Source organism: Salmo salar, chromosome 15 (assembly GCF_965601325.2).
Source record: "Salmo salar chromosome 15, fSalSal1, whole genome shotgun sequence".
Classification (NCBI taxonomy): domain Eukaryota; kingdom Metazoa; phylum Chordata; class Actinopteri; order Salmoniformes; family Salmonidae; genus Salmo; species Salmo salar.
Genome location: NC_138305.1, coordinates 18,677,081 through 18,820,623, shown reverse-complemented (window position 1 = coordinate 18,820,623; position 143,543 = coordinate 18,677,081). Strand labels below are relative to the sequence as shown.

The 143,543-nt window shown below is 49.8% G+C and overlaps 1 protein-coding gene across 2 annotated transcripts; it reads left to right on the top strand.

Annotated features, from left to right (window-relative positions):
* The first annotated feature begins 28,156 nt into the window (after positions 1 to 28,156).
* Positions 28,157 to 130,547, top strand: hmgn3 (high mobility group nucleosomal binding domain 3). Of its 2 annotated transcripts, none has more exons than XM_014143595.3 (6): positions 28,157 to 28,270; positions 121,546 to 121,596; positions 121,859 to 121,888; positions 124,344 to 124,397; positions 124,721 to 124,792; positions 130,390 to 130,547. In XM_014143595.3, the coding sequence occupies exons 1-6, from the start codon at positions 28,256 to 28,258 to the stop codon at positions 130,402 to 130,404; spliced, it is 237 nt and encodes a 78-aa protein (XP_013999070.1). In that variant the 5' UTR covers positions 28,157 to 28,255; the 3' UTR covers positions 130,405 to 130,547. The 2 variants fall into 2 exon arrangements, with proteins under 2 accessions (XP_013999070.1, XP_013999069.1); XM_014143594.3 differs by lacking the exon at positions 130,390 to 130,547 and adding an exon at positions 130,104 to 130,182.
* Positions 130,548 to 143,543: the final 12,996 nt, after the last annotated feature.

The following is a 143,543-nucleotide window of genomic DNA, read 5'->3' as shown; positions in this document are numbered from 1 at the left end:
TTCAGATGTTCATTGGCAAACTTCAGACAGGCATGTATATGTGCTTTCTTGAGCAGGGGGACCTTGCCGGCTGGAGGATTTCAGTCCTTCGCGGCATAGTGTGTTACCAATTGTTTTCTTGATGACTATGGTCCCAGCTGCCTTGAGATCATTGACAAGATCCTCCCATGTAGTTCTGGGCTGATTCCTCACCGTTCTCACGATCATTGCAACTCCACGAGGTGAGATCTTGCATGGAGCCCCAGGCCGAGGGAGATTGACAGTTCTTTTGTGTTTCTTCCATTTGCGAATAATCGCACCAACTGTTGTCACCTTCTCACCAAGCTGCTTGGCGATGGTCTTGTAGCCCATTCCAGCCTTGTGTAGGTCTACAAGCTTATCCCTGACATCCTTGGAGAGCTCTTTGGTCTTGGCCTTGGTGGAGAGTTTGGAATCTGATTGATTGATTGCTTCTGTGGACAGGTGTCTTTTATACAGGTAACAAGCTGAGATTAGGAGCACTCCCTTTAAGATTGTGCTCCTAATCTCAGCTCATTACCTGTATAAAAGACACCTGGGAGCCAGAAATCTTTCTGATTGAGAGGGGGTCAAATACTTTTTTCCCTCATTAATTGTTCCCATTATTTCCGATTTATCTCGCTAGCAGTGCACAAAGAAACCAGTTCTAGAGTGAGTGGGGAAAGACTAACTTAAAATGCTAATCAATTTATAACATTTTTTACATGCGTTTTTCTAGATTTTTTTGTTGTTATTCTGTCTCTCACTGTTCAAATAAACCTATCATTAAAATTATAGACTGATCATTTCTTTGTCAGTGGGCAAACGTACAAAATCAGCAGGGGATCAAATACTTTTTTCCCTCACTGTATGTAAACTTCTGACTTCAACTGTATATATGGAACTCAAATAATTGAACTGATATCGGTGAATTAGTTTAAAAAATGAAAAACAATCACATTTTGGGTAATCGCTCAGCACTAGGCTACAGGAAGTAAATAAAACCCATCTCTCTTTAACAGGAAGAATCCTTGGCAAACAGAATCAACCTCTCCTCTCGACCCATCACAACAAAAACATTGGGCATCGTCTCAGACAAACCCACAGATCAACTCTACAGATGTGTTTAATATGAGGCCTTTTATATTACACATACTATAAGACATTTCCATCTTTCTATACGCATTCTCAACCAAAAGGTTACCCAGTAAACATCCAGTGCTGCAGCGCGACATAATTGCCAGCTAGCTAGTTCGTACGTCAAGTTCATATTTCTTGGCCTCCGGAGTGCAGCAGCGGTCTAAGGCACTGGATCGCAGTGCTTGAAGTGTCTCTACAGCCCAGGGTTCGATCCCAGGCTGTGTCACAGCTGGCCGTGACCGGGAGACCCATGAGGCGTCATACAATTGGCCCAGCGTTGTCCAGGTTAAGGGAGGGTTTGGCCGGCCGGGATTTCCTTGTCCCATCGCGCTCTAGCGACTCCTTGTGGCAGGCCGGGCGCCTGCATGCTGACTTCGGTAGGCAGCTGTACGGTTTTTCCTCCACACATTGGTGCGGCTGGCTTCCAGGTTAAGCGAGCAGTGTGTCAAGAAGCAGTTCGCCTCTGCAGCGTCGTGTTTCAGAGGACTCATGGCTCTCAACCTTCGCCTCTCCCGAGTCCCTATGGAAGTTGCAGCTCTGGGACAAGACTGTAACTACGAAATGGATATCACGACATTGGGGAGGAAAAGAGGTAAAAAGTTAAAAAAAGAACAATACAAAAATCGTTTTTCTTGAACCAAAAAACTGAACATATTACTTATATAGTGTGTCTCTGCCAGAGAGGATGCACTTTGATGATGAAATTTCAACTTCCTTCTATTTTAAAATACATTTTAACAAGACAAATGTGATTATTCATGTTCTGAATCGTTCAGTTTGTGTAACATATCATAAACATTATATCAAAAAGTCAGATTTCGTAATAATGCATCCTATAATAAGCATTGAGCTCTGTTGATTTCGTAATAATACATCCCATAATAAGCATTGAGCTCTGTTGACGTAGCGATGCAGGTTTCTCATAAAAGCTTTTGAGGATTTTAACGTTTTGTGGTAAAAAAAAAGTGTTTCACTTTCAAAGTTGTTTCTGTGGGTGGCAAAATGTTAAATTAGCATGACACGAGCTGAATTACATGTAAAAGGCTTAGGAAATAAAAAGCTTGGTGTACGCTCAGTGCTCCTTTGATATTTTACCCAAAAGATACGTTTTTGATTGGGAACACTAATATACTGTCACGGCCGTCGTGTAAAGTGGACCAAAATGCAGCGGGAGTCTGTATACTCATCTTCTTTTTGTTTGGCAAGAAGGAAAACCAAACCAAAACAAAACACAGGTATACAAAAACAACGACGACAAACAGTCCTGTAAGGCTTACAGCTATACACGAAACAACTACCCACAAAATCCCATAGGAAAAACACCCTTCTTAAATAGGACCTTCAATTAGAAGCAACTAGGAGCAGCTGCTTCCAATTGAAGGTCAACCCAACGAACACCACATATAAATAGACATACTAGAACTAACATAGAAATAGACTAACAAGAACATAACCCAACAAACCCCGAAACACTCTAAACAAACACACCCCTGCCACATCCTGACCAAACTACAATAACAAATAATCCCTTATCCCTTAAATACTGGTCAGGACATGACATATACACCCACTAACTTGTTGATATCCACTAAACAAAATCATCAGATAATGTTTATTGACGTGGCTTGCGACAGCAGCACACTTTAGATATTGTACAAATTATTTCACACTTCTGACTTATTTTTAAAAAGGGCTTGTAATCTTCAATATACTTATTATTATTATTATTTTGAAGTTTTGGGTCACTTAGAAATGTAATTGTTTTTGAAACAGAGGCCCATTATCAGCAACCATCACTCCTGTGTTCCAATGGCATATTGTGTTAGCTAATCCAAGTTTATCATTTTAAAAGGCTAATTGATCATTAGAAAACCCTTTTGCAATTATGTTAACACAGCTGAAAACAGTTGTTCTGATTAAAGAAGCAATAAAACTGGCCTTCTTTAGACTAGTTGAGTATCTGGAGCATCAGCATTTGTGGGTTTGATTACAGGCTCAAAATGGCCAGAAACAAAAACCTTTCTTCTGAAACTCATCAGTCTATTCTTGTTCTGAGACATGAAGGCTATTCCATGCGAGAAATTGCCAAGAAACTGAAGATCTCGTACAACGCTGTGCACTACTCCCTTCATAGAACATTGCAAACTGTCTCTAACCAGAATTGAAAGAGGAGTGGGAGGCCCTGGTGCACAACTGAGCAAGAGGACAAGTACATTAGTGTCTAGTTTGAGAAACAGACGCCTCACAAGTCCTCAACTGGCAGCTTTATTAAATAGTACCTGCAAAAAACCAGTCTCAACATCAACAGTGAAGAGGCGACTCCGGGATGCTGGCCTTCTAGGCAGAGTTGCAAAGAAAAAGCCATATCTCAGACTGGCCAATAAAAAGAAAAGATTAAGATGGGCAAAACAACACAGACACTGGACAGAGGAACTCTGCCTAGAAGGCCAGCATCCCGGAGTCACCTCTTCACTGGACAGAGGAACTCTGCCTAGAAGGCCAGCATCCCGGAGTCACCTCTTCACTGGACAGAGGAACTCTGCCTTGAAGGCCAGCATCCCGGAGTCACCTCTTCACTGGACAGAGGAACTCTGCCTAGAAGGCCAGCATCCCGGAGTCGTCTCTTCACTGGACAGAGGAACTCTGCCTAGAAGGCCAGCATCCCGGAGTCACCTCTTCACTGGACAGAGGAACTCGGCCTAGAAGGCCAGCATCCCGGAGTCACCTCTTCACTGGACAGAGGAACTCTGCCTAGAAGGCCAGCATCCCGGAGTCACCTCTTCACTGTTGATGTGTGTCTGACTGACACACAGAGACACACCAGGTACTGGACTATAGCAGGGGGAGGAGCTCCCTACCTCTCCCTCGATCTCTCTTTCTCCCTCCATCCATCTCTCCCCCTAAGCATCACTGGGAGTAGGTCTCCTCTCCTCAGTCAAATCAGGTCAGATACTCCTCTGATAGCTGTGGTCCATCTGGTTGATTGACCTTTGCATGACATTCTCATTTTCTAATCACAAACTTAAACATGCTTTAGATCTGGAAATACGATGCATCTCCTGCTCACACATCTGATTCACTGTGGCGCAGTGGTCTAAGGCATCTCAGTGCTGGAGGCGTCACTACAGAACCTGGTTCAGCAGCTGGAGGCGTCACTACAGACCCTGGTTCAGCGGTCTAAGGCACTGCATCTTAGTGCTAGAGGCGTCACTACAGACCCTGGTTCAGCGGCTGGAGGCGTCACTACAGACCCTGGTTCAGCGGTCTAAGGTACGGCATCTCAGTGCTAGAGGCGTCACTACAGACCCTGGTTCAGCGGTCTAAGGCACTGCATCTCAGTGCTAGAGGCATCACTACAGACCCTGGTTCAGCGGTCTAAGGTACGGCATCTCAGTGCTAGAGGCGTCACTACAGACCCTGGTTCAGCGGTCTAAGACACTGCATCTCAGTGCTAGAGACGTCACTACAGACCCTGGTTCAGCGGTCTAAGGCACTGCATCTCAGTGCTAGAGACGTCATAAAGACCCTGGTTCAGCGGTCTAAGGCACTGCATCTCAGTGCTAGAGACGTCACTACAGACCCTGGTTCAGCGGTCTAAGGCACTGCATCTCAGTGCTGGAGGCGTCACTACAGACCCTGGTTCAGCGGTCTAAGACACTGCATCTCAGTGCTGGAGGCGTCACTACAGACCCTGGTTCAGCGGTCTAAGACACTGCATCTCAGTGCTAGAGGCGTCACTACAGATCCTGGTTCAGCAGCTGGAGGCGTCACTACAGACCCTGGTTCAGCGGTCTAAGGCACTGCATCTCAGTGCTAGAGGACACACTACAGACCCTGGTTCAGCAGCTGGAGGCGTCACTACAGACCCTGGTTCAGTGGTCTAAGGCACTGCATCTCAGTGCTAGAGGCGTCACTACAGACCCTGGTTCAGCGGCTGGAGGCGTCACTACAGACCCTGGTTCAGCAGTCTAAGGTACGGCATCTCAGTGCTAGAGGCGTCACTACAGACCCTGGTTCAGTGGTCTAAGACACTGCATCTCAGTGCTGGAGGAGTCACTACAGACCCTGGTTCAGTGGTCTAAGGTACTGCATCTCAGTGCTAGAGACGTCACTACAGACCCTGGTTCAGCGGTCTAAGGCACTGCATCTCAGTGCTAGAGACGTCACTACAGACCCTGGTTCAGCGGTCTAAGGCACTGCATCTCAGTGCTAGAGACGTCACTACAGACCCTGGTTCAGCGGTCTAAGGCACTGCATCTCAGTGCTAGAGACGTCACTACAGATCCTGGTTCAGCGGTCTAAGACACTGCATCTCAGTGCTGGAGGCGTCACTACAGACCCTGGTTTAGCGGTCTAAGACACTGCATCTCAGTGCTAGAGGCGTCACTACAGATCCTGGTTCAGCGGTCTAAGACACTGCATCTCAGTGCTGGAGGCGTCACTACAGACCCTGGTTCAGTGGTCTAATGTACGGCATCTCAGTGCTGGAGGCGTCACTACAGACCCTGGTTCAGCGGTCTAAGGTACTGCATCTCAGTGCTGGAGGCATCACTACAGACCCTGGTTCAGCGGTCTAAGGTACTGCATCTCAGTGCTAGAGGCGTCACTACAGACCCTGGTTCAGTGGTCTAAGGCATCTCAGTGCTGGAGGCATCACTACAGACCCTTGTTCAGTGGTCTAAGGCATCTCAGTGCTAGAGGAGTCACTACAGACCCTGGTTCAGCGGTCTAAGGCATCTCAGTGCTGGAGGCGTCACTACAGACCCTGGTTCAGCGGTCTAAGGTACGGCATCTCAGTGCTAGAGGAGTCACTACTGATCCTGGTTCAGCGGTCTAAGGCGCTGCATCTCAGTACTAGAGGCGTCACTACAGACCCTGGTTCAGTGGTCTAAGGCATCTCAGTGCTGGAGGCATCACTACAGACCCTGGTTCAGTGGTCTAAGGTACGGCATCTCAGTGCTAGAGGAGTCACTACAGACCCTGGTTCAGTGGTCTAAGGCTCTGCATCTTAGTGCTAGAGGAGTCACTACAGACCCTGGTTCAGTGGTCTAAGGTACGGCATCTCAGTGCTAGAGGCGTCACTACAGACCCTGGTTCAGTGGTCTAAGGCGCTGCATCTCAGTGCTAGAAGCGTCACTACAGATCTTGGTTCAATTCCAGGCTGTATTACAACCGGCCGTGATTGGGAGTATCACACCCTGTTTTGAAGTGAATGGTATCTCTGACTGCGAACGGCAGTGTTCTTTGATATTTACATTGCACGCGGCGCGAGCAAGGTTTATGGAAACGCTACATTTTCACTTCGTCAAACCATGTTTTGATATGCGAATAATGTATCAACGACAATTTGATCATGGTTTTACAATGGGAACATTTACAGCTCCAGGACCTACAACATCCTAATGTATCACTTGGTATTCAAACCCATGACATGTTTCATCTAGAGACATTACCATGTTGTGTCCAGATGATGTCAGTCATGTACAGCCCTGAGAGCAGAGCCAGTACCATGTCATGGATCTGACTGTGATGGCTATGTGTATAACAGGCTGTCTACTGGGAACTCTACAAGTAGAGATTAAGTGTGAGTACAAACAGTGAAATTCTTCCTAAACAACAGGTGTAGAATGACAGTGAAATGCTTTCTAAACAACAGGTGTAGACTAACAGCGAAATGCTTGGTAAACAGCAGGTGTAGACTAACAGTGAAATGCTTGGTAATCAACAGGTTTAGACTAACAGTGAAATGCTTGGTAAACAGCAGGTGTAGACTAACAGTGAAATGCTTGGTAATCAACAGGTTTAGACTAACAGTGAAATGCTTGGTAATCAACAGGTTTAGACTGACAGTGAAATGCTTGGTAAACAGCAGGTGTAGACTAACAGTGAAATGCTTGGTAATCAACAGGTTTAGACTAACAGTGAAATGCTTGGTAATCAACAGGTTTAGACTAACAGTGAAATCCTTGGTAAACAGCAGGTGTAGACTAACAGTGAAATGCTTCCTAAACAACAGGTGTAGACTAACAGAGAAATGCTTCGTAAACAACAGGTGTAGACTAACAGTGAAGGTCTACATGTGTTGTTTAGGAAGCATTTCAAAGTTAGTCTACACCTGTTGTTTAGGAAGCATAACTTTGAAATGCTTCCTAAACAACAGGTACAGACTGACAGTCAAATTCTTCCTAAACAACAGGTTTAGACTAACAGTGAAATGCTTAGTTTGGGGTCCTTTTCCAAAAATGCAGGGTTAAAGATAAATATAAAAAATGTTATGAAAATGGAATTTGTGGGACCAAGAAAGAATGAGCAATGTAGGGTATGTAAACATTATATGAAGTGGCATTGTTTAAAGTGGCTAGTGATACATTTGTTACATCGATTTTTCCATTATTAAAGTGGCTGGAGTTGAATCGGTATGTTGGCAGTTGATGGAGTTGATGCTGTCAATGGTGCAGCTGTAGAATTTTTTGAGGATCTGTGGGGCCATGACAAATTTTTTCATCCTCCTGAGGGGCGCTGTCTTGGGTGTGAGAGGACCATGTTAGTTCCTTAGTGATTTGAACACCGAGGAACTTGAAGCTCTTGAAGCTGCACTACAGTGGGTCAAGAGTGCTCGCCCCTCTGTTTCCTGTAGTCCATGATCAGCTCATTTGTCTTGTTGACGTTGTGGGAGAGGTTGTTGTCCTGGCACCACACTGCCAGGTCTCTGACCTCCTCCCTATTGGCTGCCTCATCGTCATCTGTGATCAGTCTTACCACCACAATGTTGTCAGCAAACTTGATGATGGTGTTGGAGTCGTGCGCGGCCATGCAGTCATGAGTGAACAGGGAGTACAGGAGGGGACTGAGCACGCACCCATGAGGGGCTCCCGTGTTGAGGATCAGCGTGGCGGATGTGTTGTTCCCTACCCTTACCACCTAAGGGCGGCCTGTCAGGTAGTCCAGGATCCAGTTGCAGAGGGAGGTGTTTAGTCCCAGGATCCTTAGCTTAGTGATGAGCTTTGAGGGCACTATGGTGTTGAACGCTGAGCTGTAGTCAATGAATAGCATTCTCACATAGGTGTTCCTTTTGTCCAGGTGGGAATTTGCAGTGTGGAGTGCAATAGAGATTGCATCATCTGTGGATCTGTTGGGGAGGTATGCAAATTGGAGTGGGTCTAGGGTTTCTGGGATAATGGTGTTGATGTGAGCCATGACCAGCCTTTCAAAGCACTTCATTGCTACAGACGTGAGTGCTACGGGTCGGAAGTCATTTAGGCAGGTTACCCTACTGTTCTTGGGCACAGGGACTATGGTGGTCTGCTTGAAACATGTAGGTATTACAGACTCAGTCAGGGACAGGTTGAAAATGTCAGTGAAGACACTTGCCAGTTGGTCAGAGCATGCTCGGAGTACACGTCCTGGTAATCCGTCTGGCCCTGCGACTTTGTGTATGTTGACCTGATTAAAGGTCTTACTCACATTTGTTACAGAGAGCGTGATCACACAGTCTTCTGGAACAGCTGATGCTCTCATGCATGTTTCAGTGTTACTTGCCTCGAAGCGAGCATTGAAGTAATTTAGCTTGTCTGGTTGGCTCGTGTCACTGGACAACTCGCGGCTGTGCTTCCTTTTGTAGTCTGTAATAGTTTGCAAGCCCTGCCACATCCGACGAGTGTCGGAGCCAGTGTAGTATGATTCAATCTTTGTTCTGTATTGATGCTTTGCCTGTTTGATGGTTCGTAGGAGGGCATAGGGGGATTTCTTATAAGCTTCCGGGTTAGAGTCCCACTCCTTGAAAGCTCTACCCTTTAGGTCAGTGCGGATGTTGCCTGTATTCCATGGCTTCTTGTTGGGATAAGTACGGTCACTGTGGGGACAACGTCATCGATGCACTTATTGATGAAGCCAGTGACTGATGTGGTGTACTCTTCAATGCCATCGTAAGAATCCCGGAACATATTCCAGTCTGTGCTAGCAAAACAGTCTTGTAGTTTAGCTTCATCTGACAATTTTTTTTATTGACCGAGTCACTGGTGCGTCTTGCTTTAGTTTTTGCTGGTAAGCAGGAATCAGGAGGATAGAATTACAGTCAGATTTGCCAAATTTAGGGCAAGGGAGAGCTTTCTACGCTTCTCTGTTTGTTAGAGTAAAGGTGGTCTAGAGTTTTTTTTTCCCCTCTGGTTGCACATTTAACAATCCGGATAGAAATTAGGTAAAATTGATTTTAGTTTCCTTGCATTAAAGTCCCTGGCCACTAGGAGCGCTGCCTCTGGATGAACATTTTCCTGTTTGCTTACAGCTCATTGAGTGCGGTCTTAGTACCAGCATCGGTTTGTGGTGGTAAATAGACAGCTACGAAGAATATAGATGAAAACTCTCTTGGTAAATAGTGTGGTCTACAGCTTATCATGAGATACTCTACCTCAAGCGAGCAAAACATTGAGACTTCCTTAGATTTGGTGCACCAGCTGTTGTTTACAAATATACATACACTGTCACCCCTTGTCTTACCAGAGGCTGCTGTTCTATCCTGCTGAAAAATTGTAAAACCCGTCAGCTGTATGTTATTCATGGCGTCGTTCAGCCACGACTCGGTGAAACATAAGATATTACAGTTTGTAATGTCCCGTTGGTAGGATATAAGTGCTTGCAATTAGTTTACTTTATTATCCAATGATTGTACAATAGGACCAATGGTAAAGGCAGATTACCCACTCGCCGTCGGGTCCTTACAAGGCACCCAGACCTACGTCCCCAATATCACTTTCTCCTGTGAATCACGGGGATGTTGGCCTTGTCGGGTGTCTGGAGTAAATCCTTCGCGTCCGACTCGTTAAAGAAAAATCTTCTTCCAGTATGGGGTGAGGAATCGCTGTCCTGATATCAAGAAGCTCTTTCCGGTCATAAGATACAGTGGCAAAAGAATTATGTACAAAATAAGTTACAAATAACGTGAAAAAACATATACAATAGCACAATTGGTTAGGGGACTACCGTAAAACGTTAGCCATCTCCTCTGGCGCCATTTTAGCCTGCTCATGGGCATAACGACAGGTTTTTCACCTAGTCGGCTCGGGGTTTCTAACCAGAGACCTTTCGGTTACTGGGCCAATGGGGAAAAAGGATACCTAGTCAGCTGCACAACTGAATGCATTAAACTGAAATGTGTCTTCTGTATTTAACCCCACCTCTGAATCAGAGAGGGGGGGGGGGGGACTGCCATAATCAACATCCACTTCATCAGCTGTTTGTGGTTAACTGCCTTGCTCAAAGGTTGAACGGTAGATTTTTCATCTTGCCGGATTGGAGATTTCAAACGATTAACTTTTGGTTACTGGCCTAACACTCTTAACTGCTAGGCCACCACCACCAACCAGTGCTCTTAACCTCTATGCTTGATAAACTGTATACTATATAGTGTAAAGTTAGGCCTTGATATACGATATATTATATAGTGTAAAGTTAGGCCTTGATATACTGTATACTATATAGTGTAAAGTTAGGCCTTGATATACTGTATACTATATAGTGTAAAGTTAGGCCTTGATATACAATATATTATATAGTGTAAAGTTAGGCCTTGATATACTGTATATTGTAAAGTTAGGCCTTGATATACCCTATATTATATAGTGTAAAGTTAGGCCTTGATATACTGTATATTATATAGTGTAAAGTTAGGCCTTGATATACTGTATATTATATATTGTAAAGTTAGGCCTTGATATACTGTATATTATATAGTGTAAAGTCAGGCCTTGATATACTGTATATTATATATTGTAAAGTTAGGCCTTGATATACTATATATTATATACTGTAAAGTTAGGCCTTGATATACTGTATATTGTATAGTGTAAAGTTAGGCCTTGATATACTATATATTACATCGTGTAAAGTTAGGCCTTGATATACTGTATATTGTATAGTGTAAAGTTAGGCCTTGATATAATATATATTATATAGTGTAAAGTTAGGCCTTGATATACGGTATATTATATAGTGTAAAGTTAGGCTTGGATATAATATATATTATATAGTGTAAAGTTAGGCTTTGATATACCCTATATTATATAGTGTAAAGTTAGGCCTTGATATACTGTATACTATATAGTGTAAAGTTAGGCCTTAATATACTGTATATTATAAAGTGTAAAGTTAGGCCTTTATATACCCTATATTATATAGTGTAAAGTTAGGCCTTGATATACCCTATATTATATAGTGTAAAGTTAGGCCTTGATATACTGTATACTATATAGTGTAAGGTTAGGCCTTAATATGCTATATATTATATCGTGTAAAGTTAGGCCTTGATATACTATATACTATATAGTGTAAAGTTAGGCCTTGATATACCCTATATTATATAGTGTAAAGTTAGGCCTTGATATACTATATATTATATAGTGTAAAGTTAGGCCTTGTCAGTTGAGTTGAGTCCTAAACAAGTCATAATGTTCTCTTCACCAAATGTAATACAATTTCATATTTTTAACAAGAGTAATAGTCAGTATATTACATTTACTCAAATCATAAATGCTTTTAAAAATATACATATATATATTTATTACTTTCCAAATAAACTTTATATTTCCATGGAAATACATGGGTAGCCATGAGAAACACCACCCCAGAGCGATCGACTATCAAGGATCGCTATGGGGAAAAATCGGGCGATGTAGGCTTGTACACAATCGCCCAACCTTAACACACACACACACTCTCTCTCTCTCTCTCTCTCTCTCTCTGTGTGGTTACAGTAGGCTAACGCATGTCAATGGTTTTAGGAACAGCAGTAACATCAGGCAGATTTAGGCTACCAGCTGCCTAGCCAGTTGTAGTTCAATCTTGGGTGCAATGATCACGTTCCCGCACTGGCTGACTGTGTGGAGGCTCATTGATTTAACGTTACGTTAGCCTACATGCTACACTTGCAAAGTTATAAATGATATATCTGTCGGCTATATTAGTCACGACTTGCCGTTCTTTGTGCAGCTTCAAAAGTCGAACAAAGTTGGAAGTTGTTGCGCCTCTATCTGTCATTTTCTTCCCTTATGTTTTGCAAGTTGCAATTTGTTTTTTGTTGATACAGAGTAGTCTATATATCCGAAAATAATAATTTTGGGTATCATCTTTCCAAGGGCTCCATCTGAATTCACCTGTCGACGTTCCTCTGCACTGCCACAATTTGATTGGCTGCTGTCCCGTTCAAACTGTAATCCGTTAAATGAAGAGTTGATGCGCTGCACACTTTTTTAATAGCATCATTTTTAATATTTGAGCTTGGGGAGGGTATCAAGTCAGTTCGAGTCAAAATGCTCAAGTCCAAGTTAAGTCACGTGTCATTGGTGTTAATAAAGTCAAAGTTGAGTTGCAAGTCATCATATTTGTGACTCGAGTCTGACTCGAGTCCAAGTCATGTGACTCGAGTCCACACCTCTGTTATATAGTGTAAAGTTAGGCTCTGATACTGTATAGTTTGTCTTTATGAGGTCTCTGGATCCTCTGCTTCTCATTGATCACTCTGTCACTTTATTCATAACTATTATGTTACCCTACTACACACACACACACACACACCACAGACAGCCCATCACACGAACAGCTCTGGAAATGCACGTCTATTGTCACAGCAACACAAATGATCCATTCTGTCCCTTTCTTTTTGTCTTGTTGTATTTTCTTTCCATTTAGCTGACTGGGTGATCCATGTGTAGACGGGGGAAGGTTGGAGGGAGGGGGTGGGGAGTGGGTGTTCCCTGGCAGCTCCCTGAGTGTTCTGCATTAGCTTTTGAAACGTTACAGTATGGTTCTGGTACATGTGTGTAGCTAGCGTGGATGGCTAAGGGGATTTTGTTGTGTGTTGTATTGTAGTGTCGTGTCTTTGGCTATGCCGGATTAAGTGATATGACATGCTAACCTATAAAATTCTTTCTCTGTAATTAATATTACCTGATTAAGCTAATCATGTAAATGTAATTAACTAGAAAGTCGGGGCACCACGGAAGAACGTTTATAGAGCCGTTATCTTCCGAATAAACTCTTAAAATACTTAGTAATATTTTACATCGATAGCAGTCAATATTAACCATTATCTTATTTTCAGTCTCATAATGAAAGTTGTAAATTCTTGGCTATCTTCACGAACCCTGGCTAACAAGTTGAATCAGCAATACAAAATTGGGTTTAATTATTTATTTACTAAATACCTAAACAATCACACAGAATTACAAATACACCGAATACATATGATGTCATACAGAAAACGTCCTGGTGGACGGAACCTGTATCATGGCTGGTTACACAAAGGAAAGGGGGTTGGGCTTGAATGAAAGAGCGGGAAGACTTAGGAACGAAGAAACAGCAGCTATGCTATCGGAAATACATTATCTTATGCATTCTAAATTACCGCCCATTTGGAAAAGGAAAATGCAATAAATATTTACTCTGAGCTGCGCTTCGGTAGATTGGTCGTAGATGCTGGCCGGGTTGGCCAACAGACCTTCCTGTCCTCGCAAGAATGTCTCTGGTGGTAAATTGAATACGTGGTGGTATCTTCATCCGTCTGTTAGACTGGATCCGTCGTCCGTCCTTTCCTAGCCCACGTCTACAGCGGCCGCTGCTAACTCAACGGCTAGGAAGTATCACTTCTGTAGTGAATAAGCTCAAAGTTCATACCATTCGCCACCAAAGCTCACGCCGAGGTTGGCTTAGTTCTGTCCTTGACATGTGTGTCCTTCTAACGTAGAAGCTGCAGACCTCCCGTACTGGAACAACGTGGTTATCTTTTCGTCAAAGGCTTATATAGTGGAGAGGGATGTGTTTCATCGTTTATAACCCCTGTCTCTTCACAGGGGTGGGCCACTGATCAAGCAGGGCACTTTCCTTATGAAAACCCAATTCTCTCATTTGGAAGCTAAAATTACATTTAATCTCCTAACAAACAATTCCAATATCAAACATTTCAATTGCATAACAATTCCATGTTACTCTGATAACTAGAGGGTGTATACTTTCTCAGGTACAGTTTATGTCGTCCTGTCATCAGTCATAATGTCTCAGATAACAACGAACTGACATCCATACTTATTACGTTCCAAAGCATATTTCCAACTGGTTTTATTACCAAAATATGGTTCCTTTCCCCATTTGTTTGATGTTCCCAGACTCTCTATATTTAACAGGACAGCAGTCCTTCAGGACAGCAGTCCTTCAGTAGGGTCAGAGAGGGGAAGGGAGAAAGGTATTTATGGGGGGGGGGGTCATAAACCTTACCCACAGGCAAACGTCATGACAGTCCCCCCATGTTGGGTTCAATCTTGCGATTAACCTGCATGTTGTAAACCAACATAAAAATGAACGTGGGTTGTCCTGGTTGTGGATCATCGTTGTGGTCCCCATCTGGCGGTCGACCCGGGTAGGGTGTCTGCAAATGAAGATGTCCGCTCCAAGTCTGGGCAGCAGATGTCCAGTTGGTGGTTGCTATTGCAGTCCCCCCTCTGGTGGTCGACCCGGGTAGGGTCTCTGCAAATGAAGATATCCGTTCCATGGCTCGGCAGCGGATGTCCAGATTGGGATCGCCGTTCCGGACCCGTCGTCTGGTCGTCCAGACTGGAATATCTGGGCAGTAACTTAGGCTGATGTTAACAACGCACACACACTCATGAAATATATCATTACATTTCCTCCCAAATGAGCGGCGTTGTGGCACTAACTGATGGTTGTATGGGGGAGTTGTTTATGGCTTTATCACTTTCTATGTGCTGAAGAAAATGAAACAAAATGAATGAAAGCATAAACAAAACAAAATATAGTTATGCCACCTTAATCATCTAATTGGACTGTATTCTATCTACGTCCATGGTCTTGGCAAAATGACCCTATCATGGCATTGTCTAATGTCATATCTAGGGCTTTCCTAATTTGCGGGGTGGCGCTTAGGGTACTATCCTAAGTTGACAACTATATGATAAGTCTACAGCTGTAAGGCACTAGTTTTTGGCAGTCTACAGGGATGACCAATGGACTTCTGGTTAGAAAACTGGTGAGTGCTGTAGAGTCAAAGGCCTAGGAGTAAATGTTCAACTTTACTAAGGCTGGTATTTTGCTTGGACCCTGAAGTGATCCTAGCATAAATCCTAATTGGATGTTCCGTTGTGCACGTGCGTTTATGCTTACACAATCACGCATGTCAAGGGAAGAAAACCAAGTATCCTGGCAGATTACAACTTGTTCAGAATGAGTCTGACGTAGTCAGGTAATTTTCAGGTCAATGCCTGGAGGTCAGTCAGAATTGGTGTCAAGGGAGTCTGTAGTAGTTTTCTACAAGTCACGGTGTCTTCCACTATTGTAGTGGCGGTAGGTATGAAGTCTATTTCATAGCTATGTTATCCACGGAGGAGCTAACCTCACGACGGAAGTACTCTAAGTATTGGACCAGTCGTACGTGGTGTGATCATGGTTCATGCCTTCTAATAATTTTCCTCCTGAATGGAGGGTCCTATTTATTAGTGGCATGTGTTAACCATTGGAAGAGTGCAATGGAGATTCCCTTCCCCGTGTTGCACTCTGAGTGACTCCTATGACGCTATTATCAATAGCAATTTAACTTGTGAGGTTCCTAATCCTTTTACTGAGTGTTGCTGGGCTGACTGTGGTATTGGTACTGGTATTCAAGGGGTCCAGTTGTCCTACCGATTTATTCTGAAATATTATCTATCGGAACACATGATTGGAGCATATTACTAGTTGTATTGTAGTTGAACCTACACATGGCAAGGAATGATTATTGTTGCCATTTGTTTTGGAGGTGGACAAGTCCATTGGACTTCCTTTACGACCAGTGTGGTACACCTCAGTACTATCTTAGATGTGTTCTAAGATAATCCCCGTCTAGGGGCCTGTCTGCTCCTCACTGTTCTCATAGGGGAGTTTACAACTAGATTTGATTTATGCTCTGGCGGCCTCGTACGGTGTTGTCCGTAGTCTCGACCCCCCCACCAGCCTCGATGAGGCTCATCATGGGTCTGGGCTACTATTTCCCCCCTTTGTGTCTCGGGACCCCCCCACCAGCGGGTGGTGTTGGTGTCCGAGGCGCAAACAAAAAGGTCGGACCCTATGTACGAGTTGTCAGTGGCCGCGTTATTATGAGAATGGCTGTAACCTTTCAACCAAATCTCCTGGTGTTTGTGCTTCAACACCCTCAGTGGCTGTCGAGGTCTGTCAGTCACCACCGCGTCCGCGTGTGGCAACCTCTTCAGTACCTGCAAACTGAGACGAGGATATCGGTCTGTGATATCGCAAAGTGTTTCACCAGTGGGAGTCATCGGGTCAGTTGCTGGACTGACGCCATTAGTGTCATTGTAAGGGGTGACAGTCCCCAACAAAGCAGAAGGTGTATCATCGGAAGCAGAGTGTACTCTGCACATCAATGTTTTTCTTGCTGAGACGGCCGCAGAGCTTGCGGAAGTGTCCGAAGGGCAAGAGAAGTTCATCTCAACTACCGTATTGCACGACTGCAAGGAGGAGGGAAGTTGCTCATTCACAGAGACAGCTGGCTCGAAATCATGAAAAGAATGGTCAATCAGATTGGCTGATGGAATGTGTCGAGATATCGTAATATCTCCTTGGATCGGATTCTGCACCAAGAGGTTTCTAAACGTCTTTTTCCCAAGGGGTGCTTTCGACAGATACCCCTCGTGAATGACTGCGTTGCAGCTAGCGTTAGGGGAAGACAGTGTGGTCAGTGGAGAAGGCACTGTGGCCTGTGACCATACCTGGTTGGTTTTCCAATCCATCAATGGGAGTAACCGATCCATCAAGTCTGCTCCAAGTAGCAGGGTACAGTTTCGAGGCTGGTAACATACCCAGGGTGAATGAGAGATATGTCCTTGAACTGTAGTTTCAGCATGACTCTCAATGTGAGAGGCGAGATAGTCTGAGTGACCCCTCGAAGTGTAGTTTCGCATCGTTCCACTTTTAACCTCTATGGGCTAGGTGGGACGCTAGCGTCCCCCCCGTGGTGCACTCCATCAACAGCAGGTGCATTTCAAGAGCGGCAAATTTGAAACCAAATAAATGTCAAAATTCAAATTTTTCCAACATACAACTATCTTACACCCTTTGAAAGATAAACATCTCCTTAATCTAACCACGTTGTCCGATTTCAAAAAGGTTTTACGGCGAAAGCATAAAGTTAGATTATGTTAGGAGAGTACATTGACAATAGCTGTGTGTAATGTTTTGTCAATTCAAAGACAGGGTCACCAAAACCATAAAACCAGCTAAAATGATGCACTAACCTTTTACAATCTCCATCAGATGACACTCCTAGGACATTATGTTAGACAATGCATGCATTTTTAGTTCTATCAAGTTCATATTTATATCCAAAAACAGCGTTTTACTATGGCATTGATGTTGAGGAAATCGTTTCCCTCCAATAACCGGCAGTCAAGTCAGCACCACAAATTAAATAATTAAAATTAGAAAACATTGGTAAAATATTATATTGTCATTTAAAGAATTATAGATTTACATCTCTTGAACGCAATCAACTTGCCAGATTTAAAAATAACCTTACTGGGAAATCACACTTTGCAATAATCTGAGCACTGCGCCCAGAAAAATATGCTTTGCTATACAGACAAACGGCCATGTTGGAGAGATCTAAAATCGAAAATACTATGTAAATAATCCATTACCTTTGATTCTCTTCATCAGATGTCACTTCCCGATATCCCAGGTCCATAACGAATGTAGTTTTGTTCAAAAAAGCTCATCATTTATATCCAAAAAGATCCGTGTTGTTAGCACATGATCTAAGCCAGCCGGACTTCTCGTCATGAACGAGGGGAAAAAATATATTTACGTTCATTCAAACATGTCAAACGTTGTATAGCATAAATCATTAGTGCCTTTTTTAACCAGAACATGAATAATATTCAAGGTGGACGAATGCATTCTCTTTTTATAACGTATTGGAACGAGGGTACCCAACATGAACTCGCGCGCCAGAGTCTAATCGGCCATCACCGTTCCATGGCTCTTGTTCGGTCAGATCTCACAGTAAAAGACTCAAAACACTTTGTAAAGGCTGGTGACATCTAGTGGAAGCAATAGGAAGTGCCAAAACATTAATCAACCCCTGTGTGTTTCAATGGCATAGGCTTAAAGGTAATTCAACACATCAGGTATCCACTTCCTGTCAGAAAATGTCTCAGGGTTTTGCCTGCCAAATGAGTTCTGTTATACACACAGACACCATTCAAACAGTTTTAGAAACTTTAGGGTGTTTTCTATCCATATATAATAAGTATATGCATATTCTAGTTACTGGGTAGGATTAGTAACCAGATTAAATCGGGTACGTTTTTTTATCCAGCCGTGAAAATACTGCCCCCTAGCCCCAACAGGTTAACCACGTTTAGTTGGCTTCAAAACCCTTTTGAGATCATCAAACAATGTTTGAGAGATGAGTGATATTGTCGCACCCGAATCAATTAGCGCATGACAAGTTAAGCAATCCTCCAGGACTGTTTCCAGGTATGGCCGTTTAGATTCATGGTTAGTGGACATATTCCCCACAAAGTGGAGTGGTCGTTCGCAACGACGTGATGTGCCATGTCTGTTCAAGATGGAAGCAGATTGACTTTTCCGATTTTGAGTGGGCTTGGCTTTAACGAAGCGTTTGACCTTTTTCTTCGCAACTTTTGTATCAGAGTCTATAGACAAAGCCCGGGGGCTTGTTTCTTGATCAGGCGGGCCCTGGATAGGGTCTTGAATGAGAGCGGGAGAAATTTGAACTTTAACGTCCTTGCTATGGGTGTTAATTTCTGCGGACCTGGTGTCCGGTAATTCCCCGTCTAGTCCTTGTGACTTATCTTTTACCCTTTTCTCAAATTGTTCTCGCTTTAGTTCTTCCAGTAGTGGGACTTCTCGAGAACATTGGTCTATGCTTTGATCGTCCTTCAACCCTTTGTTACCCTTGTGCTCTGACACTTTGTGTGGGTTGGGTGCAGGAACGTAGCGAACAGGTCGATTGTAGCGGTAGTCGTTTTGAAGGCGACGTACTTTACAGTTATTTCGACCGCGGCGGTTATTGTAATCATGGTTTCGTGGTAGAAACTGTTGTTGTGCGTCATCTCTCGACGCTCCAATACCTGATAATGCACCCTCTAACTGGAGTGAGTGCTCCTGGTCAAACTTCAAAACCGAGTGGTCAGGGCTCTTAGAGTTGCGAGCTTTTGATGCCTCAAAAGCTGTGCTTGCAAGCTCTCTGAGTTGTAAGATAGGCAAGCCAACGTGGGCTGCAGGGCCTAAGTAGGTAATGAAGGTGGGATACCTGTTCGACAGAAACATTTGTTTGAATGGTAACAGCTCTTCGATTCCTGTTTCCGTGAGTAGTCCAAAGTAAGCTGAACGAAGCCTATGATAGAAAGCTTGTGGGTGTTCGTTCCGAGCTTGTTTGACTGTGTTAGCCAGTGAGCTATCGTGTTTGCGAGTAGCAGAACCACTGAATTCTAATTTCAAAGCTGTGGCAAGTTTAGCATAGTCATTTAGCACGTGTTGCTGTTGTAGACGAATGAACCTTGTCACGTGTCTATTCGACATTCGCTTCAACAGGTAAACCCTGTCAGAACCCGTAGCGTTCGGGTAGCCACCCAACGCATCCTCTATGTCAGCTAGGAACGTCTCAGTATCGTTTGGCTGACCTGGAACGGGGTCAAAGGTGGGGAAATTCTTGACGAGTTTGTCAAGGTATTCCGCGCCAAGCGGGCGGAGAGGGTTGGCTTCATCCTGTGGAGAAATTGGGGCTGACAGGCCAAGAGGAGAAGCCAAGCTTTGGCTTTGTTGGCCAAGAGGCTCCATATTACTCAGTGCCGAATGGCCAAGAGGAGAAGACTGAGGGACACATGATGGAGGCAATGTCTGAAACCTATTGTCTTCACTCCTTTGAGTACCGGACTCCGGTTGCTTGGATGGGTAGTCATGCTGTAGAGCGTGACCATTCTGGACTTCCTCCAGATGGTACCTAAGGGTTGTCTTCTGCTGCATTGCAGATTCCACTTGAGTGCTTAGAGTACCAATTTTGGACACGTGAGTGTCACACCTGCTCCTTTCGGTCTCAAACTTATCTGTCATGGTTTGCAGATAGAGGTCTCGAGTACGGAGCGAGAGATTCATTGATGAGATTTCCTCTGCTTGCTTAGAAATCAATATTTCCATCCTCATCACCTGAGTTCTCTCATCATTCAATTGGTCAGCGACTTCAATAAGTTCTGCTGATTTGTCATCCAACTTTGTCATTGTGTTCATCAACTGATCGTCTTTGGTCTGCAGAATTTGGAGTAGAACATTGTTACCTTGAGTAACGTTCAACAAAACTGCCTGCATGTTATCAAATTGCGCGTTCCTGTTTGTAGATAACTCGACAGATTTATCTAGTTTGGCGTGGACTACATCGCATTTAGTTTTGGCTAAATCGAGTTGTTCCTGCAGATGACGATTTTGTTGGAGAGTTTGTGCTCGTTCATCGTCATAAGTATTTGCAATTACTTTTAATTCTTCTGATTTCAAATGCAGTTCCTCGACTAGCAGAATGTTTTCATTTCCTGCTTTTGTCAATAGTTGCTCAGTTCTCTCCACCTGTGCCCTCATGTTAGCCATGTCTTGCACGTGCTTCAGCTGTGCACTGTTGTATTGGACCAATGCCAACCTTTGATGGCGATACATAAGTGCTAAAGTGGAGAGAACAGTCACAAAGCCTGTGTTTGATGGTTGATTTTGGAGAGCGTTCGCAATTTCGGCTGTTGTTTTTCTAATGGCATAATTAGGGTTGGTATCACTGCTGAGGTCAGAGATCAATCCTTTTATGGGTGGAGGTTCACTAATTAGCGGAGGAGTGGTGACCACCTCCTTTGGTAGCTTGCACATTATTAGAAAAATTTAGAGGAAAAATGTTCCTATTTTTTTTCAATGTTTGGGTTTGGAATTCATTGGAAGCTGCAAAGACAAGTTTAATCTATTTATAGATGTTGACGAACCATCAGTACTGTACCAGTAATGTGGAAGTTGGACGTGAATGAATTTGCAAAAGCAAATTGAATTAATTAATCAATGCCAATGATTAATCCTACCTGGGTAGGCTATCTGTGTATTAAACTTGAATTAACCTGAGGTTGCTTCATCCAGGTTAATATGGGAAGTTTAAAAGTGTCTCATTTGATTGCAAGAACATTAAGGTATGTTCAACAATTTAACTTATTAAATTGAATGAGATGATAATCCATACAATCTCCATTGATTGGATATCATAAGTGTAAACAGTAGATCAAATGTTGGGAACACTCTCCACTATGGTACACTTCTTCCTTGGGCCGAAGCCACATGGGATTCCCGCTGGGGCGGGACTTCTGTCAGTACTGGATTACTGAATGGGTTTTGCAAAAACCACATTTTACTGATTGATCAATTTTAATGATAAATCAAACCTGTATAGGCTATTTGGGTATTAAACTTTAATTAACCTGAGAGGTTTATTCATCTAGGTTAATGTGGAAAAAAAGATTACAATGTCTCATTTAGAAAACTCATCAATTTGGATATTATTTAAACTTGAGAATGTAAATCTGGCAATTTCACTTATTAGTTCAATTGAATAAGGCATCGATATCCGTCTGGATATCACGAGTAACGACTTGAGTGTCACCTGACTAATTCTACTTGAAGGAAAGTACTGGTGACTCTTCAGAGGTCCCTGCTGGCACACACTGAAATCAAATGGAAGTATCCAGGGCGGGACTTTCGTTCCGCAAGTCGGATGAATTACAATGTGGCACAAAACAAAATGGCTGTTTTCCCTTTTGTTAGCTTAGTATCTCGAGCAAGCTAATGCTACTTTATGCCTGAAAAATGCTCAACATAGGATTCCCTTGGCAAGGGAAAGGTTTTACTTATAACGTATTATGTTCAAACCCTTTTCGGCGATATTTGACGATGTTTTAACCGGAACTCGCGCCAAACAACAAAATGCACCGTGGTCTACTCGCATCGAAACGCGAGAGAGACAGAGAGATACTTATCGCTGGTCAAGCTAATCTCTCCTAAATTTCAATCGGCTGGGTCTTTGTCCTCGCTCGAGAAATTAATAATGATCTAGCCAACACGCGTCTGAAACGCGCGAGGCACAAATAGCCCAGCGTTTGGCCAAACACGCTATTTCACAGATAGCTTTATCAGTCCTCATACAGAACTGTATAGCTTATGCTCGCCACTGACTACGTCAGAGCACAACACGGAGGCGATTCTCCAGAGCACACACGCACCAATAATTTCGGTCTACAATTCCCATAATGTCTATAATAAACTTGGTATATTATGTAATCTGCTTTTCAATTTTATATAGGCTGACTCAAAATGAAAGATTCATCCTATTTTAGATTCCTCGCACGGGGCGTCAAATGTCGTGTCTTTGGCTATGCCGGATTAAGTGATATGACATGCTAACCTATAAAATTCTTTCTCTGTAATTAATATTACCTGATTAAGCTAATCATGTAAATGTAATTAACTAGAAAGTCGGGGCACCACGGAAGAACGTTTATAGAGCCGTTATCTTCCGAATAAACTCTTAAAATACTTAGTAATATTTTACATCGATAGCAGTCAATATTAACCCTTATCTTATTTTCAGTCTCATAATGAAAGTTATAAATTCTTGGCTATCTTCACGAACCCTGGCTAACAAGTTGAATCAGCAATACAAAATTGGGTTTAATTATTTATTTACTAAATACCTAAACAATCACACAGAATTACAAATACACCGAATACATATGATGTCATACAGAAAACGTCCTGGTGGACGGAACCTGTATCATGGCTGATTACACAAAGGAAAGGGGGTTGGGCTTGAATGAAAGAGCGGGAAGACTTAGGAACGAAGAAACAGCAGCTATGCTATCGGAAATACATTATCTTATGCATTCTAAATTACCGCCCATTTGGAAAAGGAAAATGCAATAAATATTTACTCTGAGCTGCGCTTCGGTAGATTGGTCGTAGATGCTGGCCGGGTTGGCCAACAGACCTTCCTGTCCTCGCAAGAATGTCTCTGGTGGTAAATTGAATACGTGGTGGTATCTCCGTCCGTCTGTTAGACTGGATCCGTCGTCCGTCCTATCCTAGCCCATGTCTACAGCGGCCGCTGCTAACTCAACGGCTAGGAAGTATCACTTCTGTAGTGAATAAGCTCAAAGTTCATACCATTCGCCACCAAAGCTCACGCCGAGGTTGGCTTAGTTCTGTCCTTGACATGTGTGTCCTTCTAACGTAGAGGCTGCAGACCTCCCGTACTGGAACAACGTGGTTATCTTTTCGTCAAAGGCTTATATAGTGGAGAGGGATGTGTTTCAACGTTTATAACCCCTGTCTCTTCACAGGGGTGGGCCACTGATCAAGCAGGGCACTTTCCTTATGAAAACCCAATTCTCTCATTTGGAAGCTAAAATGACATTTAATCTCCTAACAAACAATTCCAATATCAAACATTTCAATTGCATAACAATTCCATGTTACTCTGATAACTAGAGGGTGTATACTTTCTCAGGTACAGTTTATGTCGTCCTGTCATCAGTCATAATGTCTCAGATAACAACGAACTGACATCCATACTTATTACTTTCCAAAGCATATTTCCAACTGGTTTTATTACCAAAATATGGTTCCTTTCCCCATTTGTTTGATGTTCCCAGACTCTCTATATTTAACAGGACAGCAGTCCTTCAAGACAGCAGTCCTTCAGTAGGGTCAGAGAGGGGAAGAGAGAAAGGTATTTATGGGGGGGGGGTCATAAACCTTACCCACAGGCCAACGTCATGACAGTAGCCTATTGTGAAGCTCTGCCGTGTGGTAAAGCGGAGGGGTGGTTAACCTCATTGTGATGTCACTGTAGAATGTTGTGTGAAGTGAGCTCCACTGTGATGTCACTGTAGAATGTTGTGTGAAGTGAGCTCCACTGTGATGTCACTGTAGAATGTGTGTGAAGTGAGCTCCATTGTGATGTCACTGTAGAACGTTGAGATTGATGGCCGGTGGCCATTGTTGGAAGGTTTATTTATGTAGAATGTTGAGATGGATGGCCGGTGGCCATTGTTGTTGGAATTATTATTTATGTAGAATGTTGAGATGGATGGCCGGTGGCCATTGTTGTCTGAAGGTTAATTGATGTAGAATGTTGAGATGGATGGCCGGTGGCCATTGTTGTCTGAAGGTTTATTGATGTAGAATGTTGAGATTGATGGCCGGTGGCCATTGTTGTCTGAAGGTTAATTGATGTAGAATTTTGAGATGGATGGCCGGTGGCCATTGTTGTTGGAAGGTTTAGTGATGTTGAGATGGATGGCCGGTGGCCATTGTTGTTGGAAGGATTATTTATGTAGAATGTTGAGATGGATGGCTACTGGCCATTGTTGTTGGAAGGTTTATTTATGTAGAATGTTGAGATGGATAGCCGGTGGCCATTGTTGTCTGAAGTTTTATTGATGTAGAAGATGGATGGCCGGTGGCCATTGTTGTTGGAAGGATTATTTATGTAGAATGTTGTGTGAAGTGAGCTCCACTGTGATGTCATTGTAGAATGTTGTGTGAAGTGAGCTCCATTGTGATGTCACTGTAGAATGTTGAGAGGGATGGCCGGTGGCCATTGTTGTTAGAAGGTTTATTGATGTAGAATGTTGAGATGGATGGCCGGTGGCCATTGTTATTAGAAGGTTTATTTATGTAGAATGTTGAGATGGATGGCCGGTGGCCATTGTTGTCTGATGGTTTATTGATGTAGAATGTTGAGATGGATGGCCGGTGGCCATTGTTGTTAGAAGGTTTATTTATGTAGAATGTTGAGATGGATGGCCGGTGGCCATTGTTGTTGGAAGGATTATTTATGTAGAATGTTGTGTGAAGTGAGCTCCATTGTGATGTCACTGTAGAATGTTGTGTGAAGTGAGCTCCACTGTGATGTCACTGTAGAATGTTGTGTGAAGTGAGCTCCACTGTGATGCATATGTCAGATGTTGCGTGAGATCCGTCCACGATGATGTCGTAGTAGAATAGTTGTTTGAGCTGAGTGCTGTGTGTCTCCTCTCATGTCCATCACGTGTCATTGGGCTGGTATCTAGTACAGTAGCCTTACTACTGGGCTGGTATCTAATACAGTAGCCTTACTACTGGGCTGGTACCTAGTACAGTAGCCTTACTACTGGGCTGGTACCTAGTACATTAGCCTTACTACTGGGCTGGTATCTAGTACAGTAGCCTAACTACTGGGCTGGTATCTAGTACAGTAGCCTTACTACTGGGCTGGTATCTACTACAGTAGCCTAACTACTGGGCTGGTATCTAGTACAGTAGCCTAACTACTGGGCTGGTATCTAGTACAGTAGCCTTACTACTGGGCTGGTATCTAGTACAGTAGCCTTACTACTGGGCTGGTATCTAGTACAGTAGCCTTACTACTGGGCTGGTATCTAGTACAGTAGCCTTACTACTGGGCTACAGCGATATCATCAGGGATGTGGTGGGAAGTCATTCATTTATTCACTCTCGGTTTTCCTGGGACTTTTAACTTGTCCTGTGAATATATGTTGATGCTGCAATTATGGATTTAATAAATGTATCCATTTAACTATAAAAACACTCATATTTAGTCTTTGAGAAAGAAGATTGCTGCATTGACTGAATATTCTTGTGACATTAGGTCTAATGTGGGAGTAGTTCTGTTATACTCACAGACATCATTCAAACAGTTTTAGAAACTTCAGAGTGTTTTCTATCCAAATCTACTAATAATATGCATATTCTCGTTTCTGGGCCAGAGTACTAGGCCGTTTAATTTGGGTACGTTTTTCATCCGGCCGTGAAAATATTGCCCCCTACCAGGGGCGAAAATCTGATATCAACTTTGGAGGGGACAATTACATGAAATTTTCTCAAGAGCAATTCCTGAGGGGGACACCAAAAGTAGTGCTGTAACACATAGCCTACATTGTAATATGGTAAATGTATATTGAGGAACCAAAGAAATAAGGTGTTTGCCGTACTCCTAACTACCGGTACCCAAAACTACACAACTAATCACAACAGCAATACCATTGCCTTTAACAAATCTTAGTTCAGTCACCAGTTTAAGTTGAGAGTGGGGGTATCCATGGCATTTTCCAATTATGTTCCTATTTTACAAGTCAAAAAAATTGAGAACCTTTCATAATGTTGCCAAACAAAGACTCAACAAACTTACCTGAGACTCCCTGTCTCTGCCAGTCTGTCCCTGCATAGCTGTCCCCAACTCTGCTGTCTGTGTGCCATCTGTTGCCTGCTCTGCCTAATGACATCATTGTGAAACATTTCCATTAGAATTTCATTTCTTTCTTATGAACATTTTATCAACTAGTCTGAGATATTAGGCTACTAGGGTTCTTACTTTGCGTTTTGGTGTACTGAAAAATACTCTGATGTCCGTCTTTTATTTTTCTGCCATTTTTCTACCTGGCTGGCTGGCTACACACACACACAGTGTGTAGGTTATTTACAGTAGGAGATGGGCTTCTATCATCTTCTATCATTCTATTTGGGCTTCAATCTAAAAAGTAGCTAGCAAATGTGAAACGGATTAAAATGACAAGAGTTGACAGCTGTATGAGTTCACCATTTACACAACATATGCTGCAACCTTTTGTAATTTTAATAGTTTGTTTCATATTGGCTGGCTTCCAACAATAGCTGAATTTGCAAAGCTAGCGAGCACCAATTCAGTTTCAGTGGTGTTTGCTATAATCTTTGCTACCCGGGTTAAATAAAGGTGAAATAAAATAAATAAATAAAAGTTCCCTTGCGACAATTTAGCTTTTGCAACGAGACCATTAAATATATTTAAGACAATGGTAGAAGAGAGTGTAGTTCTGTTCAGTTTGGACTTCAGTTTATCGCTAACCTTATCACAGGGACTTTGAAGCACTAACTTACATCATCTGCATGCTGATCTTGGAATAAATTGACGATAGCAAAGATTCCATCTTTGACAACGCCACATAAATGGAATAGGTACTAGCTAGCTTAATAGTTCATATTTGCGCGCTAGCTCTGCATATTCAGCTAGTGTGTGTGCGCGATTGACTGGATTAACCTTACGTCAGTTACGTTCATTGAGTGCCTTTCAGACAGTAGACACGACCCCTCTGTTACCTTGCCAACTAAGGAACTGGCAGTGGATCAAACCATTGTGAGGCAAAGGGTGGGAGGGGTCGCAATCTTTTGAAACTTAAAAACGCGCTATTATGTGTCTATAATCAGCACAATTGCTTTCATTGCGTATTATTAATATTATTTAAATTACATAGTTATGTTTCAGTGATATATTGGGGGGGACAAATCATATTTTTCCCAGGATGGGGGGGGTCGTGTCCCCCCCGTCCCCCCCGGGATTTCCGCCCCTGCCCCCTACCCTAGTGAGGTTAACAATAACCTCAGAGTTTCTGAAGCAGAAATATACTACTATTCTGTATCAAACTAATCAAAGTCTCGGAGGACAGTCCAGGTGAATCAGTGAGGAACATAACTCCTCTATCAATGTGTTTTGTTTTATTGATTGTTCTTGATTAGTAGTGTGTTTAAACAGCTCTTCCCTTAATAATAACACTGTTTTAGTGTCGTGGTTCTGGCTCGTTCCCTTCCAGCCTACATTACCCAGAGACACCTAGAACACGGTCCCCTTTTTTACCAGTCTTTCTTCTCTTCTCCTCATTCTATTCTTTTTCTGTTCATTACCATGAAGAAGCTGTGATTTGCTTACAAAGAGCTTGTATCCAATCAGACACGCGCCATGGGATCCTATTCTCAACCAATGGTTACTGTTGTAATATTTGCATACAAGGGGGCTTGACCAATCCCGTGGCACTACAGGAGAAACGTCTGCGTGTCTGGCCTATGGGCAGAGATGACGGTGTGCATATGATTAGCATGTGGTTATGGAAGGTGTTTGGTATTGATCCGGTATGTGGTGACAGTTCTCCTCTTGCACGGTGCTGCGTGAACTCTTCCATCCTCTCTGGCGGGAATAAGATTTCTATAGCACAACATGCCTAAAAGGAAGGTGAGTTGGGCATTTTTTTTTTTTTTTAAACCAGATACTAGTTGTGAATGTAGTTTATGTTGTATTCGAGAGAGGATAACATTGGTTGTATTTAGCGACGCCGAGCCGGAACATTGCCGGTGAGAAGGGTTCAGTGGTGACCGTTTGGTCGGAGGGGAGTCTAGAGGGGATGCGCTGGACATGTCAGCGTTCATCCGTGTTATTCCGTGTGTTTTATGTCGAAGCACCTGCTCTCTCCGTGGCCGCTGTCCACCCACACCAGAAAGTCTGTCACCACTCCGTGCACTTGTCGCGTTACGGAATGTCACCCATCCAGCCGGTAGGGATGAGTGCCACACTGTCGCAGTTTTAAAGTGACCGCTTTATTCCTTAGTGAATGCGCCTTAGTGTGTCCGTTTCACCAATGGGCTTAATCTGTGTAGGAAGGAGGGATGTCTGCCTTTATTTATTTTGTAGTATTACAAAACAATTTCACAGCGACACCCTCTTCTTCCTCCCTCTCTCAGTCGCCTTTCAGACCCATATAACCACACTGACAGTCAAAACCTACAGGGGGAGAACAGAGAGAGATGGGCTGGTTTTAGACAGTAGTTACAGGCTATTGCTGCTCTCTATCAGAACAGCCATTTGTTTGTGTCTGTGGTGCATTACATTAGGGAACACACAGGGTCGGGGTATTGTTATAGGCTGTTTTACAACCTCTCCGTCTGAGGACAGAGTGAGGAAGAGGGGCGGTGAGAGGGTTGGAGGTCATCCGTACATCGTTCTGAGGGGTTTGCCTGTTTTACTGAGAGGAATATACATGGTTCTCTGGCCAAGCCACTGAGGCGTTTGCCTGTTTTACTGACCTAGCTGTCTACCTACCTGCCTACACACCTGCCTAGCGGTCTTCATGCCTAGCGGTCTACCTGTTTACACACCTGACTAGCTGTCTACTTGCCTACCTGTTTACACACCTGCCTAGCTACCTACCTACCTAGCTGCGATAGCTACTTACCTGCCTAGCTGTCTACCTGCGTGCCTAGCTGTCTACCTGCGTGCCTAGCTGTCTAGCTGCGTGCCTAGCTGTCTAGCTGCGTGCCTAGCTGTCTAGCTGCGTGCCTAGCTGTCTAGCTGCGTGCCTAGCTGTCTACCTGCGCGCCTGCCTAGCTGTCTACCTGCGCGCCTGCCTAGCTGTCTACCTGCGCGCCTGCCTAGCTGTCTACCTGCGCGCCTGCCTAGCTGTCTACCTGCGCGCCTGCCTAGCTGTCTACCTGCGCGCCTGCCTAGCTGTCTACCTGCGCGCCTGCCTAGCTGTCTACCTGCGCGCCTGCCTAGCTGTCTACCTGTCGCGCCTGCCTAGCTGTCTACCTGTCGCGCCTGCCTAGCTGTCTACCTGTCGCGCCTGCCTAGCTGTCTACCTGTCGCGCCTGCCTAGCTGTCTACCTGTCGCGCCTGCCTAGCTGTCTACCTGTCGCGCCTGCCTAGCTGTCTACCTGTCGCGCCTGCCTAGCTGTCTACCTGTCGCGCCTGCCTAGCTGTCTACCTGTCGCGCCTGCCTAGCTGTCTACCTGTCGCGCCTGCCTAGCTGTCTACCTGTCGCGCCTGCCTAGCTGTCTACCTGTCGCGCCTGCCTAGCTGTCTACCTGTCGCGCCTGCCTAGCTGTCTACCTGTCGCGCCTGCCTAGCTGTCTACCTGTCGCGCCTGCCTAGCTGTCTACCTGTCGCGCCTGCCTAGCGGTCTACCTGTCGCGCCTGCCTAGCGGGTCTACCTGTCGCGCCTGCCTAGCGGGTCTACCTGTCGCGCCTGCCTAGCGGGTCTACCTGTCGCGCCTGCCTAGCGGGTCTACCTGTCTCGCCTGCCTAGCGGTCTACCTGTCTCGCCTGCCTAGCGGTCTACCTGTCTCGCCTGCCTAGCGGTCTACACACCCGTCTACACAGCCGCCCAGCGGTCTACACACCCGTCTACACAGCCGCCCAGCTGTCTACACACCCGCCTATCTGGCTACCTACCTAGCTGTCTCCACACCTGCCTACCTGTTTACACACCTGCCTAGCTGTCTCCACACCTGCCTACCTGTTTACACACCTGCCTAGCTGTCTCCACACCTGCCTACCTGTTTACACACCTGCCTAGCTGTCTACCTATCTACCTAGCAATCTACCTGCCTACTGTTTACACACCTGCTTAGCTGTCTACACACCGGCCTGCCGAGCTGTCTTCACACCTGCCTACACATCTTTCTAGCTGTCTTCACACCTGCCTACACACATGCCTAGCTGCCTACACATCAGCCTAGCTGGCTACACACCAACCTACCTACCTGCCGAGCTGTTTGCCTAGCTGTTTACACACCTGCCTAGCTGTCTACACATCAGCCTAGATGGCTACGTAACTACCTGCCTAGCTGTCTGCCTGCCTAGCTGTCTACCTAGCTGTCTTCTAGGGCTGTGTGGTTTACTGTATTTTACTATATACCTGTATTGATACACGGACCGGTTTGGGTTTTTACTTTACCTTTTATAATGGCATTTCAATGTTTGGTTTGTTAAATGTGATACGGCTTGTGTAACTTCTATTTTTATAGTTTACTTCGCTACTTGAGTCATCTCTCTCCACGCCGCTTTCCACACAGATCTAGCCCCACCCCCTGTCACTCAAGAAGCTCATTTGTTGTTCCTCGACCAGGAGGTTGTGTTCAGTCTGCATGGTCAATATTGCACATGCAACAGTGTTGATGACCACAATGCTGTTTTCACTTTGCCTTGGGAAAGTTTTCAGACCCCTTGACTTTTTCCACATTTTGAATACAGCCTTATTCTAAAATGGATTCGATTGTTTTTTTTTGTTTTTTTTCACCTCATCAATCTACACTCAATACCCCATAATGACAAAACAAAATCCGTTTTTTACATTTTTGCTCATTTTATAAAAAATTGTATAAAAAAAACTCTCACATTTACATAGTGTTCAGACCCTTTAAGTACTTTGTTGAAGCACCTTTGGCAGCGATTACAGCCTTTGGCAGCGAGTCTTCCTGGGTATGACGCTACAAGCTTGGCACACCTGTATTTGGGGAGTTTCTCCCATTTCTTCTCTGCAGATCCTCTAAAGCTCTGTCAGGTTGGATGGGGAGCGTCGCTACACAGCTATTTTCAGGTCTCTCCAGAGATGTTCGATCAGGTTCAAGTCCGGGCTCTGGCTGGACCACTCAAAGACATTCAGAGACTTGTCCCGAAGCCACTCTGTTGTCTTGGATGTGTTCTTAAGGTCATTGTCCTGTTAGACTGGTGCCAAGCTTCACCTTCTGAGGTCCTGAGCGCTCTGGAGCAGGTTTTCATCAAGGATCTCTCTGTACTTTGCTCCGTTTAGCTTTCCCTTGATCCTGACTAGTCTCCCAGTCCCTGCCGGTGAAAAACATCCCCACAGCATGATGCTGCCACCACCATGCTTCACTGTAGGGATGGTGCCAGGTTTCCTCTAGACATGACACTTGGCATTCAGGCCAAAGAGTTCAACTTGGTTTCATCAGACCAGAGAATTTTGTTTCTCATGGTCTGAGAGTCTTTAGGTGCCTTTTGGCAAATTCCAAGCGGGCTGTCATGTACCTTTTACTGAAGAGTGGCTTCCGTCTGGCCACTCTACCATAAATGCATGATTGGTGGAGTGCTGCAGAGATGGTTGTCCTTCTGGAAGGCTCTCCCATCTCCACAGAGGAGCTCTGTCAGTGACGATCAGGTTCTTAGTCACCTTCCTGACCAAGGCTCTTCTCCCCCGATTGATCAGTTTAACCGGGCGGCCAGCTCTAGGAAGCGTCTTGGTGGTTCCAAACTTCTTCCATTTAAGAATGGAGGTCAATGTGTGCTTGGGGACCTTCAATGCTACAGACATTTTTTGCTACCCTTCCCCAGATCTGTGCCTCAACACAATCCTGTCTCGGAGCACTACGAACAATTCCTTCGACCTCATGGCTTGGTTTCCAAATCATGTCCAATCAATTGGATTTACCACAGGTGGACTCCGATCAAGTTGTAGAAACATCTCAAAGATGATCAATGGAAACAGGATGCACCTGAGCTAAATTTCAAGTCTCATAGCAAAGGGTCTGAATACTTATGTAAATACGGTATTTCTGTTTTTTATTTTGTAATAAATGTGCAAAAAATTTCAAAACCTGTTTTTACTTTGTCATAATGGGGTATTGTGTGTGTTGCTAAGGAAAATTTGTATTTAACCTCTACAGGATCGGTGACCGCGGGACGGTTGCGCTAACGTAGCCTAATGTGTTTAGCATGAGGTTGTAAATAACAAGAAAATTGCCCAGGACATATCTGATATTGGCAGAAAGCTTAAATTCTTGTTAATCTAACTGCACTGTCCAATTTACAGTAGCTATTACTGTGAAAGAATACCATGCTATTGTTTGAGGAGAGTGTACAGTTATGAATTTGAAAATGTATTAATAAACCAAATAGGCATATTTGGGCAGTCTTGATATAACATTTTGAACTGAAATGCAATGGTTCATTGAATCAGTCTAAAGCTTTGCACATACACTGCTGCCATCTAGTGGCCAAAATCTAAAATGTGTTTAACCTGGAATATTACATTTTGGCCTTTCTTTTGCATTTCAAAATGGAACAAAAAAATTCATGTTTTTTAAAAAAATCTTTTACCAGATTTAATGTGTTATGTTCTCCTACATTAATTTCACATTTCCACAAACTTCAAAGTGTTTTCTTTCAAATGGTATCAATAGCATATCCCTGCTTCAGGTCCTGAGCTACAATCAGTTAGATTTGGGTATGTCATTTTAGGCAAAAAATTTAAAAAAGGGTCTGATCTTTATTAATCAATTTTAGAATAAGGCTGTAACATTGTGGAAGAAGGGAAGGAGTCTGAATACTTTCTGAATGTGCTATAAATCCACTAGCTTTATATAATGACATTATTAGTTTGTGTTTCTTACATCTGCAAACAGCTAGTTTGTCCTTTTCTTAGCAAGTTGGGCCTAAATCTTGTTAGCTGCTAATTACTCATTTGTAATCGCTAATCGCTAGCTAATAAATGCAGTGAGTCATAGCAAACATAACTAGCAATATAGCCTGATAATACCAATGGTGTAGACCTATATCTGCATGTTTTTTTGTGCAAAAGTATTTTCCAAGTCAAAAAACAAATACGCAAAGCAAGAATGTGTTAGCTACATGAAGTAGCGAAGAGAACGTTCAGTTTAGCCAGAGATTATAGGGTAGGTTCCTACCCTGTCACAATAACTCCTCCCTGGCATTTTATTATGTCAAACTGTTTTCAAAGTTCCCACTATTATATTCTAACTATAGAATTAAAATAATTCCAACAGTTCACCAATTGTTTTGCTCTAAATCACAGGTCAAATCGCAATTGCAACATTTGGTTAAAAATAACACCTAGATTTTTTTTGTTTTTTTTGCCCATATCGTGCAGTCCTACGTGGCAGTGTGGAAATGATCTCAAATCAGTGCAGGATGAAAAATCCATAAATGTATTTTAGGTTGAATTGAACAGTATAAGACAATCAGAATGGAGAAAGACCCATTGACATCACTCAATGTATGTGTTGCCACCGTAGGGTCACAACTCATAAACCACATTTACAACTTTCATTATTCAAAAACATAAATTACCATTCCGTCCAATTTTTTTTCAAAATACTCTGACATAAGGGTGAAACGGTACATATATTTGTATTGAACCGTTCGGTACAGGGTGCACTGCGAACCGAACAATACATTAATCATATATTATAGCGAGGAAAATATATTTCATTGTATACCTTTTTTTTTTAATTTTTTTTAATAAAAGATATTATTGCATAAAGCAATGGTGTATAAATTAACTTGGGATAAATATCCACATAGTAATAAAGTTGTTTTATAGTTGTCTGCAGCTCATTAGTTATTTCACTCCAGCGAGAACAGAGCTGACAGACCGTCGTAGCAGCAATTAGCTTATGAAGGGACAGAGCTGACAGACCGTCGTAGCAGCAATTAGCTTACGAAGGGACAGAGCTGACAGACCGTCGTAGCAGCAATTAGCTTATGAAGGGACAGAGCTGACAGACCGTCGTAGCAGCAGCAATTAGCTTATGAAGGGACAGAGCTGACAGACCGTCGTAGCAGCAGCAATTAGCTTATGAAGGGACAGAGCTGACAGACCGTCGTAGCAGCAGCAATTAGCTTATGAAGGGACAGAGCTGACAGACCGTCGTAGCAGCAGCAATTAGCTTATTAAGGGACAGAGCTGACAGACCGTCGTAGCAGCAGCAATTAGCTTATGAAGGGACAGAGCTGACAGACCATCGTAGCAGCAGCAGCAGCAGCAATTAGCTTATGAAGGGACAGAGCTGACAGACCGTCGTAGCAGCAGCAATTAGCTTATGAAGGGACAGAGCTGACAGACCGTCGTAGCAGCAGCAATTAGCTTATGAAGGGACAGAGCTGACAGACCGTCGTCGTAGCAGCAGCAGCAGCAGCAATTAGCTTATGAATTGACAGAGCTGACAGACCGTCGTAGCAGCAATTAGCTTACGAAGGGACAGAGCTGACAGACCGTCGTAGCAGCAATTAGCTTATGAAGGGACAGAGCTGACAGACCGTCGTAGCAGCAATTAGCTTATGAAGGGACAGAGCTGACAGACCGTCGTAGCAGCAATTAGCTTACGAAGGGACAGAGCTGACAGACCGTCGTAGCAGCAATTAGCTTACGAAGGGACAGAGCTGACAGACCGTCGTAGCAGCAGTTAGCTTATGAAGGGACAGAGCTGACAGACCGTCGTAGCAGCAGTTAGCTTATGAAGGGACAGAGCTGACAGACCGTCGTAGCAGCAATTAGCTTATGAAGGGACAGAGCTGACAGACCGTCGTAGCAGCAATTAGCTTATGAAGGGACAGAGCTGACAGACCGTCGTAGCAGCAATTAGCTTATGAAGGGACAGAGCTGACAGACCGTCGTAGCAGCAATTAGCTTATGAAGGGACAGAGCTGACAGACCGTCGTCGCAGCAGCAATTAGCTTATGAAGGGACAGAGCTGACAGACCGTCGTCGCAGCAGCAATTAGCTTATGAAGGGACAGAGCTGACAGACCGTCGTCGCAGCAGCAATTAGCTTATGAAGGGACAGAGCTGACAGACCGTCGTAGCAGCAGCAGCAATTAGCTTATGAAGGGACAGAGCTGACAGACCGTCGTAGCAGCAGCAGCAATTAGCTTATGGAGGGACAGAGCTGACAGACCGTCGTAGCAGCAGCAGCAATTAGCTTATGGAGGGACAGAGCTGACAGACCGTCGTAGCAGCAGCAGCAATTAGCTTATGGAGGGACAGACCTGACAGACCGTCGTAGCAGCAGCAGCAATTAGCTTATGGAGGGACAGACCTGACAGACCGTAGTAGCAGCAGCAGCAATTAGCTTATGGAGGGACAGAGCTGACAGACCGTCGTAGCAGCAGCAGCAATTAGCTTATGGAGGGACAGAGCTGACAGACCGTCGTAGCAGCAGCAATTAGCTTATGAAGGGACTGAGCTGACAGACCGTCGTAGCAGCAATTAGCTTATGAAGGGACAGAGCTGACAGACCGGCGTAGCAGCAGCAGCAGCAGCAGCAATTAGCTTATGAAGGGACAGAGCTGACAGACCGTCGTAGCAGCAATTAGCTTATGAAGGGACAGAGCTGACAGACCGTCGTAGCAGCAATTAGCTTATGAAGGGACAGAGCTGACAGACCGTCGTAGCAGCAATTAGCTTATGAAGGGACAGAGCTGACAGACCGTCGTCGTAGTAGCAGCAGCAATTAGCTTACGAAGGGACAGAGCTGACAGACCGTCGTCGTAGCAGCAGCAGCAGCAATTAGCTTACGAAGGGACAGAGCTGACAGACCGTCGTAGCAGCAATTAGCTTACGAAGGGACGGAGCTGACAGACCGTCGTAGCAGCAGCAGCAATTAGCTTATGAATGGACAGAGCTGACAGACCGTCGTAGCAGCAATTAGCTTATGAAGGGACAGAGCTGACAGACCGTCGTAGCAGCAGCAGCAGCAATTAGCTTATGAAGGGACAGAGCTGACAGACCGTCGTAGCAGCAATTAGCTTATGAAGGGACAGAGCTGACAGACCGTCGTAGCAGCAATTAGCTTATGAAGGGACAGAGCTGACAGACCGTCGTCGCAGCAGTAATTAGCTTATGAAGGGACAGAGCTGACAGACCGTCGTTGCAGCAGCAATTAGCTTATGAAGGGACAGAGCTGACAGACCGTCGTAGCAGCAGCAGCAATTAGCTTATGAAGGGACAGAGCTGACAGACCGTCGCAGCAGCAGCAATTAGCTTATGAAGGGACAGAGCTGACAGACCGTCGTAGCAGCAGCAGCAATTAGCTTATGGAGGGACAGACCTGACAGACCGTCGTAGCAGCAGCAGCAATTAGATTATGGAGGGACAGACCTGACAGACCGTCGTAGCAGCAGCAGCAATTAGATTATGGAGGGACAGACCTGACAGACCGTCGTAGCAGCAGCAGCAATTAGCTTATGGAGGGACAGAGCTGACAGACCGTCGTAGCAGCAGCAGCAATTAGCTTATGAAGGGACTGAGCTGACAGACCGTCGTAGCAGCAATTAGCTTACGAAGGGACGGAGCTGACAGACCGTCGTAGCAGCAGCAGCAATTAGCTTATGAATGGACAGAGCTGACAGACCGTCGTAGCAGCAATTAGCTTATGAAGGGACAGAGCTGACAGACCGTCGTAGCAGCAGCAGCAGCAATTAGCTTATGAAGGGACAGAGCTGACAGACCGTCGTAGCAGCAATTAGCTTATGAAGGGACAGAGCTGACAGACCGTCGCAGCAGCAGCAATTAGCTTATGAAGGGACAGAGCTGACAGACCGTCGTAGCAGCAGCAGCAATTAGCTTATGGAGGGACAGACCTGACAGACCGTCGTAGCAGCAGCAGCAATTAGATTATGGAGGGACAGACCTGACAGACCGTCGTAGCAGCAGCAGCAATTAGCTTATGGAGGGACAGAGCTGACAGACCGTCGTAGCAGCAGCAGCAATTAGCTTATGAAGGGACTGAGCTGACAGACCGTCGTAGCAGCAATTAGCTTACGAAGGGACGGAGCTGACAGACCGTCGTAGCAGCAGCAGCAATTAGCTTATGAATGGACAGAGCTGACAGACTGTCGTAGCAGCAATTAGCTTATGAAGGGACAGAGCTGACAGACCGTCGTAGCAGCAGCAGCAGCAATTAGCTTATGAAGGGACAGAGCTGACAGACCGTCGTAGCAGCAATTAGCTTATGAAGGGACAGAGCTGACAGACCGTCGTAGCAGCAATTAGCTTATGAAGGGACAGAGCTGACAGACCGTCGTCGTAGCAGCAATTAGCTTATGAAGGGACAGAGCTGACAGACCGTCGTAGCAGCAGCAGCAATTAGCTTATGAAGGGACAGAGCTGACAGACCGTCGTTGCAGCAGCAATTAGCTTATGAAGGGACAGAGCTGACAGACCGTCGTAGCAGCAGCAGCAATTAGCTTATGAAGGGACAGAGCTGACAGACCGTCGCAGCAGCAGCAATTAGCTTATGAAGGGACAGAGCTGACAGACCGTCGTAGCAGCAGCAGCAATTAGCTTATGGAGGGACAGACCTGACAGACCGTCGTAGCAGCAGCAGCAATTAGATTATGGAGGGACAGACCTGACAGACCGTCGTAGCAGCAGCAGCAATTAGCTTATGGAGGGACAGAGCTGACAGACCGTCGTAGCAGCAGCAGCAATTAGCTTATGAAGGGACTGAGCTGACAGACCGTCGTAGCAGCAATTAGCTTATGAAGGGACAGAGCTGACAGACCGGCGTAGCAGCAGCAGCAGCAGCAATTAGCTTATGAAGGGACAGAGCTGACAGACCGTCGTAGCAGCAATTAGCTTATGAAGGGACAGAGCTGACAGACCGTCGTAGCAGCAATTAGCTTATGAAGGGACAGAGCTGACAGACCGTCGTAGCAGCAATTAGCTTATGAAGGGACAGAGCTGACAGACCGTCGCAGCAGCAGCAATTAGCTTATGAAGGGACAGAGCTGACAGACCGTCGTAGCAGCAGCAGCAATTAGCTTATGGAGGGACAGACCTGACAGACCGTCGTAGCAGCAGCAGCAATTAGCTTATGGAGGGACAGAGCTGACAGACCGTCGTAGCAGCAGCAGCAATTAGCTTATGAAGGGACTGAGCTGACAGACCGTCGTAGCAGCAATTAGCTTACGAAGGGACGGAGCTGACAGACCGTCGTAGCAGCAGCAGCAATTAGCTTATGAATGGACAGAGCTGACAGACCGTCGTAGCAGCAATTAGCTTATGAAGGGACAGAGCTGACAGACCGTCGTAGCAGCAGCAGCAGCAATTAGCTTATGAAGGGACAGAGCTGACAGACCGTCGTAGCAGCAATTAGCTTATGAAGGGACAGAGCTGACAGACCGTCGTAGCAGCAATTAGCTTATGAAGGGACAGAGCTGACAGACCGTCGTCGTAGCAGCAATTAGCTTATGAAGGGACAGAGCTGACAGACCGTCGTAGCAGCAGCAGCAATTAGCTTATGAAGGGACAGAGCTGACAGACCGTCGTTGCAGCAGCAATTAGCTTATGAAGGGACAGAGCTGACAGACCGTCGTAGCAGCAGCAGCAATTAGCTTATGAAGGGACAGAGCTGACAGACCGTCGCAGCAGCAGCAATTAGCTTATGAAGGGACAGAGCTGACAGACCGTCGTAGCAGCAGCAGCAATTAGCTTATGGAGGGACAGACCTGACAGACCGTCGTAGCAGCAGCAGCAATTAGATTATGGAGGGACAGACCTGACAGACCGTCGTAGCAGCAGCAGCAATTAGCTTATGGAGGGACAGAGCTGACAGACCGTCGTAGCAGCAGCAGCAATTAGCTTATGAAGGGACTGAGCTGACAGACCGTCGTAGCAGCAATTAGCTTATGAAGGGACAGAGCTGACAGACCGGCGTAGCAGCAGCAGCAGCAGCAATTAGCTTATGAAGGGACAGAGCTGACAGACCGTCGTAGCAGCAATTAGCTTATGAAGGGACAGAGCTGACAGACCGTCGTAGCAGCAATTAGCTTATGAAGGGACAGAGCTGACAGACCGTCGTAGCAGGAATTAGCTTATGAAGGGACAGAGCTGACAGACCGTCGTCGCAGCAGCAATTAGCTTATGAAGGGACAGAGCTGACAGACCGTCGTAGCAGCAGCAGCAATTAGCTTATGAAGGGACAGAGCTGACAGACCGTAGCAGCAGCAGCAATTAGCTTATGGAGGGACAGAGCTGACAGACCGTCGTAGCAGCAGCAGCAATTAGCTTATGGAGGGACAGAGCTGACATACCGTCGTAGCAGCAGCAGCAATTAGCTTATGGAGGGACAGAGCTGACAGACCGTCGTAGCAGCAGCAGCAATTAGCTTATGGAGGGACAGAGCTGACAGACCGTCGTAGCAGCAGCAGCAGCAGCAATTAGCTTATGGAGGGACAGAGCTGACAGACCGTCGTCGCAGCAGCAATTAGCTTATGAAGGGACAGAGCTGACAGACCGTCGTAGCAGCAGCAGCAATTAGCTTATGGAGGGACAGAGCTGACAGACCGTCGTAGCAGCAGCAGCAGCAGCAGCAATTAGCTTATGGAGGGACAGAGCTGACAGACCGTCGTAGCAGCAGCAGCAGCAGCAGCAATTAGCTTATGAAGGGACAGAGCTGACAGACCGTCGTAGCAGCAGCAGCAATTAGCTTATGAAGGGACAGAGCTGACAGACCGTCGTAGCAGCAGCAGCAATTAGCTTATGGAGGGACAGAGCTGACAGACCGTCGTAGCAGCAGCAATTAGCTTATGAAGGGACAGAGCTGACAGACCGTCGTAGCAGCAGCAATTAGCTTATGAAGGGACAGAGCTGACAGACCGTCGTAGCAGCAGCAATTAGCTTATGAAGGGACAGAGCTGACAGACCGTCGTAGCAGCAGCAATTAGCTTATGAAGGGACAGAGCTGACAGACCGTCGTCGCAGCAGCAATTAGCTTATGAAGGGACAGAGCTGACAGACCGTCGTCGCAGCAGCAATTAGCTTATGAAGGGACAGAGCTGACAGACCGTCGTCGCAGCAGCAATTAGCTTATGAAGGGACAGAGCTGACAGACCGTCGTCGCAGCAGCAGCAATTAGCTTATGAAGGGACAGAGCTGACAGACCGTCGTAGCAGCAGCAGCAATTAGCTTATGGAGGGACAGAGCTGACAGACCGTCGTAGCAGCAGCAATTAGCTTATGGAGGGACAGAGCTGACAGACAGTCGTCGTAGCAGCAGCAGCAGCAGCAATTAGCTTATGAAGGGACTGAGCTGACAGACCGTCGTCGCAGCAGCAGCAGCAATTAGCTTATGAAGGGACAGAGCTGACAGACCGTCGTAGCAGCAATTAGCTTATGAAGGGACAGAGCTGACAGACCGTCGTAGCAGCAATTAGCTTATGAAGGGACAGAGCTGACAGACCGTCGTAGCAGCAGCAGCAATTAGCTTATGAAGGGACAGAGCTGACAGACCGTCGTAGCAGCGCAGCAATTAGCTTATGAAGGAACAGAGCTGACAGACCGTCGTAGCAGCAGCAGCAATTAGCTTATGGAGGGACAGAGCTGACAGACCGTTGTAGCAGCAGCAGCAATTAGCTTATGGAGGGACAGAGCTGACAGACCGTCGTAGCAGCAATTAGCTTATGGAGGGACAGACCTGACAGACCATCGTAGCAGCAGCAGCAATTAGCTTATGGAGGGACAGAGCTGACAGACCGTCGTAGCAGCAGCAGCAATTAGCTTATGGAGGGACAGAGCTGACAGACCGTCGTAGCAGCAGCAGCAATTAGCTTATGGAACGACAGAGCTGACAGACCGTCGTAGCAGCAGCAATTAGCTTATGAAGGGACAGAGCTGACAGACAGTCGACGTAGCAGCAAGAGCAATTAGCTTATGAAGGGACAGAGCTGACAGACAGTCGACGTAGCAGCAGCAGCAATTAGCTTATGAAGGGACAGAGCTGACAGACCGTCGTAGCAGCAGCAGCAATTAGCTTATGAAGGGACAGAGCTGACAGACCTTCGTAGCAGCAATTAGCTTATGAAGGGACAGAGCTGACAGACCGTCGTAGCAGCAATTAGCTTATGAAGGGACAGAGCTGACAGACCGTCGTCGCAGCAGCAATTAGCTTATGAAGGGACAGAGCTGACAGACCGTCGTAGCAGCAGCAGCAATTAGCTTATGAAGGGACAGAGCTGACAGACCGTCGTCGCAGCAATTAGCTTATGAAGGGACAGAGCTGACAGACCGTCGTCGCAGCAATTAGCTTATGAAGGGACAGAGCTGACAGACCGTCGTCGCAGCAATTAGCTTATGAAGGGACAGAGCTGACAGACCGTCGTAGCAGCAGCAGCAATTAGCTCATGAAGGGACAGAGCTGATAGACCGTCGTCGCAGCAACAGCAATTAGCTTATGAAGGGACAGAGCTGACAGACCGTCGTAGCAGCAGCAGCAATTAGCTTATGGAGGGACAGAGCTGACCGACCGTCTTAGCAGCAGCAGCAGCAGCAGCAATTAGCTTATGGAGGGACAGAGCTGACAGACCGTCGTAGCAGCAGCAATTAGCTTATGGAGGGACAGAGCTGACAGACCGTCGTCGTAGCAGCAGCAATTAGCTTATGGAGGGACAGAGCTGACAGACCGTCGTAGCAGCAGCAATTAGCTTATGGAGGGACAGAGCTGACAGACCGTCGTCGTAGCAGCAGCAATTAGCTTATGGAGGGACAGAGCTGACAGACCGTCGTCGTAGCAGCAGCAGCAGCAATTAGCTTATGGAGGGACAGAGCTGACAGACCGTCGTCGTAGCAGCAGCAGCAGCAATTAGCTTATGGAGGGACAGAGCTGACAGACCGTCGTCGTAGCAGCAGCAGCAATTAGCTTATGGAGGGACAGAGCTGACAGACCGTCATCGTAGCAGCAGCAGCAATTAGCTTATGGAGGGACAGAGCTGACAGACCGTCGTCGTAGCAGCAGCAGCAGCAATTAGCTTATGGAGGGACAGAGCTGACAGACCGTCGTAGCAGCAGCAGCAATTAGCTTATGAAGGGACAGAGCTGACAGACCGTCGTAGCAGCAATTGGCTCATGAAGGGACAGAGCTGACAGACCGTCGTAGCAGCAGCAGGAATTAGCTTATGAAGGGACAGAGCTGACAGACCGTCGTAGCAGCAGCAGGAATTAGCTTATGGAGGGACAGAGCTGACAGACCGTCGTAGCAGCAGCAGCAGCAATTAGCTTATGGAGGGACAGAGCTGACAGACCGTCGTGGTAGCTGCAGCAGCAGCAATTAGCTTATGGAGGGACAGAGCTGACAGACCGTCGTAGCAGCAGCAGCAGCAATTAGCTTATGGAGGGACATAGCTGACAGACCGTCGTAGCAGCAGCAATTAGCTTATGGAGGGACAGAGCTGACAGACCGTCGTAGCAGCAATTAGCTTATGAAGGGACAGAGCTGACAGACCGTCGTAGCAGCAGCAATTAGCTTATGAAGGGACAGAGCTGACAGACCGTCGTCGTAGCAGCAGCAGCAGCAATTAGCTTACGAAGGGACAGAGCTAACAGACCGTCGTAGCAGCAATTAGCTTACGAAGGGACAGAGCTGACAGACCGTCGTAGCAGCAATTAGCTTACGAAGGGACGGAGCTGACAGACCGTCGTAGCAGCAGCAGCAATTAGCTTATGAATGGACAGAGCTGACAGACCGTCGTAGCAGCAATTAGCTTATGAAGGGACAGAGCTGCCACACCGTCGTAGCAGCAGCAGCAGCAATTAGCTTATGAAGGGACAGAGCTGACAGACCGTCGTTGCAGCAGCAATTAGCTTATGAAGGGACAGAGCTGACAGACCGTCGTAGCAGCAGCAGCAATTAGCTTATGAAGGGACAGAGCTGACAGACCGTCGCAGCAGCAGCAATTAGCTTATGAAGGGACAGAGCTGACAGACCGTCGTAGCAGCAGCAGCAATTAGCTTATGGAGGGACAGACCTGACAGACCGTCGTAGCAGCAGCAGCAATTAGATTATGGAGGGACAGACCTGACAGACCGTCGTAGCAGCAGCAGCAATTAGCTTATGGAGGGACAGAGCTGACAGACCGTCGTAGCAGCAGCAGCAATTAGCTTATGGAGGGACAGAGCTGACAGACCGTCGTAGCAGCAGCAATTAGCTTATGAAGGGACTGAGCTGACAGACCGTCGTAGCAGCAGCAATTAGCTTATGAAGGGACTGAGCTGACAGACCGGCGTAGCAGCAGCAGCAGCAGCAATTAGCTTATGAAGGGACAGAGCTGACAGACCGTCGTAGCAGCAATTAGCTTATGAAGGGACAGAGCTGACAGACCGTCGTAGCAGCAATTAGCTTATGAAGGGACAGAGCTGACAGACCGTCGTAGCAGGAATTAGCTTATGAAGGGACAGAGCTGACAGACCGTCGTCGCAGCAGCAATTAGCTTATGAAGGGACAGAGCTGACAGACCGTCGTAGCAGCAGCAGCAATTAGCTTATGAAGGGACAGAGCTGACAGACCGTAGCAGCAGCAGCAATTAGCTTATGGAGGGACAGAGCTGACAGACCGTCGTAGCAGCAGCAGCAATTAGCTTATGGAGGGACAGAGCTGACAGACCGTCGTAGCAGCAGCAGCAATTAGCTTATGGAGGGACAGAGCTGACAGACCGTCGTAGCAGCAGCAGCAGCAGCAATTAGCTTATGGAGGGACAGAGCTGACAGACCGTCGTAGCAGCAGCAGCAGCAGCAATTAGCTTATGGAGGGACAGAGCTGACAGACCGTCGTCGCAGCAGCAATTAGCTTATGAAGGGACAGAGCTGACAGACCGTCGTAGCAGCAGCAGCAATTAGCTTATGGAGGGACAGAGCTGACAGACCGTCGTAGCAGCAGCAGCAGCAGCAGCAGCAGCAATTAGCTTATGGAGGGACAGAGCTGACAGACCGTCGTAGCAGCAGCAGCAGCAGCAGCAGCAATTAGCTTATGGAGGGACAGAGCTGACAGACCGTCGTCGCAGCAGCAGCAATTAGCTTATGGAGGGACAGAGCTGACAGACCGTCGTAGCAGCAGCAGCAATTAGCTTATGAAGGGACAGAGCTGACAGACCGTCGTAGCAGCAGCAGCAATTAGCTTATGAAGGGACAGAGCTGACAGACCGTCGTAGCAGCAGCAGCAATTAGCTTATGGAGGGACAGAGCTGACAGACCGTCGTAGCAGCAGCAATTAGCTTATGAAGGGACAGAGCTGACAGACCGTCGTAGCAGCAGCAATTAGCTTATGAAGGGACAGAGCTGACAGACCGTCGTAGCAGCAGCAATTAGCTTATGAAGGGACAGAGCTGACAGACCGTCGTCGCAGCAGCAATTAGCTTATGAAGGGACAGAGCTGACAGACCGTCGTCGCAGCAGCAATTAGCTTATGAAGGGACAGAGCTGACAGACCGTCGTCGCAGCAGCAATTAGCTTATGAAGGGACAGAGCTGACAGACCGTCGTCGCAGCAGCAGCAATTAGCTTATGAAGTGACAGAGCTGACAGACCGTCGTAGCAGCAGCAGCAATTAGCTTATGGAGGGACAGAGCTGACAGACCGTCGTAGCAGCAGCAGCAGCAATTAGCTTATGGAGGGACAGAGCTGACAGACAGTCGTCGTAGCAGCAGTAGCAGCAGCAATTAGCTTATGAAGGGACTGAGCTGACAGACCGTCGTCGCAGCAGCAATTAGCTTATGAAGGGACAGAGCTGACAGACCGTCGTAGCAGCAATTAGCTTATGAAGGGACAGAGCTGACAGACCGTCGTAGCAGCAATTAGCTTATGAAGGGACAGAGCTGACAGACCGTCGTAGCAGCAATTAGCTTATGAAGGGACAGAGCTGACAGACCGTCGTAGCAGCAGCAGCAATTAGCTTATGAAGGGACAGAGCTGACAGACCGTTGTAGCAGCAGCAGCAATTAGCTTATGGAGGGACAGAGCTGACAGACCGTTGTAGCAGCAGCAGCAATTAGCTTATGGAGGGACAGAGCTGACAGACCGTCGTAGCAGCAATTAGCTTATGGAGGGACAGACCTGACAGACCGTCGTAGCAGCAGCAGCAATTAGCTTATGGAGGGACAGAGCTGACAGACCGTCGTAGCAGCAGCAGCAATTAGCTTATGGAACGACAGAGCTGACAGACCGTTGTAGCAGCAGCAGCAGCAATTAGCTTATGAAGGGACAGAGCTGAGACAGTCGACGTAGCAGCAAGAGCAATTAGCTTATGAAGGGACAGAGCTGACAGACAGTCGACGTAGCAGCAGCAGCAATTAGCTTATGAAGGGACTGAGCTGACAGACCGTCGTAGCAGCAGCAGCAATTAGCTTATGAAGGGACAGAGCTGACAGACCGTCGTAGCAGCAGCAGCAATTAGCTTATGAAGGGACAGAGCTGACAGACCTTCGTAGCAGCAATTAGCTTATGAAGGGACAGAGCTGACAGACCGTCGTAGCAGCAATTAGCTTATGAAGGGACAGAGCTGACAGACCGTCGTCGCAGCAGCAATTAGCTTATGAAGGGACAGAGCTGACAGACCGTCGTAGCAGCAGCAGCAATTAGCTTATGAAGGGACAGAGCTGACAGACCGTCGTCGCAGCAGCAGCAATTAGCTTATGAAGGGACAGAGCTGACAGACCGTCGTCGCAGCAATTAGCTTATGAAGGGACAGAGCTGACAGACCGTCGTCGCAGCAATTAGCTTATGAAGGGACAGAGCTGACAGACCGTCGTAGCAGCAGCAGCAATTAGCTTATGAAGGGACAGAGCTGACAGACCGTCGTCGCAGCAACAGCAATTAGCTTATGAAGGGACAGAGCTGACAGACCGTCGTAGCAGCATTAGCAATTAGCTTATGGAGGGACAGAGCTGACCGACCGTCTTAGCAGCAGCAGCAGCAATTAGCTTATGGAGGGACAGAGCTGACAGACCGTCGTAGCAGCAGCAATTAGCTTATGGAGGGACAGAGCTGACAGACCGTCGTCGTAGCAGCAGCAATTAGCTTATGGAGGGACAGAGCTGACAGACCGTCATCGTAGCAGCAGCAGCAGCAATTAGCTTATGGAGGGACAGAGCTGACAGACCGTCGTCGTAGCAGCAGCAGCAGCAATTAGCTTATGGAGGGACAGAGCTGACAGACCGTCGTCGTAGCAGCAGCAGCAATTAGCTTATGGAGGGACAGAGCTGACAGACCGTCATCGTAGCAGCAGCAGCAATTAGCTTATGGAGGGACAGAGCTGACAGACCGTCGTCGTAGCAGCAGCAGCAGCAATTAGCTTATGGAGGGACAGAGCTGACAGACCGTCGTCGTAGCAGCAGCAGCAATTAGCTTATTGTGGGACAGAGCTGACAGACCGTCGTCGTAGCAGCAGCAGCAATTAGCTTATTGTGGGACAGAGCTGACAGACCGTCGTCGTAGCAACAGCAGCAATTAGCTTATGAAGGGACAGAGCTGACAGACCGTCGTAGCAGCAGCAGCAATTAGCTTATGAAGGGACAGAGCTGACAGACCGTCGTAGCAGCAATTGGCTCATGAAGGGACAGAGCTGACAGACCGTCGTAGCAGCAGCAGGAATTAGCTTATGAAGGGACAGAGCTGACAGACCGTCGTAGCAGCAGCAGGAATTAGCTTATGGAGGGACAGAGCTGACAGACCGTCGTAGCAGCAGCAATTAGCTTATGGAGGGACAGAGCTGACAGACCGTCGTGGTAGCTGCAGCAGCAGCAATTAGCTTATGAAGGGACAGAGCTGAGACAGTCGACGTAGCAGCAAGAGCAATTAGCTTATGAAGGGACAGAGCTGACAGACAGTCGACGTAGCAGCAGCAGCAATTAGCTTATGAAGGGACTGAGCTGACAGACCGTCGTAGCAGCAGCAGCAATTAGCTTATGAAGGGACAGAGCTGACAGACCGTCGTAGCAGCAGCAGCAATTAGCTTATGAAGGGACAGAGCTGACAGACCTTCGTAGCAGCAATTAGCTTATGAAGGGACAGAGCTGACAGACCGTCGTAGCAGCAATTAGCTTATGAAGGGACAGAGCTGACAGACCGTCGTCGCAGCAGCAATTAGCTTATGAAGGGACAGAGCTGACAGACCGTCGTAGCAGCAGCAGCAATTAGCTTATGAAGGGACAGAGCTGACAGACCGTCGTCGCAGCTGCAGCAATTAGCTTATGAAGGGACAGAGCTGACAGACCGTCGTCGCAGCAATTAGCTTATGAAGGGACAGAGCTGACAGACCGTCGTCGCAGCAATTAGCTTATGAAGGGACAGAGCTGACAGACCGTCGTAGCAGCAGCAGCAATTAGCTTATGAAGGGACAGAGCTGACAGACCGTCGTCGCAGCAACAGCAATTAGCTTATGAAGGGACAGAGCTGACAGACCGTCGTAGCAGCATTAGCAATTAGCTTATGGAGGGACAGAGCTGACCGACCGTCTTAGCAGCAGCAGCAGCAATTAGCTTATGGAGGGACAGAGCTGACAGACCGTCGTAGCAGCAGCAATTAGCTTATGGAGGGACAGAGCTGACAGACCGTCGTCGTAGCAGCAGCAATTAGCTTATGGAGGGACAGAGCTGACAGACCGTCATCGTAGCAGCAGCAGCAGCAATTAGCTTATGGAGGGACAGAGCTGACAGACCGTCGTCGTAGCAGCAGCAGCAGCAATTAGCTTATGGAGGGACAGAGCTGACAGACCGTCGTCGTAGCAGCAGCAGCAATTAGCTTATGGAGGGACAGAGCTGACAGACCGTCATCGTAGCAGCAGCAGCAATTAGCTTATGGAGGGACAGAGCTGACAGACCGTCGTCGTAGCAGCAGCAGCAGCAATTAGCTTATGGAGGGACAGAGCTGACAGACCGTCGTCGTAGCAGCAGCAGCAATTAGCTTATTGTGGGACAGAGCTGACAGACCGTCGTCGTAGCAGCAGCAGCAATTAGCTTATTGTGGGACAGAGCTGACAGACCGTCGTCGTAGCAACAGCAGCAATTAGCTTATGAAGGGACAGAGCTGACAGACCGTCGTAGCAGCAGCAGCAATTAGCTTATGAAGGGACAGAGCTGACAGACCGTCGTAGCAGCAATTGGCTCATGAAGGGACAGAGCTGACAGACCGTCGTAGCAGCAGCAGGAATTAGCTTATGGAGGGACAGAGCTGACAGACCGTCGTAGCAGCAGCAGCAGCAATTAGCTTATGGAGGGACAGAGCTGACAGACCGTCGTGGTAGCTGCAGCAGCAGCAATTAGCTTATGGAGGGACAGAGCTGACAGACCGTCGTAGCAGCAGCAGCAGCAATTAGCTTATGGAGGGACATAGCTGACAGACCGTCGTAGCAGCAGCAGCAATTAGCTTATGGAGGGACAGAGCTGACAGACCGTCGTAGCAGCAGCAATTAGCTTATGGAGGGACAGAGCTGACAGACCGTCGTAGCAGCAGCAATTAGCTTATGGAGGGACAGAGCTGACAGACCGTCGTAGCAGCAGCAGCAGCAATTAGCTTATGAAGGGACAGAGCTGACAGACCATTGTATCAGCAGCAGCAATTAGCTTATGGAGGGACAGAGCTGACAGACCGTCGTAGCAGCAGCAATTAGCTTATGGAGGGACAGATCTGACAGACCGCCGTAGCAGCAGCAATTAGCTTATGGAGGGACAGAGCTGACAGACCGTCGCAGCAGCAGCAATTAGCTTATGAAGGGACAGAGCTGACAGACCGTCGTCGCAGCAGCAGCAATTAGCTTATGAAGGGACAGAGCTGACAGACCGTCGTCGCAGCAATTAGCTTATGAAGGGACAGAGCTGACAGACCGTCGTCGCAGCAATTAGCTTATGGAGGGACAGAGCTGACAGACCGTCGTAGCAGCAGCAGCAGCAATTAGCTTATGAAGGGACAGAGCTGACAGACCATTGTATCAGCAGCAGCAATTAGCTTATGGAGGGACAGAGCTGACAGACCGTCGTAGCAGCAGCAATTAGCTTATGGAGGGACAGATCTGACAGACCGCCGTAGCAGCAGCAATTAGCTTATGGAGGGACAGAGCTGACAGACCGTCGCAGCAGCAGCAATTAGCTTATGAAGGGACAGAGCTGACAGACCGTCGTCGCAGCAGCAGCAATTAGCTTATGAAGGGACAGAGCTGACAGACCGTCGTCGCAGCAATTAGCTTATGAAGGGACAGAGCTGACAGACCGTCGTCGCAGCAATTAGCTTATGAAGGGACAGAGCTGACAGACCGTCGTAGCAGCAGCAGCAATTAGCTTATGAAGGGACAGAGCTGACAGACCGTCGTCGCAGCAACAGCAATTAGCTTATGAAGGGACAGAGCTGACAGACCGTCGTAGCAGCAGCAGCAATTAGCTTATGGAGGGACAGAGCTGACCAACCGTCTTAGCAGCAGCAGCAGCAATTAGCTTATGGAGGGACAGAGCTGACAGACCGTCGTAGCAGCAGCAATTAGCTTATGGAGGGACAGAGCTGACAGACCGTCGTCGTAGCAGCAGCAATTAGCTTATGGAGGGACAGAGCTGACAGACCGTCGTAGCAGCAGCAATTAGCTTATGGAGGGACAGAGCTGACAGACCGTCGTCGTAGCAGCAGCAATTAGCTTATGGAGGGACAGAGCTGACAGACCGTCGTCGTAGCAGCAGCAGCAGCAATTAGCTTATGAAGGGACAGAGCTGACAGACCGTCGTCGTAGCAGCAGCAGCAATTAGCTTATGGAGGGACAGAGCTGACAGACCGTCATCGTAGCAGCAGCAGCAATTAGCTTATGGAGGGACAGAGCTGACAGACCGTCGTCGTAGCAGCAGCAGCAGCAATTAGCTTATGGAGGGACAGAGCTGACAGACCGTCGTCGTAGCAGCAGCAGCAGCAATTAGCTTATGGAGGGACAGAGCTGACAGACCGTCGTCGTAGCAGCAGCAGCAATTAGCTTATTGTGGGACAGAGCTGACAGACCGTCGTCGTAGCAGCAGCAGCAATTAGCTTATTGTGGGACAGAGCTGACAGACTGTCGTCGTAGCAGCAGCAGCAATTAGCTTATGGAGGGACAGAGCTGACAGACCGTCGTCGTAGCAGCAGCAGCAATTAGCTTATGGAGGGACAGAGCTGACAGACCGTCATCGTAGCAGCAGCAGCAATTAGCTTATGGAGGGACAGAGCTGACAGACCGTCGTCGTAGCAGCAGCAGCAGCAATTAGCTTATGGAGGGACAGAGCTGACAGACCGTCGTCGTAGCAGCAGCAGCAATTAGCTTATTGTGGGACAGAGCTGACAGACCGTCGTCGTAGCAGCAGCAGCAATTAGCTTATTGTGGGACAGAGCTGACAGACCGTCGTCGTAGCAACAGCAGCAATTAGCTTATGAAGGGACAGAGCTGACAGACCGTCGTAGCAGCAGCAGCAATTAGCTTATGAAGGGACAGAGCTGACAGACCGTCGTAGCAGCAATTGGCTCATGAAGGGACAGAGCTGACAGACCGTCGTAGCAGCAGCAGCAATTAGCTTATTGTGGGACAGAGCTGACAGACCGTCGTCGTAGCAGCAGCAGGAATTAGCTTATGAAGGGACAGAGCTGACAGACCGTCGTAGCAGCAGCAGGAATTAGCTTATGGAGGGACAGAGCTGACAGACCGTCGTAGCAGCAGCAGCAGCAATTAGCTTATGGAGGGACAGAGCTGACAGACCGTCGTGGTAGCTGCAGCAGCAGCAATTAGCTTATGGAGGGACAGAGCTGACAGACCGTCGTAGCAGCAGCAGCAGCAATTAGCTTATGGAGGGACATAGCTGACAGACCGTCGTAGCAGCAGCAGCAGCAATTAGCTTATGGAGGGACAGAGCTGACAGACCGTCGTAGCAGCAGCAATTAGCTTATGGAGGGACAGAGCTGACAGACCGTCGCAGCAGCAGCAATTAGCTTATGAAGGGACAGAGCTGACAGACCGTCGTCGCAGCAGCAGCAATTAGCTTATGAAGGGACAGAGCTGACAGACCGTCGTCGCAGCAATTAGCTTATGAAGGGACAGAGCTGACAGACCGTCGTCGCAGCAATTAGCTTATGAAGGGACAGAGCTGACAGACCGTAGCAGCAGCAGCAGCAATTAGTTTATGAAGGGACAGAGCTGACAGACCGTCGTCGCAGCAACAGCAATTAGCTTATGAAGGGACAGAGCTGACAGACCGTCGTAGCAGCAGCAGCAATTAGCTTATGGAGGGACAGAGCTGACCAACCGTTTTAGCAGCAGCAGCAGCAATTAGCTTATGGAGGGACAGAGCTGACAGACCGTCGTCGTAGCAGCAGCAATTAGCTTATGGAGGGACAGAGCTGACAGACCGTCGTAGCAGCAGCAATTAGCTTATGGAGGGACAGAGCTGACAGACCGTCGTCGTAGCAGCAGCAATTAGCTTATGGAGGGACAGAGCTGACAGACCGTCGTCGTAGCAGCAGCAGCAGCAGCAATTAGCTTATGAAGGGACAGAGCTGACAGACCGTCGTCGTAGCAGCAGCAGCAATTAGCTTATGGAGGGACAGAGCTGACAGACCGTCATCGTAGCAGCAGCAGCAATTAGCTTATGGAGGGACAGAGCTGACAGACCGTCGTCGTAGCAGCAGCAGCAGCAATTAGCTTATGGAGGGACAGAGCTGACAGACCGTCGTCGTAGCAGCAGCAGCAATTAGCTTATTGTGGGACAGAGCTGACAGACCGTCGTCGTAGCAGCAGCAGCAATTAGCTTATTGTGGGACAGAGCTGACAGACTGTCGTCGTAGCAGCAGCAGCAATTAGCTTATGAAGGGACAGAGCTGACAGACCGTCGTAGCAGCAGCAGCAATTAGCTTATGAAGGGACAGAGCTGACAGACCGTCGTAGCAGCAATTGGCTCATGAAGGGACAGAGCTGACAGACCGTCGTAGCAGCAGCAGGAATTAGCTTATGAAGGGACAGAGCTGACAGACCGTCGTAGCAGCAGCAGGAATTAGCTTATGGAGGGACAGAGCTGACAGACCGTCGTAGCAGCAGCAGCAGCAATTAGCTTATGGAGGGACAGAGCTGACAGACCGTCGTGGTAGCTGCAGCAGCAGCAATTAGCTTATGGAGGGACAGAGCTGACAGACCGTCGTAGCAGCAGCAATTAGCTTATGGAGGGACATAGCTGACAGACCGTCGTAGCAGCAGCAGCAATTAGCTTATGGAGGGACAGAGCTGACAGACCGTCGTAGCAGCAGCAGCAGCAATTAGCTTATGAAGGGACAGAGCTGACAGACCATCGTAGCAGCAGCAGCAATTAGCTTATGGAGGGACAGAGCTGACAGACCGTCGTAGCAGCAGCAATTAGCTTATGGAGGGACAGATCTGACAGACCGCCGTAGCAGCAGCAATTAGCTTATGGAGGGACAGAGCTGACAGACCGTCGCAGCAGCAGCAATTAGCTTATGAAGGGACAGAGCTGACAGACCGTCGTCGCAGCAGCAGCAATTAGCTTATGAAGGGACAGAGCTGACAGACCGTCGTCGCAGCAATTAGCTTATGAAGGGACAGAGCTGACAGACCGTCGTCGCAGCAATTAGCTTATGAAGGGACAGAGCTGACAGACCGTCGTAGCAGCAGCAGCAATTAGCTTATGAAGGGACAGAGCTGACAGACCGTCGTCGCAGCAACAGCAATTAGCTTATGAAGGGACAGAGCTGACAGACCGTCGTAGCAGCAGCAGCAATTAGCTTATGGAGGGACAGAGCTGACCAACCGTCTTAGCAGCAGCAGCAGCAATTAGCTTATGGAGGGACAGAGCTGACAGACCGTCGTAGCAGCAGCAATTAGCTTATGGAGGGACAGAGCTGACAGACCGTCGTCGTAGCAGCAGCAATTAGCTTATGGAGGGACAGAGCTGACAGACCGTCGTAGCAGCAGCAATTAGCTTATGGAGGGACAGAGCTGACAGACCGTCGTCGTAGCAGCAGCAATTAGCTTATGGAGGGACAGAGCTGACAGACCGTCGTCGTAGCAGCAGCAGCAGCAATTAGCTTATGAAGGGACAGAGCTGACAGACCGTCGTCGTAGCAGCAGCAGCAATTAGCTTATGGAGGGACAGAGCTGACAGACCGTCATCGTAGCAGCAGCAGCAATTAGCTTATGGAGGGACAGAGCTGACAGACCGTCGTCGTAGCAGCAGCAGCAGCAATTAGCTTATGGAGGGACAGAGCTGACAGACCGTCGTCGTAGCAGCAGCAGCAATTAGCTTATTGTGGGACAGAGCTGACAGACCGTCGTCGTAGCAGCAGCAGCAATTAGCTTATTGTGGGACAGAGCTGACAGACTGTCGTCGTAGCAGCAGCAGCAATTAGCTTATGAAGGGACAGAGCTGACAGACCGTCGTAGCAGCAGCAGCAATTAGCTTATGAAGGGACAGAGCTGACAGACCGTCGTAGCAGCAATTGGCTCATGAAGGGACAGAGCTGACAGACCGTCGTAGCAGCAGCAGGAATTAGCTTATGGAGGGACAGAGCTGACAGACCGTCGTAGCAGCAGCAGCAGCAATTAGCTTATGGAGGGACAGAGCTGACAGACCGTCGTGGTAGCTGCAGCAGCAGCAATTAGCTTATGGAGGGACAGAGCTGACAGACCGTCGTAGCAGCAGCAATTAGCTTATGGAGGGACATAGCTGACAGACCGTCGTAGCAGCAGCAGCAATTAGCTTATGGAGGGACAGAGCTGACAGACCGTCGTAGCAGCAGCAATTAGCTTATGGAGGGACAGAGCTGACAGACCGTCGTAGCAGCATTAATTAGCTTATGAAGGGACAGAGCTGACAGACCATCGTAGCAGCAGCAGCAATTAGCTTATGGAGGGACAGAGCTGACAGACCGTCGTAGCAGCAGCAATTAGCTTATGGAGGGACAGATCTGACAGACCGCCGTAGCAGCAGCAATTAGCTTATGGAGGGACAGAGCTGACAGACCGTCGTAGCAGCAGCAATTAGCTTATGAAGGGACAGAGCTGACATACCGTCGTCGTAGCAGCAGCAATTAGCTTATGAAGGGACAGAGCTGACAGACCGTCGTCGTAGCAGCAGCAGCAGCAGCAATTAGCTTATGAATTGACAGAGCTGACAGACCGTCGTAGCAGCAATTAGCTTATGAAGGGACAGAGCTGACAGACCGTCGTAGCAGCAATTAGCTTATGAAGGGACAGAGCTGACAGACCGTCGTAGCAGCAATTAGCTTATGAAGGGACAGAGCTGACAGAACGTCGTAGCAGCAATTAGCTTATGAAGGGACAGAGCTGACAGACCGTCGTAGCAGCAATTAGCTTATGAAGGGACAGAGCTGACAGACCGTCGTAGCAGCAATTAGCTTATGAAGGGACAGAGCTGACAGACCGTCGTAGCAGCAATTAGCTTATGAAGGGACAGAGCTGACAGACCGTCGTAGCAGCAATTAGCTTATGAAGGGACAGAGCTGACAGACCGTCGTAGCAGCAATTAGCTTATGAAGGGACAGAGCTGACAGACCGTCGTCGCAGCAGTAATTAGCTTATGAAGGGACAGAGCTGACAGACCGTCGTAGCAGCAGCAGCAATTAGCTTATGAAGGGACAGAGCTGACAGACCGTCGTAGCAGCAGCAGCAATTAGCTTATGAAGGGACAGAGCTGACAGACCGTCGTAGCAGCAGCAGCAATTAGCTTATGAAGGGACAGAGCTGACAGACCGTCGTAGCAGCAGCAGCAATTAGCTTATGAAGGGACAGAGCTGACAGACCGTCGTAGCAGCAGCAGCAATTAGCTTATGAAGGGACAGAGCTGACAGACCGTCGTAGCAGCAGCAGCAATTAGCTTATGGAGGGACAGAGCTGACAGACCGTCTTAGCAGCAGCAGCAGCAATTAGCTTATGGAGGGACAGAGCTGACAGACCGTCGTCGTAGCAGCAGCAATTAGCTTATGGAGGGACAGAGCTGACAGACCGTCGTAGCAGCAGCAATTAGCTTATGGAGGGACAGAGCTGACAGACCGTCGTCGTAGCAGCAGCAATTAGCTTATGGAGGGACAGAGCTGACAGACCGTCGTCGTAGCAGCAGCAGCAGCAATTAGCTTATTGTGGGACAGAGCTGACAGACCGTCGTCGTAGCAGCAGCAGCAATTAGCTTATGAAGGGACAGTGCTGACAGACCGTCGTAGCAGCAGCAGCAATTAGCTTATGAAGGGACAGAGCTGACAGACCGTCGTAGCAGCAATTGGCTCATGAAGGGACAGAGCTGACAGACCGTCGTAGCAGCAGCAGGAATTAGCTTATGAAGGGACAGAGCTGACAGACCGTCGTAGCAGCAGCAGGAATTAGCTTATGGAGGGACAGAGCTGACAGACCGTCGTAGCAGCAGCAGCAGCAATTAGCTTATGGAGGGACAGAGCTGACAGACCGTCGTGGTAGCTGCAGCAGCAGCAATTAGCTTATGGAGGGACAGAGCTGACAGACCGTCGTAGCAGCAGCGTTTAGCTTATGGAGGGACATAGCTGACAGACCGTCGTAGCAGCAGCAGCAATTAGCTTATGGAGGGACAGAGCTGACAGACCGTCGTAGCAGCAGCAGCAGCAATTAGCTTATGAAGGGACAGAGCTGACAGACCATCGTAGCAGCAGCAGCAATTAGCTTATGGAGGGACAGAGCTGACAGACCGCCGTAGCAGCAGCAATTAGCTTATGGAGGGACAGATCTGACAGACCGCCGTAGCAGCAGCAATTAGCTTATGGAGGGACAGAGCTGACAGACCGTCGCAGCAGCAGCAATTAGCTTATGAAGGGACAGAGCTGACAGACCGTCGTCGCAGCAGCAGCAATTAGCTTATGAAGGGACAGAGCTGACAGACCGTCGTCGCAGCAATTAGCTTATGAAGGGACAGAGCTGACAGACCGTCGTCGCAGCAATTAGCTTATGAAGGGACAGAGCTGACAGACCGTCGTCGCAGCAACAGCAATTAGCTTATGAAGGGACAGAGCTGACAGACCGTCGTAGCAGCAGCAGGAATTAGCTTATGAAGGGACAGAGCTGACAGACCGTCGTAGCAGCAGCAGGAATTAGCTTATGGAGGGACAGAGCTGACAGACCGTCGTAGCAGCAGCAGCAGCAGCAGCAATTAGCTTATGGAGGGACAGAGCTGACAGACCGTCGTGGTAGCTGCAGCAGCAGCAATTAGCTTATGGAGGGACAGAGCTGACAGACCGTCGTAGCAGCAGCAATTAGCTTATGAAGGGACAGAGCTGACAGACCGTCGTCGCAGCAGCAGCAATTAGCTTATGAAGGGACAGAGCTGACAGACCGTCGTCGCAGCAATTAGCTTATGAAGGGACAGAGCTGACAGACCGTCGTCGCAGCAATTAGCTTATGAAGGGACAGAGCTGACAGACCGTCGTCGCAGCAACAGCAATTAGCTTATGAAGGGACAGAGCTGACAGACCGTCGTAGCAGCAGCAGGAATTAGCTTATGAAGGGACAGAGCTGACAGACTGTCGTAGCAGCAGCAGGAATTAGCTTATGGAGGGACAGAGCTGACAGACCGTCGTAGCAGCAGCAGCAGCAGCAATTAGCTTATGGAGGGACAGAGCTGACAGACCGTCGTGGTAGCTGCAGCAGCAGCAATTAGCTTATGGAGGGACAGAGCTGACAGACCGTCGTAGCAGCAGCAATTAGCTTATGGAGGGACATAGCTGACAGACCGTCGTAGCAGCAGCAGCAATTAGCTTATGGAGGGACAGAGCTGACAGACCGTCGTAGCAGCAGCAGCAGCAATTAGCTTATGAAGGGACAGAGCTGACAGACCATCGTAGCAGCAGCAGCAATTAGCTTATGGAGGGACAGAGCTGACAGACCGTCGTAGCAGCAGCAATTAGCTTATGGAGGGACAGATCTGACAGACCGCCGTAGCAGCAGCAATTAGCTTATGGAGGGACAGAGCTGACAGACCGTCGCAGCAGCAGCAATTAGCTTATGAAGGGACAGAGCTGACAGACCGTCGTCGCAGCAGCAGCAATTAGCTTATGAAGGGACAGAGCTGACAGACCGTCGTCGCAGCAGCAGCAATTAGCTTATGAAGGGACAGAGCTGACAGACCGTCGTCGCAGCAATTAGCTTATGAAGGGACAGAGCTGACAGACCGTCGTCGCAGCAATTAGCTTATGAAGGGACAGAGCTGACAGACCGTCGTCGCAGCAACAGCAATTAGCTTATGAAGGGACAGAGCTGACAGACCGTCGTAGCAGCAGCAGCAATTAGCTTATGGAGGGACAGAGCTGACCAACCGTCTTAGCAGCAGCAGCAGCAATTAGCTTATGGAGGGACAGAGCTGACAGACCGTCGTAGCAGCAGCAATTAGCTTATGGAGGGACAGAGCTGACAGACCGTCGTCGTAGCAGCAGCAATTACCTTATGGAGGGACAGAGCTGACAGACCGTCGTAGCAGCAGCAATTAGCTTATGGAGGGACAGAGCTGACAGACCGTCGTCGTAGCAGCAGCAATTAGCTTATGGAGGGACAGAGCTGACAGACCGTCGTCGTAGCAGCAGCAATTAGCTTATGGAGGGACAGAGCTGACAGACCGTCGTCGTAGCAGCAGCAGCAGCAATTAGCTTATGGAGGGACAGAGCTGACAGACCGTCGTCGCAGCAGCAGCAGCAATTAGCTTATGGAGGGACAGAGCTGACAGACCGTCGTCGTAGCAGCAGCAGCAGCAATTAGCTTATGGAGGGACAGAGCTGACAGACCGTCGTCGTAGCAGCAGCAGCAATTAGCTTATTGTGGGACAGAGCTGACAGACCGTCGTCGTAGCAGCAGCAGCAATTAGCTTATTGTGGGACAGAGCTGACAGACTGTCGTCGTAGCAGCAGCAGCAATTAGCTTATTGTGGGACAGAGCTGACAGACTGTCGTCGTAGCAGCAGCAGCAATTAGCTTATGAAGGGACAGAGCTGACAGACCGTCGTAGCAGCAGCAGCAATTAGCTTATGAAGGGACAGAGCTGACAGACCGTCGTAGCAGCAATTGGCTCATGAAGGGACAGAGCTGACAGACCGTCGTAGCAGCAGCAGGAATTAGCTTATGAAGGGACAGAGCTGACAGACCGTCGTAGCAGCAGCAGGAATTAGCTTATGGAGGGACAGAGCTGACAGACCGTCGTAGCAGCAGCAGCAGCAATTAGCTTATGGAGGGACAGAGCTGACAGACCGTCGTGGTAGCTGCAGCAGCAGCAATTAGCTTATGGAGGGACAGAGCTGACAGACCGTCGTAGCAGCAGCAATTAGCTTATGGAGGGACATAGCTGACAGACCGTCGTAGCAGCAGCAGCAATTAGCTTATGGAGGGACAGAGCTGACAGACCGTCGTAGCAGCAGCAATTAGCTTATGGAGGGACAGAGCTCACAGACCGTCGTAGCAGCAGCAATTAGCTTATGGAGGGACAGAGCTGACAGACCGTCGTAGCAGCATTAATTAGCTTATGAAGGGACAGAGCTGACAGACCATCGTAGCAGCAGCAGCAATTAGCTTATGGAGGGACAGAGCTGACAGACCGTCGTAGCAGCAGCAATTAGCTTATGGAGGGACAGATCTGACAGACCGCCGTAGCAGCAGCAATTAGCTTATGGAGGGACAGAGCTGACAGACCGTCGTAGCAGCAGCAATTAGCTTATGGAGGGACAGATCTGACAGACCGCCGTAGCAGCAGCAATTAGCTTATGGAGGGACAGAGCTGACAGACCGTCGTCGTAGCAGCAGCAATTAGCTTATGAAGGGACAGAGCTGACAGACCGTCGTCGTCGTAGCAGCAGCAGCAGCAGCAATTAGCTTATGAATTGACAGAGCTGACAGACCGTCGTAGCAGCAATTAGCTTATGAAGGGACAGAGCTGACAGACCGTCGTAGCAGCAATTAGCTTATGAAGGGACAGAGCTGACAGACCGTCGTAGCAGCAATTAGCTTATGAAGGGACAGAGCTGACAGACCGTCGTAGCAGCAATTAGCTTATGAAGGGACAGAGCTGACAGACCGTCGTAGCAGCAATTAGCTTATGAAGGGACAGAGCTGACAGACCGTCGTCGCAGCAGTAATTAACTTATGAAGGGACAGAGCTGACAGACCGTCGTAGCAGCAGCAGCAATTAGCTTATGAAGGGACAGAGCTGACAGACCGTCGTAGCAGCAGCAGCAATTAGCTTATGAAGGGACAGAGCTGACAGACCGTCGTAGCAGCAGCAGCAATTAGCTTATGAAGGGACAGAGCTGACAGACCGTCGTAGCAGCAGCAGCAATTAGCTTATGGAGGGACAGACCTGACAGACCGTCGTAGCAGCAGCAGCAATTAGCTTATGGAGGGACAGACCTGACAGACCGTCGTAGCAGCAGCAGCAATTAGCTTATGGAGGGACAGAGCTGACAGACCGTCGTAGCAGCAGCAGCAATTAGCTTATGGAGGGACAGAGCTGACAGACCGTCGTAGCAGCAGCAGCAATTAGCTTATGGAGGGACAGAGCTGACAGACCGTCGTAGCAGCAGCAGCAATTAGCTTATGGAGGGACAGAGCTGACAGACCGTCGTAGCAGCAATTAGCTTATGAAGGGACAGAGCTGACAGACCGGCGTAGCAGCAGCAGCAGCAGCAGCAGCAATTAGCTTATGAAGGGACAGAGCTGACAGACCGTCGTAGCAGCAATTAGCTTATGAAGGGACAGAGCTGACAGACCGTCGTAGCAGCAATTAGCTTATGAAGGGACAGAGCTGACAGACCGTCGTAGCAGCAGCAATTAGCTTATGAAGGGACAGAGCTGACAGACCGTCGTCGTAGCAGCAGCAGCAGCAATTAGCTTATGAAGGGACAGAGCTGACAGACCGTCGTAGCAGCAATTAGCTTACGAAGGGACAGAGCTGACAGACCGTCGTAGCAGCAATTAGCTTACGAAGGGGCGGAGCTGACAGACCGTCGTAGCAGCAGCAGCAATTAGCTTATGAATGGACAGAGCTGACAGACCGTCGTAGCAGCAATTAGCTTATGAAGGGACAGAGCTGACAGACCGTCGTAGCAGCAGCAGCAGCAATTAGCTTATGAAGGGACAGAGCTGACAGACCGTCGTAGCAGCAATTAGCTTATGAAGGGACAGAGCTGACAGACCGTCGTCGCAGCAGTAATTAGCTTATGAAGGGACAGAGCTGACAGACCGTCGTTGCAGCAGCAATTAGCTTATGAAGGGACAGAGCTGACAGACCGTCGTAGCAGCAGCAGCAGCAGCAATTAGCTTATGAAGGGACAGAGCTGACAGACCGTCGTAGCAGCAGCAGCAACTAGCTTATGGAGGGACAGACCTGACAGACCGTCGTAGCAGCAGCAGCAATTAGATTATGGAGGGACAGACCTGACAGACCGTCGTAGCAGCAGCAGCAATTAGCTTATGGAGGGACAGAGCTGACAGACCGTCGTAGCAGCAGCAGCAATTAGCTTATGGAGGGACAGAGCTGACAGACCGTCGTAGCAGCAGCAATTAGCTTATGAAGGGACTGAGCTGACAGACCGTCGTAGCAGCAATTAGCTTATGAAGGGACAGAGCTGACAGACCGGCGTAGCAGCAGCAGCAGCAGCAATTAGCTTATGAAGGGACAGAGCTGACAGACCGTCGTAGCAGCAATTAGCTTATGAAGGGACAGAGCTGACAGACCGTCGTAGCAGCAATTAGCTTATGAAGGGACAGAGCTGACAGACCGTCGTAGCAGGAATTAGCTTATGAAGGGACAGAGCTGACAGACCGTCGTCGCAGCAGCAATTAGCTTATGAAGGGACAGAGCTGACAGACCGTCGTAGCAGCAGCAGCAATTAGCTTATGAAGGGACAGAGCTGACAGACCGTCGTAGCAGCAGCAGCAATTAGCTTATGGAGGGACAGAGCCGACAGACCGTCGTAGCAGCAGCAGCAATTAGCTTATGGAGGGACAGAGCTGACAGACCGTCGTAGCAGCAGCAGCAATTAGCTTATGGAGGGACAGAGCTGACAGACCGTCGTAGCAGCAGCAGCAGCAGCAATTAGCTTATGGAGGGACAGAGCTGACAGACCGTCGTAGCAGCAATTAGCTTATGAAGGGACAGAGCTGACAGACCGTCGTAGCAGCAATTAGCTTATGAAGGGACAGAGCTGACAGACCGTCGTAGCAGGAATTAGCTTATGAAGGGACAGAGCTGACAGACCGTCGTCGCAGCAGCAATTAGCTTATGAAGGGACAGAGCTGACAGACCGTCGTAGCAGCAGCAGCAATTAGCTTATGAAGGGACAGAGCTGACAGACCGTAGCAGCAGCAGCAATTAGCTTATGGAGGGACAGAGCTGACAGACCGTCGTAGCAGCAGCAGCAATTAGCTTATGGAGGGACAGAGCCGACAGACCGTCGTAGCAGCAGCAGCAATTAGCTTATGGAGGGACAGAGCTGACAGACCGTCGTAGCAGCAGCAGCAATTAGCTTATGGAGGGACAGAGCTGACAGACCGTCGTAGCAGCAGCAGCAATTAGCTTATGGAGGGACAGAGCTGACAGACCGTCGTCGCAGCAGCAATTAGCTTATGAAGGGACAGAGCTGACAGACCGTCGTAGCAGCAGCAGCAATTAGCTTATGGAGGGACAGAGCTGACAGACCGTCGTAGCAGCAGCAGCAGCAGCAGCAGCAGCAATTAGCTTATGGAGGGACAGAGCTGACAGACCGTCGTAGCAGCAGCAGCAGCAGCAGCAATTAGCTTATGAAGGGACAGAGCTGACAGACCGTCGTAGCAGCAGCAGCAATTAGCTTATGAAGGGACAGAGCTGACAGACCGTCGTAGCAGCAGCAGCAATTAGCTTATGGAGGGACAGAGCTGACAGACCGTCGTAGCAGCAGCAATTAGCTTATGAAGGGACAGAGCTGACAGACGGTCGTAGCAGCAGCAATTAGCTTATGAAGGGACAGAGCTGACAGACCGTCGTCGCAGCAGCAATTAGCTTATGAAGGGACAGAGCTGACAGACCGTCGTCGCAGCAGCAATTAGCTTATGAAGGGACAGAGCTGACAGACCGTCGTCGCAGCAGCAATTAGCTTATGAAGGGACAGAGCTGACAGACCGTCGTCGCAGCAGCAATTAGCTTATGAAGGGACAGAGCTGACAGACCGTCGTCGCAGCAGCAGCAATTAGCTTATGAAGGGACAGAGCTGACAGACCGTCGTCGCAGCAGCAGCAATTAGCTTATGGAGGGACAGAGCTGACAGACCGTCGTAGCAGCAGCAGCAGCAATTAGCTTATGGAGGGACAGAGCTGACAGACAGTCGTCGTAGCAGCAGCAGCAGCAGCAGCAGCAATTAGCTTATGAAGGGACTGAGCTGACAGACCGTCGTCGCAGCAGCAGCAGCAATTAGCTTATGAAGGGACAGAGCTGACAGACCGTCGTAGCAGCAATTAGCTTATGAAGGGACAGAGCTGACAGACCGTCGTAGCAGCAATTAGCTTATGAAGGGACAGAGCTGACAGACCGTCGTAGCAGCAATTAGCTTATGAAGGGACAGAGCTGACAGACCGTCGTAGCAGCAGCAGCAATTAGCTTATGAAGGGACAGAGCTGACAGACCGTCGTAGCAGCGCAGCAATTAGCTTATGAAGGGACAGAGCTGACAGACCGTCGTAGCAGCAGCAGCAATTAGCTTATGGAGGGACAGAGCTGACAGACCGTTGTAGCAGCAGCAGCAATTAGCTTATGGAGGGACAGAGCTGACAGACCGTCGTAGCAGCAATTAGCTTATGGAGTGACAGACCTGACAGACCGTCGTAGCAGCAGCAGCAATTAGCTTATGGAGGGACAGAGCTGACAGACCGTCGTAGCAGCAGCAGCAATTAGCTTATGGAGGGACAGAGCTGACAGACCGTCGTAGCAGCAGCAGCAATTAGCTTATGGAACGACAGAGCTGACAGACCGTCGTAGCAGCAGCAGCAGCAATTAGCTTATGAAGGGACAGAGCTGACAGACAGTCGACGTAGCAGCAAGAGCAATTAGCTTATGAAGGGACAGAGCTGACAGACAGTCGACGTAGCAGCAGCAGCAATTAGCTTATGAAGGGACTGAGCTGACAGACCGTCGTAGCAGCAGCAGCAATTAGCTTATGAAGGGACAGAGCTGACAGACCGTCGTAGCAGCAGCAGCAATTAGCTTATGAAGGGACAGAGCTGACAGACCTTCGTAGCAGCAATTAGCTTATGAAGGGACAGAGCTGACAGACCGTCGTCGCAGCAGTAATTAGCTTATGAAGGGACAGAGCTGACAGACCGTCGTTGCAGCAGCAATTAGCTTATGAAGGGACAGAGCTGACAGACCGTCGTAGTAGCAGCAGCAATTAGCTTATGAAGGGACAGAGCTGACAGACCGTCGCAGCAGCAGCAATTAGCTTATGAAGGGACAGAGCTGACAGACCGTCGTAGCAGGAATTAGCTTATGAAGGGACAGAGCTGACAGACCGTCGTCGCAGCAGCAATTAGCTTATGAAGGGACAGAGCTGACAGACCGTCGTAGCAGCAGCAGCAATTAGCTTATGAAGGGACAGAGCTGACAGACCGTAGCAGCAGCAGCAATTAGCTTATGGAGGGACAGAGCTGACAGACCGTCGTAGCAGCAGCAGCAATTAGCTTATGGAGGGACAGAGCCGACAGACCGTCGTAGCAGCAGCAGCAATTAGCTTATGGAGGGACAGAGCTGACAGACCGTCGTAGCAGCAGCAGCAATTAGCTTATGGAGGGACAGAGCTGACAGACCGTCGTAGCAGCAGCAGCAGCAGCAATTAGCTTATGGAGGGACAGAGCTGACAGACCGTCGTCGCAGCAGCAATTAGCTTATGAAGGGACAGAGCTGACAGACCGTCGTAGCAGCAGCAGCAATTAGCTTATGGAGGGACAGAGCTGACAGACCGTCGTAGCAGCAGCAGCAGCAGCAGCAGCAGCAATTAGCTTATGGAGGGACAGAGCTGACAGACCGTCGTAGCAGCAGCAGCAGCAGCAATTAGCTTATGGAGGGACAGAGCTGACAGACCGTCGTCGCAGCAGCAGCAATTAGCTTATGGAGGGACAGAGCTGACAGACCGTCGTAGCAGCAGCAGCAATTAGCTTATGAAGGGACAGAGCTGACAGACCGTCGTAGCAGCAGCAGCAATTAGCTTATGAAGGGACAGAGCTGACAGACCGTCGTAGCAGCAGCAGCAATTAGCTTATGGAGGGACAGAGCTGACAGACCGTCGTAGCAGCAGCAATTAGCTTATGAAGGGACAGAGCTGACAGACGGTCGTAGCAGCAGCAATTAGCTTATGAAGGGACAGAGCTGACAGACCGTCGTCGCAGCAGCAATTAGCTTATGAAGGGACAGAGCTGACAGACCGTCGTCGCAGCAGCAATTAGCTTATGAAGGGACAGAGCTGACAGACCGTCGTCGCAGCAGCAATTAGCTTATGAAGGGACAGAGCTGACAGACCGTCGTCGCAGCAGCAGCAATTAGCTTATGAAGGGACAGAGCTGACAGACCGTCGTCGCAGCAGCAGCAATTAGCTTATGGAGGGACAGAGCTGACAGACCGTCGTAGCAGCAGCAGCAGCAATTAGCTTATGGAGGGACAGAGCTGACAGACAGTCGTCGTAGCAGCAGCAGCAGCAGCAGCAGCAGCAATTAGCTTATGAAGGGACTGAGCTGACAGACCGTCGTCGCAGCAGCAGCAGCAATTAGCTTATGAAGGGACAGAGCTGACAGACCGTCGTAGCAGCAATTAGCTTATGAAGGGACAGAGCTGACAGACCGTCGTAGCAGCAATTAGCTTATGAAGGGACAGAGCTGACAGACCGTCGTAGCAGCAATTAGCTTATGAAGGGACAGAGCTGACAGACCGTCGTAGCAGCAATTAGCTTATGAAGGGACAGAGCTGACAGACCGTCGTAGCAGCAATTAGCTTATGAAGGGACAGAGCTGACAGACCGTCGTAGCAGCAGCAGCAATTAGCTTATGGAGGGACAGAGCTGACAGACCGTCGTAGCAGCAGCAGCAATTAGCTTATGGAGGGACAGAGCTGACAGACCGTTGTAGCAGCAGCAGCAATTAGCTTATGGAGGGACAGAGCTGACAGACCGTCGTAGCAGCAATTAGCTTATGGAGGGACAGACCTGACAGACCGTCGTAGCAGCAGCAGCAATTCGCTTATGGAGGGACAGAGCTGACAGACCGTCGTAGCAGCAGCAGCAATTAGCTTATGGAGGGACAGAGCTGACAGACCGTCGTAGCAGCAGCAGCAATTAGCTTATGGAACGACAGAGCTGACAGACCGTCGTAGCAGCAGCAGCAGCAATTAGCTTATGAAGGGACAGAGCTGACAGACAGTCGACGTAGCAGCAAGAGCAATTAGCTTATGAAGGGACAGAGCTGACAGACAGTCGACGTAGCAGCAGCAGCAATTAGCTTATGAAGGGACTGAGCTGACAGACCGTCGTAGCAGCAGCAGCAATTAGCTTATGAAGGGACAGAGCTGACAGACCGTCGTAGCAGCAGCAGCAATTAGCTTATGAAGGGACAGAGCTGACAGACCTTCGTAGCAGCAATTAGCTTATGAAGGGACAGAGCTGACAGACCGTCGTCGCAGCAGTAATTAGCTTATGAAGGGACAGAGCTGACAGACCGTCGTTGCAGCAGCAATTAGCTTATGAAGGGACAGAGCTGACAGACCGTCGTAGTAGCAGCAGCAATTAGCTTATGAAGGGACAGAGCTGACAGACCGTCGCAGCAGCAGCAATTAGCTTATGAAGGGACAGAGCTGACAGACCGTCGTAGCAGCAGCAGCAATTAGCTTATGGAGGGACAGAGCTGACAGACCGTCGTAGCAGCAGCAATTAGCTTATGAAGGGACTGAGCTGACAGACCGTCGTAGCAGCAATTAGCTTATGAAGGGACAGAGCTGACAGACCGGCGTAGCAGCAGCAGCAGCAGCAGCAATTAGCTTATGAAGGGACAGAGCTGACAGACCGTCGTAGCAGCAATTAGCTTATGAAGGGACAGAGCTGACAGACCGTCGTAGCAGCAATTAGCTTATGAAGGGACAGAGCTGACAGACCGTCGTAGCAGGAATTAGCTTATGAAGGGACAGAGCTGACAGACCGTCGTCGCAGCAGCAATTAGCTTATGAAGGGACAGAGCTGACAGACCGTCGTAGCAGCAGCAGCAATTAGCTTATGAAGGGACAGGGCTGACAGACCGTAGCAGCAGCAGCAATTAGCTTATGGAGGGACAGAGCTGACAGACCGTCGTAGCAGCAGCAGCAATTAGCTTATGGAGGGACAGAGCTGACAGACCGTCGTAGCAGCAGCAGCAATTAGCTTATGGAGGGACAGAGCTGACAGACCGTCGTAGCAGCAGCAGCAATTAGCTTATGGAGGGACAGAGCTGACAGACCGTCGTAGCAGCAGCAGCAGCAGCAATTAGCTTATGGAGGGACAGAGCTGACAGACCGTCGTCGCAGCAGCAATTAGCTTATGAAGGGACAGAGCTGACAGACCGTCGTAGCAGCAGCAGCAATTAGCTTATGGAGGGACAGAGCTGACAGACCGTCGTAGCAGCAGCAGCAGCAGCAGCAGCAGCAGCAATTAGCTTATGGAGGGACAGAGCTGACAGACCGTCGTAGCAGCAGCAGCAGCAGCAGCAATTAGCTTATGGAGGGACAGAGCTGACAGACCGTCGTAGCAGCAGCAGCAATTAGCTTATGAAGGGACAGAGCTGACAGACCGTCGTAGCAGCAGCAGCAATTAGCTTATGAAGGGACAGAGCTGACAGACCGTCGTAGCAGCAGCAGCAATTAGCTTATGGAGGGACAGAGCTGACAGATCGTCGTAGCAGCAGCAATTAGCTTATGAAGGGACAGAGCTGACAGACCGTCGTAGCAGCAGCAATTAGCTTATGAAGGGACAGAGCTGACAGACCGTCGTAGCAGCAATTAGCTTATGAAGGGACAGAGCTGACAGACCGTCGTCGCAGCAGCAATTAGCTTATGAAGGGACAGAGCTGACAGACCGTCGTCGCAGCAGCAATTAGCTTATGAAGGGACAGAGCTGACAGACCGTCGTCGCAGCAGCAATTAGCTTATGAAGGGACAGAGCTGACAGACCGTCGTCGCAGCAGCAGCAATTAGCTTATGAAGGGACAGAGCTGACAGACCGTCGTAGCAGCAGCAGCAATTAGCTTATGGAGGGACAGAGCTGACAGACCGTCGTAGCAGCAGCAGCAGCAATTAGCTTATGGAGGGACAGAGCTGACAGACAGTCGTCGTAGCAGCAGCAGCAGCAGCAGCAATTAGCTTATGAAGGGACTGAGCTGACAGACCGTCGTCGCAGCAGCAGCAGCAATTAGCTTATGAAGGGACAGAGCTGACAGACCGTCGTAGCAGCAATTAGCTTATGAAGGGACAGAGCTGACAGACCGTCGTAGCAGCAATTAGCTTATGAAGGGACAGAGCTGACAGACCGTCGTAGCAGCAATTAGCTTATGAAGGGACAGAGCTGACAGACCGTCGTAGCAGCAGCAGCAGCAATTAGCTTATGAAGGGACAGAGCTGACAGACCGTCGTAGCAGCGCAGCAATTAGCTTATGAAGGGACAGAGCTGACAGACCGTCGTAGCAGCAGCAGCAATTAGCTTATGGAGGGACAGAGCTGACAGACCGTTGTAGCAGCAGCAGCAATTAGCTTATGGAGGGACAGAGCTGACAGACCGTCGTAGCAGCAATTAGCTTATGGAGGGACAGACCTGACAGACCGTCGTAGCAGCAGCAGCAATTAGCTTATGGAGGGACAGAGCTGACAGACCGTCGTAGCAGCAGCAGCAATTAGCTTATGGAGGGACAGAGCTGACAGACCGTCGTAGCAGCAGCAGCAATTAGCTTATGGAACGACAGAGCTGACAGACCGTCGTAGCAGCAGCAGCAGCAATTAGCTTATGAAGGGACAGAGCTGACAGACAGTCGACGTAGCAGCAAGAGCAATTAGCTTATGAAGGGACAGAGCTGACAGACAGTCGACGTAGCAGCAGCAGCAATTAGCTTATGAAGGGACTGAGCTGACAGACCGTCGTAGCAGCAGCAGCAATTAGCTTATGAAGGGACAGAGCTGACAGACCGTCGTAGCAGCAGCAGCAATTAGCTTATGAAGGGACAGAGCTGACAGACCTTCGTAGCAGCAATTAGCTTATGAAGGGACAGAGCTGACAGACCGTCGTAGCAGCAATTAGCTTATGAAGGGACAGAGCTGACAGACCGTCGTCGCAGCAGCAATTAGCTTATGGAACGACAGAGCTGACAGACCGTCGTAGCAGCAGCAGCAATTAGCTTATGAAGGGACAGAGCTGACAGACCGTCGTCGCAGCAGCAGCAATTAGCTTATGAAGGGACAGAGCTGACAGACCGTCGTCGCAGCAATTAGCTTATGAAGGGACAGAGCTGACAGACCGTCGTCGCAGCAATTAGCTTATGAAGGGACAGAGCTGACAGACCGTCGTAGCAGCAGCAGCAATTAGCTTATGAAGGGACAGAGCTGACAGACCGTCGTCGCAGCAACAGCAATTAGCTTATGAAGGGACAGAGCTGACAGACCGTCGTAGCAGCAGCAGCAATTAGCTTATGGAGGGACAGAGCTGACCGACCGTCTTAGCAGCAGCAGCAGCAATTAGCTTATGGAGGGACAGAGCTGACAGACCGTCGTAGCAGCAGCAGCAATTAGCTTATGGAGGGACAGAGCTGACAGACCGTCGTCGTAGCAGCAGCAATTAGCTTATGGAGGGACAGAGCTGACAGACCGTCGTAGCAGCAGCAATTAGCTTATGGAGGGACAGAGCTGACAGACCGTCATCGTAGCAGCAGCAGCAGCAATTAGCTTATGGAGGGACAGAGCTGACAGACCGTCGTCGTAGCAGCAGCAGCAATTAGCTTATGAAGGGACAGAGCTGACAGACCGTCGTAGCAGCAGCAGCAATTAGCTTATGAAGGGACAGAGCTGACAGACCGTCGTAGCAGCAATTGGCTCATGAAGGGACAGAGCTGACAGACTGTCGTAGCAGCAGCAGGAATTAGCTTATGAAGGGACAGAGCTGACAGACCGTCGTAGCAGCAGCAGGAATTAGCTTATGGAGGGACAGAGCTGACAGACCGTCGTAGCAGCAGCAGCAGCAATTAGCTTATGGAGGGACAGAGCTGACAGACCGTCGTAGCAGCAGCAATTAGCTTATGGAGGGACAGAGCTGACAGACCGTCGTAGCAGCAGCAGCAGCAATTAGCTTATGGAGGGACATAGCTGACAGACCGTCGTAGCAGCAGCAGCAATTAGCTTATGGAGGGACAGAGCTGACAGACCGTCGTAGCAGTAGCAATTAGCTTATGGAGGGACAGAGCTGACAGACCGTCGTAGCAGCAGCAATTAGCTTATGGAGGGACAGAGCTGACAGACCGTCGTAGCAGCAGCAGCAGCAATTAGCTTATGGAGGGACAGAGCTGACAGACCGTCGTAGCAGCAGCAATTAGCTTATGGAGGGACAGAGCTGACAGACCGTCGTAGCAGCAGCAATTAGCTTATGGAGGGACAGAGCTGACAGACCGTCGCCGTAGCAGCAGCAATTAGCTTATGGAGGGACAGAGCTGACAGACCGTCGCCGTAGCAGCAGCAATTAGCATATGGTGGGACAGAGCTGACAGACCGTCGTAGCAGCAGCAGCAGCAGCAGCAGCAATTAGCTTATGAAGGGACAGAGCTGACAGACCGTCGTAGCAGCAGCAATTAGCTTATGGAGGGACAGAGCTGACAGACCGCCGTAGCAGCAGCAATTAACTTATGGAGGGACAGAGCTGACAGACCGTCGTAGCAGCAGCAATTAGCTTATGGAGGGACAGATCTGACAGACCGTCGTAGCAGCAGCAATTAGCTTATGGAGGGACAGAGCTGACAGACTGTCGTAGCTGCAGCAATTAGCTTATGGAGGGACAGAGCTGACAGACCGCCGTAGCAGCAGCAATTAGCTTATGGAGGGACAGAGCTGACAGACAGTCGTAGCAGCAGCAATTAGCTTATGGAGGGACAGAGCTGACAGACCGTCGTAGCAGCAGCAATTAGCTTATGGAGGGACAGAGCTGACAGACCGTCGTAGCAGCAGCAATTAGCTTATGGAGGGACAGAGCTGACAGACCGTCGCCGTAGCAGCAGCAATTAGCTTATGGAGGGACAGAGCTGACAGACCGTTGCCGTAGCAGCAGCAATTAGCTTATGGAGGGACAGAGCTGACAGACCGTCGCCGTAGCAGCAGCAGCAGCAGCAATTAGCTTATGAAGGGACAGAGCTGACAGACCGTCGCAGCAGCAGCAGCAATTAGCTTATGAAGGGACAGAGCTGACAGACCGTCGTAGCAGCAGCAGCAATTAGCTTACGGAGGGACAGAGCTGACAGACCGTCGTCGCAGCAGCAGTTAGCTTATGGAGGGACAGAGCTGACAGACCGTCGTCGTAGCAGCAGCAATTAGCTTATGGAGGGACAGAGCTGACAGCCTGTCGTCGTAGCAGCAGCAGAAATTAGCATATGGAGGGACAGAGCTGACAGACCGTCGTCGCAGCAGCAATTAGCTTATGAAGGGACAGAGCTGACAGACCATCGTAGCAGCAGCAGCAATTAGCTTATGAAGGGACAGAGCTGACAGACCGTCGTAGCAGCAGCAGCATTTAGCTTATGGAGGGACAGAGCTGACAGACCGTCGTAGAAGCAGCAGCAGCAGCAATTAGCTTATGGAGGGAGAGAGCTGACAGACCGTCGTCGTAGCAGCAGTAATTAGCTTATGGAGGGACAGAGCTGACAGACCGTCATAGCAGCAGCAGCAGCAATTAGCTTATGGAGGGACAGAGCTGACAGACCGTCGTCATAGCAGCAGCAGCAGCAATTAGCTTATGGAGGGACAGAGCTGACAGACCGTCGTCGTAGCAGCAGCAGCAATTAGCTTATGGAGGGACAGAGCTGACAGACCGTCGTCGTAGCAGCAGCAGCAATTAGCTTATGGAGGGACAGAGCTGACAGACCGTCGTCGTAGCAGCAGCAGCAATTAGCTTATGGAGGGACAGAGCTGACAGACCGTCGTCGTAGCAGCAGCAGCAATTAGCTTATGAAGGGACAGAGCTGACAGACCGTCGTAGCAGCAGCAGGAATTAGCTTATGAAGGGACATAGCTGACAGACCGTCGTAGCAGCAGCAGCAGCAATTAGCTTATGGAGGGACAGAGCTGACAGACCATCGTAGCAGCAGCAATTAGCTTATGGAGGGACAGAGCTGACAGACCATCGTAGCAGCAGCAGCAGCAATTAGCTTATGGAGGGACAGAGCTGACAGACCGTCGTAGCAGCAGCAATTAGCTTATGAATGGACAGAGGTGACAGACCGTCGTAGCAACATCAATTCGCTTATGGAGGGACAGAGCTGACAGACCTCCGTAGCAGCAGCAATTAGCTTATGGAGGGACAGAGCTGACAGACCGTCGTAGCAGCAGCAGCAGCAGCAGCAATTAGCTTATGAAGGGACAGAGCTGACAGACCATCGTAGCAGCAGCAGCAATTAGCTTATGGAGGGACAGAGCTGACAGACCGTCGTAGCAGCAGCAGCAGCAGCAGCAGCAGCAATTAGCTTATGAAGGGACAGAGCTGACAGACCGTCGTAGCAGCAGCAATTAGCTTATGGAGGGACAGAGCTGACAGACCGTCGTAGCAGCAGCAATTAGCTTATGGATGGATAGATCTGACAGACCGTCGTAGCAGCAGCAATTAGCTTATGGAGGGACAGAGCTGACAGACCGTCGTAGCAGCAGCAATTAGCTTATGGAGGGACAGAGCTGACAGACCGCCGTAACAGCAGCAATTAGCTTATGGAGGGACAGAGCTGACAGACCGTCGTAGCAGCAGCAATTAGCTTATGGAGGGACAGAGCTGACAGACCGTCGTAGCAGCAGCAATTAGCTTATGGATGGACAGAGCTGACAGACCGTCGTAGCAGCAGCAATTAGCTTATGGAGGGACAGAGCTGACAGACCGTCGTCGTAGCAGCAGCAGCAATTAGCTTATGGAGGGACAGAGCTGACAGACCGTCATAGCAGCAGCAGCAGCAATTAGCTTATGGAGGGACAGAGCTGACAGACCGTCGTAGCAGCAGCAGCAGCAGCAGCAATTAGCTTATGAAGGGACAGAGCTGACAGACCATCGTAGCAGCAGCAGCAATTAGCTTATGGAGGGACAGAGCTGACAGACCGTCGTAGCAGCAGCAGCAGCAGCAGCAGCAGCAATTAGCTTATGAAGGGACAGAGCTGACAGACCGTCGTAGCAGCAGCAATTAGCTTATGGAGGGACAGAGCTGACAGACCGTCGTAGCAGCAGCAATTAGCTTATGGATGGATAGATCTGACAGACCGTCGTAGCAGCAGCAATTAGCTTATGGAGGGACAGAGCTGACAGACCGTCGTAGCAGCAGCAATTAGCTTATGGAGGGACAGAGCTGACAGACCGCCGTAACAGCAGCAATTAGCTTATGGAGGGACAGAGCTGACAGACCGTCGTAGCAGCAGCAATTAGCTTATGGAGGGACAGAGCTGACAGACCGTCGTAGCAGCAGCAATTAGCTTATGGATGGACAGAGCTGACAGACCGTCGTAGCAGCAGCAATTAGCTTATGGAGGGACAGAGCTGACAGACCGTCGTCGTAGCAGCAGCAGCAATTAGCTTATGGAGGGACAGAGCTGACAGACCGTCATAGCAGCAGCAGCAGCAATTAGCTTATGGAGGGACAGAGCTGACAGACCGTCGTCGTAGCAGCAGCAGCAATTAGCTTATGGAGGGACAGAGCTGACAGACCGTCGTAGCAGCAGCAATTAGCTTATGGAGGGACAGAGCTGACAGACCGTCGTAGCAGCAGCAATTAGCTTATGGAGGGACCGAGCTGACAGACCGTCATAGCAGCAGCAGCAGCAATTAGCTTATGGAGGGACAGAGCTGACAGACCGTCGTCGTAGCAGCAGCAGCAATTAGCTTATGGAGGGACAGAGCTGACAGACCGTCGTCGTAGCAGCAGCAGCAATTAGCTTATGGAGGGACAGAGCTGACAGACCGTCGTCGCAGCAGCAATTAGCTTATGAAGGGACAGAGCTGACAGACCGTCGTCGCAGCAGCAGCAATTAGCTTATGAAGGGACAGAGCTGACAGACCGTCGTCGCAGCAGCAGCAATTAGCTTATGGAGGGACAGAGCTGACAGACCGTCGTAGCAGCAGCAGCAGCAATTAGCTTATGGAGGGACAGAGCTGACAGACAGTCGTCGTAGCAGCAGCAGCAGCAGCAGCAGCAATTAGCTTATGAAGGGACTGAGCTGACAGACCGTCGTCGCAGCAGCAGCAGCAATTAGCTTATGAAGGGACAGAGCTGACAGACCGTCGTAGCAGCAATTAGCTTATGAAGGGACAGAGCTGACAGACCGTCGTAGCAGCAATTAGCTTATGAAGGGACAGAGCTGACAGACCGTCGTAGCAGCAATTAGCTTATGAAGGGACAGAGCTGACAGACCGTCGTAGCAGCAGCAGCAATTAGCTTATGAAGGGACAGAGCTGACAGACCGTCGTAGCAGCGCAGCAATTAGCTTATGAAGGGACAGAGCTGACAGACCGTCGTAGCAGCAGCAGCAATTAGCTTATGGAGGGACAGAGCTGACAGACCGTTGTAGCAGCAGCAGCAATTAGCTTATGGAGGGACAGAGCTGACAGACCGTCGTAGCAGCAATTAGCTTATGGAGTGACAGACCTGACAGACCGTCGTAGCAGCAGCAGCAATTAGCTTATGGAGGGACAGAGCTGACAGACCGTCGTAGCAGCAGCAGCAATTAGCTTATGGAGGGACAGAGCTGACAGACCGTCGTAGCAGCAGCAGCAATTAGCTTATGGAACGACAGAGCTGACAGACCGTCGTAGCAGCAGCAGCAGCAATTAGCTTATGAAGGGACAGAGCTGACAGACAGTCGACGTAGCAGCAAGAGCAATTAGCTTATGAAGGGACAGAGCTGACAGACAGTCGACGTAGCAGCAGCAGCAATTAGCTTATGAAGGGACTGAGCTGACAGACCGTCGTAGCAGCAGCAGCAATTAGCTTATGAAGGGACAGAGCTGACAGACCGTCGTAGCAGCAGCAGCAATTAGCTTATGAAGGGACAGAGCTGACAGACCTTCGTAGCAGCAATTAGCTTATGAAGGGACAGAGCTGACAGACCGTCGTCGCAGCAGTAATTAGCTTATGAAGGGACAGAGCTGACAGACCGTCGTTGCAGCAGCAATTAGCTTATGAAGGGACAGAGCTGACAGACCGTCGTAGTAGCAGCAGCAATTAGCTTATGAAGGGACAGAGCTGACAGACCGTCGCAGCAGCAGCAATTAGCTTATGAAGGGACAGAGCTGACAGACCGTCGTAGCAGGAATTAGCTTATGAAGGGACAGAGCTGACAGACCGTCGTCGCAGCAGCAATTAGCTTATGAAGGGACAGAGCTGACAGACCGTCGTAGCAGCAGCAGCAATTAGCTTATGAAGGGACAGAGCTGACAGACCGTAGCAGCAGCAGCAATTAGCTTATGGAGGGACAGAGCTGACAGACCGTCGTAGCAGCAGCAGCAATTAGCTTATGGAGGGACAGAGCCGACAGACCGTCGTAGCAGCAGCAGCAATTAGCTTATGGAGGGACAGAGCTGACAGACCGTCGTAGCAGCAGCAGCAATTAGCTTATGGAGGGACAGAGCTGACAGACCGTCGTAGCAGCAGCAGCAGCAGCAATTAGCTTATGGAGGGACAGAGCTGACAGACCGTCGTCGCAGCAGCAATTAGCTTATGAAGGGACAGAGCTGACAGACCGTCGTAGCAGCAGCAGCAATTAGCTTATGGAGGGACAGAGCTGACAGACCGTCGTAGCAGCAGCAGCAGCAGCAGCAGCAGCAATTAGCTTATGGAGGGACAGAGCTGACAGACCGTCGTAGCAGCAGCAGCAGCAGCAGCAATTAGCTTATGGAGGGACAGAGCTGACAGACCGTCGTCGCAGCAGCAGCAATTAGCTTATGGAGGGACAGAGCTGACAGACCGTCGTAGCAGCAGCAGCAATTAGCTTATGAAGGGACAGAGCTGACAGACCGTCGTAGCAGCAGCAGCAATTAGCTTATGAAGGGACAGAGCTGACAGACCGTCGTAGCAGCAGCAGCAATTAGCTTATGGAGGGACAGAGCTGACAGACCGTCGTAGCAGCAGCAATTAGCTTATGAAGGGACAGAGCTGACAGACGGTCGTAGCAGCAGCAATTAGCTTATGAAGGGACAGAGCTGACAGACCGTCGTCGCAGCAGCAATTAGCTTATGAAGGGACAGAGCTGACAGACCGTCGTCGCAGCAGCAATTAGCTTATGAAGGGACAGAGCTGACAGACCGTCGTCGCAGCAGCAATTAGCTTATGAAGGGACAGAGCTGACAGACCGTCGTCGCAGCAGCAGCAATTAGCTTATGAAGGGACAGAGCTGACAGACCGTCGTCGCAGCAGCAGCAATTAGCTTATGGAGGGACAGAGCTGACAGACCGTCGTAGCAGCAGCAGCAGCAATTAGCTTATGGAGGGACAGAGCTGACAGACAGTCGTCGTAGCAGCAGCAGCAGCAGCAGCAGCAATTAGCTTATGAAGGGACTGAGCTGACAGACCGTCGTCGCAGCAGCAGCAGCAATTAGCTTATGAAGGGACAGAGCTGACAGACCGTCGTAGCAGCAATTAGCTTATGAAGGGACAGAGCTGACAGACCGTCGTAGCAGCAATTAGCTTATGAAGGGACAGAGCTGACAGACCGTCGTAGCAGCAATTAGCTTATGAAGGGACAGAGCTGACAGACCGTCGTAGCAGCAATTAGCTTATGAAGGGACAGAGCTGACAGACCGTCGTAGCAGCAATTAGCTTATGAAGGGACAGAGCTGACAGACCGTCGTAGCAGCAGCAGCAATTAGCTTATGGAGGGACAGAGCTGACAGACCGTCGTAGCAGCAGCAGCAATTAGCTTATGGAGGGACAGAGCTGACAGACCGTTGTAGCAGCAGCAGCAATTAGCTTATGGAGGGACAGAGCTGACAGACCGTCGTAGCAGCAATTAGCTTATGGAGGGACAGACCTGACAGACCGTCGTAGCAGCAGCAGCAATTAGCTTATGGAGGGACAGAGCTGACAGACCGTCGTAGCAGCAGCAGCAATTAGCTTATGGAGGGACAGAGCTGACAGACCGTCGTAGCAGCAGCAGCAATTAGCTTATGGAACGACAGAGCTGACAGACCGTCGTAGCAGCAGCAGCAGCAATTAGCTTATGAAGGGACAGAGCTGACAGACAGTCGACGTAGCAGCAAGAGCAATTAGCTTATGAAGGGACAGAGCTGACAGACAGTCGACGTAGCAGCAGCAGCAATTAGCTTATGAAGGGACTGAGCTGACAGACCGTCGTAGCAGCAGCAGCAATTAGCTTATGAAGGGACAGAGCTGACAGACCGTCGTAGCAGCAGCAGCAATTAGCTTATGAAGGGACAGAGCTGACAGACCTTCGTAGCAGCAATTAGCTTATGAAGGGACAGAGCTGACAGACCGTCGTCGCAGCAGTAATTAGCTTATGAAGGGACAGAGCTGACAGACCGTCGTTGCAGCAGCAATTAGCTTATGAAGGGACAGAGCTGACAGACCGTCGTAGTAGCAGCAGCAATTAGCTTATGAAGGGACAGAGCTGACAGACCGTCGCAGCAGCAGCAATTAGCTTATGAAGGGACAGAGCTGACAGACCGTCGTAGCAGCAGCAGCAATTAGCTTATGGAGGGACAGAGCTGACAGACCGTCGTAGCAGCAGCAATTAGCTTATGAAGGGACTGAGCTGACAGACCGTCGTAGCAGCAATTAGCTTATGAAGGGACAGAGCTGACAGACCGGCGTAGCAGCAGCAGCAGCAGCAGCAATTAGCTTATGAAGGGACAGAGCTGACAGACCGTCGTAGCAGCAATTAGCTTATGAAGGGACAGAGCTGACAGACCGTCGTAGCAGCAATTAGCTTATGAAGGGACAGAGCTGACAGACCGTCGTAGCAGGAATTAGCTTATGAAGGGACAGAGCTGACAGACCGTCGTCGCAGCAGCAATTAGCTTATGAAGGGACAGAGCTGACAGACCGTCGTAGCAGCAGCAGCAATTAGCTTATGAAGGGACAGGGCTGACAGACCGTAGCAGCAGCAGCAATTAGCTTATGGAGGGACAGAGCTGACAGACCGTCGTAGCAGCAGCAGCAATTAGCTTATGGAGGGACAGAGCTGACAGACCGTCGTAGCAGCAGCAGCAATTAGCTTATGGAGGGACAGAGCTGACAGACCGTCGTAGCAGCAGCAGCAATTAGCTTATGGAGGGACAGAGCTGACAGACCGTCGTAGCAGCAGCAGCAGCAGCAATTAGCTTATGGAGGGACAGAGCTGACAGACCGTCGTCGCAGCAGCAATTAGCTTATGAAGGGACAGAGCTGACAGACCGTCGTAGCAGCAGCAGCAATTAGCTTATGGAGGGACAGAGCTGACAGACCGTCGTAGCAGCAGCAGCAGCAGCAGCAGCAGCAGCAATTAGCTTATGGAGGGACAGAGCTGACAGACCGTCGTAGCAGCAGCAGCAGCAGCAGCAATTAGCTTATGGAGGGACAGAGCTGACAGACCGTCGTAGCAGCAGCAGCAATTAGCTTATGAAGGGACAGAGCTGACAGACCGTCGTAGCAGCAGCAGCAATTAGCTTATGAAGGGACAGAGCTGACAGACCGTCGTAGCAGCAGCAGCAATTAGCTTATGGAGGGACAGAGCTGACAGATCGTCGTAGCAGCAGCAATTAGCTTATGAAGGGACAGAGCTGACAGACCGTCGTAGCAGCAGCAATTAGCTTATGAAGGGACAGAGCTGACAGACCGTCGTAGCAGCAATTAGCTTATGAAGGGACAGAGCTGACAGACCGTCGTCGCAGCAGCAATTAGCTTATGAAGGGACAGAGCTGACAGACCGTCGTCGCAGCAGCAATTAGCTTATGAAGGGACAGAGCTGACAGACCGTCGTCGCAGCAGCAATTAGCTTATGAAGGGACAGAGCTGACAGACCGTCGTCGCAGCAGCAGCAATTAGCTTATGAAGGGACAGAGCTGACAGACCGTCGTAGCAGCAGCAGCAATTAGCTTATGGAGGGACAGAGCTGACAGACCGTCGTAGCAGCAGCAGCAGCAATTAGCTTATGGAGGGACAGAGCTGACAGACAGTCGTCGTAGCAGCAGCAGCAGCAGCAGCAATTAGCTTATGAAGGGACTGAGCTGACAGACCGTCGTCGCAGCAGCAGCAGCAATTAGCTTATGAAGGGACAGAGCTGACAGACCGTCGTAGCAGCAATTAGCTTATGAAGGGACAGAGCTGACAGACCGTCGTAGCAGCAATTAGCTTATGAAGGGACAGAGCTGACAGACCGTCGTAGCAGCAATTAGCTTATGAAGGGACAGAGCTGACAGACCGTCGTAGCAGCAGCAGCAGCAATTAGCTTATGAAGGGACAGAGCTGACAGACCGTCGTAGCAGCGCAGCAATTAGCTTATGAAGGGACAGAGCTGACAGACCGTCGTAGCAGCAGCAGCAATTAGCTTATGGAGGGACAGAGCTGACAGACCGTTGTAGCAGCAGCAGCAATTAGCTTATGGAGGGACAGAGCTGACAGACCGTCGTAGCAGCAATTAGCTTATGGAGGGACAGACCTGACAGACCGTCGTAGCAGCAGCAGCAATTAGCTTATGGAGGGACAGAGCTGACAGACCGTCGTAGCAGCAGCAGCAATTAGCTTATGGAGGGACAGAGCTGACAGACCGTCGTAGCAGCAGCAGCAATTAGCTTATGGAACGACAGAGCTGACAGACCGTCGTAGCAGCAGCAGCAGCAATTAGCTTATGAAGGGACAGAGCTGACAGACAGTCGACGTAGCAGCAAGAGCAATTAGCTTATGAAGGGACAGAGCTGACAGACAGTCGACGTAGCAGCAGCAGCAATTAGCTTATGAAGGGACTGAGCTGACAGACCGTCGTAGCAGCAGCAGCAATTAGCTTATGAAGGGACAGAGCTGACAGACCGTCGTAGCAGCAGCAGCAATTAGCTTATGAAGGGACAGAGCTGACAGACCTTCGTAGCAGCAATTAGCTTATGAAGGGACAGAGCTGACAGACCGTCGTAGCAGCAATTAGCTTATGAAGGGACAGAGCTGACAGACCGTCGTCGCAGCAGCAATTAGCTTATGAAGGGACAGAGCTGACAGACCGTCGTAGCAGCAGCAGCAATTAGCTTATGAAGGGACAGAGCTGACAGACCGTCGTCGCAGCAGCAGCAATTAGCTTATGAAGGGACAGAGCTGACAGACCGTCGTCGCAGCAATTAGCTTATGAAGGGACAGAGCTGACAGACCGTCGTCGCAGCAATTAGCTTATGAAGGGACAGAGCTGACAGACCGTCGTAGCAGCAGCAGCAATTAGCTTATGAAGGGACAGAGCTGACAGACCGTCGTCGCAGCAACAGCAATTAGCTTATGAAGGGACAGAGCTGACAGACCGTCGTAGCAGCAGCAGCAATTAGCTTATGGAGGGACAGAGCTGACCGACCGTCTTAGCAGCAGCAGCAGCAATTAGCTTATGGAGGGACAGAGCTGACAGACCGTCGTAGCAGCAGCAGCAATTAGCTTATGGAGGGACAGAGCTGACAGACCGTCGTCGTAGCAGCAGCAATTAGCTTATGGAGGGACAGAGCTGACAGACCGTCGTAGCAGCAGCAATTAGCTTATGGAGGGACAGAGCTGACAGACCGTCATCGTAGCAGCAGCAGCAGCAATTAGCTTATGGAGGGACAGAGCTGACAGACCGTCGTCGTAGCAGCAGCAGCAATTAGCTTATGAAGGGACAGAGCTGACAGACCGTCGTAGCAGCAGCAGCAATTAGCTTATGAAGGGACAGAGCTGACAGACCGTCGTAGCAGCAATTGGCTCATGAAGGGACAGAGCTGACAGACTGTCGTAGCAGCAGCAGGAATTAGCTTATGAAGGGACAGAGCTGACAGACCGTCGTAGCAGCAGCAGGAATTAGCTTATGGAGGGACAGAGCTGACAGACCGTCGTAGCAGCAGCAGCAGCAATTAGCTTATGGAGGGACAGAGCTGACAGACCGTCGTAGCAGCAGCAATTAGCTTATGGAGGGACAGAGCTGACAGACCGTCGTAGCAGCAGCAGCAGCAATTAGCTTATGGAGGGACATAGCTGACAGACCGTCGTAGCAGCAGCAGCAATTAGCTTATGGAGGGACAGAGCTGACAGACCGTCGTAGCAGTAGCAATTAGCTTATGGAGGGACAGAGCTGACAGACCGTCGTAGCAGCAGCAATTAGCTTATGGAGGGACAGAGCTGACAGACCGTCGTAGCAGCAGCAGCAGCAATTAGCTTATGGAGGGACAGAGCTGACAGACCGTCGTAGCAGCAGCAATTAGCTTATGGAGGGACAGAGCTGACAGACCGTCGTAGCAGCAGCAATTAGCTTATGGAGGGACAGAGCTGACAGACCGTCGCCGTAGCAGCAGCAATTAGCTTATGGAGGGACAGAGCTGACAGACCGTCGCCGTAGCAGCAGCAATTAGCATATGGTGGGACAGAGCTGACAGACCGTCGTAGCAGCAGCAGCAGCAGCAGCAGCAATTAGCTTATGAAGGGACAGAGCTGACAGACCGTCGTAGCAGCAGCAATTAGCTTATGGAGGGACAGAGCTGACAGACCGCCGTAGCAGCAGCAATTAACTTATGGAGGGACAGAGCTGACAGACCGTCGTAGCAGCAGCAATTAGCTTATGGAGGGACAGATCTGACAGACCGTCGTAGCAGCAGCAATTAGCTTATGGAGGGACAGAGCTGACAGACAGTCGTAGCAGCAGCAATTAGCTTATGGAGGGACAGAGCTGACAGACCGTCGTAGCAGCAGCAATTAGCTTATGGAGGGACAGAGCTGACAGACCGTCGTAGCAGCAGCAATTAGCTTATGGAGGGACAGAGCTGACAGACCGTCGCCGTAGCAGCAGCAATTAGCTTATGGAGGGACAGAGCTGACAGACCGTTGCCGTAGCAGCAGCAATTAGCTTATGGAGGGACAGAGCTGACAGACCGTCGCCGTAGCAGCAGCAGCAGCAGCAATTAGCTTATGAAGGGACAGAGCTGACAGACCGTCGCAGCAGCAGCAGCAATTAGCTTATGAAGGGACAGAGCTGACAGACCGTCGTAGCAGCAGCAGCAATTAGCTTACGGAGGGACAGAGCTGACAGACCGTCGTCGCAGCAGCAGTTAGCTTATGGAGGGACAGAGCTGACAGACCGTCGTCGTAGCAGCAGCAATTAGCTTATGGAGGGACAGAGCTGACAGCCTGTCGTCGTAGCAGCAGCAGAAATTAGCATATGGAGGGACAGAGCTGACAGACCGTCGTCGCAGCAGCAATTAGCTTATGAAGGGACAGAGCTGACAGACCATCGTAGCAGCAGCAGCAATTAGCTTATGAAGGGACAGAGCTGACAGACCGTCGTAGCAGCAGCAGCATTTAGCTTATGGAGGGACAGAGCTGACAGACCGTCGTAGAAGCAGCAGCAGCAGCAATTAGCTTATGGAGGGAGAGAGCTGACAGACCGTCGTCGTAGCAGCAGTAATTAGCTTATGGAGGGACAGAGCTGACAGACCGTCATAGCAGCAGCAGCAGCAATTAGCTTATGGAGGGACAGAGCTGACAGACCGTCGTCATAGCAGCAGCAGCAGCAATTAGCTTATGGAGGGACAGAGCTGACAGACCGTCGTCGTAGCAGCAGCAGCAATTAGCTTATGGAGGGACAGAGCTGACAGACCGTCGTCGTAGCAGCAGCAGCAATTAGCTTATGGAGGGACAGAGCTGACAGACCGTCGTCGTAGCAGCAGCAGCAATTAGCTTATGGAGGGACAGAGCTGACAGACCGTCGTCGTAGCAGCAGCAGCAATTAGCTTATGAAGGGACAGAGCTGACAGACCGTCGTAGCAGCAGCAGGAATTAGCTTATGAAGGGACATAGCTGACAGACCGTCGTAGCAGCAGCAGCAGCAATTAGCTTATGGAGGGACAGAGCTGACAGACCATCGTAGCAGCAGCAATTAGCTTATGGAGGGACAGAGCTGACAGACCATCGTAGCAGCAGCAGCAGCAATTAGCTTATGGAGGGACAGAGCTGACAGACCGTCGTAGCAGCAGCAATTAGCTTATGAATGGACAGAGGTGACAGACCGTCGTAGCAACATCAATTCGCTTATGGAGGGACAGAGCTGACAGACCTCCGTAGCAGCAGCAATTAGCTTATGGAGGGACAGAGCTGACAGACCGTCGTAGCAGCAGCAGCAGCAGCAGCAATTAGCTTATGAAGGGACAGAGCTGACAGACCATCGTAGCAGCAGCAGCAATTAGCTTATGGAGGGACAGAGCTGACAGACCGTCGTAGCAGCAGCAGCAGCAGCAGCAGCAGCAATTAGCTTATGAAGGGACAGAGCTGACAGACCGTCGTAGCAGCAGCAATTAGCTTATGGAGGGACAGAGCTGACAGACCGTCGTAGCAGCAGCAATTAGCTTATGGATGGATAGATCTGACAGACCGTCGTAGCAGCAGCAATTAGCTTATGGAGGGACAGAGCTGACAGACCGTCGTAGCAGCAGCAATTAGCTTATGGAGGGACAGAGCTGACAGACCGCCGTAACAGCAGCAATTAGCTTATGGAGGGACAGAGCTGACAGACCGTCGTAGCAGCAGCAATTAGCTTATGGAGGGACAGAGCTGACAGACCGTCGTAGCAGCAGCAATTAGCTTATGGATGGACAGAGCTGACAGACCGTCGTAGCAGCAGCAATTAGCTTATGGAGGGACAGAGCTGACAGACCGTCGTCGTAGCAGCAGCAGCAATTAGCTTATGGAGGGACAGAGCTGACAGACCGTCATAGCAGCAGCAGCAGCAATTAGCTTATGGAGGGACAGAGCTGACAGACCGTCGTAGCAGCAGCAGCAGCAGCAGCAATTAGCTTATGAAGGGACAGAGCTGACAGACCATCGTAGCAGCAGCAGCAATTAGCTTATGGAGGGACAGAGCTGACAGACCGTCGTAGCAGCAGCAGCAGCAGCAGCAGCAGCAATTAGCTTATGAAGGGACAGAGCTGACAGACCGTCGTAGCAGCAGCAATTAGCTTATGGAGGGACAGAGCTGACAGACCGTCGTAGCAGCAGCAATTAGCTTATGGATGGATAGATCTGACAGACCGTCGTAGCAGCAGCAATTAGCTTATGGAGGGACAGAGCTGACAGACCGTCGTAGCAGCAGCAATTAGCTTATGGAGGGACAGAGCTGACAGACCGCCGTAACAGCAGCAATTAGCTTATGGAGGGACAGAGCTGACAGACCGTCGTAGCAGCAGCAATTAGCTTATGGAGGGACAGAGCTGACAGACCGTCGTAGCAGCAGCAATTAGCTTATGGATGGACAGAGCTGACAGACCGTCGTAGCAGCAGCAATTAGCTTATGGAGGGACAGAGCTGACAGACCGTCGTCGTAGCAGCAGCAGCAATTAGCTTATGGAGGGACAGAGCTGACAGACCGTCGTAGCAGTAGCAATTAGCTTATGGAGGGACAGAGCTGACAGACCGTCGTAGCAGCAGCAATTAGCTTATGGAGGGACAGAGCTGACAGACCGTCGTAGCAGCAGCAGCAGCAATTAGCTTATGGAGGGACAGAGCTGACAGACCGTCGTAGCAGCAGCAATTAGCTTATGGAGGGACAGAGCTGACAGACCGTCGTAGCAGCAGCAATTAGCTTATGGAGGGACAGAGCTGACAGACCGTCGCCGTAGCAGCAGCAATTAGCTTATGGAGGGACAGAGCTGACAGACCGTCGCCGTAGCAGCAGCAATTAGCATATGGTGGGACAGAGCTGACAGACCGTCGTAGCAGCAGCAGCAGCAGCAGCAGCAATTAGCTTATGAAGGGACAGAGCTGACAGACCGTCGTAGCAGCAGCAATTAGCTTATGGAGGGACAGAGCTGACAGACCGCCGTAGCAGCAGCAATTAACTTATGGAGGGACAGAGCTGACAGACCGTCGTAGCAGCAGCAATTAGCTTATGGAGGGACAGATCTGACAGACCGTCGTAGCAGCAGCAATTAGCTTATGGAGGGACAGAGCTGACAGACTGTCGTAGCTGCAGCAATTAGCTTATGGAGGGACAGAGCTGACAGACCGCCGTAGCAGCAGCAATTAGCTTATGGAGGGACAGAGCTGACAGACAGTCGTAGCAGCAGCAATTAGCTTATGGAGGGACAGAGCTGACAGACCGTCGTAGCAGCAGCAATTAGCTTATGGAGGGACAGAGCTGACAGACCGTCGTAGCAGCAGCAATTAGCTTATGGAGGGACAGAGCTGACAGACCGTCGCCGTAGCAGCAGCAATTAGCTTATGGAGGGACAGAGCTGACAGACCGTTGCCGTAGCAGCAGCAATTAGCTTATGGAGGGACAGAGCTGACAGACCGTCGCCGTAGCAGCAGCAGCAGCAGCAATTAGCTTATGAAGGGACAGAGCTGACAGACCGTCGCAGCAGCAGCAGCAATTAGCTTATGAAGGGACAGAGCTGACAGACCGTCGTAGCAGCAGCAGCAATTAGCTTACGGAGGGACAGAGCTGACAGACCGTCGTCGCAGCAGCAGTTAGCTTATGGAGGGACAGAGCTGACAGACCGTCGTCGTAGCAGCAGCAATTAGCTTATGGAGGGACAGAGCTGACAGCCTGTCGTCGTAGCAGCAGCAGAAATTAGCATATGGAGGGACAGAGCTGACAGACCGTCGTCGCAGCAGCAATTAGCTTATGAAGGGACAGAGCTGACAGACCATCGTAGCAGCAGCAGCAATTAGCTTATGAAGGGACAGAGCTGACAGACCGTCGTAGCAGCAGCAGCATTTAGCTTATGGAGGGACAGAGCTGACAGACCGTCGTAGAAGCAGCAGCAGCAGCAATTAGCTTATGGAGGGAGAGAGCTGACAGACCGTCGTCGTAGCAGCAGTAATTAGCTTATGGAGGGACAGAGCTGACAGACCGTCATAGCAGCAGCAGCAGCAATTAGCTTATGGAGGGACAGAGCTGACAGACCGTCGTCATAGCAGCAGCAGCAGCAATTAGCTTATGGAGGGACAGAGCTGACAGACCGTCGTCGTAGCAGCAGCAGCAATTAGCTTATGGAGGGACAGAGCTGACAGACCGTCGTCGTAGCAGCAGCAGCAATTAGCTTATGGAGGGACAGAGCTGACAGACCGTCGTCGTAGCAGCAGCAGCAATTAGCTTATGGAGGGACAGAGCTGACAGACCGTCGTCGTAGCAGCAGCAGCAATTAGCTTATGAAGGGACAGAGCTGACAGACCGTCGTAGCAGCAGCAGGAATTAGCTTATGAAGGGACATAGCTGACAGACCGTCGTAGCAGCAGCAGCAGCAATTAGCTTATGGAGGGACAGAGCTGACAGACCATCGTAGCAGCAGCAATTAGCTTATGGAGGGACAGAGCTGACAGACCATCGTAGCAGCAGCAGCAGCAATTAGCTTATGGAGGGACAGAGCTGACAGACCGTCGTAGCAGCAGCAATTAGCTTATGAATGGACAGAGGTGACAGACCGTCGTAGCAACATCAATTCGCTTATGGAGGGACAGAGCTGACAGACCTCCGTAGCAGCAGCAATTAGCTTATGGAGGGACAGAGCTGACAGACCGTCGTAGCAGCAGCAGCAGCAGCAGCAATTAGCTTATGAAGGGACAGAGCTGACAGACCATCGTAGCAGCAGCAGCAATTAGCTTATGGAGGGACAGAGCTGACAGACCGTCGTAGCAGCAGCAGCAGCAGCAGCAGCAGCAATTAGCTTATGAAGGGACAGAGCTGACAGACCGTCGTAGCAGCAGCAATTAGCTTATGGAGGGACAGAGCTGACAGACCGTCGTAGCAGCAGCAATTAGCTTATGGATGGATAGATCTGACAGACCGTCGTAGCAGCAGCAATTAGCTTATGGAGGGACAGAGCTGACAGACCGTCGTAGCAGCAGCAATTAGCTTATGGAGGGACAGAGCTGACAGACCGCCGTAACAGCAGCAATTAGCTTATGGAGGGACAGAGCTGACAGACCGTCGTAGCAGCAGCAATTAGCTTATGGAGGGACAGAGCTGACAGACCGTCGTAGCAGCAGCAATTAGCTTATGGATGGACAGAGCTGACAGACCGTCGTAGCAGCAGCAATTAGCTTATGGAGGGACAGAGCTGACAGACCGTCGTCGTAGCAGCAGCAGCAATTAGCTTATGGAGGGACAGAGCTGACAGACCGTCATAGCAGCAGCAGCAGCAATTAGCTTATGGAGGGACAGAGCTGACAGACCGTCGTAGCAGCAGCAGCAGCAGCAGCAATTAGCTTATGAAGGGACAGAGCTGACAGACCATCGTAGCAGCAGCAGCAATTAGCTTATGGAGGGACAGAGCTGACAGACCGTCGTAGCAGCAGCAGCAGCAGCAGCAGCAGCAATTAGCTTATGAAGGGACAGAGCTGACAGACCGTCGTAGCAGCAGCAATTAGCTTATGGAGGGACAGAGCTGACAGACCGTCGTAGCAGCAGCAATTAGCTTATGGATGGATAGATCTGACAGACCGTCGTAGCAGCAGCAATTAGCTTATGGAGGGACAGAGCTGACAGACCGTCGTAGCAGCAGCAATTAGCTTATGGAGGGACAGAGCTGACAGACCGCCGTAACAGCAGCAATTAGCTTATGGAGGGACAGAGCTGACAGACCGTCGTAGCAGCAGCAATTAGCTTATGGAGGGACAGAGCTGACAGACCGTCGTAGCAGCAGCAATTAGCTTATGGATGGACAGAGCTGACAGACCGTCGTAGCAGCAGCAATTAGCTTATGGAGGGACAGAGCTGACAGACCGTCGTCGTAGCAGCAGCAGCAATTAGCTTATGGAGGGACAGAGCTGACAGACCGTCATAGCAGCAGCAGCAGCAATTAGCTTATGGAGGGACAGAGCTGACAGACCGTCGTCGTAGCAGCAGCAGCAATTAGCTTATGGAGGGACAGAGCTGACAGACCGTCGTAGCAGCAGCAATTAGCTTATGGAGGGACAGAGCTGACAGACCGTCGTAGCAGCAGCAATTAGCTTATGGAGGGACCGAGCTGACAGACCGTCATAGCAGCAGCAGCAGCAATTAGCTTATGGAGGGACAGAGCTGACAGACCGTCGTCGTAGCAGCAGCAGCAATTAGCTTATGGAGGGACAGAGCTGACAGACCGTCGTCGTAGCAGCAGCAGCAATTAGCTTATGGAGGGACAGAGCTGACAGACCGTCGTCGTAGCAGCAGCAGCAATTAGCTTATGAAGGGACAGAGCTGACAGACCATCGTAGCAGCAGCAGCAATTAGCTTATGGAGGGACAGAGCTGACAGACCGTCGCAGCAGCAATTAGCTTATGAATGGACAGAGGTGACAGACCGTCGTAGCAGCATCAATTCGCTTATGGAGGGACAGAGCTGACAGACCGCCGTAGCAACAGCAATTAGCTTATGGAGGGACAGAGCTGACAGACCGTCGTAGCAGCAGCAATTAGCTTTTTTAGGGACAGATCTGACAGACCGTCGTAGCAGCAGCAATTAGCTTATGGAGGGACAGAGCTGACAGACCGTCGTAGCAGCAGCAATTAGCTTATGGAGGGACAGAGCTGACAGACCGTCGTAGCAGCAGCAGCAGCAGCAGCAGCAATTAGCTTATGAAGGGACAGAGCTGACAGACCGTCGTAGCAGCAGCAGCAGCAGCAATTAGCTTATGAAGGGACAGAGCTGACAGACCGTCGTAGCAGCAGCAATTAGCTTATGGAGGGACAGAGCTGACAGACCGTCGTAGCAGCAGCAATTAGCTTATGGAGGGACAGATCTGACAGACCGTCGTAGCAGCAGCAATTAGCTTATGGAGGGACAGAGCTGACAGACCGCCGTAACAGCAGCAATTAGCTTATGGAGGGACAGAGCTGACAGACTGTCGTAGCAGCAGCAATTAGCTTATGGAGGGACAGAGCTGGCAGACCGTCGTAGCAGCAGCAATTAGCTTATGGAGGGACAGAGCTGGCAGACCGTCGTAGCAGCAGCAATTAGCTTATGGAGGGACAGAGCTGACAGACCGTCGTAGCAGCAGCAATTAGCTTATGGAGGGACAGAGCTGACAGACCGTCCCCGTAGCAGCAGCAATTAGCTTATGGAGGGACAGAGCTGACAGACCGTCGCCGTAGCAGCAGCAATTAGCTTATGGAGGGACAGAGCTGACAGACCGTCGCCGTAGCAGCAGCAGCAGCAATTAGCTTATGAAGGGACAGAGCTGACAGACCGTCGCCGTAGCAGCAGCAGCAGCAATTAGCTTATGGAGGGACAGAGGTGACAGACCGTCGTAGCAGCAGCAGTTAGCTTATGGAGGGACAGAGCTGACAGACCGTCGTTGTAGCAGCAGCAATTAGCTTATGGAGGGACAGGGCTGACAGACCGTCGTCGTAGCAGCAGCAATTAGCTTATGGAGGGACAGAGCTGACAGACCGTCGTAGCAGCAGCAATTAGCTTATGGAGGGACAGAGCTGACAGACCGTCGTCGTAGCAGCAGCAGCAGCAGCAATTAGCTTATGGAGGGACAGAGCTGACAGACCATCGTAGCAGCAGCAGCAGCAATTAGCTTATGGAGGGACAGAGCTGACAGACCGTCGTCGTAGCAGCAGCAGAAATTAGCATATGGAGGGACAGAGCTGACAGACCGTCGTCGTAGCAGCAGCAGCAATTAGCTAATGGAGGGACAGAGCTGACAGACCGTCGTCGTAGCAGCAGCAGCAATTAGCTTAAGAAGGGACAGAGCTGACAGACCGTCGTAGCAGCAGCAGCAATTAGCTTATGAAGGGACAGAGCTGACAGACCGTCGTAGCAGCAGCAATTAGCTTATGGAGGGACAGAGCTGACAGACCGTCGTAGCAGCAGCAATTAGCTTATGGAGGGACAGAGCTGACAGACAGTCGTCGCAGCAGCAATTAGCTTATGGAGGGACAGAGCTGACAGACCGTCGTCGTAGCAGCAGCAGCAATTAGCTTATGGAGGGACAGAGCTGACAGACCGTCGTAGCAGCAGCAATTAGCTTATGGAGGGACAGAGCTGACAGACCGTCGTCGTAGCAGCAGCAGCAATTAGCTTATGGAGGGACAGAGCTGACAGACCGTCGTCGTAGCAGCAGCAGCAATTAGCTTATGGAGGGACAGAGCTGACAGACCGTCGTCGTAGCAGCAGCAGCAATTAGCTTATGGAGGGACAGAGCTGACAGACCGTCGTCGTAGCAGCAGCAGCAATTAGCTTATGGAGGGACAGAGCTGACAGACCGTCGTCGTAGCAGCAGCATCAATTAGCTTATGAAGGGACAGAGCTGACAGACAGTCGTCGTAGCAGCAGTAGGAATTAGCTTATGGAGGGACAGAGCTGACAGACCGTCGTAGCAGCAGCAGCAGCAATTAGCTTATGGAGGGACAGAGCTGACAGACTGTCGTAGCAGCAGCAATTAGCTTATGGAGGGACAGAGCTGACAGACCGTCGTAGCAGCAGCAATTAGCTTATGGAGGGACAGAGCTGACAGACCGTCGTAGCAGCAGCAGCAATTAGCTTATGAAGGGACAGAGCTGACAGACCGTCGTAGCAGCAGCAGCAGCAGCAGCAGCAATTAGCTTATGAAGGGACAGAGCTGACAGACCGTCGTAGCAGCAGCAATTAGCTTATGGAGGGACAGAGCTGACAGACCGCCGTAGCAGCAGCAATTAGCTTATGGAGGGACAGAGCTGACAGACCGTCGTAGCAGCAGCAATTAGCTTATGGAGGGACAGATCTGACAGACCGTCGTAGCAGCAGCAATTAGCTTATGGAGGGACAGAGCTGACAGACCGTCGCCGTAGCAGCAGCAGCAATTAGCTTATGAAGGGACAGAGCTGACAGACCGTCGTAGCAGCAGCAGCAGCAGCAGCAGCAGCAATTAGCTTATGAAGGGACAGAGCTGACAGACCGTCGTAGCAGCAGCAGCAATTAGCTTATGGAGGGACAGAGCTGACAGACCGTCGTCGTAGCAGCAGCAGCAATTAGCTTATGAAGGGACAGAGCTGACAGACCGTCGTAGCAGCAGCAGCAATTAGCTTATGAATGGACAGAGCTGACAGACCGTCGTAGCAGCAGCAATTAGCTTATGGAGGGACAGAGCTGACAGACCGTCGTAGCAGCAGCAATTAGCTTATGGAGGGACAGAGCTGACAGACAGTCGTCGTAGCAGCAGCAGCAGCAGCAGCAGCAATTAGCTTATGGAGGGACAGAGCTGACAGACCGTCGTCGTAGCAGCAGCAGCAATTAGCTTATGGATGGACAGAGCTGACAGACCGTCGTAGCAGCAGCAATTAGCTTATGGAGGGACAGAGCTGACAGACCGTCGTCGTAGCAGCAGCAGCAATTAGCTTATGGAGGGACAGAGCTGACAGACCGTCGTAGCAGCAGCAGCAGCAATTAGCTTATGGAGGGACAGAGCTGACAGACCGTCGTCGTAGCAGCAGCAGCAATTAGCTTATGGAGGGACAGAGCTGACAGACCGTCGTAGCAGCAGCAATTAGCTTATGGAGGGACAGAGCTGACAGACCGTCGTAGCAGCAGCAATTAGCTTATGGAGGGACAGAGCTGACAGACCGTCGTAGCAGCAGCAGCAGCAATTAGCTTATGGAGGGACAGAGCTGACAGACCGTCGTCGTAGCAGCAGCAGCAATTAGCTTATGGAGGGACAGAGCTGACAGACCGTCGTCGTAGCAGCAGCAGCAATTAGCTTATGGAGGGACAGAGCTGACAGACCGTCGTCGTAGCAGCAGCAGCAATTAGCTTATGAAGGGACAGAGCTGACAGACCATCGTAGCAGCAGCAGCAATTAGCTTATGGAGGGACAGAGCTGACAGACCGTCGCAGCAGCAATTAGCTTATGAATGGACAGAGGTGACAGACCGTCGTAGCAGCATCAATTCGCTTATGGAGGGACAGAGCTGACAGACCGCCGTAGCAACAGCAATTAGCTTATGGAGGGACAGAGCTGACAGACCGTCGTAGCAGCAGCAATTAGCTTTTTTAGGGACAGATCTGACAGACCGTCGTAGCAGCAGCAATTAGCTTATGGAGGGACAGAGCTGACAGACCGTCGTAGCAGCAGCAATTAGCTTATGGAGGGACAGAGCTGACAGACCGTCGTAGCAGCAGCAGCAGCAGCAGCAGCAATTAGCTTATGAAGGGACAGAGCTGACAGACCGTCGTAGCAGCAGCAGCAGCAGCAATTAGCTTATGAAGGGACAGAGCTGACAGACCGTCGTAGCAGCAGCAATTAGCTTATGGAGGGACAGAGCTGACAGACCGTCGTAGCAGCAGCAATTAGCTTATGGAGGGACAGATCTGACAGACCGTCGTAGCAGCAGCAATTAGCTTATGGAGGGACAGAGCTGACAGACCGCCGTAACAGCAGCAATTAGCTTATGGAGGGACAGAGCTGACAGACTGTCGTAGCAGCAGCAATTAGCTTATGGAGGGACAGAGCTGGCAGACCGTCGTAGCAGCAGCAATTAGCTTATGGAGGGACAGAGCTGGCAGACCGTCGTAGCAGCAGCAATTAGCTTATGGAGGGACAGAGCTGACAGACCGTCGTAGCAGCAGCAATTAGCTTATGGAGGGACAGAGCTGACAGACCGTCCGTAGCAGCAGCAATTAGCTTATGGAGGGACAGAGCTGACAGACCGTCGCGTAGCAGCAGCAATTAGCTTATGGAGGGACAGAGCTGACAGACCGTCGCCGTAGCAGCAGCAGCAGCAATTAGCTTATGAAGGGACAGAGCTGACAGACCGTCGCCGTAGCAGCAGCAGCAGCAATTAGCTTATGGAGGGACAGAGCTGACAGACCGTCGTAGCAGCAGCAGTTAGCTTATGGAGGGACAGAGCTGACAGACCGTCGTTGTAGCAGCAGCAATTAGCTTATGGAGGGACAGGGCTGACAGACCGTCGTCGTAGCAGCAGCAATTAGCTTATGGAGGGACAGAGCTGACAGACCGTCGTAGCAGCAGCAATTAGCTTATGGAGGGACAGAGCTGACAGACCGTCGTCGTAGCAGCAGCAGCAGCAGCAATTAGCTTATGGAGGGACAGAGCTGACAGACCGTCGTAGCAGCAGCAGCAGCAATTAGCTTATGGAGGGACAGAGCTGACAGACCGTCGTCGTAGCAGCAGCAGAAATTAGCATATGGAGGGACAGAGCTGACAGACCGTCGTCGTAGCAGCAGCAGCAATTAGCTAATGGAGGGACAGAGCTGACAGACCGTCGTCGTAGCAGCAGCAGCAATTAGCTTAAGAAGGGACAGAGCTGACAGACCGTCGTAGCAGCAGCAGCAATTAGCTTATGAAGGGACAGAGCTGACAGACCGTCGTAGCAGCAGCAATTAGCTTATGGAGGGACAGAGCTGACAGACCGTCGTAGCAGCAGCAATTAGCTTATGGAGGGACAGAGCTGACAGACAGTCGTCGTAGCAGCAGCAGCAATTAGCTTATGGAGGGACAGAGCTGACAGACCGTCGTCGTAGCAGCAGCAGCAATTAGCTTATGGAGGGACAGAGCTGACAGACCGTCGTCGTAGCAGCAGCAGCAATTAGCTTATGGAGGGACAGAGCTGACAGACCGTCGTCGTAGCAGCAGCAGCAATTAGCTTATGGAGGGACAGAGCTGACAGACCGTCGTCGTAGCAGCAGCAGCAATAAGCTTATGGAGGGACAGAGCTGACAGACCGTCGTCGTAGCAGCAGCATCAATTAGCTTATGAAGGGACAGAGCTGACAGACCGTCGTCGTAGCAGCAGTAGGAATTAGCTTATGGAGGGACAGAGCTGACAGACCGTCGTAGCAGCAGCAGCAGCAATTAGCTTATGGAGGGACAGAGCTGACAGACTGTCGTAGCAGCAGCAATTAGCTTATGGAGGGACAGAGCTGACAGACCGTCGTAGCAGCAGCAATTAGCTTATGGAGGGACAGAGCTGACAGACTGTCGTAGCAGCAGCAGCAATTAGCTTATGAAGGGACAGAGCTGACAGACCGTCGTAGCAGCAGCAGCAGCAGCAGCAGCAATTAGCTTATGAAGGGACAGAGCTGACAGACCATCGTAGCAGCAGCAATTAGCTTATGGAGGGACAGAGCTGACAGACCGCCGTAGCAGCAGCAATTAGCTTATGGAGGGACAGAGCTGACAGACCGTCGTAGCAGCAGCAGCAATTAGCTTATGGAGGGACAGAGCTGACAGACCGTCGTCGTAGCAGCAGCAGCAATTAGCTTATGAAGGGACAGAGCTGACAGACCGTCGTAGCAGCAGCAGCAATTAGCTTATGAATGGACAGAGCTGACAGACCGTCGTAGCAGCAGCAATTAGCTTATGGAGGGACAGAGCTGACAGACCGTCGTAGCAGCAGCAATTAGCTTATGGAGGGACAGAGCTGACAGACAGTCGTCGTAGCAGCAGCAGCAGCAGCAGCAGCAATTAGCTTATGGAGGGACAGAGCTGACAGACCGTCGTCGTAGCAGCAGCAGCAATTAGCTGATGGAGGGACAGAGCTGACAGACCGTCGTCGTAGCAGCAGCAGCAATTAGCTTATGGAGGGACAGAGCTGACAGACCGTCGTCGTAGCAGCAGCAGCAATTAGCTTATGAAGGGACAGAGCTGACAGACCGTCGTCGTAGCAGCAGCAGCAATTAGCTTATGAAGGGACAGAGCTGACAGACCGTCGTAGCAGCAGCAGGAATTAGCTTATGAAGGGACAGAGCTGACAGACCGTCGTAGCAGCAGCAGCAGCAATTAGCTTATGGAGGGACAGAGCTGACAGACTGTCGTAGTAGCAGCAGCAGCAGCAATTAGCTTATGGAGGGACAGAGCTGACAGACCGTCGTAGCAGCAGCAATTAGCTTATGGAGGGACAGAGCTGACAGACCATCGTAGCAGCAGCAATTAGCTTATGGAGGGACAGAGCTGACAGACCGTCGTAGCAGCAGCAGCAGCAATTAGCTTATGAAGGGACAGAGCTGACAGACCGTCGTAGCAGCAGCAATTAGCTTATGGAGGGACAGAGCTGACAGACCGTCGTAGCAGCAGCAATTAGCTTATGGAGGGACAGAGCTGACAGACCGTCGTAGCAGCAGCAATTAGCTTATGGAGGGACAGAGCTGACAGACCGCCGTAACAGCAGCAATTAGCTTATGGAGGGACAGAGCTGACAGACCGTCCTAGCAGCAGCAATTAGCTTATGGAGGGACAGAGCTGACAGACCGTCGTCGCAGCAGCAGTTAGCTTATGGAGGGACAGAGCTGACAGACCGTCGTTGTAGCAGCAGCAATTAGCTTATGGAGGGACAGAGCTGACAGACCGTCGTCGTAGCAGCAGCAATTAGCTTATGGAGGGACAGAGCTGACAGACCGTCGTAGCAGCAGCAATTAGCTTATGGAGGGACAGAGCTGACAGACCGTCGTAGCAGCAGCAATTAGCTTATGGAGGGACAGAGCTGACAGACCGTCGTCGTAGCAGCAGCAGCAGCAGCAATTAGCTTATGGAGGGACAGAGCTGACAGACCATCGTAGCAGCAGCAGCAATTAGCTTATGGAGGGACAGAGCTGACAGACCGTCGTAGCAGCAGCAGAAATTAGCTTATGGAGGGACAGAGCTGACAGACCGTCGTCGTAGCAGCAGCAGAAATTAGCATATGGAGGGACAGAGCTGACAGACCGTCGTCGTAGCAGCAGCAGCAATTAGCTTATGGAGGGACAGAGCTGACAGACCGTCGTAGCAGCAGCAATTAGCTTATGGAGGGACAGAGCTGACAGACCGCCGTAGCAGCAGCAATTAGCTTATGGAGGGACAGAGCTGACAGACCGTCGTAGCAGCAGCAATTAGCTTATGGAGGGACAGAGCTGACAGACCGTCGTAGCAGCAGCAATTAGCTTATGGAGGGACAGAGCTGACAGACCGTCGCCGTAGCAGCAGCAGCAATTAGCTTATGAAGGGACAGAGCTGACAGACCGTCGTCAGCAGCAGCAGCAATTAGCTTATGAAGGGACAGAGCTGACAGACCGTCGTAGCAGCAGCAGCAATTAGCTTATGGAGGGACAGAGCTGACAGACCGTCGTAGCAGCAGCAATTAGCTTATGGAGGGACAGAGCTGACAGACCGTCGTAGCAGCAGCAATTAGCTTATGGAGGGACAGAGCTGACAGACAGTCGTCGTAGCAGCAGCAGCAATTAGCTTATGGAGGGACAGAGCTGACAGACCGTCATCGTAGCAGCAGCAGCAATTAGCTTATGGAGGGACAGAGCTGACAGACCGTCGTCGTAGCAGCAGCAATTAGCTTATGGAGGGACAGAGCTGACAGACCGTCGTAGCAGCAGCAGCAATTAGCTTATGGAGGGACAGAGCTGACAGACCGTCGTCGTAGCAGCAGCAGCAGCAATTAGCTTATGGAGGGACAGAGCTGACAGACCGTCGTCGTAGCAGCAGCAGCAATTAGCTTATGGAGGGACAGAGCTGACAGACCGTCGTAGCAGCAGCAATTAGCTTATGGAGGGACAGAGCTGACAGACCGTCGTCGTAGCAGCAGCAGCAATTAGCTTATGGAGGGACAGAGCTGACAGACCGTCGTCGTAGCAGCAGCAGCAATTAGCTTATGGAGGGACAGAGCTGACAGACCGTCGTAGCAGCAGCAGCAGCAATTAGCTTATGGAGGGACAGAGCTGACAGACCGTCGTAGCAGCAGCAATTAGCTTATGGAGTGACAGAGCTGACAGACCGTCGTAGCAGCAGCAGCAATTAGCTTATGAAGGGACAGAGCTGACAGACCGTCGTAGCAGCAGCAGCAGCAGCAGCAGCAGCAGCAATTAGCTTATGAAGGGACAGAGCTGACAGACCGTCGTAGCAGCAGCAATTAGCTTATGGAGGGACAGAGCTGACAGACCGCCGTAGCAGCAGCAATTAGCTTATGGAGGGACAGAGCTGACAGACCGTCGTAGCAGCAGCAATTAGCTTATGGAGGGACAGATCTGACAGACCGTCGTAGCAGCAGCAATTAGCTTATGGAGTGACAGAGCTGACAGACCGTCGCCGTAGCAGCAGCAGCAATTAGCTTATGAAGGGACAGAGCTGACAGACCGTCGTAGCAGCAGCAGCAATTAGCTTATGGAGGGACAGAGCTGACAGACCGTCATCGCAGCAGCAGTTAGCTTATGGAGGGACAGAGCTGACAGACCGTCGTCGCAGCAGCAGTTAGCTTATGGAGGGACAGAGCTGACAGACCGTCGTCGTAGCAGCAGCAATTAGCTTATGGAGGGACAGAGCTGACAGACCGTCGTCGTCGTAGCAGCAGCAATTAGCTTATGGAGGGACAGAGCTGACAGACCGTCGTCGTAGCAGCAGCAATTAGCTTATGGAGGGACAGAGCTGACAGACCGTCGTCGTAGCAGCAGCAATTAGCTTATTGTGGGACAGAGCTGACAGACCGTCGTAGCAGCAGCAGCAATTAGCTTATGAAGGGACAGAGCTGACAGACCGTCGTAGCAGCAGCAATTAGCTTATGGAGGGACAGAGCTGACAGACCGTCGTAGCAGCAGCAATTAGCTTATGGAGGGACAGAGCTGACAGACAGTCGTCGTAGCAGCAGCAGCAGCAGCAATTAGCTTATGGAGGGACAGAGCTGACAGACCGTCGTCGTAGCAGCAGCAGCAATTAGCTTATGGAGGGACAGAGCTGACAGACCGTCGTCGTAGCAGCAGCAGCAATTAGCTTATGGAGGGACAGAGCTGACAGACCGTCGTCGTAGCAGCAGCAGCAATTAGCTTATGAAGGGACAGAGCTGACAGACCGTCGTCGTAGCAGCAGCAGCAATTAGCTTATGAAGGGACAGAGCTGACAGACCGTCGTAGCAGCAGCAGGAATTAGCTTATGAAGGGACAGAGCTGACAGACCGTCGTAGCAGCAGCAGCAGCAATTAGCTTATGGAGGGACAGAGCTGACAGACCGTCGTAGCAGCAGCAGCAGCAATTAGCTTATGGAGGGACAGAGCTGACAGACCGTCGTAGCAGCAGCAATTAGCTTATGGAGGGACAGAGCTGACAGACCATCGTAGCAGCAGCAATTAGCTTATGGAGGGACAGAGCTGACAGACCGTCGTAGCAGCAGCAGCAGCAGCAGCTTAGCTTATGAAGGGACAGAGCTGACAGACCGTCGTAGCAGCAGCAATTAGCTTATGGAGGGACAGAGCTGACAGACCGTCGTAGCAGCAGCAATTAGCTTATGGAGGGACAGAGCTGACAGACCGTCGTAGCAGCAGCAATTAGCTTATGGAGGGACAGAGCTGACAGACCGCCGTAGCAGCAGCAATTAGCTTATGGAGGGACAGAGCTGACAGACCGTCGTAGCAGCAGCAATTAGCTTATGGAGGGACAGAGCTGACAGACCGTCGTCGCAGCAGCAGTTAGCTTATGGAGGGACAGAGCTGACAGACCGTCGTTGTAGCAGCAGCAATTAGCTTATGGAGGGACAGAGCTGACAGACCGTCGTTGTAGCAGCAGCAATTAGCTTATGGAGGGACAGAGCTGACAGACCGTCGTAGCAGCAGCAATTAGCTTATGGAGGGACAGAGCTGACAGACCGTCGTAGCAGCAGCAATTAGCTTATGGAGGGACAGAGCTGACAGACCGTCGCCGTAGCAGCAGCAGCAATTAGCTTATGAAGGGACAGAGCTGACAGACCGTCGTCGTAGCAGCAGCAGCAATTAGCTTATGAAGGGACAGAGCTGACAGACCGTCGTAGCAGCAGCAGCAATTAGCTTATGAAGGGACAGAGCTGACAGACCGTCGTAGCAGCAGCAATTAGCTTATGGAGGGACAGAGCTGACAGACCGTCGTAGCAGCAGCAATTAGCTTATGGAGGGACAGAGCTGACAGACCGTCGTCGTGCAGCAGCAGCAATTAGCTTATGGAGGGACAGAGCTGACAGACCGTCGTCGTAGCAGCAGCAATTAGCTTATGGAGGGACAGAGCTGACAGACCGTCGTCGTAGCAGCAGCAGCAATTAGCTTATGGAGGGACAGAGCTGACAGACCGTCGTCGTAGCAGCAGCAGCAATTAGCTTATGAAGGGACAGAGCTGACAGACCGTCGTCGTAGCAGCAGCAGCAGCAATTAGCTTATGAAGGGACAGAGCTGACAGACCGTCGTCGTAGCAGCAGCAGCAATTAGCTTATGAAGGGACAGAGCTGACAGACCGTCGTCGCAGCAGCAATTAGCTTATGGAGGGACAGAGCTGACAGACCGTCGTCGTAGCAGCAGCAGCAATTAGCTTATGGAGGGACAGAGCTGACAGACCGTCGTCGTAGCAGCAGCAGCAATTAGCTTATGGAGGGACAGAGCTGACAGACCGTCGTAGCAGCAGCAATTAGCTTATGGAGTGACAGAGCTGACAGACCGTCGTAGCAGCAGCAGCAATTAGCTTATGAAGGGACAGAGCTGACAGACCGTCGTAGCAGCAGCAGCAGCAGCAGCAGCAGCAATTAGCTTATGAAGGGACAGAGCTGACAGACCGTCGTAGCAGCAGCAATTAGCTTATGGAGGGACAGAGCTGACAGACCGCCGTAGCAGCAGCAATTAGCTTATGGAGGGACAGAGCTGACAGACCGTCGTAGCAGCAGCAATTAGCTTATGGAGGGACAGATCTGACAGACCGTCGTAGCAGCAGCAATTAGCTTATGGAGTGACAGAGCTGACAGACCGTCGCCGTAGCAGCAGCAGCAATTAGCTTATGAAGGGACAGAGCTGACAGACCGTCGTAGCAGCAGCAGCAATTAGCTTATGGAGGGACAGAGCTGACAGACCGTCGTCGCAGCAGCAGTTAGCTTATGGAGGGACAGAGCTGACAGACCGTCGTCGTAGCAGCAGCAATTAGCTTATGGAGGGACAGAGCTGACAGACCGTCGTCGTCGTAGCAGCAGCAATTAGCTTATGGAGGGACAGAGCTGACAGACCGTTGTCGTAGCAGCAGCAATTAGCTTATGGAGGGACAGAGCTGACAGACCGTCGTCTGTAGCAGCAGCAATTAGCTTATGGAGGGACAGAGCTGACAGACCGTCGTCGTCGTAGCAGCAGCAATTAGCTTATGGAGGGACAGAGCTGACAGACCGTCGTCGTCGTAGCAGCAGCAATTAGCTTATGGAGGGACAGAGCTGACAGACCGTCGTCGTAGCAGCAGCAATTAGCTTATGGAGGGACAGAGCTGACAGACCGTCGTCATCGTAGCAGCAGCAATTAGCTTATGGAGGGACAGAGCTGACAGACCGTCGTAGCAGCAGCAGCAATTAGCTTATGAAGGGACAGAGCTGACAGACCGTCGTAGCAGCAGCAGCAATTAGCTTATGGAGGGACAGAGCTGACAGACCGTCGTCGAGCAGCAGCAGCAATTAGCTTATGAAGGGACAGAGCTGACAGACCGTCGTAGCAGCAGCAGCAATTAGCTTATGAAGGGACAGAGCTGACAGACCGTCGTAGCAGCAGCAATTAGCTTATGGAGGGACAGAGCTGACAGACCGTCGTAGCAGCAGCAATTAGCTTATGGAGGGACAGAGCTGACAGACAGTCGTCGTAGCAGCAGCAGCAGCAGCAGCAGCAATTAGCTTATGGAGGGACAGAGCTGACAGACCGTCGTCGTAGCAGCAGCAGCAATTAGCTTATGGAGGGACAGAGCTGACAGACCGTCGTCGTAGCAGCAGCAGCAATTAGCTTATGGAGGGACAGAGCTGACAGACCGTCGTCGTAGCAGCAGCAGCAATTAGCTTATGAAGGGACAGAGCTGACAGACCGTCGTCGTAGCAGCAGCAGCAATTAGCTTATGGAGGGACAGAGCTGACAGACCGTCGTAGCAGCAGCAGGAATTAGCTTATGAAGGGACAGAGCTGACACACCGTCGTAGCAGCAGCAGCAGCAATTAGCTTATGGAGGGACAGAGCTGACAGACCGTCGTAGCAGCAGCAGCAGCAATTAGCTTATGGAGGGACAGAGCTGACAGACCGTCGTAGCAGCAGCAATTAGCTTATGGAGGGACAGAGCTGACAGACCGTCGTAGCAGCAGCAATTAGCTTATGGAGGGACAGAGCTGACAGACCGTCGTAGCAGCAGCAGCAGCAGCAGCAATTAGCTTATGAAGGGACAGAGCTGACAGACCGTCGTAGCAGCAGCAATTAGCTTATGGAGGGACAGAGCTGACAGACCGTCGTAGCAGCAGCAATTAGCTTATGGAGGGACAGAGCTGACAGACCGTCGTAGCAGCAGCAATTAGCTTATGGAGGGACAGAGCTGACAGACCGCCGTAACAGCAGCAATTAGCTTATGGAGGGACAGAGCTGACAGACCGTCCTAGCAGCAGCAATTAGCTTATGGAGGGACAGAGCTGACAGACCGTCGTCGCAGCAGCAGTTAGCTTATGGAGGGACAGAGCTGACAGACCGTCGTTGTAGCAGCAGCAATTAGCTTATGGAGGGACAGAGCTGACAGACCGTCGTCGTAGCAGCAGCAATTAGCTTATGGAGGGACAGAGCTGACAGACCGTCGTAGCAGCAGCAATTAGCTTATGGAGGGACAGAGCTGACAGACCGTCGTAGCAGCAGCAATTAGCTTATGGAGGGACAGAGCTGACAGACCGTCGTCGTAGCAGCAGCAGCAGCAGCAATTAGCTTATGGAGGGACAGAGCTGACAGACCGTCGTAGCAGCAGCAGCAGCAATTAGCTTATGGAGGGACAGAGCTGACAGACCGTCGTCGTCGTAGCAGCAGCAATTAGCTTATGGAGGGACAGAGCTGACAGACCGTCGTCGTAGCAGCAGCAGAAATTAGCTTATGGAGGGACAGAGCTGACAGACCGTCGTCGTAGCAGCAGCAGCAATTAGCTTATGGAGGGACAGAGCTGACAGACCGTCGTAGCAGCAGCAATTAGCTGATGGAGGGACAGAGCTGACAGACCGCCGTAGCAGCAGCAATTAGCTTATGGAGGGACAGAGCTGACAGACCGTCGCCGTAGCAGCAGCAGCAATTAGCTTATGAAGGGACAGAGCTGACAGACCGTCGTCGTAGCAGCAGCAGCAATTAGCTTATGAAGGGACAGAGCTGACAGACCGTCGTAGCAGCAGCAGCAATTAGCTTATGAAGGGACAGAGCTGACAGACCGTCGTAGCAGCAGCAATTAGCTTATGGAGGGACAGAGCTGACAGACCGTCGTAGCAGCAGCAATTAGCTTATGGAGGGACAGAGCTGACAGACAGTCGTCGTAGCAGCAGCAGCAATTAGCTTATGGAGGGACAGAGCTGACAGACCGTCGTCCGTAGCAGCAGCAATTAGCTTATGGAGGGACAGAGCTGACAGACCGTCGTCGTAGCAGCAGCAGCAATTAGCTTATGGAGGGACAGAGCTGACAGACCGTCGTCGTAGCAGCAGCAGCAATTAGCTTATGAAGGGACAGAGCTGACAGACCGTCGTCGTAGCAGCAGCAGCAATTAGCTTATGAAGGGACAGAGCTGACAGACCGTCGTCGTAGCAGCAGCAGCAATTAGCTTATGAAGGGACAGAGCTGACAGACCGTCGTCGTAGCAGCAGATTAGCTTATGGAGGGACAGAGCTGACAGACCGTCGTCGTAGCAGCAGCAGCAATTAGCTTATGGAGGGACAGAGCTGACAGACCGTCGTCGTAGCAGCAGCAGCAATTAGCTTATGGAGGGACAGAGCTGACAGACCGTCGTAGCAGCAGCAGCAGCAATTAGCTTATGGAGGGACAGAGCTGACAGACTGTCGTAGCAGCAGCAATTAGCTTATGGAGTGACAGAGCTGACAGACCGTCGTAGCAGCAGCAGCAATTAGCTTATGAAGGGACAGAGCTGACAGACCGTCGTAGCAGCAGCAGCAGCAGCAGCAATTAGCTTATGAAGGGACAGAGCTGACAGACCGTCGTAGCAGCAGCAATTAGCTTATGGAGGGACAGAGCTGACAGACCGCCGTAGCAGCAGCAATTAGCTTATGGAGGGACAGAGCTGACAGACCGTCGTAGCAGCAGCAATTAGCTTATGGAGGGACAGATCTGACAGACCGTCGTAGCAGCAGCAATTAGCTTATGGAGTGACAGAGCTGACAGACCGTCGCCGTAGCAGCAGCAGCAATTAGCTTATGAAGGGACAGAGCTGACAGACCGTCGTAGCAGCAGCAGCAATTAGCTTATGGAGGGACAGAGCTGACAGACCGTCGTAGCAGCAGCAGTTAGCTTATGGAGGGACAGAGCTGACAGACCGTCGTCGTAGCAGCAGCAATTAGCTTATGGAGGGACAGAGCTGACAGACCGTCGTCGTCGTAGCAGCAGCAATTAGCTTATGGAAGGACAGAGCTGACAGACCGTTGTCGTAGCAGCAGCAATTAGCTTATGGAGGGACAGAGCTGACAGACCGTCGTCGTCGTAGCAGCAGCAATTAGCTTATGGAGGGACAGAGCTGACAGACCGTCGTCGTAGCAGCAGCAATTAGCTTATGGAGGGACAGAGCTGACAGACCGTCGTCGTCGTAGCAGCAGCAATTAGCTTATGGAGGGACAGAGCTGACAGACCGTCGTCGTAGCAGCAGCAATTAGCTTATGGAGGGACAGAGCTGACAGACCGTCGTAGCAGCAGCAGCAATTAGCTTATGAAGGGACAGAGCTGACAGACCGTCGTAGCAGCAGCAGGAATTAGCTTATGGAGGGACAGAGCTGACAGACCGTCGTAGCAGCAGCAGCAATTAGCTTATGGAGGGACAGAGCTGACAGACCGTCGTAGCAGCAGCAGCAGCAATTAGCTTATGAAGGGACAGTGCTGACAGACCCGTCGTAGCAGCAGCAATTAGCTTATGGAGGGACAGAGCTGACAGACCGTCGTAGCAGCAGCAATTAGCTTATGGAGGGACAGAGCTGACAGACCGTCGTAGCAGCAGCAGCAGCAGCAATTAGCTTATGAAGGGACAGAGCTGACAGACCATCGTAGCAGCAGCAGCAATTAGCTTATGGAGGGACAGAGCTGACAGACCGTCGTAGCAGCAGCAGCAGCAGCAATTAGCTTATGAAGGGACAGAGCTGACAGACCGTCGTAGCAGCAGCAATTAGCTTATGGAGGGACAGAGCTGACAGACCGCCGTAGCAGCAGCAATTAGCTTATGGAGGGACAGAGCTGACAGACCGTCGTAGCAGCAGCAATTAGCTTATGGAGGGACAGAGCTGACAGACCGCCGTAGCAGCAGCAATTAGCTTATGGAGGGACAGAGCTGACAGACCGTCGCCGTAGCAGCGCAGCAGCAGCAATTAGCTTATGAAGGGACAGAGCTGACAGACCGTCGTAGCAGCAGCAGCAGCAGCAGCAGCAATTAGCTTATGGAGGGACAGAGCTGACAGACCGTCGTAGCAGCAGCAATTAGCTTATGGAGGGACAGAGCTGACAGACCGTCGTAGCAGCAGCAATTAGCTTATGGAGGGACAGAGCTGACAGACCGTCGTAGCAGCAGCAATTAGCTTATGGAGGGACAGAGCTGACAGACCGTCGTAGCAGCAGCAATTAGCTTATGGAGGGACAGAGCTGACAGACCGCCGTAGCAGCAGCAATTAGCTTATGGAGGGACAGAGCTGACAGACCGCCGTAGCAGCAGCAATTAGCTTATGGAGGGACAGAGCTGACAGACCGTCGTAGCAGCAGCAATTAGCTTATGGAGGGACAGAGCTGACAGACCGCCGTAACAGCAGCAATTAGCTTATGGAGGGACAGAGCTGACAGACCGTCGTAGCAGCAGCAATTAGCTTATGGAGGGACAGAGCTGACAGATCGTCGCCGTAGCAGCAGCAATTAGCTTATGGAGGGACAGAGCTGACAGATCGTCGCCGTAGCAGCAGCAATTAGCTTATGGAGGGACAGAGCTGACAGACCGTTGCCGTAGCAGCAGCAATTAGCTTATGGAGGGACAGAGCTGATAGACCGTCGCCGTAGCAGCAGCAATTAGCTTATGGAGGGACAGAGCTGATAGACCGTCGCCGTAGCAGCATCAGCAATTAGCTTATGGAGGGACAGAGCTGACAGACCGTCGTAGCAGCAGCAGCAGCAATTAGCTTATGAAGGGACAGAGCTGACAGACCGTCGTAGCAGCAGCAGCAATTAGCTTACGGAGGGACAGAGCTGACAGACCGTCGTCGCAGCAGCAGTTAGCTTATGGAGGGACAGAGCGCGCCGTCGCGAGGGCAGCAGCGGGGGCGGGCTGCGCCGTCGTCGTAGCAGCAGCAATTAGCTTATGGAGGGACAGAGCTGACAGACCGTCGTCGTAGCAGCAGCAATTAGCTTATGGAGGGACAGAGCTGACAGCCTGTCGTCGTAGCAGCAGCAGCAATTAGCTTATGGAGGGACAGAGCTGACAGACCGTCGTCGTAGCAGCAGCAGCAATTAGCTTATGGAGGGACAGAGCTGACAGACCGTCGTCGTAGCAGCAGCAGCAATTAGCTTATGGAGGGACAGAGCTGACAGACCGTCGTAGTAGCAGCAGCAGCAATTAGCTTATGGAGGGACAGAGCTGACAGACCGTCGTCGTAGCAGCAGCAGCAATTAGCTTATGGAGGGACAGAGCTGACAGACCGTCGTCGTAGCAGCAGCAGCAATTAGCTTATGGAGGGACAGAGCTGACAGACCGTCGTCGTAGCAGCAGCAGCAATTAGCTTATGGAGGGACAGAGCTGACAGACCGTCGTCGTAGCAGCAGCAGCAATTAGCTTATGGAGGGACAGAGCTGACAGACCGTCGTCGTAGCAGCAGCAGCAATTAGCTTATGGAGGGACAGAGCTGACAGACCGTCGTAGCAGCAGCAGCAGCAATTAGCTTATGGAGGGACAGAGCTGACAGACCGTCGTAGCAGCAGCAATTAGCTTATGGAGGGACAGAGCTGACAGACCGTCGTAGCAGCAGCAATTAGCTTATGGAGGGACAGAGCTGACAGACCGTCGTCAGCAGCAGCAATTAGCTTATGGAGGGACAGAGCTGACAGACCGTCGTAGCAGCAGCAGCAGCAATTAGCTTATGAAGGGACAGAGCTGACAGACCGTCGTAGCAGCAGCAATTAGCTTATGGAGGGACAGAGCTGACAGACCGTCGTAGCAGCAGCAGCAGCAGCAGCAGCAGCAGCAATTAGCTTATGAAGGGACAGAGCTGACAGACCGTCGTAGCAGCAGCAATTAGCTTATGGAGGGACAGAGCTGACAGACCGTCGTAGCAGCAGCAATTAGCTTATGGAGGGACAGAGCTGACAGACCGTCGTAGCAGCAGCAATTAGCTTATGGAGGGACAGAGCTGACAGACCGCCGTAGCAGCAGCAATTAGCTTATGGAGGGACAGAGCTGACAGACCGTCGTAGCAGCAGCAATTAGCTTATGGAGGGACAGAGCTGACAGACCGTCGCCGCAGCAGCAGCAATTAGCTTATGAAGGGACAGAGCTGACAGACCGTCGTAGCAGCAGCAGCAGCAGGAGCAATTAGCTTGTGAAGGGACAGAGCTGACAGACCGTCGTAGCAGCAGCAGCAATTAGCTTATGGAGGGACAGAGCTGACAGACCGTCGTCGCAGCAGCAGTTAGCTTATGGAGGGACAGAGCTGACAGACCGTCGTCGTAGCAGCAGCAATTAGCTTATGGAGGGACAGAGCTGACAGACCGTCGTCGTAGCAGCAGCAATTAGGTTATGGAGGGACAGATGTGACAGACCGTCGTCGTAGCAGCAGCAATTAGCTTATGGAGGGACAGAGCTGACAGACCGTCGTTGTAGCAGCAGCAATTAGCTTATGGAGGGACAGAGATTCAGACCGTCAAAGCAGCAGCAATTAGCTTATGGAAGGACAGAGCTGACAGACCGTCGTCATAGCAGCAGCAATTAGCTTATGGAGGGACAGAGCTGACAGACCGTCGTCATCGTAGCAGCAGCAATTAGCTTATGGAGGGACAGAGCTGACAGACCGTCGTCGTCGTAGCAGCAGCAATTAGCTTATGGAGGGACAGAGCTGACAGACCGTCGTCATCGTAGCAGCAGCAATTAGCTTATTGTGGGACAGAGCTGACAGACCGTCGTAGCAGCAGCAGCAATTAGCTTATGAAGGGACAGAGCTGACAGACCGTCGTAGCAGCAGCAGCAATTAGCTTATGAAGGGACAGAGCTGACAGACCGTCGTAGCAGCAGCAGCAATTAGCTTATGGAGGGACAGAGCTGACAGACCGTCGTAGCAGCAGCAGCAATTAGCTTATGGAGGGACAGAGCTGACAGACCGTCGTAGCAGCAGCAGCAGCAGCATTTAGCTTATGGAGGGACAGAGCTGACAGACCGTCGTCGTAGCAGCAGCAGCAGCAATTAGCTTATGGAGGGACAGAGCTGACAGACCGTCGTAGCAGCAGGAATTAGATTATGGAGGGACAGAGCTGACAGACCGTCGTAGCAGCAGCAGCAGCAGCAATTAGCTTATGAAGGGACAGAGCTGACAGACCGTCGTAGCAGCAGCAATTAGCTTATGGAGGGACAGAGCTGACAGACCGTCGTCGTAGCAGCAGCAATTAGCTTATGGAGGGACAGAGCTGACAGACCGTCGTAGCAGCAGCAATTAGCTTATGGAGGGACAGAGCTGACAGACCGTCGTAGCAGCAGCAATTAGCTTATGGAGGGACAGAGCTGACAGACCGTCGTCGTAGCAGCAGCAATTAGCTTATGGAGGGACAGAGCTGACAGACCGTCGTCGTCGTAGCAGCAGCAATTAGCTTATGGAGGGACAGAGCTGACAGACCGTCGTCGTCGTAGCAGCAGCAATTAGCTTATGGAGGGACAGAGCTGACAGACCGTCGTCGTCGTAGCAGCAGCAATTAGCTTATGGAGGGACAGAGCTGACAGACCGTCGTAGCAGCAGCAGCAGCATTTAGCTTATGGAGGGACAGAGCTGACAGACCGTCGTCGTAGCAGCAGCAGCAGCAATTAGCTTATGGAGGGACAGAGCTGACAGACCGTCGTAGCAGCAGCAGCAGCAGCAAGTAGCTTATGGAGGGACAGAGCTGACAGACCGTCGTAGCAGCAGCAAGTAGCTTATGGAGGGACAGAGCTGACAGACCGTCGTCATCGTAGCAGCAGCAATTAGCTTATGGAGGGACAGAGCTGACAGACCGTCGTCGTAGCAGCAGCAATTAGCTTATGGAGGGATAGAGCTGACAGACCGTCGTCATCGTAGCAGCAGCAATTAGCTTATTGTGGGACAGAGCTGACAGACCGTCGTAGCAGCAGCAGCAATTAGCTTATGAAGGGACAGAGCTGACAGACCGTCGTAGCAGCAGCAGCAATTAGCTTATGAAGGGACAGAGCTGACAGACCGTCGTAGCAGCAGCAGCAATTAGCTTATGAAGGGACAGAGCTGACAGACCGTTGTAGCAGCAGCAGGAATTAGCTTATGGAGGGACAGAGCTGACAGACCGTCGTAGCAGCAGCAGCAATTAGCTTATGGAGAGACAGAGCTGACAGACCGTCGTAGCAGCAGCAGCAATTAGCTTATGAAGGGACAGAGCTGACAGACCGTTGTAGCAGCAGCAGGAATTAGCTTATGGAGGGACAGAGCTGACAGACCGTCGTAGCAGCAGCAGCAATTAGCTTATGGAGGGACAGAGCTGACAGACCGTCGTAGCAGCAGCAATTAGCTTATGGAGGGACAGAGCTGACAGACCGTCGTCGTAGCAGCAGCAATTAGCTTATGGAGGGACAGAGCTGACAGACCGTCGTCGTAGCAGCAGCAATTAGCTTATGGAGGGACAGAGCTGACAGACCGTCGTCGTAGCAGCAGCAATTAGCTTATGGAGGGACAGAGCTGACAGACCGTCGTCGTAGCAGCAGCAATTAGCTTATGGAGGGACAGAGCTGACAGACCGTCGTCGTCGTAGCAGCAGCAATTAGCTTATGGAGGGACAGAGCTGACAGACCGTCGTCGTCGTAGCAGCAGCAATTAGCTTATGGAGGGACAGAGCTGACAGACCGTCGTCGTCGTAGCAGCAGCAATTAGCTTATGGAGGGACAGAGCTGACAGACCGTCGTAGCAGCAGCAGCAGCATTTAGCTTATGGAGGGACAGAGCTGACAGACCGTCGTCGTAGCAGCAGCAGCAGCAATTAGCTTATGGAGGGACAGAGCTGACAGACCGTCGTAGCAGCAGCAGCAGCAGCAAGTAGCTTATGGAGGGACAGAGCTGACAGACCGTCGTAGCAGCAGCAAGTAGCTTATGGAGGGACAGAGCTGACAGACCGTCGTCATCGTAGCAGCAGCAATTAGCTTATGGAGGGACAGAGCTGACAGACCGTCGTCGTAGCAGCAGCAATTAGCTTATGGAGGGACAGAGCTGACAGACCGTCGTCATCGTAGCAGCAGCAATTAGCTTATTGTGGGACAGAGCTGACAGACCGTCGTAGCAGCAGCAGCAATTAGCTTATGGAGGGACAGAGCTGACAGACCGTCGTAGCAGCAGCAGCAATTAGCTTATGGAGGGACAGAGCTGACAGACCGTCGTAGCAGCAGCAGCAATTAGCTTATGAAGGGACAGAGCTGACAGACCGTTGTAGCAGCAGCAGGAATTAGCTTATGGAGGGACAGAGCTGACAGACCGTCGTAGCAGCAGCAGCAATTAGCTTATGGAGAGACAGAGCTGATAGACCGTCGTAGCAGCAGCAGCAATTAGCTTATGGAGGGACAGAGCTGACAGACCGTCGTAGCAGCAGCAATTAGCTTATGGAGGGACAGAGCTGACAGACCGTCGTCGTAGCAGCAGCAATTAGCTTATGGAGGGACAGAGCTGACAGACCGTCGCCGTAGCAGCAGCAGCAGCAGCAATTAGCTTATGGAGGGACAGAGCTGACAGACCGTCGTAGCAGCAGCAGGAATTAGCTTATGGAGGGACAGAGCTGACAGACCGTCATAGCAGCAGCAGGAATTAGCTTATGGAGGGACAGAGCTGACAGACCGTCGTAGCAGCAGCAGCAATTAGCTTATGGAGGGACAGAGCTGACAGACCGTCGTCGTAGCAGCAGCAGCAATTAGCTTATGAAGGGACAGAGCTGACAGACCGTCGTAGCAGCAGCAATTAGCTTATGGAGGGACAGAGCTGACAGACCGTCGTAGCAGCAGCAATTAGCTTATGGAGGGACAGAGCTGACAGACCGTCGTAGCAGCAGCAGCAGCAGCAGCAGCAATTAGCTTATGAAGGGACAGAGCTGACAGACCGTCGTAGCAGCAGCAATTAGCTTATGGAGGGACAGAGCTGACAGACCGTCGTAGCAGCAGCAATTAGCTTATGGAGGGACAGAGCTGACAGACCGTCGCCGTAGCAGCAGCAATTAGCTTATGGAGGGACAGAGCTGACAGACCGTCGTAGCAGCAGCAGCAGCAGGAGCAATTAGCTTGTGAAGGGACAGAGCTGACAGACCGTCGTAGCAGCAGCAGCAATTAGCTTATGGAGGGACAGAGCTGACAGACCGTCGTCGCAGCAGCAGTTAGCTTATGGAGGGACAGAGCTGACAGACCGTCGTCGTAGCAGCAGCAATTAGCTTATGGAGGGACAGAGCTGACAGACCGTCGTCGTAGCAGCAGCAATTAGCTTATGGAGGGACAGATGTGACAGACCGTCGTCGTAGCAGCAGCAATTAGCTTATGGAGGGACAGAGCTGACAGACCGTCTTTGTAGCAGCAGCAATTAGCTTATGGAGGGACAGAGATTCAGACCGTCAAAGCAGCAGCAATTAGCTTATGGAAGGACAGAGCTGACAGACCGTCGTCATAGCAGCAGCAATTAGCTTATGGAGGGACAGAGCTGACAGACCGTCGTCATCGTAGCAGCAGCAATTAGCTTATGGAGGGACAGAGCTGACAGACCGTCGTCGTCGTAGCAGCAGCAATTAGCTTATGGAGGGACAGAGCTGACAGACCGTCGTCATCGTAGCAGCAGCAATTAGCTTATTGTGGGACAGAGCTGACAGACCGTCGTAGCAGCAGCAGCAATTAGCTTATGAAGGGACAGAGCTGACAGACCGTCGTAGCAGCAGCAGCAATTAGCTTATGAAGGGACAGAGCTGACAGACCGTCGTAGCAGCAGCAGCAATTAGCTTATGGAGGGACAGAGCTGACAGACCGTCGTAGCAGCAGCAGCAGCAATTAGCTTATGGAGGGACAGAGCTGACAGACCGTCGTAGCAGCAGCAGCAGCAGCAGCATTTAGCTTATGGAGGGACAGAGCTGACAGACCGTCGTCGTAGCAGCAGCAGCAGCAATTAGCTTATGGAGGGACAGAGCTGACAGACCGTCGTAGCAGCAGCAGCAGCAAGTAGCTTATGGAGGGACAGAGCTGACAGACCGTCGTAGCAGCAGCAGCAGCAAGTAGCTTATGGAGGGACAGAGCTGACAGACCGTCGTCATCGTAGCAGCAGCAATTAGCTTATTGTGGGACAGAGCTGACAGACCGTCGTAGCAGCAGCAGCAATTAGCTTATGAAGGGACAGAGCTGACAGACCGTCGTAGCAGCAGCAGCAATTAGCTTATGAAGGGACAGAGCTGACAGACCGTCGTAGCAGCAGCAGCAATTAGCTTATGAAGGGACAGAGCTGACAGACCGTTGTAGCAGCAGCAGGAATTAGCTTATGGAGGGACAGAGCTGACAGACCGTCGTAGCAGCAGCAGCAATTAGCTTATGGAGAGACAGAGCTGATAGACCGTCGTAGCAGCAGCAGCAATTAGCTTATGGAGGGACAGAGCTGACAGACCGTCGTAGCAGCAGCAGCAATTAGCTTATGGAGGGACAGAGCTGACAGACCGTCGTAGCAGCAGCAATTAGCTTATGGAGGGACAGAGCTGACAGACCGTCGTCGTAGCAGCAGCAATTAGCTTATGGAGGGACAGAGCTGACAGACCGTCGTCGTAGCAGCAGCAATTAGCTTATGGAGGGACAGAGCTGACAGACCGTCGTCGTAGCAGCAGCAATTAGCTTATGGAGGGACAGAGCTGACAGACCGTCGTCGTAGCAGCAGCAATTAGCTTATGGAGGGACAGAGCTGACAGACCGTCGTCGTAGCAGCAGCAATTAGCTTATGGAGGGACAGAGCTGACAGACCGTCGTCGTCGTAGCAGCAGCAATTAGCTTATGGAGGGACAGAGCTGACAGACCGTCGTCGTCGTAGCAGCAGCAATTAGCTTATGGAGGGACAGAGCTGACAGACCGTCGTCGTCGTAGCAGCAGCAATTAGCTTATGGAGGGACAGAGCTGACAGACCGTCGTAGCAGCAGCAGCAGCATTTAGCTTATGGAGGGACAGAGCTGACAGACCGTCGTAGCAGCAGCAAGTAGCTTATGGAGGGACAGAGCTGACAGACCGTCGTCATCGTAGCAGCAGCAATTAGCTTATGGAGGGACAGAGCTGACAGACCGTCGTCATCGTAGCAGCAGCAATTAGCTTATGGAGGGATAGAGCTGACAGACCGTCGTCATCGTAGCAGCAGCAATTAGCTTATTGTGGGACAGAGCTGACAGACCGTCGTCATCGTAGCAGCAGCAATTAGCTTATGAAGGGACAGAGCTGACAGACCGTCGTAGCAGCAGCAGCAATTAGCTTATGAAGGGACAGAGCTGACAGACCGTCGTAGCAGCAGCAGCAATTAGCTTATGAAGGGACAGAGCTGACAGACCGTCGTAGCAGCAGCAGCAATTAGCTTATGAAGGGACAGAGCTGACAGACCGTCGTAGCAGCAGCAGGAATTAGCTTATGGAGGGACAGAGCTGACAGACCGTCGTAGCAGCAGCAGCAATTAGCTTATGGAGGGACAGAGCTGACAGACCGTCGTAGCAGCAGCAGCAATTAGCTTATGGAGGGACAGAGCTGACAGACCGTCGTAGCAGCAGCAGCAATTAGCTTATGGAGGGACAGAGCTGACAGACCGTCGTAGCAGCAGCAATTAGCTTATGGAGGGACAGAGCTGACAGACCGTCGTCGTAGCAGCAGCAATTAGCTTATGGAGGGACAGAGCTGACAGACCGTCGTCGTAGCAGCAGCAATTAGCTTATGGAGGGACAGAGCTGACAGACCGTCGTAGTAGCAGCAGCAATTAGCTTATGGAGGGACAGAGCTGACAGACCGTCGTCGTAGCAGCAGCAATTAGCTTATGGAGGGACAGAGCTGACAGACCGTCGTCGTAGCAGCAGCAATTAGCTTATGGAGGGACAGAGCTGACAGACCGTCGTCGTCGTAGCAGCAGCAATTAGCTTATGGAGGGACAGAGCTGACAGACCGTCGTCGTCGTAGCAGCAGCAATTAGCTTATGGAGGGACAGAGCTGACAGACCGTCGTCGTAGCAGCAGCAATTAGCTTATGGAGGGACAGAGCTGACAGACCGTCGTCGTAGCAGCAGCAATTAGCTTATGGAGGGACAGAGCTGACAGACCGTCGTCGTCGTAGCAGCAGCAATTAGCTTATGGAGGGACAGAGCTGACAGACCGTCGTCGTCGTAGCAGCAGCAATTAGCTTATGGAGGGACAGAGCTGACAGACCGTCGTCGTCGTAGCAGCAGCAATTAGCTTATGGAGGGACAGAGCTGACAGACCGTCGTAGCAGCAGCAATTAGCTTATGGAGGGACAGAGCTGACAGACCGTCGTCGTCGTAGCAGCAGCAATTAGCTTATGGAGGGACAGAGCTGACAGACCGTCGTCGTCGTAGCAGCAGCAATTAGCTTATGGAGGGACAGAGCTGACAGACCGTCGTCGTCGTAGCAGCAGCAATTAGCTTATGGAGGGACAGAGCTGACAGACCGTCGTAGCAGCAGCAGCAATTAGCTTATGGAGGGACAGAGCTGACAGACCGTCGTAGCAGCAGCAGCAATTAGCTTATGGAGGGACAGAGCTGACAGACCGTCGTAGCAGCTGCAATTAGCTTATGGAGGGACAGAGCTGACAGACCGTCGTAGCAGCAGCAATTAGCTTATGGAGGGACAGAGCTGACAGACCGTCTTCGTAGCAGCAGCAGCAATTAGCTTATGAAGGGACAGAGCTGACAGACCGTCGTAGCAGCAGCAGCAATTAGCTTATGAAGGGACAGAGCTGACAGACCGTCGTAGCAGCAGCAATTAGCTTATGGAGGGACAGAGCTGACAGACCGCCGTAGCAGCAGCAATTAGCTTATGGAGGGACAGAGCTGACAGACCGTCGTAGCAGCAGCAATTAGCTTATGGAGGGACAGAGCTGACAGACCGTCGTAGCAGCAGCAATTAGCTTATGGAGGGACAGAGCTGACAGACCGTCGCCGCAGCAGCAGCAGCAATTAGCTTATGAAGGGACAGAGCTGACAGACCGTCGTAGCAGCAGCAGCAGCAGGAGCAATTAGCTTGTGAAGGGACAGAGCTGACAGACCGTCGTAGCAGCAGCAGCAATTAGCTTATGGAGGGACAGAGCTGACAGACCGTCGTCGCAGCAGCAGTTAGCTTATGGAGGGACAGAGCTGACAGACCGTCGTCGTAGCAGCAGCAATTAGCTTATGGAGGGACAGAGCTGACAGACCGTCGTCGTAGCAGCAGCAATTAGCTTATGGAGGGACAGAGCTGACAGACCGTCGTCGCAGCAGCAGTTAGCTTATGGAGGGACACAGCTGACAGACCGTCGTCGTAGCAGCAGCAATTAGCTTATGGAGGGACAGAGCTGACAGACCGTCGTCGTAGCAGCAGCAATTAGCTTATGGAGGGACAGATGTGACAGACCGTCGTCGTAGCAGCAGCAATTAGCTTATGGAGGGACAGAGCTGACAGACCGTCGTTGTAGCAGCAGCAATTAGCTTATGGAGGGACAGAGATTCAGACCATCAAAGCAGCAGCAATTAGCTTATGGAAGGACAGAGCTGACAGACCGTCGTAGCAGCAGCAGCAATTAGCTTATGAAGGGACAGAGCTGACAGACCGTCGTAGCAGCAGCAGCAATTAGCTTATGGAGAGACAGAGCTGATAGACCGTCGTAGCAGCAGCAGCAATTAGCTTATGGAGAGACAGAGCTGATAGACCGTCGTAGCAGCAGCAGCAATTAGCTTATGGAGGGACAGAGCTGACAGACCGTCGTCGTAGCAGCAGCAATTAGCTTATGGAGGGACAGAGCTGACAGACCGTCGTCGTAGCAGCAGCAATTAGCTTATGGAGGGACAGAGCTGACAGACCGTCGTCGTAGCAGCAGCAATTAGCTTATGGAGGGACAGAGCTGACAGACCGTCGTCGTAGCAGCAGCAATTAGCTTATGGAGGGACAGAGCTGACAGACCGTCGTCGTCGTAGCAGCAGCAATTAGCTTATGGAGGGACAGAGCTGACAGACCGTCGTCGTCGTAGCAGCAGCAATTAGCTTATGGAGGGACAGAGCTGACAGACCGTCGTCGTCGTAGCAGCAGCAATTAGCTTATGGAGGGACAGAGCTGACAGACCGTCGTCGTCGTAGCAGCAGCAATTAGCTTATGGAGGGACAGAGCTGACAGACCGTCGTCGTCGTAGCAGCAGCAATTAGCTTATGGAGGGACAGAGCTGACAGACCGTCGTAGCAGCAGCAATTAGCTTATGGAGGGACAGAGCTGACAGACCGTCGTCGTCGTAGCAGCAGCAATTAGCTTATGGAGGGACAGAGCTGACAGACCGTCGTCGTCGTAGCAGCAGCAATTAGCTTATGGAGGGACAGAGCTGACAGACCGTCGTCGTCGTAGCAGCAGCAATTAGCTTATGGAGGGACAGAGCTGACAGACCGTCGTCGTCGTAGCAGCAGCAATTAGCTTATGGAGGGACAGAGCTGACAGACCGTCGTCGTCGTAGCAGCAGCAATTAGCTTATGGAGGGACAGAGCTGACAGACCGTCGTAGCAGCAGCAGCAATTAGCTTATGGAGGGACAGAGCTGACAGACCGTCGTAGCAGCTGCAATTAGCTTATGGAGGGACAGAGCTGACAGACCGTCGTAGCAGCAGCAATTAGCTTATGGAGGGACAGAGCTGACAGACCGTCTTCGTAGCAGCAGCAGCAATTAGCTTATGAAGGGACAGAGCTGACAGACCGTCGTAGCAGCAGCAGCAGCAGCAGCAGCAATTAGCTTATGAAGGGACAGAGCTGACAGACCGTCGTAGCAGCAGCAATTAGCTTATGGAGGGACAGAGCTGACAGACCGCCGTAGCAGCAGCAATTAGCTTATGGAGGGACAGAGCTGACAGACCGTCGTAGCAGCAGCAATTAGCTTATGGAGGGACAGAGCTGACAGACCGTCGTAGCAGCAGCAATTAGCTTATGGAGGGACAGAGCTGACAGACCGTCGCCGCAGCAGCAGCAGCAATTAGCTTATGAAGGGACAGCGCTGACAGACCGTCGTAGCAGCAGCAGCAGCAGGAGCAATTAGCTTGTGAAGGGACAGAGCTGACAGACCGTCGTCGCAGCAGCAGCAATTAGCTTATGGAGGGACAGAGCTGACAGACCGTCGTCGTAGCAGCAGCAATTAGCTTATGGAGGGACAGAGCTGACAGACCGTCGTCGTAGCAGCAGCAATTAGCTTATGGAGGGACAGATGTGACAGACCGTCGTCGTAGCAGCAGCAATTAGCTTATGGAGGGACAGAGATTCAGACCGTCAAAGCAGCAGCAATTAGCTTATGGAAGGGACAGAGCTGACAGACCGTCGTAGCAGCAGCAGCAATTAGCTTATGAAGGGACAGAGCTGACAGACCGTCGTAGCAGCAGCAGCAATTAGCTTATGAAGGGACAGAGCTGACAGACCGTCGTAGCAGCAGCAGCAATTAGCTTATGGAGGGACAGAGCTGACAGACCGTCGTAGCAGCAGCAGCAATTAGCTTATGGAGGGACAGAGCTGACAGACCGTCGTAGCAGCAGCAGCAGCATTTAGCTTATGGAGGGACAGAGCTGACAGACCGTCGTCGTAGCAGCAGCAGCAGCAATTAGCTTATGGAGGGACAGAGCTGACAGACCGTCGTAGCAGCAGCAGCAGCAAGTAGCTTATGGAGGGACAGAGCTGACAGACCGTCGTCGTAGCAGCAGCAATTAGCTTATGGAGGGACAGAGCTGACAGACCGTCGTCGTCGTAGCAGCAGCAATTAGCTTATGGAGGGACAGAGCTGACAGACCGTCGTCGTCGTAGCAGCAGCAATTAGCTTATGGAGGGATAGAGCTGACAGACCGTCGTCATCGTAGCAGCAGCAATTAGCTTATTGTGGGACAGAGCTGACAGACCGTCGTAGCAGCAGCAGCAATTAGCTTATGAAGGGACAGAGCTGACAGACCGTCGTAGCAGCAGCAGCAATTAGCTTATGGAGGGACAGAGCTGACAGACCGTCGTAGCAGCAGCAGCAATTAGCTTATGGAGGGACAGAGCTGACAGACCGTCGTAGCAGCAGCAGGAATTAGCTTATGGAGGGACAGAGCTGACAGACCGTCGTAGCAGCAGCAGCAATTAGCTTATGGAGGGACAGAGCTGACAGACCGTCGTAGCAGCAGCAGCAATTAGCTTATGGAGGGACAGAGCTGACAGACCGTCGTAGCAGCAGCAATTAGCTTATGGAGGGACAGAGCTGACAGACCGTCGTCGTAGCAGCAGCAATTAGCTTATGGAGGGACAGAGCTGACAGACCGTCGTCGTAGCAGCAGCAATTAGCTTATGGAGGGACAGAGCTGACAGACCGTCGTCGTAGCAGCAGCAATTAGCTTATGGAGGGACAGAGCTGACAGACCGTCGTCGTAGCAGCAGCAATTAGCTTATGGAGGGACAGAGCTGACAGACCGTCGTCGTAGCAGCAGCAATTAGCTTATGGAGGGACAGAGCTGACAGACCGTCGTCGTCGCAGCAGCAGCAATTAGCTTATGGAGGGACAGAGCTGACAGACCGTCGTCGTAGCAGCAGCAATTAGCTTATGGAGGGACAGAGCTGACAGACCGTCGTCGTAGCAGCAGCAATTAGCTTATGGAGGGACAGAGCTGACAGACCGTCGTCGTCGTAGCAGCAGCAATTAGCTTATGGAGGGACAGAGCTGACAGACCGTCGTCGTCGTAGCAGCAGCAATTAGCTTATGGAGGGACAGAGCTGACAGACCGTCGTCGTCGTAGCAGCAGCAATTAGCTTATGGAGGGACAGAGCTGACAGACCGTCGTCGTCGTAGCAGCAGCAATTAGCTTATGGAGGGACAGAGCTGACAGACCGTCGTCGTCGTAGCAGCAGCAATTAGCTTATGGAGGGACAGAGCTGACAGACCGTCGTCGTCGTAGCAGCAGCAATTAGCTTATGGAGGGATAGAGCTGACAGACCGTCGTAGCAGCAGCAGCAATTAGCTAAATGCTAAGGAGCAACATGGCAAGCATCGGCGAACCAGAACTAGAAGACGCCCCAGTATCATTCTGGTCTGTCGTTTGGAAACATTTTGGTTTCCCTGTAAACTATACCTGGATTTCCAACGAGTGGTGGATATAACTTCTACAACATGTAGGGCTCTGTTCATTGCTGATAGCCTGTTAGTGGCAATACGAGTAACATGACTACTCGATCTGCGCCGACATCGCCCCAAAGTGCCAATCGGTGGGACAAGGTGAAAAAAGGAAACGGAAACCAATTCTCTTCACAGCCTTCAGACAACAACATGCGTCTGACTCCGGTAGGAGTAAAGAAATCAACGCAGCGACGGCAGAAGTCATAGCAGCAGATATGAGACACTTCTCTGTGGTAGAGAATGAGGGGTTCAGAAACATGTTTGAAGTGGTCGAGCCTCGCTTCACTATTCCTTCCCGTACACATTTTGCCAAGACACTATATACTCCTGTTGAAGTTCTGTTTTTAAATGACTGTTTTATTTCCTGTTATAAAGCAGGCACTGCTGTTTTTGTTGTTCCTTTTGTTTCCATATGCTCCGGGGAATTCAAGCTACCCATGTTTACAATTATAATAAATGGAAAATCTAAATACAAATTACATATTTCTCAGGCATTTATTTTTGTCGATGTACCGAACCGTGACACCACTGTACCGTGACACCACTGTATCGTACCGTGACACCACTGTATCGTACCGAACCGTGTTTGGTGAACCGTTTCACCCCTACTGTGATGATATTTTGGCCATATCGCCCAGCCCTACTGTCTACACGTGTGTGAGTGACAGGTTCTAAATGCCTCCTTGTCAATGACGGAACATAGTAAACACAATTCCTCTCATTTATTCAATACTGGCATGACCTATGATGTCCAGGGTCGATGTATGACCTCATTTATGTAACTACTATGTTATTGTAACAATGTCATCTCCACTGTCCCTGAGGCTGAGAGATGGTATCTATTGGGAGTCATGATCTCTAGTCCTATGCCCTCTCCTCTTCAGTAATAGTCAAGAAGCTAACAGAGATTTATCTGCTCCAGTCTAGAGGCAGGTTTCCCAGACAGATTAATCCTTGAGAGACTTGGTACAGGTAACTTCCAGCTGTGAAACCGGTGTGATGTGTGGTCCTGGATGTAGAATATACCTGCTGACTGATCTGTGGTTAACCTGGAGCCTCTACCTGTTATACAGTACACTGCCTCTACCTGTTGTACAGCATAAGGGAAGTCAGCAACCGATTTTACTCAGGCAGTTAGGAAAGCTAAGGCTAGCTTTTTCAAACAGAAATTTGCTTCTTGTAGCACTAATTCCAAAAAGTTTTGGGACACTAAAGTCCATGGAGAATAAGAGCACCTCCTCCCAGCTGCCCCTGCTCTGAGGATAGGAAACACTGTTACCATCAATAATTTCAAGAAGCATTTTTCCACGGCTGGCCATGCTTTCCACCTGGCTAACCCTACCCCGGCCAACAGCTCTGCACCCCCTGCAGCAACTTGACAACCCCCCCCCCAAATTGTTGCAGCCCCAATTACTAGCATATTCAACCTCTTTCGTATCATCTGAGATTCCCATGGATTGGAAAGCTGCCGCGGTCATCCCCCTCTTCAAAGGGGGAGACACTCTAGACCCTAACTGTTATAGACCTATATCCATCCTGCCCTGCCTTTTTTAAAAATCTTCTTAAAGCAAGTTAATAAACAGATCACCGACGATTTCGAATCCCACCGTACCTTCTCCACTATGCAATCTGGTTTCCGAGCTGGTCATGGGTGCACCTCAGCCACGCTCGAGGTCCTAAACGATATCATAACCGCCATCGATAAGAGACAGTACTGTGCAGCCGTATTCATCAACCTGGCCATTGCTTTCGACTCTGTCAATCACCACATTCTTATCGGCAGACTCAACAGCCTTGGTTTCTCAAATGACTGCCTCTCCTGGTTCACCAACTACTTCGCAGATAGAGTTCAGTGTGTAAAATCGGAGGGCCTGTTGTCCGGACCTCTGGCAGTCTCTATGGGGGTACCACGGTTAAATTCTCGGGCCGACTCTCTTCTCTGTATACATCAATGATGTCGCTCTTGCTGCTGGTGATTCCCTGATCCACCTCTACGCAGACGACACCATTCTGTATACTTCTGGCCCTTCTTTGGACACTGTGCTAACTAACCTCCAGACGAGCTTCAATGCCATACAACTCTCCTTCCATGGCCTCCAACTGCTTTTATATGCTAATAAAACTAAATGCATGCTCTTCAACCGATCACTGCCCGCACCTGCCCGCCCGTCCAGCATCACTACTCTGGACGGTTCTGACTTAGAATATGTGGACAACTACAAATACCTAGGTGTCTGGTTAGACTGTAAACTCTCCTTCCAGACTCACATTAAGCATCTCCAATCCAAAATTAAATCTAGAATCTGCTTCCTATTTCGCAACAAAGCATCCTTCACTCATACTGCCAAACATACCCTCGTAAAACTGACTATCCTGCCGATCCTTGACTTCGATGATGTCATTTACGAAATAGCCTCAACATGCTACTCAGACTGCATCCAGTTTGCTATCACAGTGCCATCCGTATTGTCACCAAAGCCCCATATACTACCCACCACTGCGACTTGTATATGCTCGTTGGCTGGCCCTCGCTGTATGTCCGTCGCCAAACCCACTGGCTCCAGGTCATCTATAAGTATTTGGAAGGTAAAGCCCCGCCTTATCTCAGCTCACTGGTCACCATAGCAGCACCCACCCGTAGCACGCGCTCCAGCAGGTATATCTCACTGATCATCCCCAAAGCCAATTCCTGCTTTGGTCGCCTTTCCTTCCAGTTCTCTGCTGCAAATGACTGGAACGAATTGCAAAAATCTCTGAAGCTGGAGTCTTACATCTCCCTCTCTAACTTTAACTTTAAGCATCAGCTGTCAGAGCAGCTTACCAATCACTGTACCTGTAAACAGCCCATCCAACTACCTCCTCCCATTATTATTACCCTCTTGCTCTTTTACCCCCAGTATCTCTACTTGCACATCATCATCTGCACATCTATCACTCCAGTATTAATCTGCTAAATTGTAATTATTTCGCCTCTAGGGCCTATTTATTGTCTACCTCCCTACTCTCCTACATTTGCACACACTGTACATAGATTTTTCTATTGTGTTATTGACTGTACATTTGTTTAACTCTGTTGTTTGTGTCGTACTGCTCAGCTTTATCTTGGCCAGGTCGCAGTTGTAAATGAGAACTTGTTCTCAACTGGCCTACCTGGTTAAATAAAGGTTAAAAAAACAAGACATTCACTCAAAAGAAAATACATTCCATGTCACTCTTTCGTTAGCTGTCGTTGCGAGGTGTGGATGAAGTGTGTTGTGTTCTAACTCTCCTGTCTGCGTTTCCTTTAGTCTCCTGAAGGGGCCCATGCCAAGGATGCCTCCAAGGTCACCAAGCAGGAGGTAGGAGCTCCGTGTGTGTGTGTGTTTTTAAACAACAGCAAACATGCTTCTAATGGACCAGTCACCACACACAGTCCATACAGCAAACACTCATGCACACTGATACGTGAAGAGGTATCTTTATACATACACACTCTATCCAGTCCCACACACTACCAGCTCCTCAACACAACTGATATGTCCCCTTTCCCTCTCTCTCGCTCCCTGTTTGTGTTTCTCTGTGTCTCTCGTGTTTTCTCTGTCTCTCTGTCTCCTTCGGTAGCCCACCAGGCGGTCAGAGAGGTTGTCATCGGTAAGTTGAATAATTCCCTCTTCCGCCATCCCTCTCTCGTTCTTCCTCCCTTCTCTCTCGAGCGTTCTAATGGAGCATTCTAATGGAGCGTTGGAAAGGGCGTTCTAAATGACTATTTCATTCATTACATTTACATTTAACCTCTATGGGCTAGGTGGGACGCTTACTTCAATTTCTCAAACATATGACTATTTTACCGCTATTTAAAGACAAGACTCTCGTTAATCTAACCACACTGTTCGATTTCAAAAAGGCTTTACAACGAAAGCAAAACATTAGATTATTTCAGCAGAGTACCAAGCCAGAAATAATCAGACACCCATTTTTCAAGCCAGCATATAATGTCACCAAAACCCAGAAGACAGCTAAATGCAGCACTCACCTTTGATGATCTTCATCAGATGACAACCCTAGGACATTATGTTATACAATACATGCATGTTTTGTTCAATCAAGTTCATATTTATATCAAAAACCAGCTTTTTACATTAGCATGTGACGTTCAGAACTAGCATACCCCCCGCAAACTTCCGGGGAATTCGCTAACATTTTACTAAATTACTCACGATAAACGTTCACAAAAAGCATAACAATTATTTTAAGAATTATAGATACAGACCTCCTCTATGCACTCGATAAGTCCGATTTTAAAATAGCTTTTTGGTGAAAGCACATTTTGCAATATTCTAAGTACATAGCCCAGGCATCACGGGCTCGCTATTTAGACACCCGGCAAGTTTAGCACTCACCATAATCATATTTACTATTATAAAAGTTTGATTACCTTTTGTTGTCTTCGTCAGAATGCACACCCAGGACTGCTACTTCAATAACAAATGTTGGTTTGGTCCAAAATAATCCATCGTTATATCCGAATAGCGGCGTTTTGTTCGTGCGTTCCAGACACTATCCGAAATGGTAAAGAAGTGTCGCGCGCATGGCGCAATTCGTGACAATAAAATTCTAAATATTCCATTACCGTACTTCGAAGCATGTCAACCGCTGTTTAAAATCAATTTTTACGCCATTTTTCTCGTAGAAAAGCGATAATATTCCGACAGGGAATCTCCTTTTCGGCAAACAGAGGAAAAAATCACAAAGGCGGGGGCGGTCGGGTCACGCGCATAAGCCCAGTGTCCCTTGATCGGCCACTTGAGAAAGGCGATAATGTGTTTCAGCCTGGGGCTGGAATGACGACATTCTGTTTTTTCCCGGGCTCTGAGCGCCTATGGACGACGTGGGAAGTGTCACGTTAGAGCAGAGATCCTTAGTAAAAGATAGAGATGGAAAAGAAGTTCAAGAAATGGTCAGACAGGCCACTTCCTGTAAAGGAATCTCTCAGGTTTTGACCTGCCATTTGAGTTCTGTTATACTCACAGACACCATTCAAACAGTTTTAGAAACTTTAGGGTGTTTTCTATCCATATGTAATAAGTATATGCATATTCTAGTTACTGGGTAGGAGTGGTAACCAGATTAAATCGGGTATGTTTTTTTATCCAGCCGTGTCAATAGCTCTTATCCAGAGCGACTTACAAATTGGTGCATTCACCTTATGATATCCAGTGGAACAACCACTTTACAATAGTGCATCTAAATCTTTTAAGGGGGGGGGGGGGGGGGGGTTAGAAGGATTACTTTATCCTATCCTAGGTATTCCTTAAAGATTATTCAGACCGTGAATGTTCTGAACAGGGTTCTAAAGGTGGTGGTGGTGGGGAAAACATCCCTGTAGGTTCCGTCTGGTCCTGCGCTTGGTTTTGTTCCTTTGCCCTCGTTTGCCAGACCTCTGTTCTGTTCATCCTCTGTCTGTCATAATCATGGATAATGTAGTGATAATGTTATTACATTATTACTGTACCTTACTGCTGATTATGTTATAGATAATTTATCAACAGGTTCTTGTTGCTCATATACACCTCACCTTCATTAACAGGCTATATGATAGCCTGCCCTGTTTACTGATATTAAATCAACTGTTTAGTAAGTATTGATTTTAAATTGGACATAAATCTCTATCTAAGGCGTTGCCCTCTACTGGTGGGTATTGTATGGCTTCACCTATAGCCTACAATACACTTACTGTTCAGGTTTACATACATTTCCATGTTATTTTCCCATTCTATTTGCTAAGCTAATTCTATAGAAATGCCCCATTCTCTAAACTAAGCTAATTATATGGCGGTTCCCAACTCTATGCTAGAATAAGCTAAGCTAATTCTGTGGCGGTTCCCAACTCTATGCTAGAATAAGCTAAGCTAATTCTGTGGCGGTTCCCAACTCTATGCTAGAATAAGCTAAGCTAATTCTGTGGCGGTTCCCAACTCTATGCTAGAATAAGCTAAGCTAATTCTGTGGCGGTTCCCAACTCTATGCTAGAATAAGCTAAGCTAATTCTGTGGCGGTTCCCAACTCTGAGTGCTAAAGCTAACGTCTCTCTCTATCTGACCTGCAGAAACCAGCTCCTCCCAAACCTGTTGAGGTCAAGCCTAAGAAGGCTATCGCCAAGGTAAAGCCATCGAACACACACACACACACACACACACACACACACACACACACTGTCCAGGCATTGGAGAGTGTATCCACAGATGCATGATGGGTTTGTTTTAAAGTCCATTTGAATGTTCTCAAAGGTACTCTCAGTCCTATGTTTTTATTGTTCGTATTTGTCCTCTGTTGGGATTAGTCGACTCTGTTTCTGTGTTCTGATTTAGCTGGCTGTTATTGTTCTGATTGGCTGGCTGGCTGGCTGGCTGGCTGTCTCTCTTCTGTTTTCTGATTGGCTGGCTGTTTCTGTGCTGTGTTCTGATTGGCTTTCTCTGCCCAAAGGACATGAAGGAAAAGAAAGGTGGAGCTAAGGTGAAGGATGGCCCCTCCCATAACGGACAGGCTAGGACTGAGGTACGCTAGGCCACACCTCCAGAGGAGAGGAAGGGGGCTGGTGGTGGGATTATAATCATCTAACATGTAGAAGGAGTAGGGGGCTGGTGGTGGGATTATTATCATCTAACATGTATTCCTTCAATGTTCTCCCTGTCTCAATATCTGTCTCTCTCTCTCTCACACACACACACACACACACACACACACACACACACACACACACACACACACACACACACACACACACACACAGATCTGTGTGTCTCGCTCCAGTGTCAGTGTGACCTACTACAGAAGTCTTGCTCCCTACTCCATGTCTGTCAGAGGCCAGAGTGAGACAGTCAGAGTCAACGGTATGACAGACAGATGGCGTGCTGTGGGATCTAGACAAGAGTGATTTAACCAGAGTGTTAGGCTGTCTCCCAAATGGAACCCTATTCCCTCAGGGATTCTTGAAAGACGAGACAATCTCCACTTTTGTTTTTCTCACAAATAACACTCGCCCGCTTAACCCGGAAGACAGCTGCACCAATGTGTCAGAGGACACACCATTCAACTGACGACTGTCATCAGCCTGCAGGCACCCGGCCCACCACAAGGAGTCGCTAGAGCACGATGAGCCAAGTAATGGCCCCCTCCCTCACTTAACCCGGACGACGCTGGGCCGATCTATGGGACTCCCGGTCACGGCCGGTTGTGACACAGCCTGGGATTGAACCCGGGTCTCTAGTCTGTAGTCCAACACCATGATGCCGTGCCTCTCGGGAACCCTGATTGTTTAGTTCTGACATTAGATTATTCAATATATTACAAATCTCCAAACTTCTTTTTATAGTTCTATATAAAACCCTGCGGGGTTCATTTCATTAGCATTTTGGCATGTTTTTCTAGGTTCAGAACATAAAACAACATGTATAAAGCCAACATTATCCCTTTGATCTAGCTCAGCAAATAATTCAATAGTTTAAGCATGTTGCAGAACAGTGATTGAAATAGTTTTTTAATAACATTGACAGAAAATAAACTATTTTAACAGGGTTAGTCATCAGTGACTGAGTTGACAAGCCACTGAAGATGTTGACAACAGGTGCTTTAAAACATACATTTTTTTTGCTTCTAAAAAAATAAAAGTTAAATACAAACATTTTGTAAAATATTGAATATTATTTGCAAATTCCCAATAAAAACCTAACTGTTCTCAGACCTTTCAGCACTCTGACCACGTTGGGGTTAGACATAAATCAGACTTATTATTTATTTATTTTTTAAATGGAGTTGACAAATCCCATATTTTTCTACTTTATTCAGTAGGTGTACTTAGTAGCAATTTGAGTTTTTTCTCAGTTTCATATGACTCAAAAAACTCATTTTAATATGAACATATTGGAACTGTAAATCATGTTTTATCTTAATCTAGAAGTGAAATTGGAATTGACAGGTTCTGGTTGTATATTGTTTAAATCTATGAAAGTAGAGGACTTTCAGGACCATGTGTTTCCTTGTTGCGCGATATGTTGACCAATCGCAGTTTAGAGAGAAATATTATTTAAAGTCAAATGGGGCAATAAACTACATGAGATACTTTTCAGAATTTTCAACACTTTTTGGGAGAGTTTGAAATTGTGATTCTTTGCTCTGGACAAGGGCATTTCCTGGCACAGAGCTGACATAGAAATGAATAATATTGAAAATATTTTTGAAAAATGCCTTGTTATATGACATATTTAAGCTCAAATAATGAAACCATCTATTTTATTTATTTTTTTATTTAACCTTTTATGTTATCAGGGAGTCATACTGACACCAAGGTCTCTTTTACAGAGGAGCACTGACTAACATAAATGATAGGAAATACATCAAAAAATAAATATAAGCTGAAAGAAAGGAGAAACACGGTCATAAAGAACAGGCACATTCATCAGTATTAAGGTCCTCAATCTGCTTTCTGAATTACCCTAGAGACCAAAGGAATTTCCATAGTTAGCCATCCGTAAAGAAATGAAGTTTCCCTGCCGGACAAGGATTGTCCCGACTTTCAAGAATCCCTCGAGCCCTACATGTCACCTTGTGCATTCTACTATGACAGACAGACAGACAGACAGACAGACAGACAGACAGACAGACAGACAGACAGACAGACAGACAGACAGACAGACAGACAGACAGACAGACAGACAGACAGACAGACAGACAGACAGACAGACAAAAAAAAGTTTGGACATACCTACTCATTCCAGGCTTTTTCTTTTATTATTTTTACTATTTTCTACATTGTAGAATAATATTGCAGGCATCACAACTATGAAATGACACATGGAATCATTTTAGTAACCAGAAAATGTGTTAAACAAATCAAAATATATTTGAGATTTTTCAAATAGCCACCCTTTGCCTGGATGACAGCTTTGCACACTCTTGGCATTCTCTCAACCAGCTTCACCTGGAATGCTTTTCCAACAGGAGTTCCTACATATGCTGAGCACTTGTTGGTTGCTTTTCCTTCACTCTGCGGTCCAACTCATCCCAAACCATCTCAATTGGGTTGAGGTCGGATGATTGTGGAGGCCAGGTCATCTGATGCAGCACTCCATCACTCTCCTTCTTGGTCAAATAGCCCTTACACAGCCTGGAGGGGTGTTGGGTCATTGTCCTGTTGAAAAAACAACTGATAGTCCCACTAAGCGCAAAGCAGATGGGATGGCGTATCGCTGCAGAATGCTGTGGTAGCCATGCTGGTTAATTGTGCCTTGAATTCTAAATTAATCAGACAGTGTCACCAGCAAAGCACCCCCACACCATCACACCTCCATGCTTCGCGGTGGGAACCACACATGGGGAGATCATCCGTTCACATTCTCTGCGTCTCACAAAATCTCGATGGTTGGAACCAAAATCATCAGAGCAAAGGACAGATTTCCAGCAGTTCATTCCAGGTGACTACCTCATGAAGCTGGTTGAGAGAACGCCAAGAGTGTGCAAAGCTTTCAAGGCAAAGGGTGGCTACGTTGAAGAATCTTAAATATAAAATACATTTTGATTTATTAAACTTTTTGGTTACTACATGATTCCATATGTGTTATTTTTATAGTTTTGATGTCTTCACTATTATTCTACAATGTAGAAAATATTACAAAAAAAAAAAAAAAACTTTGAGAAGGTGTGTCCAAACGTTTGACTGGTGCTGTGTGTGTGTGTGTCTGTGTGTGTGTGATAAATACAGTGCCTTGCGAAAGTATTCGGCCCCCTTGAACTTTTCGACCTTTTGCCACATTTCAGGCTTCAAACATAAAGATATAAAACTGTAATTTTTTGTGAAGAATCAACAACAAGTGGGACACAATCATGAAGTGTAACGAAATTTATTGGATATTTCAAAAAATTGGGCGTGCAAAATTATTCAGCCCCTTTACTTTCAGTGCAGCAAACTCTCTCCAGAAGTTCAGTGAGGATCTCTGAATGATCCAATGTTGACCTAAATGACTAATGATGATAAATAGAATCCACCTGTGTGTAATCAAGTCTCCGTATAAATGCACCTGCTCTGTGATCGTCTCAGAGGTCCGTTTAAAGCGCAGAGAGCATCATGAATAACAAGGAACACACCAGGCAGGTCCGAGATACTGTTGTGGAGAAGTTTAAAGCCGGATTTGGTTACAAAAAGATTTCCCAAGCTTTAAACATCCCAAGGAGCACTGTGCAAGCGATTAATATTGAAATGGAAGGAGTATCAGACCACTGCAAATCTACGAAGACCCGGCCGTCCCTCTAAACTTTCAGCTCATACAAGGAGAAGACTGATCAGAGATGCAGCCAAGAGGCCCATGATCACTCTGGATGAACTGCAGAGATCTACAGCTGAGGTGGGAGACTCTGTCCATAGGACAACAATCAGTCGTATACTGCACAAATCTGGCCTTTATGGAAGAGTGGCAAGAAGAAAGCCATTTCTTAAAGATATCCATAAAGTGTCATTTAAAGTTTGCCACTAGCCACCTGGGAGACACACCAAACATGTGGAAGAAGGTGCTCTGGTCAGATGAAACCAAAATCGAACTTTTTGGCAACAATGCAAAACGTTATGTTTGGCGTAAAAGCAACACAGCTCATCACCCTGAACACACCATCCCCACTGTCAAACATGGTGGTGGCAGCATCATGGTTTGGGCCTGCTTTTCTTCAGCAGGGGCAGGGAAGATGGTTAAAATTGATGGGACGATGGATGGAGCCAAATACAGGACCATTCTGGAAGAAAACCTGATGGAGTTTGCAAAAGACCTGAGACTGGGACGGAGATTTGTCTTCCAACAAGACAATGATCCAAAACATAAAGCAAAATGTACAATGGAATGGTTCACAAATAATCATATCCAGGTGTTAGAATGGCCAAGTCAAAGTCCAGACCTGAATCCAATCGAGAATCTGTGGAAAGAACTGAAAACTGCTGTTCACAAACGCTCTCCATCCAACCTCACTGAGCTCGAGCTGTTTTGCAAGGAGGAATGGGCAAAAATTTCAGTCTCTCGATGTGCAGAACTGATAGAGACATACCCCAAGCGACTTACAGCTGTAATCGCAGCAAAAGGTGGCGCTACAAAGTATTAACTTAAGGGGGCTGAATAATTTTGCACGGCCAATTTTTCAGTTTTTTATTTGTTAAAAAGGTTTGAAATATCCAATAAATTTCGTTCCACTCCATAATTGTGTCCCGCTTGTTGTTGATTCTTCACAAAAAATTACAGTTTTATATCTTTATGTTTGAAGCCTGAAATGTGGCAAAAGGTCAAAGTTCAAGGGGGCCGAATACTTTCGCAAGGCACTGTATCTATCAATCATTTTGGGGGGGTATAACCTCTGTGGGTGGCTTTAACCAGTGTGTGTGCTGTAAACTAAGTGTTGGAGCACTTTAAACCTTAGCTTAAACCTTGACGTGGTTGTGTACACTAACATTGTGTGGTTGTGACTGCAGTATGAAGTGTGTGTGTGTGTGTTCCCCCATCAGTATGTACAGAACAGGATGTTGCCACCATAATTGGGGAGGACAGGCTCGTGGTAATTCCTGGAGCGGAATTAGTGGAATGGTATCATTCATAATTGCATTTCATTTACTCCATTCCTGCAATTATGATGAGCCTCTAACACATCACTGTGTGTCTGTCTGCTTGGAGAACAGTGGTGTGGACTGCTAGTGATACTTCTAACTCCCAGCTAGCTAGTAGTCTTTTCCTTGGCCTTGGAACCATGGATGGAAACATCTAACCTCCCACGGGTACTTCCTGGTCCCTTTATGACATCATGTATGACATCGTGGTATATTTGTTTCTGTCTGCAGGAGACTGAGGCTGTGAAGGCGGAGTCGGTCAAGGAGAAGGAATGAGGAAGTGGTGGGGGGGGGGGGGGGGGTCTTTCTCTGACTCCTCTCAAAACAGTACCATGGAAACGGAGGATATTTTTTTTCCAGGATTTTGTAAAATGCTGATTTTTGTTTGTCCTGTGCTACTAGCAAAGAGAACCAGCAGCAACCCACACTCCTCCTTACAGTTGTGTCTCTCTCTCTCTCTCTCTCTCTGTCTCTCTGTCTCTCTGTCTCTCTGTCTCTCTGTCTCTCTGTCTTTCAGGAAAGGATAGAATGAAGTGACATGTTTTTATAAAATGGCCGCAAGTATTCTTCCTCTGGCAGTGGGAGGAGCCTCATGGGGTCACCATGGTGATGCCTCTCACTTCCTTTCTAAACAATGTCATGTCCTCTTGAGCGCGATGGCTCTTTTTGTGATGACATCGCTGTAAATTAAATGGACCTTCCACCTCTGACATCAGAGACCCAAGGGTCAGACTAGCCTCCTATGACATCACATGTGACCCTGACCTGAGGTGTTGCCATGGTGAATATTTGCAGATTTTTAAACAGATTTAGAAGTGTTCAGAATCGCCAGCCACTCTTGTGTTGTAATTTGTGAGTCTGTGGTTCTGTCAGAGCAGACTGTTCTAGAACTCTGGCTTCCAGAACCTCTGGGTTCCACCCTGGTTGTCTGTCAGAGCAGCATAGCAATAACAAGTGGTGCTTCTGTTCTAGAACTCTGAGGCTTCTTGAACCTCTCTGGGTTCCACCCTGCCTGTGGGGAAAACAATATTTTGAAATAAAAACCGAGTTGACATCTTGTGAGTACTGTGTGTTTTACTTCCTAGTGACCCTAGTGTATTTAGTCACTATCTGTACCTGTATTTATGCTCTGGAAAGCTCAGGCATTTCTGTGTGTGTGTGTGTGTGTGTGTGTGTGTGTGTGTGTGTGTGTGTGTGAGAGAGAGAGAGGTCAAGGGGGGGGGGGGCATGTTAAATACAACTGCTGTGTCAGGAAATGAAAGATCAGCATTTCACAGAGAGGCGGGGCAGTTGAGTCTAGAGAGGCCCCCTCATTGTCCAGCCCAGGTGTCACTCAGAGCCTTGGGCCAATGATAGGCTGTGGATGTGGAAATATTTCCCCATAGAAGCAGACCTCTAGAGCAGTGTAGAGCACTGAGAAAAGGTTCAGAACTCTATAACTGTCTATAACCTTGTCATAACTGTGTAATGTTAAGGTTCTACACAGTTGTAACACAGTAAGGTTGTAACACGGTTAAGGTTGTAACACGGTTGTAACACAGTTAAGGTTATAACAGTTATAACACAGTTAAGGTTATAACAGTTGTAACACAGTTAAGGTTATAACAGTTGTAACACAGTTAAGGTTATAACACAGTTCTAACCTGTTGTAAGACCAATACAGAACCAATAAACTCTATAATTATGTGCCTTACTTCAACGTGATACACCTGTCTCGGTCAACGTGATACACCTGTCTCAGTCAACATGGCTGTCATTAACCCATTAGAGTCTAAACCCTGTCTTAGCTGGGGGGAGGTGGGGTTCTACTGAACTATAAGGAATTGTTTTAAGAAGGTCATACCAAGGATCATTAAGCTATTTGATTTAGAATTTGAAGACCCCTTGAAGTATCCCGAAAATATGTATAAAAAATATTCTGACAAACACAGCTCTAGCTCCGTCACTATTAACCGCAGATGTGGAAGGGCGACATCGGCCGATGCGGTGGATTGAGACTATTTTGAGATTATTTTATTATGCTAATTGGTTAGAGCAGGTAGCCTAGTGGTTAGAGCATGGGGCCTAGTGGTTAGAGACAGGTAGTCTAGTGGTTAGAGGAGGCAGGTAGCCTAGTGGTTAGAGGAGGCAGGTAGCCTAGTGGTTAGAGGAGGCAGGTAGCCTAGTGGTTAGAGGAGGCAGGTAGCCTAGTGGTTAGAGGAGGCAGGTAGCCTATTGGTTAGAGGAGGCAGGTAGCCTAGTGGTTAGAGGAGGCAGGTAGCCTAGTGGTTAGAGCATGGGGCCTAGCGGTTAGAGCATGGGGCCTAGTGGCTAGAGCAGGTAGCCTAGTGGTTAGAGCAGGTAGCCTAGTAGTTTAAGCAGGTAGCCTAGTGGTTAGAGCAGGTAGCCTAGTGGTTAGAGCAGATAGCCTAGTGGTTAGAGCAGATAGCCTAGTGGTTAGAGCAGGTAGCCTAGTAGGTGAAGCAGGTAGCCTAGTGGTTAGAGCAGGTAGCCTAGTGGTTAGAGGCAGGTAGCCTAGTGGTTAGAGGCAGGTAGCCTAGTGGTTAGAGGCAGGTAGCCTAGTGGTTAGAGGCAGGTAGCCTAGTGGTTAGAGGCAGGTAGCCTAGTGGTTAGAGGCAGGTAGCCTAGTGGTTAGAGCCTAGTGGTTAGAGCAGGTAGCCTAGAGGTTAGAGCAGGTAGCCTAGTGGTTAGAGCAGGTAGCCTAGTGGTTAGAGCAGGTAGCCTAGTGGTTAGAGCATAATGGTTAGAGCAGGTAGACCAGTGGTTAATGCAGGTAGCCTAGTGGTTAGAGACAGGTAGCCTAGTGGTTAGAGCAGGTAGCCTAGTGGTTAGAGCATGGTGCCTAGTGGTTAGAGCGGGAACTAGTGGTTAGAGCAGGCAGCCTAGTGGTTAGAGGAGGTAGTCTAGTGGTTAGAGCAGGCAGCCAAGTGATTAGAGCAGGTAGCCTAGTGGTTAGAGACAGGTAGTCTAGTGGTTAGAGCAGGTAGCCTAGTGGTTAGAGCAGGTAGCAAAGTGGTTAGAGAAGGTAGCCTAGATGTTGGAGCAGGTAGCCTAGTGGTTAGATCAGGGAGCCTAGTGGTTAGATCAGGTAGCCTAGTGGTTAGATCAGGTAGCCTAGTGGTTAGATCAGGTAGCCTAGTGGTTAGAGGAGGTGGCCTAGTGGTTAGAGGCAGGTAGCCTAGTGGTTAGAGGCAGGTAGCCTAGTGGTTAGAGACAGGTAGCCTAGTGGTTAGAGACAGGTAGCCTAGTGGTTAGAGCAGATATTCTAGTGGTTAGAGCATGGGGCCTAGTGGTTAGAGCAGGTGGCCTAGTGGTTGAAGCAGGTAGCCTAGTGGTTAGAGCAGGTAGCCTAGTGGTTAGAGCAGGTAGCCTCGTGGTTAGAGCAGGTAGCCTCGTGGTTAGAGCAGGTAGCCTCGTGGTTAGAGCAGGTAGCCTAGTGGTTAGAGACAGGTAGCCTAGTAGTTAGAGACAGGTAGCCTAGTAGTTAGAGGCAGGTAGCCTAGTGGTTAGAGCAGGTAATCTAGTGGTTAGAGCCTAGTGGTTAGAGCAGGTAGACTAGTGGTTAGAGCAGGTAGCCTAGTGGTTAGAGCAGGTAGCCTAGTGGTTAAAACATGGTGCCTAGTGGTTAGAGCGGGAACTAGTGGTTAGAGCAGGCAGCTTAGTGGTTAGAGGAGGTAGCCTAGTGATTAGAGCAGGTAGCCTAGTGGTTAGAGCAGGTTGCCTAGTGTTTAGAGCATGGGGCCTAGTGGTTAGAGTGGGTAGTCTAGTGATTAGAGCAGGCAGCCTAGTGGTTAGAGCAGGTAGCCTAGTGGTTAGAGCAGGTTGCCTAGTGGTTAGAGCATGGGGCCTAGTGGTTAGAGCGGGTAGTCTAGTGGTTAGAGCAGGCAGCCTAGTGGTTAGAGCAGGTAGCCTAGTGGTTAGAGCAGGTAGCCTAGTGGTTAGAGACAGGTAGCCTATTAGTTAGAGGCAGGTAGCCTAGTGGGTAGAGACAGGTAGCCTAGTGGTTAGAGACAGGTAGCCTAGTGGTTAGAGACAGGTAGCCTAGTGGTTAGAGACAGGTAGCCTAGTGGTTAGAGGCGGGTAGCCTAGTGGTTAGAGGCGGGTAGCCTAGTGGTTAGAGCATGGGGCCTAGTGGTTAGAGCAGGTAGCCTAGTGGTTAGAGCAGGTAGCCTAGTGGTTAGAGCAGGTAGCCTAGTGGTTAGATCAGGTAGCCTAGTGGTTAGAGCAAGGGGCATAGTGGTTAGAGCACGGGGCCTAGCGGTTAGACCATGGGGCTTAGTGGTTAGAGCAGGTAGCCTAGTTGTTGGAGCAGGTAGCCTAGTGGTTAGAGCCTAGTGGTTAGAGCAGGTAACCTAGTGGTTAGAGCAGGTTGCCTAGTGGTTAGATCAGGTAGCCTAGTGGTTAAAGGAAGGTAGCCTAGTGGTTAGAGCAGGTAGCCTAGTGGTTAGAGACAGGTAGCCTAGTGGTTAGAGCAGGTAGCCTAGTGGTTAGAGGCAGGTAGCCCACTAGCCTAGTGGTTAGAGCCTAGTGGTTAGAGCAGGTAGCCTAGTGGTTAGAGCATGGGGCCTAGTGGTTAGAGCACGGGGCCTAGCGGTTAGAGCATGGGGCCTAGTGGTTAGAGCATGGGGCCTAGTGATAAGAGCAGGTAGCCTAGTGGTTAGAGCCTAGTGCTTAGACCATGTAGCCTAGTGGTTAGAGCATGGGGCCTAGTGGTTAGAGCACGGGGCCTAGCGGTTAGACCATGGGGCCTAGTGGCTAGAGCAGGTAGCCTAGTGGTTAGAGCAGGTAGCCTAGTTGTTGGAGCAGGTAGCATAGTGGTTAGATCAGGTAGCATAGTGGTTAGAGGAGGTGGCCTAGTGGTTAGAGCACGGTGGCCTAGTGGTTAGAGCAGGTAGCCTAGTGGTTAGAGGCAGGTAGCCTAGTGGTTAGAGCCAGGTAGCCTAGTGGTTAGAGACAGGTAGCCTAGTGGTTAGAGGCAGGTAGCCTAGTGGTTAGAGGCAGGTAGCCTAGTGGTTAGAGACAGGTAGCCTAGTGGTTAGAGGCAGGTAGCCTAGTGGTTAGAGGCAGGTAGCCTAGTGGTTAGAGGCAGGTAGCCTAGTGGTTAGAGGCAGGTAGCCTAGTGGTTAGAGGAGGTAGCCTAGTGGTTAGAGCAGGTAGCCTAGTGGTTAGAGGAGGTAGCCTAGTGGTTAGAGGAGGTAGCCTAGTGGTTAGAGGAGGTAGCCTAGTGGTTAGAGAAGTTAGCCTAGATGTTAGAGCAGGTAGCCTAGTGGTTAGAGCAGGTAGCCTAGTGGTTAGAGAAGGTAGCCTAGATGTTAGAGCAGGTAGCCTAGTGGTTAGAGCAGGTAGCCTAGTGGTTAGAGCAGGTAGCCTAGTGGTTAGAGGCAGGTAGCCTAGTGGTTAGAGGCAGGTAGCCTAGTGGTTAGAGGCAGGTAGCCTAGTGGTTAGAGGCAGGTAGCCTAGTGGTTAGAGGCAGTTAGCCTAGTGGTTAGAGGCAGTTAGCCTAGTGGTTAGAGACAGGTAGCCTAGTGGTTAGAGCAGGTAGCCTAGTGGTTAGAGCAGGTAATCTAGTGGTTAGAGCCTAGTGGTTAGAGCCTAGTGGTTAGAGCAGGTAGCCTAGTGGTTAGACCAGGTAGCCTAGTGGTTAGAACAGGTAGCCTAGTGGTTAGAACAGGTAGCCTAGTGGTTAGAGACAGGTAGCCTAGGGGTTAGAGCAGGTAGCCTAGTGGTTAGAGCAGGTAGCCTAGTGGTTAAAGCATGGTGCCTAGTGGTTAGAGCGGGAACTAGTGGTTAGAGCAGGCAGCCTAGTGGTTAGAGGAGGTAGTCTAGTGGTTAGAGCAGGCAGCCTAGTGATTAGAGCAGGTAGCCTAGTGGTTAGAACAGGTTGCCTAGTGTTTAGAGCATCGGGCCTAGTGGTTAGAGTGGGTAGTCTAGTGGTTAGAGCAGGCAGCCTAGTGGTTAGAGCAGGCAGCCTAGTGGTTAGAGCAGGTAGCCTAGTGGTTAGAGCAGGTAGCCTAGTGGTTAGAGCAGGTAGCCTAGTGGTTAGAGCAGGTAGCCTAGTGGTTAGAGACAGGTAGCCTAGTGCTTAGAGCAGGTAGCAAAGTGGTTAGAGAAGGTAGCCTAGATGGTTGGAGCAGGTAGCCTAGTGGTTAGAGACAGGTAGCCTAGTGCTTAGAGCAGGTAGCAAAGTGGTTAGAGAAGGTAGCCTAGATGTTGGAGCAGGTAGCCTAGTGGTTAGATCAGGTAGCTTAGTGGTTAGAGGAGGTGGCCTAGTGGTTAGAGCAGGTAGCCTAGTGGTTAGAGCAGGTAGCCTAGTGGTTAGAGGCAGGTAGCCTAGTGGTTAGGGCAGGTAGCCTAGTGGTTAGAGCAGGTAGCCTAGTGGTTAGGGCAGGTAGCCTAGTGGTTAGAGTAGGCAGGTAGCCTAGTGGTTAGAGGAGGCAGGTAGCCTAGTGGTTAGAGTAGGCAGGTAGCCTAGTGGTTAGAGAAGGCAGGTAGCCTAGTGGTTAGAGGAGGCAGGTAGCCTAGTGGTTAGAGGAGGCAGGTAGCCTAGTGGTTAGAGGAGGCAGGTAGCCTAGTGGTTAGAGACAGGTAGCCTTGTGGTTAGAGCAGGTAGCCTAGTGGTTAGAGGCAGGTAGCCTAGTGGTTAGGGCAGGTAGCCTAGTATTTAGAGCAGGTAGCCTATGGGTTAGAGCAGGTAGCCTAGTGGTTAAGGCAGGTAGCCTAGTGGTTAGAGCATGGTGCCTAGTGGTTAGATTGGGAACTAGTGGTTAGAGCAGGCAGCCTAGTGGTTAGAGGAGGTAGTCTAGTGGTTAGAGCAGGCAGCCTAGTGGTTAGAGACAGGTAGTCTAGTGGTTAGAGCAGGTAGCCTAGTGGTTAGAGCAGGTAGAAAAGTGGTTAGAGAAGGTAGCCTAGATGTTGGAGCAGGTAGCCTAGTGGTTAGAGGAGGTGGCCTAGTGGTTAGAGCAGGTAGCCTAGTGGTTAGAGACAGGTAGCCTAGTGGTTAGAGGCAGGTAGCCTAGTGGTTAGAGGCAGGTAGCCTAGTGGTTAGGGCAGGTAGCCTAGTGGTTAGAGGCAGGTAGTCTAGTGGTTAGAGCAGGTAGCCTAGTGGTTAGAGCAGGTAGAAAAGTGGTTAGAGAAGGTAGCCTAGATGTTGGAGCAGGTAGCCTAGTGGTTAGATCAGGTAGCCTAGTGGTTAGATCAGGTAGCCTAGTGGTTAGAGCAGGTAGCCTAGTGGTTAGAGGCAGGTAGCCTAGTGGTTAGAGGCAGGTAGCCTAGTGGTTAGAGGCAGGTAGCCTAGTGGTTAGAGGCAGGTAGCCTAGTGGTTAGAGGCAGATAGCCTAGTGGTTAGAGGAGGTAGCCTAGTGGTTAGAGCAGGTAGCCTAGTGGTTAGAGGAGGTAGCCTAGTGGTTAGAGCAGGTAGCCTAGTGGTTAGAGAAGTTAGCCTAGATGTTAGAGCAGGTAGCCTAGTGGTTAGAGCAGGTAGCCTAGTGGTTAGAGAAGGTAGCCTAGATGTTAGAGCAGGTAGCCTAGTGGTTAGAGCAGGTAGCCTAGTGGTTAGAGCAGGTAGCCTAGTGGTTAGAGGCAGGTAGCCTAGTGGTTAGAGGCAGGTAGCCTAGTGGTTAGAGGCAGGTAGCCTAGTGGTTAGAGGCAGGTAGCCTAGTGGTTAGAGGCAGGTAGCCTAGTGGTTAGAGGCAGTTAGCCTAGTGGTTAGAGACAGGTAGCCTAGTGGTTAGAGCAGGTAGCCTAGTGGTTAGAGCAGGTAATCTAGTGGTTAGAGCCTAGTGGTTAGAGCAGGTAGCCTAGTGGTTAGAGCAGGTAGCCTAGTGGTTAGAACAGGTAGCCTAGTGGTTAGAACAGGTAGCCTTGTGGTTAGAGACAGGTAGCCTAGGGGTTAGAGCAGGTAGCCTAGTGGTTAGAGCAGGTAGCCTAGTGGTTAAAGCATGGTGCCTAGTGGTTAGAGCGGGCAGCCTAGTGGTTAGAGGAGGTAGTCTAGTGGTTAGAGCAGGCAGCCTAGTGATTAGAGCAGGTAGCCTAGTGGTTAGAACAGGTTGCCTAGTGTTTAGAGCATCGGGCCTAGTGGTTAGAGTGGGTAGTCTAGTGGTTAGAGCAGGCAGCCTAGTGGTTAGAGCAGGCAGCCTAGTGGTTAGAGCAGGTAGCCTAGTGGTTAGAGCAGGTAGCCTAGTGGTTAGAGCAGGTAGCCTAGTGGTTAGAGGCAGGTAGCCTAGTGGTTAGGGCAGGTAGCCTAGTATTTAGAGCAGGTAGCCTATGGGTTAGAGCAGGTAGAAAAGTGGTTAGAGCATGGTGCCTAATGGTTAGATTGGGAACTAGTGGTTAGAGCAGGCAGCCTAGTGGTTAGAGGCAGGTAGCCTAGTGGTTAGGGCAGGTAGCCTAGTGGTTAGAGGCAGGTAGTCTAGTGGTTAGAGCAGGTAGCCTAGTGGTTAGAGCAGGTAGAAAAGTGGTTAGAGAAGGTAGCCTAGATGTTGGAGCAGGTAGCCTAGTGGTTAGATCAGGTAGCCTAGTGGTTAGATCAGGTAGCATAGTGGTTAGAGGAGGTGGCCTAGTGGTTAGAGCAGGTAGCCTAGTGGTTAGAGGCAGGTAGCCTAGTGGTTAGAGGCAGGTAGCCTAGTGGTTAGAGGCAGGTAGCCTAGTGGTTAGAGGCAGGTAGCCTAGTGGTTAGAGGCAGGTAGCCTAGTGGTTAGAGGAGGTAGCCTAGTGGTTAGAGCAGGTAGCCTAGTGGTTAGAGGAGGTAGCCTAGTGGTTAGAGCAGGTAGCCTAGTGGTTAGAGAAGGTAGCCTAGATGTTAGAGCAGGTAGCCTAGTGGTTAGAGCAGGTAGCCTAGTGGTTAGAGAAGGTAGCCTAGATGGTTAGAGCAGGTAGCCTAGTGGTTAGAGGCAGGTAGCCTAGTGGTTAGAGGCAGTTAGCCTAGTGGTTAGAGACAGGTAGCCTAGTGGTTAGAGCAGGTAGCCTAGTGGTTAGAGCAGGTAATCTAGTGGTTAGAGCCTAGTGGTTAGAGCCTAGTGGTTAGAGCAGGTAGCCTAGTGGTTAGAGCAGGTAGCCTAGTGGTTAGAACAGGTAGCCTAGTGGTTAGAACAGGTAGCCTTGTGGTTAGAGACAGGTAGCCTAGGGGTTAGAGCAGGTAGCCTAGTGGTTAGAGCAGGTAGCCTAGTGGTTAAAGCATGGTGCCTAGTGGTTAGAGCGGGAACTAGTGGTTAGAGCAGGCAGCCTAGTGGTTAGAGGAGGTAGTCTAGTGGTTAGAGCAGGCAGCCTAGTGATTAGAGCAGGTAGCCTAGTGGTTAGAACAGGTTGCCTAGTGTTTAGAGCATCGGGCCTAGTGGTTAGAGTGGGTAGTCTAGTGGTTAGAGCAGGCAGCCTAGTGGTTAGAGCAGGCAGCCTAGTGGTTAGAGCAGGTAGCCTAGTGGTTAGAGCAGGTAGCCTAGTGGTTAGAGCAGGTAGCCTAGTGGTTAGAGACAGGTAGCCTAGTGCTTAGAGCAGGTAGCAAAGTGGTTAGAGAAGGTAGCCTAGATGTTGGAGCAGGTAGCCTAGTGGTTAGAGACAGGTAGCCTAGTGCTTAGAGCAGGTAGCAAAGTGGTTAGAGGAGGTGGCCTAGTGGTTAGAGCAGGTAGCCTAGTGGTTAGAGCAGGTAGCCTAGTGGTTAGAGGCAGGTAGCCTAGTGGTTAGGGCAGGTAGCCTAGTGGTTAGAGCAGGTAGCCTAGTGGTTAGGGCAGGTAGCCTAGTGGTTAGAGTAGGCAGGTAGCCTAGTGGTTAGAGTAGGCAGGTAGCCCAGTGGTTAGAGGAGGCAGGTAGCCCAGTGGTTAGAGAAGGCAGGTAGCCTAGTGGTTAGAGGAGGCAGGTAGCCTAGTGGTTAGAGGAGGCAGGTAGCCTAGTGGTTAGAGACAGGTAGCCTTGTGGTTAGAGCAGGTAGCAAAGTGGTTAGAGAAGGTAGCCTAGATGTTGGAGCAGGTAGCCTAGTGGTTAGATCAGGTAACTTAGTGGTTAGAGGAGGTGGCCTAGTGGTTAGAGCAGGTAGCCTAGTGGTTAGAGCAGGTAGCCTAGTGGTTAGAGGCAGGTAGCCTAGTGGTTAGGGCAGGTAGCCTAGTGGTTAGAGCAGGTAGCCTAGTGGTTAGGGCAGGTAGCCTAGTGGTTAGAGTAGGCAGGTAGCCTAGTGGTTAGAGCAGGCAGGTAGCCTAGTGGTTAGAGGAGGCAGGTAGCCTAGTGGTTAGAGGAGGCAGGTAGCCTAGTGGTTAGACACAGGTAGCCTAGTGGTTAGAGGCAGTTAGCCTAGTGGTTAGAGGCAGGTAGCCTAGTGGTTAGAGGCAGGTAGCCTAGTTGTTAGGGCAGGTAGCCTAGTGGTTAGAGGCAGGTAGCCTAGTGGATAGAGGCAGTTAGCCTAGTGGTTAGAGGCAGTTAGCCTAGTGGTTAGAGACTGGTAGCCTAGTGGTTAGAGGAGGTAGCCTAGTGGTTAGAGCAGGTAGCCTAGTGGTTAGAGCAGGTAATCTAGTGGTTAGAGCCTAGTGGTTAGAGCCTAGTGGTTAGAGCAGGTAGACTAGTGGTTAGAGCAGGTAGCCTAGTGGTTAGATCAGGTAGCCTAGTGGTTAGAGTGGGTAGTCTAGTGGTTAGAGCAGGCAGCCTAATGGTTAGAGCAGGTAGCCTAGTGGTTAGAGCAGGTAGCCTAGTGGTTAGAGCAGGTAGCCTAGTGGTTAGAGCAGGTAGCCTAGTGGTTAGAGACAGGTAGCCTAGTGGTTAGAGCAGGTAGCAAAGTGGTTAGAGAAGGTAGCCTAGATGTTGGAGCAGGTAGCCTAGTGGTTAGATCAGGTAGCTTAGTGGTTAGAGGAGGTGGCCTAGTGGTTAGAGCAGGTAGCCTAGTGGTTAGAGCAGGTAGCCTAGTGGTTAGAGGCAGGTAGCCTAGTGGTTAGGGCAGGTAGCCTAGTGGTTAGAGCAGGTAGCCTAGTGGTTAGGGCAGGTAGCCTAGTGGTTAGAGTAGGCAGGTAGCCTAGTGGTTAGAGCAGGCAGGTAGCCTAGTGGTTAGAGGAGGCAGGTAGCCTAGTGGTTAGAGGAGGCAGGTAGCCTAGTGGTTAGAGGAGGCAGGTAGCCTAGTGGTTAGAGACAGGTAGCCTAGTGGTTAGAGCAGGTAGCAAAGTGGTTAGAGAAGGTAGCCTAGATTTTGGAGCAGGTAGCCTAGTAGTTAGATCAGGTGGCCTAGTGGTTAGAGCAGGTAGACTAGTGGTTAGAGCAGGTAGCCTAGTGGTTAGTGGCAGGTAGCCTAGTGGTTACGGCAGGTAGCCTAGTGGTTAGAGCAGGTAGCCTAGTGGTTAGGGCAGGTAGCCTAGTGGTTAGAGTAGGCAGGTAGCCTAGTGGTTAGAGGAGGCAGGTAGCCTAGTGGTTAGAGGAGGCAGGTAGCCTAGTGGTTAGAGCAGTTAGCCTATTGGTTAGACACAGGTAGCCTAGTGGTTAGAGTCAGTTAGCCTAGTGGTTAGAGGCAGGTAGCCTAGTGGTTAGAGGCAGGTAGCCTAGTTGTTAGAGGAGGTAGCCTAGTGGTTAGAGCCTAGTGGTTAGAGCCTAGTGGTTAGAGCAGGTAGACTAGTGGTTAGAGCAGGTAGCCTAGTGGTTAGATCAGGTAGCCTAGTGGTTAGAGTGGGTAGTCTAGTGGTTAGAGCAGGCAGCCTAATGGTTAGAGCAGGTAGCCTAGTGGTTAGAGCAGGTAGCCTAGTGGTTAGAGCAGGTAGCCTAGTGGTTAGAGCAGGTAGCCTAGTGGTTAGAGACAGGTAGCCTAGTGGTTAGAGCAGGTAGCAAAGTTGTTAGAGAAGGTAGCCTAGATGTTGGAGCAGGTAGCCTAGTGGTTAGATCAGGTAGCTTAGTGGTTAGAGGAGGTGGCCTAGTGGTTAGAGCAGGTAGCCTAGTGGTTAGAGCAGGTAGCCTAGTGGTTAGAGACAGGTAGCCTAGTGGTTAGGGCAGGTAGCCTAGTGGTTAGAGCAGGTAGCCTAGTGTTTAGGGCAGGTAGCCTAGTGGTTAGAGTAGGCAGGTAGCCTAGTGGTTAGAGGAGGCAGGTAGCCTAGTGGTTAGAGGAGGCAGGTAGCCTAGTGGTCAGAGGAGGCAGGTAGCCTAGTGGTTAGAGGAGGCAGGTAGCCTAGTGGTTAGAGACAGGTAGCCTAGTGGTTAGAGGCAGGTAGAGTAGTGGTTAGAGGAGGCAGGTAGCCTAGTGGTTAGAGGAGGCAGGTAGCCTAGTGGTTAGAGACAGGTAGCCTAGTGGTTAGAGGCAGTTAGCCTAGTGGTTAGAGACAGGTAGCCTAGTGGTTAGAGACAGGTAGCCTAGTGGTTAGAGACAGGTAGCCTAGTGGTTAGAGACAGGTAGCCTAGTGGTTAGAGCAGGTAGCCTAGTGGTTAGAGCAGGTAGCCTAGTGGTTAGAGACAGGTAGCCTAGTGGTTAGAGCAGGTAGCCTAGTGGTTAGAGCAGGTAGCCTAGTGGTTAGAGACAGGTAGCCTAGTGGTTAGAGCAGGTAGCCTAGTGGTTAGAGCAGGTAATCTAGTGGTTAGAGCCTAGTGGTTAGAGCCTAGTGGTTAGAGCAGGTAGACTAGTGGTTAGAGCAGGTAGCCTAGTGGTTAGAACAGGTAGCCTAGTGGTTAGAGACAGGTAGCCTAGGGGTTAGAGCAGGTAGCCTAGTGGTTAGAGCAGGTAGCCTAGTGGTTAAATTATGGTGCCTAGTGGTTAGAGCGGGAACTAGTGGTTAGAGCAGGCAGCCTAGTGGTTAGAGGAGGTAGTCTAGTGGTTAGAGCAGGTAGCCTAGTGATTAGAGCAGGTAATCTAGTGGTTAGAGTAGGCAGGTAGCCTAGTGGTTAGAGGAGGCAGGTAGCCTAGTGGTTAGAGGAGGCAGGTAGCCTAGTGGTTAGAGGAGGCAGGTAGCCTAGTGGTTAGAGGAGGCAGGTAGCCTAGTGGTTAGAGGAGGCAGGTAGCCTAGTGGTTAGAGGCAGTTAGCCTAGTGGTTAGAGGCAGGTAGCCTAGTGGTTAGAGGCAGGTAGCCTAGTTGTTAGGGCAGGTAGCCTATTGGTTAGAGGCAGGTAGCCTAGTGGATAGAGGCAGTTAGCCTAGTGGTTAGAGACAGGTAGCCTAGTGGTTAGAGGAGGTAGCCTAGTGGTTAGAGGAGGTAGCCTAGTGGTTAGAGCAGGTAGCCTAGTGGTTAGAGGAGGTAGCTTAGTGGTTAGAGCAGGTAGCCTAGTGGTTAGAGTAGGTAGCCTAGTGGTTAGAGCCTAGTGGTTAGAGCAGGTAGCCTAGTGGTTAGAGGAGGTAGCTTAGTGGTTAGAGCAGGTAGCCTAGTGGTTAGAGCAGGTAGCCTAGTGGTTAGAGGCAGGTAGCCTAGTGGTTAGGGCAGGTAGCCTAGTGGTTAGAGCAGGTAGCCTAGTGGTTAGAGTAGGCAGGTAGCCTAGTGGTTAGAGTAGGCAGGTAGCCTAGTGGTTAGAGGAGGCAGGTAGCCTAGTAGTTAGAGGAGGCAGGTAGCCTAGTGGTCAGAGGAGGCAGGTAGCCTAGTGGTTAGAGGAGGCAGGTAGCCTAGTGGTTAGAGGAGGCAGGTAGCCTAGTGGTTAGAGGCAGGTAGAGTAGTGGTTAGAGGAGGCAGGTAGCCTAGTGGTTAGAGGAGGCAGGTAGCCTAGTGGTTAGAGGAGGCAGGTAGCCTAGTGGTTAGA

Bases quoted from the DNA above. Each gene is read 5' to 3' on its own strand.
- hmgn3 (XM_014143594.3), top strand. The intron at 121,889-124,343 runs GTAAGTTGAATA...TCTGACCTGCAG, and splicing joins GGTCAGAGAGGTTGTCATCG to AAACCAGCTCCTCCCAAACC. The intron at 124,793-130,103 runs GTACGCTAGGCC...TTCTGTCTGCAG, and splicing joins ACGGACAGGCTAGGACTGAG to GAGACTGAGGCTGTGAAGGC.